Consider the following 131,833-nt stretch of genomic DNA (forward strand, 5'->3'; position numbering starts at 1 on the left):
AGTATGCTGTATTCTCTACCTGTAATGCTGATATTGGAATAAAGTCAAGAACTTTTTGAATTTAATTAAATTTTTTTCTTTACATCTCCACACACATATTATGATCAAGCATCTTTTATCTTTAAAGTTGAGACCCACAAGGACTTTATCCAACATTATCTTACATGGAATATACTGTATATGCCTTGTTTTTTGTCCAGGTGGGATTGGCAGTGACGGCTCTCATCCTCTGTACTGTTAAGCATCATTTAATTGTGTTACTGCATCATTTTCGTGAAGACTGCAATACTGCAATGAAACTCCAACATGTGCAAACACGGCTCTAATTTACTGCAGACTTTTGCACAATCAGTGCAGTTGCAGTACCTGCTTCTGGCCGGTCAGAGATGTTGAATCACTCAGGGGATTGGGGAATCCAAGCCTCCTGTGACATCACACCCTGCCCCGTCTGCATCATCAGCCTGTGCCTAGCAAACACACGCAATGTAAAACAGAGGCATGGAATCTTTGTCTCCTAAGGGGGGAGAGCAGCTGGAGCAGGAGACAATGTGAATTGGCACAGAGGCCATTTTCCTTCACTTCCTGGATTTCAATCAGCTACCAGTGTGGCAGAACCGCACAGATATGGTAATACATTTTATAGACACATCTATATAACTTTTAATAAAAAACAAGTTTTCCTTATGTGGAGTTCCTCTTTAAATCTGTATATATACCAGAAGGATCTATGCACCTTGGAAAATTACAGAAAACTGGATAGTGGTAGTGTTGTCAGCCTGAATAAGCATCTAACCACAGTACTAAAGATGAGCAAACCGGGTTCGTGTTAGAGTCCATCCGAACCCGAACGATCGACATTTGATTAGCGGTGGCTGCTGAACTTAGATAAAGCTCTAAGGTTGTCTGGAAAACATGGATACAGCCAATGATTATATCCATGTTTTCCACATAGCCTTAGGGCTTTATTCAAGTTCAGCAGCCACCGCTAATCAAATGCCGATCGTTCGGGTTGGGATTGACTCGAACCCGGTTCGCTCATCTCTACAAAGTACAGCCAAATGAAGATAACATTTCTCCAGGTTATTACTTATTAAACAATAATGACTTACATGGGAAGTAATATCCAGTGCCCACAAAAGAAACACGTCTTTTCAAGAAGGGAGGTGTTATCCATTCTCAAGCAGATCTATGTAATTATGATGTGAACTATAGAAATCCAGTAAGGATCCTTGCAACAGCCAACATCTTTTCTAACTGATGTGTGTAATGAGTTGGATAAAGCTCTAAGGTTGTCTGGAAAACATGGATACAGCCAATCACTATATCCATCTTTTCCACATAGCCATAGGGCTTTATCCAAGTTCAGCAGCCACCGCTAATCAAATGCCGAAAGTTCGGGTTCGGATCAACTCAAGCATGCTCGAGGTTCGCTCATCTCTGTTATCCACTCCTCAGAATCAGGAAAACTTGACTGTTTTTTCATCAGTCGGATCTGTCTGGTCTATGAAGAGGGTAGGGGGGAGGGGGAAGGAGCAAGATTAGCTGGCAGCTGAGAGCCAAGAACAAAGGATTACACAGCAGGGGAGCTATTCAGAGGTCAGAGAGGTCAGTGGTGACTGCAGAGGAGACAGCCTGCAATGTGAATGTAAATTAACTCTTTTTAGTCCTGTTTTGCTGCTTTTACTTTCTCTCTCCATAGGAAAACCATGAAGACAGGGTGAGAGCTTCAAACTGCTTTTTCATGATAAAAATTCATTTTTCAGCTAATAAACCCAATTACAAAGTTTCTTAAAATCGCCTGGAGTATTGATTTCTGCAATAAAAATATTTTAATGACAGTGACACTTTAACCCCTTCATGCTGCAGCTAGTTTGGGCCTTAATGACCAGGCTAATTTTTCAAAATCTGACCTGTCTCACTTTATGCTCTTATAGCTCAGAGATGCTTTAACATATGCTAGCGATTCTGAGATTGTTTTTTCGTCACATATGGCACTTTATGTTAGTGGCAAAATTTGGTCACTACTTTGTGTGTTTTTTGTGAAAAACATCAAAATATCATGAAAAATTAAAAAAATTTGCATTTTATGAACTTTGAAATTCTCTGCTTCTAAAAAAAGAACGTCGTAGCACATAAATTAGTTACTAAGTCACATTACCAATATGTCTTCTTTATTCTGGCATAATTTGGTAAACATATTTTACTTTTTTAGGGTGTTATGGGGCTTAGAAATTCATCAGCAAATTATCACATTTTCGTGAAAGTTTCCAAAACTGATTTTTTTAGGGACCAGTTCTTTTTTTAAATGGATTTACAAGTCTGGTATCCTGAAAACCCCCATAAGTGACCCCATTTTGGAAACTACACACCTTAAAGAATTAATCTAGGGGTATAATGAGCATTTTAACCATACAGGGGCTGGAGGAAAGTATTCACAATTAGGCAGTAAAAAAATGGAAAATTTTAATTTTCCAATAATATATACGTTTAGATTAAAGTTTCTCATTTTCAAAAGGAAAATGAGAGAAAAAGCACCCCAAAATTTGTAATGCAGGTTCTCTTGAGTACAACGGTACCCCATATGTGGGCGTAAACCACTGTATGGGCACACAGCAGGGCTCAGAAGGAAGGGAGCGCCAATTAGCTTTTCCAATGCAGATTTTGCTGAAGAAGTTTCTGAGCGCCAGGTGCGTTTGCAGTGCCCCTGTAGTGTCAGCAGAGAGAAAACCCCCCATAAGTCACCCCATTTTGGAAAGTGCACCCCTCAAAGAATTCATCTTGGTGTGAGGTGAGCATTTTGACCCCACAGGTATTACAGGAAAATATTTAAAAGAAGACAGTAAAAATGAAAAACTCGAATTCTTCCAATAATATGTTGGCTTAGTTTGAAATTTCTCAATTTGATGAGGAACAGGAGAGAAAACGTACCCCAAAATCTGTAACTCAGGTTCTCCTGAGTAAAACGGTACCCCATATGTGGGCATAAACCACTGTATGGGCACACAGCAGGGCTCAGAAGGGAAGGAGCGCCAATTTGCTGGAGCAAAACCGCAGCTAGTAAATGGTTATAAGAATAGCGCAGTTATTACAGGTAATGTGGGGTGGTTACGGGCAACCTGGGGTGGTTATGGGCAACCTGAGGTAGTTACAGGTAATCTGGGGTGGTTACGGACAACATGGGGTGGTCACGGGTAACCTGGGTTGGTTACAGGCAACGTGGGGTGGTTACGGGCAACGTGGGGTGGTTACGGATAAACTGAAGTGCTTATAGGTAATCTCGGGTGGGTTCCTGTAATCTGGCATGGTTACCGCAATCTGGAGAGGGTCATTGGCAATTTGGGGTGGTCAGAGGCAACATGCGGTGGTCGGAGGAAACCTGCAGTGGTCAGAGGCAACCTGCGGTGGTCAGAGGCGACGTGGCGTGGTCAGAGGTGACGTGAGGTGGTCAGAGGCAACGTGGGGTGGTTATGGGCAACCTGCTGTGCTTACAGACAATCTGGGGTGGTTACGGGCAACGTGGGGTGGTTACGGATAAACTGAAGTTCTTATAGGCAATCTGGGGTGGATACCTGTAATCTGGCATGGGCACCGCAATCTGGAGGGGGTCATTGGCAATTTGGGGTGGTCAGAGGCAACGTGCGGTGGTCAGAGGCAACGTGCGGTGGTTACGTGCAATCTGGGGGGTTACATGTAATCTGGCGTGATTACGGGAAACCTGGGGGGGTTATGTGCAACCTGGAAGGGTTACAGACAATCTGGGATTGTTACTGCTAAACTGAAGTGCTTATAGGTAATCTGGGGTGGGTACATGTAATTTGGGGTGGTTACGGGCAACATGCGGTGGTTACGGGCAATCTGGGGTAGGGGTAATTTGGGAGTAAACTGCAATTATTACTATAATAAAAAGTGTGTGTTTTATTTTTTTGTTATGTTTGTCACTTTTTGTACTTTACACATTCATTTTCACTGTATTACTATGATATTTTCTATCTCAGTAATCATAGTTCAGTGACAGACCAAATTGGTCTCTGTCACTTTAAATTTTCCAGAGTTGGCTGGTTGTGAAGCGCATGCGCACTTCATAACCAGCCAGGACGTCGAGGAGGACGGAGCTCCAGGATCAGGTGAGTATATGGGGAAGGAGGGGGGGGGGGGGGGGGGGGGGGTGACTGGGGGACAGGGGGGGTGGGGGGCAACATCACTTTTTATCCCGTCATTTATGGTGACAGGGGATAAAAAGTGCCGGCGGCACATGGTACAAGCGATCAGCGGTATATAGTATATACAGCTGATCGCTTGTACCGGGACCACACGGGGGGGGGGGGGGGGGGGTCCCTGATGACTGCCCCATGCTCTCCGCTACCTCCGGTGGCGGAGAGCATGGGGCTTTCATTCATTTAAACTTTTCCATCCCGCAGCCTTATTCTCTGCCATCGCCGTAAAAAGCTGATGGCAGCAGAATAAGGCCCATTAGTGACCGCCGTAAAAAGCCGTATCGGCGGTCACTAAGGGGTTAAAAGTCTATGAAAGAAACTGTTTTAGTTGGCTTAGTCTTATTCCTTAAACTTCTCTGGTAAAAAAAAAAAACTGTACTGTGATAATTTTTACGGGCAACAAAGACAGTTTTCCTTTTAGGCACTTTAACCTCTTAGGGACATATGCCGTACCCGTACAACATACGTCCCCAAGAGGAGTTCAGAGGGGGGCCGCGCCACGACCCCACTCTTAACTGCCGCAATCCCGACTGCTATCTGCAGCACGGGACCGTGGCTATTAGCGGAGAGCGGTCCAATCGCCCCTCCCGCTAATTAACACAGTTGGATGCAGCTGTCAAATATGACAGTGATATCATGACATGATATGACATGATAACATGATATCTAACAGTGTTAAATGCAGCTCATCCCTGGTGTTTAGTGGTGGATCCCCCCCCCCCCCCCCGCAATTCGATCGCGGAGGGGGGGATCCCTTCATCTTACCGGGCCGGGCCTTAGCGACGTAATGACGCTGATCCCGGCTCGGTATTCTATTGTATTGGCCTGCAGCAGGCCAAAGCAATAGAGCACCGATCTCATGGATCGGTGCTGTGTTATACAGCTACACTGATCTCTATGAGAGATCAGTGTAGCTGTATTAGAAGTCCCCCAGGGGGACTTCAAATTAAAGTGAAAGTAAAAGAAAAAAAAAAGTTTCCATTAATAAAAAGCCCCCTCCCCTAATAAAAGTTTTAATCACCTCCCTTTTCCCATTTTATTAATAAAAATAAAAAACAAAACAAACATGTTTGGCATCGTCACGTGCGTAATCATGCAAACTATTAATTTATCACATTCCTGATCTCGCACGGTATACGGCGTAAGCGCAAAGACACGCCAAAGTGCAAAAATTTTGCATTTTTGGTCACATCAAAACCAAAAACATTGTAATGAAAAGCGATCAAAAAGTCGCATATACACAATCAAGGTACCGATAGAAAAAACACATCATGGCGCAAAAAATCACACCTCAATCAGCCCCATGGACCAAAAGGATAAAAGAGTTATAAGCATGGGAATAGAGCAATTTTAGGGAACGTTTTGTTGCTGTAGAAGGTTTTATTTTTTTAAAAGTCATCAAATATTATAAAAGTTATGCAAGTTGTATATATCGTTTTAGTTTTAATGGTACCGACTTGAGGAACATGTATAACACGTCAGTTTTTCCATAGGACAAACAGCGTAAAAACTAAAATGACGCGGCCACGTCATCAGCTGCTCAGCCGCGATTGGCTGAGCACAGTTATGCTCAGCCAATCGCGGCTGAGCTTCGGATGACGCTGCAGAGGGCGGCCGGCACTCGGGAAGATCCGCTGGCCTCCCGAAGAAGACGTCACTGCTGAGGATCGGAGACCGTGGTCGGCACGTGACAGGTAATGTATAGCGCACCACACTTCCGGGTACACGGGTGGGGGTGGTGGGACACGGGGAAGGGGGCCATTCACAGACATAACATACATTACAAAGTTGTATAACTTTGTAATGTGTGTTATTCTGTGAATAATTTTTTATCGCCGGACAACCCCTTTAACTGTTTGTGGTGGTCCTGTCGGGGGAGATTGGCTCCCCACCGTAAGATCATGGGGAGCCGAGCTGTTCTCATTGCAATCCTGATGAGGCTAAGGAAGTGCAAAATTGCTTATTTTTGGTCACATCACATCCCAGAAAAAACTGAATAAAAAGTCACATATAAGCAAGTGTGACACGCAATGAAACTACAGATCATGGCACAAAAAGTTAGCCCTCCCACAGTCCTATAGACCAAAAAATAAAACCAATATAACAAATTTTAAACACTTTTTATTGTGTTGCAGCGCCTGTGAAGCCCAACCCAGGTGGCACAATGCACCAATGATAAACAGCATTTTTCACTGGACCAAGCACCAAAAAAATCGATTATAAAGTAAGGTATGAAAACTCCAGAATTTAGGCTTTACAGCTGTGTAGAGAAGTCCTCATACAGAAAGGGGGTGACAGCGTGACAAACATTTCCTCAGTCAATTCTAGGCAAGGGAAATGAATCGTCAGTTATAGAAATCAAACAAAGGGTTGACCAACAACCAACTTGTTAGATAGACAGACAAATGACTGTTTTTTTACAGAGCGTATGGAGAGAACATAACTATCAGACCAGAGTTGTCACCGCAGCCTTGGAAACAGTCGGATGAAGAGTATCATGCTGATAAATGTGCAGCAAACAAAGATAAGCATGATCCATAAAAGCCAATTGACAGATTTCTTTGCATGCTGCTCCAGACGGTCTGACTCAGTCTTCAGTTTCTCAAAGTTCTGGTCCGCCAATTTCAAAGATTGGGTAAGTGTCTAGTTGAATAAAGAGATTTGTTAAACCACCTCATTTTATCTATTTATCTATTTAGGCACATATTTGCAGCTTCCGCTGACAAATTGCTTACCTGGTTGTCCTGTTTAATGACATTCTGTGCCGCTAAGGTGTTATTCTTAAGATTCTGGGTAAGGCGCAACATCTCTTCTGCTAGCTTCTCTTGCATGTTGTGGTGATGCTGTAGCATTGCATCAAGCTCTGCTGAGGACTGTTTGTCATCTGAAGTGGAGCCCCTGCAAGGAATCAATTGTGTGTCAAGTCATAAAGGGGTTGTCTGGCCTAAGCAACTAATGTATGCTGCTGCCAGGGCAGCAGGGAGATAGCTGTGCCATATACTTACCTGTCCTGCTCCATCAGTTCCCAGGCCTCTAGCTGTCCGCCACGCTCATCTTCTTCACAAATTCTGCTGACATGCTAACAGTATAGCACTGTCTATGAAGAGCGGCCATTTCCTGTCAGAATGTTATGTCTGCGGAAGTTGCAAGGAAAATGAAAGCGGCGGACATCAGGAGGGCTGGGAATCAGCATTTGCAGCGGAGTGAGCCGAGTAAGTATATAGCCCAGCTTTGTCCCCTGCGGGTCTGGCGGAAGCATACATTAGTTGCTTAAGTTGGACAATCTCTTTAATTGTATTAACTTTATATTGACAGCATTGAATGGGGAACTCCGGGCAAAATGTATTTTGTTTTATATGTTATTACATAAGGAAAGTTAGACAAATCCCTAATATACGCTAATTATAGGAAATGCACATATAGTGCTATTTATTTCAATTTAGTAGATCAGACAGTCTTCAATGTCTCTAAAAAAAAAAACATGACGTCACGTCTCAAGTGTATCTACCGGCAGAGTCGGGCAGGGGGCGCAGTATAAGTATAGAATTAGAAAAGACATTTATGTAGAAGTCTGAAGTTTAATCAGTGCCTTCTCCCTCCCTGTGCTGCCCAGTGCTTGCAATGTCCCCTCTCCCTCCCGGCCGTGGTGCCCGGTCCTATTACACCCACTGTCCAGTCCTGAGCAGCAGGGTGAGCGCTCCTTATCTGCCGCTCACCCCGCTGCAAAGGCCCCTCCTGCACCCTCTCCCAAGCAGCTGTCCATGCCCTCACAGCCTCCAGTCCTTAGAGCCCCTCTGCACCTCAGCGCCACCCCGCCGTCTGTTCCCGTGCAGGAGCACTCACCCAGTTGTCCAGTCCCGCGCCTCAGGTGCTGAGGTGCGGGACTGGGCGGCAGGGTGAGCGCTGAGGAGCAGGGGGGCTCAGAGGACGGGCGGCTGTGAGGGCATGGGCAGCTGCTTAGGAGGTGGTGCAGGAGAAGCCTCTGCAGTGGGGTGAGCGGCAGATAACCGGGACCAGGTCCGGGTGGCGGGTGTAGTAGGACTGGGCAGCACGGCCAGCAGGAAGAGGGGACATTGCAAGCACTGGGCAGCACAGGGAGGGAGGGAGAGAGAAGGCACGGATTGAACTACACAGACTTCTACATATCTATAGATATCTATTTTAATTCTATACTTCCACATAGTGCGCCCCCTGCCGGTACATACACTTGAGACGTGATGTTTTTTTTTTTTCTTTTAGAGAAATTGAGCCTGCCTGATCTACTAAATTGAGGGAAATGGCACTATATCTGCTTTTCCCATAATTAGTGTTTATTAGGGATTTGTCTAACTTCCACAATTCTGATGTTTACAACTAAAGAGACAAAAAGAAAGTTTTACTTTATAGTTTTGCAATTCTCTAATGCAAATTCCACTACTTACTTCCTTCTTCTTGGATATACATCCCCTGAATCTAGAAGAACAAATTAAAGGTGCTTGAAGTTAATTGAAATAAATTGCACTATGCATTAGCTAATACACAATGGCAGTTTTAATAAAATAACACAAATACTACAGGTCATGGCTGAAAGTTTTGAGAATGATACAAATATAAATTTTTACTAAGTCTATTGCTTCAGTTTTTAAAATGGCAATTTGCATATACTCCAGAATGTTATAAAGAGTGATCAGCTTAACAGCAATTACTTGCAAAGTCAATATTTGCCTAGAAAATGAACGTTATCCCCAAAACACATTTCAACATCATTGCAGCCCTGCCCTAAAAGGACCAGCTAACATCGTTTCAGTGATTGCTCCCATTAACACAGGTGTAGGTGTTGATGAGGACAGGGCTGGAGATCAATCTGTCATGATTAAGTAAGAATGACACCACTGGACGCTTTAAAAGGAGGCTGGTGCTTGGCATCATTGTTTCTCTTCTGTTAACCATGGTTATCTCTAAAGAAAGACGTGCAGTCATCATTGCACTGCACAAAAATGGCCTAACAGGGAAGAGTATCGCAGCTAGAAAGATTGCAAGGAGAGAGGTTCCATTGTTGCCAAAAAGTCTACAGGGCACCCAAGAGAGACCAGCAAGCGCCAGGACTGTCTCTTAAAAGTGTTTCAGCTGCGGGATCGGGCTACCAGCAGTGCAGAGCTTGCTCAGGAATGGCAGCAGGCAGGTGTGAGTGCATCTGTACGCACTGTGAGGCGGAGACTCTTGGAGCAAGGCCTGGTCTCAAGGAGGGCAACAAAGAAGCCAATTCTCTCCAGAAAAAACATCAGGGACAGGCTGATATTCTGCAAAAGGTACAGGGAGTGGACTGCTGAGGACTGGGGTAAAGTCATTTTCTCTGATGAATCCCCTTTCCGATTGTTTGGGACACCTAGAAAACAGCTTATTCGGAGAAGACTAGGTGAGCGCTACCACCAGTCTTGTCTCATGCCAACTGTAAAGCATCTTGAAGCCAATTATGTGTGGGGTTGCTTCTCAGCCAAGGGAATCGGCTCTCTCACAGTCTTGCCTAAAAACACAGCCATGAATAAAGAATGGTACCAGAATGTCCTCCAAGAGCAACTTCTCCAAACCGTCCAAGAGCAGTTTGGCGATCAACAATGCCTTTTCCAGCATGATGGAGCACCTTGCCATAAAGCAAAGGGGATAACTAAATGGCTCAAAGAACAAAACAGAGGTTTTGGGTCCTTGACCTGGAAAATCCCCAGATCTTAATCCCATTGAGAACTTGTGGTCAATCATAAAGAGACGGGTGGACAAACAAAAACCAACAAATTCTGACAAAATGCAAGCATTGATTGTGCAAGAATGGACTGCTATCAGTCAGGATTTGGTCCAGAAGTTGATTGAGAGCATGCCAGGGAGAATTGCAGAGGTCCTAAAGAAGGGTCAACACTGCAAATATTGACTTGCTGCATTAACTCATTCTGTCAATATAAGCTTTTGTTACTCATAATATGATTGCAATTATATTTCTGTTTGTGATAAAAACATCTGACAAACACACATAAAAACCAGAGGGCAGCAGATCATGTGAAAATATAATATTTGTGTCATTCTCAAAACTTTTGGTCATGACTGTACAATCTAATTAATTAAACTAAATAACCAATCAAGCCTATGAGTGTTCTTTAGGGTCCTATTACATTGGGCCCTAAGGCAAATAACACTAGGTACTTGGGCAGAGATCAGCTGTTTAACAAGCTTGTTCATCGCTGTTTAACCCCTTAGCGACCCATGACGTACCTGGTACGTCATGGTGCTGCGGGGGGTGTTCAGAGCGGGGTCTCCCCGGGGGACTGTGCCTCTATTAGCCGGCGCGGGTCCCGTTGCCACGTCGGCTAATTAAGCACTTCAATGCAGCTGTCAAACCTGACAGCTGCATTGAAGTGCTTTGTATTGCACATCCCTGGTGTCTAGTGGCACGGATCTCCCCCACGCGATCGCATCCGTTCTTCTGCCCGTGCCGGGCCTCAGCGTCGCACTGACACTGATCCCGACTCGGCAATAGATTGCTATGGCCTGCAGCAGGCCATAGCAATCTATCACCGATATGATGGATCATTGCTGTGTATATACACAGCAATGATCTCTATGAGAGATCATTGCTGTGTATATACACAAGTCCCCCAGGGGGACTTCTAGTTTATGTAAAAATAAGAGTAAAAAAGTGTTTTTATTAATAAAAAATCCCCTCCCCTAATAAAAGTCCAAATCACCCCCCTTTTCCCATTTTATAAATATAAATTATTAAATAAACAAATAAATAAACATGTTTGCTATCGCTGCGCACGTAATCGCCTGAACTATTAATCACATTCCTGATCTCGCACGGTAAACGGCGTCAGCGCAAAAAAAATGCAAAAGTGCAAAATTGCGCAATTTAGGTCACATAAAATCCCCCAAAAAATTTAATAAAAAGTGATCAAAAAGTCGTATATGCGCAATCAAGTTACCGATAGAAAAAAACACATCATGGCGCAAAAAAATGACACCTCATACAGTCCCATAGACCAAACGATAAAAGCGCTATAAGCCTGGGAATGGAGCGATTTTAAGAACGTATGTTTGTTAACAATGGTTTGAATTTTTTAAAAGCCATCACATAATATAAAAGTTATACATGTTATATATCGTTGTAATCGTAACGACTTGAGGAACATGCATAACAAGTCAGTTTTACCATAGGGCGAACAGCGTAAATGCAAAACTCCCCGAAATCAAAACAAATTTGTTTTTTTTACAATTTGACAGCGCAAATCATTTTTTTCCGGTTTCGCTGCATATTTTATGGAAAAATAATGCCTGTCATTGCAAAGTACAATTGGTTTCGCAAAAAATAAGCACTCAAATAAGTCTCTAGGTGAAAAAATGCAAGCGCTATGGACTTTTAAACATAAAATGGAAAAAGCAAAAGTGCAAAAACGAAAATTGGCTTTGACCTTAAGGGGTTAAACAAACATCGCCCTGTGTAATAGGGTGTGTAGCTGGTGATGATAAAACAATTGCTGGATCATTCATGCAGCCCTTCTATGTGGCGTTGGCCGTCTGACACTGGACTGTAAAATATGCTCAGTAAACTAGCACTGATCTAGGAGACCAGCCTCATATTAGGCGGGTGTCGGGCTGTATAACACAACCCTTAAAGTGTACCTGTTATAACTTTAATAAGAAGAAGAAGGAAAAAAAAAACGAAGGGATCTTGTATCAGGCGCTACTCCAGAGAATAAAATAAAACCTTTATTGCACTAGATACGACAAAAAAAAACTATTCATCAGGTTCATGCAAAATAAACACACTCAGACAAAATATATTTAAATGCTGAGGACTCTGACATCATAGTAGGGAGGGGTCAGATCACGAGAATTAACCATTTTTTTTCTTCTTTGTCCTATTTATCATTACCAGTTGTTTCTTATCCTGTTGGGATCAGTGGCAGCAACTCCAGGAGATCATCCATTGGTTTTTCTACAAGTGATTCTAGGTGTTTTGCCCTCAGTACAACTTCACTAGGTGAGTGTGTTTTTGCCTTACCTAATATGCAAACATACTCCTGTTGTCTGCACATGAGCGCCTGTGTTTCTCTTTTTTTTTTCAGGTGTAACATTAATAAGCAGTAGATGTGATATAAAGAAAGTTTGCAATTTACATTCATTTTTTTTATCATGCTGTAAAATAAAGCTATTCTTACATGAAATCTAGGTCCCATTTCCTAAAGGCAGCTTTTTAGTCTTGTGCTGGTTGAAAAGAGAAGTCTTGGCCAGTAAAGAGTGTCACGGCTCAATGCGTCCATCAATCAAATGACTGAGCACACAGATGACTTTCTGAGCTTAGTCTCTTATTTTCCAACCAACTCAAGACTAAAAATCTGCCTTCAGGAGACTGGACCTGGATATAGGTAAGTATAGTTTTGTTTTAAAGCACTAAAATAAATTTAAAAAAGAAAAAAAAGGTAATAAAATTATTTAAATTGCAAACATGCTTTATTTCACATCCCCTGTTGGTTTGACAATTATAACAGTGACACTTTAAAGGGAACGAATCATGAAGATTTGGGGTTATGAGTTAGAATAATGATGTTATGAAAAAGGATTGTGCATCCACGGCTTCATAAAATCCAATAACTCTTATTTAAACCTCACAAAAAAAAAAAAAAAAACACAACAAAACTGATTAAAAAACACGCCGACGCGTTGCAGGGCGAGAACCCCTTAACCATGATTAAGGGGTTCTCACCCTGTAACGTATCGGCGTGTTTTTTAATCAGTTTTGTTATTTTATTTTTGTGACGTTTAAATAAAAGTTATTGGATTTTATGAAGCCGTGGATGCACAATCTTTTTTCAGTGGATGGATCGGGTTGCGATACTTATTCCACGAGCTCTGGAGTTACGAAGGTCCATGTAAATGGTGAAGCAAGGCTGAGTGGGTGAGCTGACTAAAAGACTTTTTCTGTTAATGATGTTATGAACCATGCTGCAGCATTTCCTGCTATGTGAACTGCTTGTTTGCTGGTGTTGCAATCTCCCCTAAAATGTAGTTTTATTCCTTCCTGCAATGTAGGCAAAAGTATGCAGTGCTAACTAGTCATGTGGGTGGTGTCTATCTCTCTCTCTCTCAACTAGTCACAGGTCCCAGACTGTAATCACACTTTTCTGGGCATGATTGACAGGCAACAAGCCTGCTACATCATTTAGAGGTGGGTTTACAGTGCGGAGGGGAGTGGTTACAACTCTGGAGCTGTGACTAGGGGAGAGGGAGAGAGGGAGAGACTGGTTAGTGCTGATTTGCATATACTGTAGGAAGGAATAAAACTACATTTTTGGGCAGAAACAAGCAGTTTACATGGTAGGAAACTCTGTAGCATGCTTTATAGCATCATTATTCTTATTTAGAACACACAAAAACACATAAAAATGCAACAGCTCACCGCAATGGCAAGATACAGACCCACTACAGACATGAAAATAGTTAAAAGCAGCCCCCCCAACTGCCCAAAAAAAACTTCCATAAAAATAATGAGGCTCTTTGTTACCACTTGAAAATGGTATAAACTGCCCCACCACGTTATGGTGGCCTCATGCTCGGGACAGTCCTACACTGTACTATGGCCTCTCCATGGCATGAAATACGCCTATGCTCTGGGCAAGCAAGATCCGTCTAATACCAGCAAGAGTAATTACACCACCTGGGTGGGATGGGTGGAGTGCACGACCAAATAGACGCAGCCACTCCCCCATCTGGAACACAGAAAAAAAAAAAAAAAAAAAGACAAATTTGGTCAGCGCTCCTAGAACACCATTCACACTAGGCAGGAGCACATTGCTATGGCTGAAGTTGCAAACACACAAACATAGGCGTATTTTATGCCATGGAGAGGCCATAGTACACTGTAGGACTGTCCCGAGCATGAGGCCACCGTAACGTGGTGGGGCAGTTTATACCATTTTCAAGTGGTAACCAAGAGCCTCATTATTTTTATGGAAGTTTTTTTGGCAGTTGAGGGGGGCTGCTTTTAACTATTTGCATGTCTGTAGTGGGTCTGCATCTTGCCATTGTGGTGAGCTGTTGCATTTTTCTGTGTTTGCAACTTCAGCCATAGTAACAAGCTCCTGCCTAGTGTGAATGGTGTTTTAGGAGAGCTGACCAAATTTGTCTTTTTTTTTTTCCTGTGTTCCAGATGGGGGAACCACCACCACCACCTAACAACTACCACTACCAACTACCACTACTAATTTTATTTGTATAGCGCCAACAGATTCCACATAGCTTTTGGTCATTCACTCCACCTGTCCCACCCAGATGGTGTAATTACTCTTGCTGGTATTAGACGATTCTTACTCAGAACCCTAAATCATCATGATTGGTTCCCTTTATGGTCCCTTATAAACCTTAGGCTACATTCACACATACAGTAGTTTTTCGGGACCGTATAGGATGATCTGCAATCTGCAAAAAAAAATTGTCCATAACGAGTCTGTATTTTGTATTTTTTGTGGATCATTAAAAGGGGAAGGAGATAATTAACCCCTTAAGGACAGAGCCTGAAATGGCCTTAAGGACAGAGACAAATTTTATGAATATGACCAGTGTCACTTTATTCATTAATAACTTCGGGATGCTTTTACCTATCCGGCTGATTCTGAGATTGTTTTCTCGTGACATATTGTACTTTACATTTCTGGTAAAATGGAGTCGATACTCATAACGAATCTTTATGAAAAACACCAAAATAATGTGAAAAATTGTGAAAAAATGCATTTTTCCAACTTTAAAACCTTTCTGCTTATACAGAAAATGGTTATGCCACATAAATTATAAATTAAATAGCATTAGCAACATGTCTACTTTATGTTGGCGGCATTTATTAAACTAAATTTCATATTTTTTTAGACAATAGGAAGCTTAACACATTAGTAGCAATTTTCCAAATTTTCTGTAAAATTTTAAAATCAGATATTTTTAGGGACCTGTTCAGGTTTAAAGTGTATTGAGGGGCCTGTATGTTAGAAAGCCCCACAAAGCACCCCATTTCAGAAACTGCACCCCCCAAACTCTGCAAAAGCACATCCAGAAAGTTTAACCCTTTAGGGAAGTCACAGAAATAAAAGCGAAGTGTGTAAGAAATTTGAAAATTTTTATTTTCTGTGCAGAGATTTTATTGTAATCCAATCTTTCATAATGATAAACCTATTACCAGAGAAATGCACCCCAATATTTATTGCCCCGTTTCTGCAGTTTATAGAAATACCCCATATGTGGCCCTATTGCGCTATTTGACGCAGCCACAAGCCTCAGATATAAGGGAGCGCCTAGTGAATTTCAACGCCTCCGTTATATTTGGTCATTTTTGACCGTACCACTTCAGGTTGGCAGAGGCTCTGGGGTGCCAAAACCTAAAAAACACCCCTAAAAAGGGACACCATTTAGAAAACTGCACCCCTCAAGGAATGTAACAAGGGGTGCAGTGAGCATATGGACCCCACTGGTGACTGGCACAAATGTGGAACAATGTGACATGAAAGGGAAAAATTTCATTTTTTCACTTTCACGGCACAAATGTGGCAGTCATCAAGGGGTCCATATCCTCACTGCACTCCTTGTTAGATTTCTTGAGGGGTGTAGTTTCCAGAATGGGGTCACTTGTGGGGGGTTTCCAGTGTTTTGGCAGCACGAGGGCTCTGTAAATGCGACATGGCGTTCATCATCCATTCTGGCCACATCCAGCCTGCAAAATCCAAATGGCGCTCTTTCCCTTCGGAGGCTTGCCCTGCGCCCACATGGCGCTTTATGTCCACATGTGGGGTATTTACGGACTCAGGGGGAATTGCTGTACACATTTTGTGTGTTTTTTTCTCTTTTAACCCCTTGTGAAAATGAAAAATTTAAGGCTAAACCAACATTATAGTGTAAAAAATTTTATATTTCATTTTCACGCCATATTGTTCCACATTTGTGCCCGTCACCAGTGGGGTCCATATGCTCACTACACCCCTTGTTACATTCCCTGAGGGGTGTAGTTTCCATAATGGGGTCACTTGTGGGGGGGGGGGGGGGGTTCAACTGTCTTGGCAACACAGGGGCCTTTTAAATGCAACATAGCCCCTCGAAATCCATTCCAGCCAAATCCAGCCTCAAAAAGCCAAATGGCGCTCCTTCCCTTCGGAGGCTTACCCTGCACCCGCATGGCGCTTTATGTCCACATGTGGGGTATTTCCGTACTCAGGCGAAATTGCTCTACACATTTAGTGTTTTTTTTAAATCTTTTAACCCCTTGTGAAAATGAAAAAAATCAAGACAAGATCAATTTAGTGTAAAAATTAAACATTTTTTACACTAAATGTTGGTCTAGCCTTGATTTTTTCCTTTTCCACAAGGGGTTAAAAAAGAAAGTGAACACAAAACGTGTAGGGTAATTTCCCCTGAGTACGAAAATACCCCACATGTGGATATAATGTGCCATATGCCCAGAGGGCAAGCCACCAAAGGGACAGAGCGCCATTTAGAGGCTGGAATGGAGGATGGAGGCCATGTCGCAATTACAAAGCTCCTGTGCTGCCAGGACAGTAGAAACCCCCCACAAGTGACTCCATTATGGAAACTACACCCCATAAGGAATCCAACAAGGGGTACAGTGAGCATATGGACCCCACTGGTGACGGGCACATAAGTGGAACATGTGCCATGAAAATAAAAAAAATAAAATTTTTTCATTTTCACGGCCCAAATGTGGCCGTCACCAGGAGGCCATATCCTCACTGCCCCCCTCGTTAGATTCCTTATGGGGTGTAGTCAGGGCCGCTTTAACCAGAGGGCACATGGTGCACGTGCACCGGGCCCACTGGTTAAAGGGGCCCCCCCGAGCAGGCCGGCCATTGCTATGTGCGACCAATGCGGTCGCACAGGGCTCCGGCCACCAGCCTGTCATGGGGGAGCGCCATGGATGGGTAATCTACTTACCCCTCCATGGCGCCCCCTGCAGGGCCCCCCCGGCGTTCGCCGCTGCCCCCGCCCGCTGCTGCTGCGGCGCTTCAGCGCTGCAGCAGCAGCGACACTGACAGAGAGAGAGCCATTGGCTCCCTCCCTGTCAGTCCCTCTTGTGGCCGCACTTCCTGCGGTCACAAGAGGCCGCACTCTCCCTCTAGCACCAGACGTCACTGGAGCGTCGGCGCGAGGGTGAGGGGAGTGCAGCCTCTTGTGACCGCAGGAAGTGCGGCCACAGGAGGGAAGAGAAGAGGAACGCGTGGACCTAGGTGAGTAAGTGTTTGTTTTTTTCAATGTTATATGGGAGGGGGAGCTATATACTATGGGGGGCACAGGGAGCTATATACTATGGGGGGGGCACAGGGAGCTATATACTATGGGGGGGCACAGGGTTCTATATACTATGGGGGGCACAGGGGCTATATACTATGGGGGAGGACAGGGGGCTATATACTATGGGGGAGGACAGGGGGCTATATACTATGGGGGGGCACAGGGGGCTATATACTACTGGGGAGCACAGGGGGCTATATACTACTGGGGAGCACAGGGGGCTAAACACTATGGGGGAGCACAGGGGGCTATATACTATGGGGGAGCACAGGGAGCTATATACTATGGGGGGCACAGGGGGCTATATACTATGGGGGAGCACAGGGGGCTATATACTATGGGGGAGCACAGGGGGCTATATACTATGGGGGAGCACAGGGGTCTATATACTATGGGGGAGCACAGAGGAGCTATATACTATGGGGGAGCACAGGGGAGCTATATACTATGGGGGAGCACAGGGGAGCTATATACTATGGGGGAGCACAGGGGTCTATATACTATGGGAAGCACAGGGAAGCTATATACTATGGGGAGCACAGGGGAGCTATATACTACTGGGGAGCACAGGGGAGCTATATACTACTGGGGAGCACAGGGGAGCTATATACTACTGGGGAGCACAGGGGAGCTATATACTACTGGGGAGCACAGGGGGCTATATACTACTGGGGAGCACAGGGGGCTATATACTATGGGGGAGCACAGGGGGCTATATACTATGGGGGAGCACAGGGGGCTATATACTATGGGGGAGCACAGGGGCTATATACTATGGGGGAGCACAGGGGAGCTATATACTATTGGGGAGCACAGGGGAGCTATATACTATTGGGGAGCACAGGGAGCTATATACTACTGGGGAGCACAGGGGGCTATATACTATGGGGGAGAGCACAGGGGGGCTATATATTATGGAGAGCACAGGGGGGCTATATACTATTGGGGAGAGCACAGGGGGCTATATACTATTTGGGGGGAGCACAGGGGGGCTATATACTATTGGGGGAGAGCACAGGGGGGGCTATATACTATTGTGGGAGAGCATAGGGGTGGCTATATACTATTGTGGGAGAGCACAGGGGTCTATATACTATGGGGGAGAGCACAGGGGGGCTATATATTATGGAGAGCACAGGGGGGCTATATACTATTGGGGAGGGCACAGGGGGCTATATACTATTGGGGAGAGCACAGGGGGGCTATATACTATTGGGGGAGAGCACAGGGGGGCTATATACTATTGTGGGAGAGCATAGGGGTCTATATACTATTGGAGAGCACAGGGGGGCTATATACTATTGTGGGAGAGCACAGGGGGGCTATATACTATTGTGGGAGAGCACAGGAGGGGCTATATACTACTGGGGAGAGTGCACAGGGGGGCTATATACTAATGGGGGAGAGCACAGGGGGGCTGTATATAACTGGAGGAGCACATGAGGGGCTATATACTACAGGGACACCTTAAAACTATGGAGGCACAGAGGGGTGTAACTATGTAGGAGTACAGAGGGGTGTAACTACTGTATAGGGGTACAAGGGACCTAACTACTGTATGTGTTGGAGCCTAAAATTTTTGTCTGGCAGATTCTGGAGAGAAGATTCACAGCCAGGAGAAGACTTCAAGGTGGCCCAGGCTGGATGGAGAGAAAAAGAAAAGGTGACAGACTCTGATCAGAGAAGACGCCCCCGGTGAGTCACTGGATGTAACTGCACTCTGTTATAGGGTTGTAGTGTTAGGGGTCATGATGTGGCGGTATTATGTAATGGTATCATTGGTGATATCTTTCTGTTTTGTTCAGTGCAGTTTTTATGTAATATGTAATCACTGTATGGTGGAAATAGTGTTATAAGGTAACTACTTCATGTATTGGGGCTCTTGATACAGTGTGGGGGCAAATTCAGTACATTATACAATGTGCCGAAAGGGTAGGGGGGGCCCACTCTTAAGGGCTGTGCACTGGGCCCACCAATGTATTAAAACGGCCCTGGGTGTAGTTTCCAGAATGGTGTCACTTGTGGGGGGTTTCTACTGTCCTGGCCGCACAGAGGCTTTGTAATTGCATCATGGCATCCTCTAATGGGAATGACGGCCATACCTATTTAACTGGGGAAAAGGGACCATTCTAAATTTATTTGGGGCTATTAGGCCAATTATTAGTTTATAAGGTTGAAAATGACAGGTGTCCATCAAATTCAACCTGTGTTGATCCAGAGGAAGGCAAAAAACCCTCGTGAGGCAGACGACAGTAGCCTCATCACAGGGGAAAAATTCCTTCCTGACTCCATAATGGCAATTAGAATAATCCCTGGATCAACGTGACCCCTGAAATAGGAATAAGGGACAGAATTTAGATAATGTAGAACCCCAATGACGTGTGGTACGCCATGAAGCGATCCAGTATGCAGAGGACGGGGTGATCAGGACAGGTGGCACACTGGAAAATGGTGTCCTTCCTGATCCCCCTGTTACACCACACTCTGCACTTCTTCTGGGGTCTCCCTTTCTCCAGTGTGGGGGACGTCACCTGGAAAATGTTGCCCTGGTGCGATACGGGGTCCTTCATATCCAGAAGCGCTGGGTCCGCTCTATGGCTGCTAAATATTAGGGCTTTATTACTGCTTCTGATATTTTCGGATCGTGCCGCAAGCTACAGTAGCTCAGGCAGCGAGGGACCGAAAGAGGGGGTGCTGGTATAAAAGTTATCCCCGTACAGGTGGTAACCTTTATCCAGCAGTTGGAAGATCAGTTCCCAAACGATCTCCCCACTAACTCGGAGGATGGGGGGGGGGCATCTGGGGGCTGGATTCGGGTGTCCCTTCCATCATACACTCTAAGGGTACGTGCACACTGCGGAATGGCGAAGGATAACCCTTTGTGCATTCCGCAGCTGGCACCCACCGGCGGACTGATGCAGGCGCGCATCTCTGCTCGTCTCACACTCCATTCTATGCATGGGCGGATTCCGCCCTCTGTCCAAAGGATGATTGTGTTCATTCTTTGGACGGACGACGGAATCTGCCAGTGCATAGAATGGAGTCTATGACACGGGTGGAGACGCGCGCCTCCATCAGTCCGCAGGCGGGTGCCAGCTGCGGAATGCACAAAGGGTTATCCTTCGCCATTCCGCAGTGTGCACGTACCCTAAATCTGTAAGTGTACCCTGAGGTACGCTCAAAGAGTTTGTAGAATTTCACGCCATACCGTGATCTCTTATTGGGACGGTACTGGCAGAAAAGACGTGTCTGGGGGGCAGCGTACGCTACGCTACCCCCCAGACACGTTACTGGATGATGAGGATGAATGGAGGAAAGAAGGATCCCCCCATTCATCCTCACTGGCTGTTTCGGTGTCGGAGGCAATAATAGCGTATGCGTCCGACACCGAAAACACCCTGGGGGCCATCTTTATACGGGGACTAGTATATGGGGTATGCAAATGTGTAATGTAGTGTAGTGTAAAACTTTATTCCATGTAGTGTGGTGTAGTGTAGTGTTTTTTACGTGTTTTTTGACAGTAAGAAAAAATATCCCTACGCCAAGAAAGAAGCTGCTGATAAATGCCGCACTTATGTGCGGCACTTAGCAGACAGTGGCGGTAGGATATAGGGGAGAAAAACGCCCCTACGCCAAAAAGGAGGAGTTGCTGATCAGCGGCGCACTTACGTGCGATGCTGATCAGCACTCAGCGGCGTTAGGGCGCAAAAAAAGAAAAAAAAAATTGGAAAAAAAAAAAAAAAAAATCTTTTTTAAACACGAAGAAACTGATCAGTGAATGATATTCACTGATCAGCCGCTAGGGGGCAGTAGAGCGACGCTGCCGAAGATTGCCGAGACCCGCCGAACCCGAGGACCCCAGCGTTTCCGACGCTGGACGACCGAACCCGGAAGTGAAGCGAAGCGAAGCGAAGAAGACGCGAGGACGGCGCAGACCTCAGATCTTCGCTCCGGACGCCCAGATCAGGTGAGTATGGTACACCTGCACCACACACACCTGTTCTGCACCCTTCAGCTACCTAGCTGAGGGGTGCAGAATCCGATAAAACTGTTTTTTTACAGTTTGATCGCCATGATGGGCCGGCCGGTACTGGCCGGCCTATCATGGCGATCGTGGGGGTGGCATTGGCGCCATCTTTCCCCAGTACACTAATGGCGATTAATGCTATCTTGGACAGCACCAATCGCCATTGCTTTCCGGGTCACCGATGACCCGGAAAGCTGTTTTTAGCGGCTATATGCTGATCTGTATTGATCAGCATATAGCAGCGATCGTCGGCACGGGAGGGGTTAAACACCCCCCCCGTGCCGACGAGCAGAGATGGCCTGCTATACATTATAGCAGGCCATCTTCCCCGACCACTGTGTGTGAACACACAGCGATCGGGGAAACATCGGGCGTAAGTATACGCCCGTTTGCGTTAAAGCCCACCCTGCGGGGGCGTATACTTACGCCCAATGTCGTTAAGGGGTTAAATAGGTGAGAATGATTTAAAATTATTACTCATGCGTTATGGATCCACAAAAATTATAGACCTCTATGGGACAATCTCTGAAGCAATTACGGTGCATACTAGAGCTTGTCAGTACTTTTTGTGGATTACAGATCTACTGCATAGTGGGTGAGTAGCATACAAAGCTGCACACAACGTGCCCATTGCTGGTCTGTAAGATCAGTTATTAAATACTGCATAGTACATGGAAAAGTTTAGAAAACAAAGAAGCACACCGTAAGCACAGCGTAAAGTTATGGTAAAGAAAAAGTGCCTCCTCTACCACTTATTAGATTGATGCCACTGTATTGCTATACTTCAAACAGCAATGATTTCTTCTAATAACAATTTGTAATAGTTTGTACGCTCTTGAAAGCTATTATTGGTTACTTTGTTACGCTGTAATGTATGCATCTGTCCCCCCAGAATTGTAAAGTGGGGGAGAACATGTTGGCACTACATAAAGATTCTTTCCTAAGAAATACTCACCATTAGGATGCAATGAAGACTGTAAGGGGACAAAAACAGAGACAAGTTAGAAAAAGGAACAGCTAGTGATGTCTTCTTGAAAAAGCCTATATTACTTGAAACCATGATGAAACCACATAACGGACACTACACTCTGTAAGTAAATGTATCTTAGTGTCTGCAGTATGTTTCTGAACTCTCCACTCCGTGGACAGCCTAATATGATAGTGAAAGGGGGATCTGGCTACATACACATAACTTTAAGAGGTTATGGGATTTTCAGTGCTTTGCCTAAATGTCATGCTGAAAGTATAACTTCCAAGGTGTTGAGTGGGCACTGTATGACGATTATCCCAGCCAGCAATACAGTACCTCTCCTCCTGCCTCACAAGATATACTTGCAGAATGATAGCAAATGCTAGCACTCCCGCAACGCCTCTAATAAATCCAAAAAACAAAAAGGGCTCAGGTATGGAAACTAAAAATGTGACAATGCCGACCATTACAACCAACCTAAAAATAGATTTCATTTTACTAAAGCAGGTTTTAAAATACCAGAAGTGATCTGATGGTAGAGTATGTACCACACACAAAGTTTTTCTATAACTACAAACTGCACGCATCTCAGACGCCGATCTTCCTCAAGGAAAATATGAAAAGACCTTGTCTTCTGTTCAAGGCTGTCTCACAGTTACATTAAGGACATTTTTTAGTCATGGGAAAAGATAGACTTTGGCTTAAATTTTGCTTATTAAGCAGTTTTGACCTTAACCCCTTAAGGACCGGGCCTAAAATGGCCTTAACCCCTTAAGGACGGAGCCCAAAATGACCTTAAGGACCGGAGCAAATTTCAAGAATTTGACCTGTGTCACTTTATCCATTAATAATTTTGTGATGCTTTTACCTATCTGGCTGAATCTGAGATTGTTTTCTCGTGACATGTTATACTTTATATTTATTGTAAAATTAAGTCGATACTTACAGCCTATCTTTATGAAAAACCGCAAAATAACGTGAAAAATTGAGAAAAATTGCATTTTTCTAACTTTTAAATTTTGTACTTGTAAGGAAAATGGTTATGCCACATAAATTATATATGAAATAGCATTAGCAATATGTCTACTTTATGTTGGCAGCATTTATTAAACTTTCATTCAATTGTTTAAGACAATAGAAAGTTTCAAAGTTTAGCAGCATTTTTTCAAATTTTCCCAAGAATTTCAAAATCTGATTTTTCAAGGGACCAGTTCACGTTTGAAGTGTATTTGAGGGGGCTGTATATTATGAAGCCCCACAAAGCACCCCATTTCAGAAACTGCACCCCTGAAAATGTTCAAAATCAATTCCAGAAAGTTTTTTAACCCTTTAGGCAAGTCACAGAAATAAAAGCTAAGAGTGTGAGAAAATAGAAAATTTCTATTTTCTTTATAGAAATTTTATTGTGATCCAATATCTCTCATAATAGAAAACCTATTTCCAGAGAAATGCAACCCAATTTTTATTGCCCTGTTTCTGCAGTTTATAGAAATGTATGATATGTGGCTCTATTGTGCTATTTGACGCAACCACAAGCCTCAGATGTAAAGGAGCGCCTAGTGAATTTTGAAGCCTCCTTACAATTGGCCAATTTTAAAAGTACCACTTCTGGTTGGCAGAGGCTCAGGGGTGCCAAAACCTAACAAACACCCCTAAAAGGACACCCTTTAGGAAACTACACCCCTTGAGGAATGTAACAAGGGGTATAGTGAGCACATGGACCCCACTGGTGACAGACACAATGTGCCGTGAAATTGAAAACATTTATTTTTTTACACAAAAACTTTGTCTAGCTTTAAATTTTTCAGGTTGACAAGGGGTTAAAAGGAAAAAAAAAAAAAACATATAAAACTTGTACAGAAATTTCCCCTGAGTACAAAAATACCCCACATGGGAACATAATGTATCATGCGGGCACAGGACACACCTCCAAAAAGGAAGGAGCACCATTTGGCTTTCGGAAGCTGAATTTGGCCAGAAAGGAGGACGGAGGCCATGTCGGGTTCGCAAAGCCTCCGTGCTGACAAAGCAGTCGAAACCCCCCACAAGTGACCCCATTATGGAAACTACACCTCTCAAGGGATTTAATAAGAAGTATATTGGGCATATGGACCCCACTGGTGACCGACACAAATGTGGAACAATGTGCTGTGAAAATGAAAAATTAAATTTTTTACACTAAAACGTTGGTGTAACTTTGAATTTTTCATGTTCACAAGGTGTTTAAAAGAAAAAATAAACCACTAATCATGTAGAGCAATTTCCCCCGATAACAGGAGTACCCCACATGTGGACGCAAAGTGCAAAGCCGACGCATGGCAAGCCTCCAAAGGGAAGGAGTGCAATTTGGATTTTGGAAGCTTGATTTGGCCAGAATGGAGGACGAAGGCCATGTCGGGTTCGCAGAGCCCTCGTGCTGCCAAAACATTGGAAATCCCCCACAAGTGACCCCATTATGGAAACTACACCCCTCAAGGAATGTAACAAGGGGTATTGTGGGCATATGGACCCCACTGGTGACAGGCACAATGTGCTGTGAAAATGACAAATTTAACTTTTTACACTAAAATGTTGGTGTAACTTTGAATTTTTCATGTTCACAAGGGGTTAAAAGAAAAAATGAACGCCTAATCATGTAGAGCAATTCCCCCCGATTACAGGGGTACCCCACATGTGGACACAAAGTGCAAAGCCAGCACACGGAAAGCCTCCAAAGGGAAGGAGTGCAATTTGGATTTTGGAAGCTGGATTTGGCCAGAATGGAGGACGAAGGGTTTGCAGAGCCCCCGTGCTGGCAAAACATTGGAACCCCCCCCCACAAGTGACCCCACCAAACTCAGGAATCTACAGCTCGTACGGGGTGGGGTCACTTGAGGGGGCTTGTGGGGCTTCCTGGGGCGGCGCATTGGGGGCTTATCATCACTAAATAGTGATGACTATGAGGAAGAAGAGGGAGATAGAGGGAACGAGTGATCTTCCTCTTCTCCCTCACTGGTTGTCTCAGTATCGGAGGCAATCCAGGCGAATGCCTCTTCAGCCGAGAACAACCTGTGGGCCATTTTATTGTTTTTTTTCCTTTAGGGTGTCTTCACACACACCAGATCCACACACTGCGGATCCAGCGTCAGTGCATCCCTATGATTGACATCCCACTGCGTATATGTAAAAGTTAATATGTAATGAGCGTCTGCTCATCCCGCGCAGCCAATCAGTGTGCTGCCCCGCCGCAGCCACTGATTGGCTGAGCAGGTCGTCCTGCCAAGAACCCCTGAAGCAAGCCAGAGTGGGGAGGAGGTGATGTATGCTTCCGGCCAGCGGGGGGGTTAACTTACATACACGCAGCAGGATGTAATTCCCACTGCATATATGTAATCTGATAGGGATGCACTGACACTGGATCCGCTGTGGATTTCACTGCAAATCCGCTGCGGATCGTGTGTGTGTGTGTGTGTAGGCACTATTAGAGGGGTGTGTAAATGTTATGCTTTTACACATGTTAGTGTTAGTGTTTTTTGTACTATTTTTACATTTTATTTGTGTGTTTTTGACTTTTTTTTTTTTTCAGTTGGGGGGAACGCCAAAAATAAAGGGGAGGGGAGACGGTGGCAGGAAAGAGGAGAGGGAGTCAGGACGGAGGGGAGAGGGTAAGAGGAGAGAGTCAGTGGATATAGGAGAGGGTTGCAGGACAGAGGGTGGCAAGGGAGGGGACAGGGTGGCAGGAAAGAAAAGAGTGGAGGAGGAGAGAGGGTAAGAGGACTAAGGGTGGCAGCAAGGAGAGGGTGGGTGGTTGTACAGGAGAGGGTGGGTGGGTGTCCAGGTGAGGGTGAGAGGGAGGGTGGTTGTCCAAGGGAGGGTGTCCCTGGGAGGGAGGGAGAGTGTCTGGGGGGGGGGGGGGGAGGGAGGGAGTGCAAGTGTCCGGGGGGGGGGGGGGAGGGAGGGAGTGCAAGTGTCCGGGAGGGGGAGGGAGGGCGAATGTCCAGGAGGGGGGGGGGGAGGGAGTTTGTCCAGGGGTGTGTGTGTCTGTCCAGGGGAGGGTGGTAGGAAGGAGAGGGTGGCAGAGGGGGGGGTGGTAGGCAGAGGGAGGGTGGTGGGAAGCAGAGGCTGGCAGAGGGGGGGTGGTAGGCAGAGGGAGGGTGGTAGGAAGGAGAGGGTGGCAGAGGGGGGTGGTAGGCAGAGGGAGGGTGGTGGGAAGCAGAGGGGGGGTGGTAGGCAGAGGGAGGGTGGTGGGAAGCAGAGGGTGGCAGAGGGGGGGTGGTAGGCAGAGGGAGGATGGCAGAGGGGGGGTAGGCAGAGGGAGGGTGGTGGGAAGCAGAGGGTGGCAGAGGGGGGGGGGGTGGGCAGAGGGAGGGTGGTAGGAAGCAGAGGGTGGCAGAGGGGGGGGGGGCGGGCAGAAGGCAGAGAGAGGGTGGCAGAGGGGGGTGGTAGGCAGAGGGAGGGTGGCAGAGGGAGGGTGGTGGGAAGCAGAGGGTGGCGGAGGGGGGGTGGTAGGCAGCAGAGGGTGGCAGAGGGAGGGTGGTGGGAAGCAGAGGGTGGCAGAGGGAGGGTGGTGGGAAGCAGAGTGTGGCAGGGAGAGGGGGAAGAAGAGAGTGGCAGCACTGGGGACACACAGACCGGGGGCTAAGCAGAAGGGTGCGGCGGAAGGGGGAGCAGGGGGCATCGGTGGCTAGCAGGGGGCAGCAGCGTGCAGGAGATAGCGGCAGCCGCATAGAAGGAGTCAGCGGCTGCCGCGTGACAATGAGGAGGCGGAGGGAGGCGGCGGCAGGAGGAGGCAGGACCGGCGGGAGTGGCGCGAGGACCGGAGGACGCAGTGGTGCCGGTAAGAAGGGGACACATGGGGGAGGCAGTGAGACACACTCCTTCTCTGCTCGCCGAGCAGAGAAGGAGAATCGTGCATGACCGGCCGGCTGGTGCCTACCGGCCAATCACGGGCGATTGGGGGCCGGGTGCTACGGCCACATGACGCCCGGGCATCCACGGTGATTGGTGCTGTCTCATACAGCACCAATCACCGCTCAATTCTGGTATACAGACGTGTATACCAGAATATTGCTGTGATTGGCTGCTCAGAATTGAACGGCCAATCACAGCGACTGCTGTCACGGGGGGGGGGGGCATGATGATGCCCCCTGCGTGACACAGGAAGATGCCTGCTGTAATAAACAGCAGCCAGCTTCCCGCGATCGCGAGCGGGCGGTCCGTGGCGGCCCCTTAAAGGATCGGCGTACGCGTGTGTCATGGGTCCTTAAGTGACAGTGATCCATGACGTACGCGTACGTCATGGGTCCTTAAGAGGTTAAAGAGAACCAATCATCAATGAAAATAAAAAAATGTTTTTTCCCTAATTAGATGTATTTACTTATTTTATTAATATTTGTAACTATAATTTATTACTTTTTTGGCAGTTTTTTTAAAATATTTACTTTTTACTTTCCTATCTCGCGCCGGCTCTTTTCAAAAGAGCCGGTGCGAGACAGGAAGCTCCCGTCATGCAAAGCGGCAAGGCCGGGCGCCGCCATCTTGATGACGTCACTTGCGTTCCACCGCTGGAACGCAAAAGACTAAATCAAGATGGCGGCGCCGGTCTTGCTGTAGCGGACCAGATGATCAGGTAAAGTATAAGATACAGACTGCAAAGGCAGTCTGTATCTTCATTTTGTCTATTTATTAAGATACAGACTGCCTTTGCAGTCTGTATCTTATACTTTACCTGATCCTCTTGTTCGGTGCAGGAAGGCCGCGCGCCGCCATCTTGAATACGTCACTTTGCGTTCCAGCAGTGGAACGCAAGTAGCAAAATCAAGATGGCGGCGCCGGCCTTGCTGTAGCGGACCAGAGGATCAGGTAAAATATAAGATACAGACTGTAAAGGCAGTCTGTATCTTTCTGAAGTCTATTTATGAAGATACAGACTACATTTGCAGTCTGTATCTTATACTTTACCTGCTCCTTTGTTCCGGTGCATTAATGCCGGCCGCCGCCATCTTGATGATGTCACGTGCGTTCCAGCGGTGCGTTCCAGCGTGACGTCATCAAGATGGCGGCGCCCAGCATTACTGCACAGAGGAAGAGGAATTAGGTAAAGAATAAGATACAGACTGCAAAGGCAGTCTGTATCTTCATAGATAGACTTAGGGAGAGAGAATCTTTGATAATAGGGATAGTAAATTTTAGGTGATTGGTTCTCTTTGAGGACCGGAGCGAATTTTATGAATATGACCTGTGTCACTTTATTCATTAATAACTTCGGGATGCTTTTACCTATCCGGCTGATTCTGAGATTGTTTTCTCGTGACATATTGTACTTCACATTTCTTGTAAATTGGAGTCGATACTTATAACGAATCTTTATGAAAAAAACCAAAATAACGTGAAAAATTGTAAAAAAAATGCATTTTTCCAACTTTAAACCTTTTCTGCTTATACAGAAAATGGTTATGCCACATAAATTATATATTAAATAGCATTAGCAACATGTCTACTTTATGTTGGCAGCATTTATTAAACTATATTTCATTTTTTTTAGACAATAAAAAGCGTAAAACATTAGCAGCAAATTTCCAAATTTTCAGTAAAATTTCAAAATCAGATATTTTTAGGGACCTGTTCACAAGCCTCAGATATAAGGGAGCGCCTAATGCATTTCAATGGCTCCGTTATATTTGGTCATTTCTGACTGTATCACTTCAGCTTGGCAGAGGCTCTGGGGTGCCAAAACCTAAAAAACACCACTAAAGGGACACCATTCAGAAAACTACACCCCTCAAGGAATGTAACAAGGGGTGCGGTGAGCATCTGGACCCCACAGGTGCTTCACAGATTTTCCCAACAATATGGCGTGAAAAAAGACAAAAGTATTTTTTACACTAAAACGTTGTTCTAGACTTCAAATTTTTCATTTTCACAAAAGGATAAAAGGAAAAAAAAAAAAAACACAAAACATGTAGCGCAGTTTCTCCTGAGTACGGAAATACCCCACATGTGGACATAAAGTGCCAAGCGGGCGCAGGACGAGCCTCCAAAGGGAAGGAGCGCCAATTGGCTTTTGGAAGCTGGATTTCACTGGAATGGATTTCAAGGGCCACGTCGCATTTACAGAGCCCTCGTGCGGCCAAAACACTGAAACCCCCCCACAAGTGACCCCATTCTGGAAACTACACCCCTCAAGGAATCTAACAAGGGGTGCAGTGAGCATATGGACCCCACTGGTGACGGGCACAAATGTGGAACAATGTGACGTGAAAGTGAAAAATTTCATTTTTTCACTTTCACGGCAAAAATGTGCCCGTCATCAAGGGGTCCATATCCTCACTACACCCCTTGTTAGATTCCTTGAGGGGTGTAGTTTCCAGAATGGGGTCACTTGTGGGGGGTTTCCACTGTCTTGGCAGCACAAGGGCTCTATAAATGCGACATGGCGTTCATCATCCATTCTAGCCAAATCCAACCTCCAAAATCCAAATGGCGCTCCTTCCCTTCGGAGGCTTGCCCTGCGCCCACATGGCGCTTTATGTCCACATGTGGGGTATTTACGGACTCGGGGGAAATTGCTCTAAACATTTTGTGTGTTTTTTTCTCTTTTAACCCCTTGTGAAAATAATACATTCAAGGCTAGACCAACATTATAGTGTAAAAAAATGTAATATTTCATTTTCACGCCACATGTCACCAGTGGGGTCCATATGCTCACTACACCCCTTGTTACATTCCCTGAGGGGTGTAGTTTCCAAAATGGGGTCACTTGTGGGGGGTTTCAACTGTCTTGGCAACACAGGGGCCTTTTAAATGCAACATGGCCCCTCGAAATTCATTCCAGCCAAATCCAGCCTCAAAAAACCAAATGGCGCTCCTTCCCTTTGGAGGCTTACCCTGCACCCGCATGGCGCTTTATGTCCACATGTGGGGTATTTCCGTACTCAGGGGAAATTGCTCTACAAATTTTGTGTTTTTTTTTTATTTTTTAGCCCCTTGTGAAAATGAAAAAATCAAGACAAGATTAATGATTTAGAGTAAAAATTTTAAACAAATTACACCAAATGTTGGTCTAGCCTTGATTTTTTTCCATTTCCACAAGGGGTTAAAAAAGAAAATAAACGCAAAGCGTGTAGGGTAATTTCCCCTGAGTACGAAAATACCCCACATGTGGACATAATGTGCCATATGGGCACAGGGCAAGCCACCAAAGGGACAGAGCACCATTTAGAGGCTGGAATGGAGGATGGAGGCCATGTCGCAATTACAAAGCTCCTGTGCTGCCAGGACAGTAGAAACCCCCCACAAGTGACCCCATTCTGGAAACTACACCCCATAAGGAATCTAACAAGGGGTGCAGTGAGCATATGGACCCCACTGGTAACAGGCACATATGTAGAACATGTGCCGTGAAAATAAAAAATACAATTTTTTTCATTTTCACGTCCCAAATGTGGCCGTCACCAGGGGGCCATATCCCCGCTACCCCCCTTGTTAGATTCCTTATGGGGTGTAGTTTCCAGAATGGGGTCACTTGTGGGGGGTTTCTACTGCCCGGGCCGCACAGAGGCTCTGTAATTGCATCATGGCATCCTCTAATGGGAATGGCGGCCATACCTATTTAGCTGGGGGAAAAGGGACAATTCTAATTTATTTGGGGGTATTAGGCCAATTAGTTTATAAGGTTGAAAATGACAGGTTTCCATCAAACTCAACCTGTGTTGATCCAGAGGAAGGCAAAAAACCCTCGTAAGGCAGACGACAGTAGCCTCATCACAGGGAAAAAATTCCTTCCCGACTCCATAATGGCGATCAGAATAATCCCTGGATCAACGTGACCCCTGAAATAGGAATAAGGGAAAGAATTTAGATAATGTAGAACCCCAGTGACGTGTGGTGCGCCTTGGAGCGATCCAGTATGCAGAGGCCAGGGGGATCAGGACAGGTGTCACACTGGAAAATGGTGTCCTTCCTGATTCCCCTGTTACGCCACACTCTGCACTTCTTCTGGGGTCTCCCTTTCTCCAGTGTGGGGGACGTCACCTGGAAAATGTTGCCCTGGTGCGATACGGGGTCCTTCATATCCAGAAGCGCTGGGTCCGCTCCATGGCTGCTAAATATTAGGGCGCTATTACTACTTCTGATATGTTCGGATCGTGCCGCAAGCTACAGGGCAGCGAGGGACCGGAAGAGGGGGTGCTGGTATAAAAGTTATCCCCGTACAGGTGGTAACCTTTATCCAGCAGTGGGAAGATCAGTTCCCGGACAATCTCCCCACTAACTCAGAGGATGGGGGGGGGGGGGCATCTGGGGGCAGGATTTGGGTGTCCCTTCCTTCATACACTCTAAGTGCACGTGCACACTGCGGAATGGCGAAGGATAACCCTTTGTGCATTCCGCAGCTGGCACCCACCGGCAGACTGATGCGGGCGCTCGTCTCCGTCCGTGTCATAGACTCCATTCTATGCACGGGCGGATTCCGCTCTCCGTCAAACGTATTCATTATTTGGATGGACGATGGAATCCGCCCAAGCATAACATGGAGTCTATGACACGGGTGGAGAGGCGCGCCTGCATCAGTCCGCCGGCGGGTGCCAGCTGCGGAATGCACAAAGGGTTATCCTACGCCATTCCGCAGTGTGCACGTACCCTAAATCTGTAAGTGTACCCTGAGGTACTCTCACAGAGTTTGTAGAATTTCACGCCATACCGTGATCTCTTATTGGGACGGTACTGGCGGAAAAGACGTGTCTGGGGGGCAGCGTACGCTACGCTACCCCCAGATACGTCATTGGATGATGAGGATGAAGATGAATGGAGGAACAAAGGACCCCCCCATTCATCCTCACTGGCTGTTTCAGTGTCGGAGGCAATAATAGCGTATGCGTCCGACACCGAAAACACCCTGGGGGTCATCTTTATACGGGGATTGGTATATGGGGTATGTAGTGGTGTAGTGTAAAACTTTATTCCGTGTAGTGTAATGGTGTTTTTTACATGTTTTTTTAACATTAAGTATAAAAAAAAAAACTGCGCCAAGAAAGGAGTTGCTGATAAATGCCGCACTTATGTGCGGCACTTATAAGCAGACCGTGGCTGTAGGATATAGGAAAAAAACACTCTACGCCAAAAAGGAGGAGTTGCTGATCAGCGGCGCACTTACGTGCGATGCTGATGAGCACTCAGCGGCGATAGGGTGCGGAAAATAGAAAAAAAAAAAAAAAAAATCTTTCTTCAACCCTATAGCTACTGATATGTGTATTATATACACTTATCAGCCGCTAGGGGGCAGTAGAACGCCAACTCCGGAAAAAGCCGAAGTTTGACGACGCTGGAGCCGATGATTACCGATGGGGACCGCCGGAAAAAGACGAAGACGCCGACGAAGACGATGACGTGTTCGGAACCCGGAAGTCGCGTTCGGAACCCGGAAGACGCGATCGGGACGCTGGATCCGGTGAGTATGGGTCAATACCTGCTCTGGACACCTCAGCTTCCTAGCTGAGGTGTCCACAGCAGGTATTTAACCCTTTCATGGGGTACTTATATCGCCGTGATCGGCCGGCCGCTCCTGGCCGGCCGGTCCCGGCGATCGGGACGTGACACCGTGGCCACCGTTACTGTTAACAGTAATGGGTGTCGGTGTAGTCCTCGGACAGCACCGACCGCCATTGCTTTCCGGGCCATCGGGTCACCGGTGACCCGGAAAGTTGCAGATCGCCGCCATATGCTGATCTGAATTGATCAGCCAATAGCGGCAATCGTCAGCACGGGAGGGGTTAATCACCCCCCGTGCCGACAAGCAGGGATGGCCTGCTACACATTATAGCAGGCCATCTTCCCCGATCGCTGCGTGTGTACACGCAGCGATCGGGGAAACCCCGGGCGTAAATGTACGCCCGTTTGCGTTAAGGCACGGGTTTTGGGGGCGTACACTTACGCCCGCGGTCGTTAAGGGGTTAAAGGGGTACTCCAGAGAAAATGTTTCTCTTTCAAATCAACTGGTGTTGGAAAGTGCCAGAGATTTGTATTTACTTCTCTTAAAAAAAAAATCTCAAGTCTTCCAGTACTTACCAGCTGCTGTATGCACTACATAAAATAGTGTATTCTTTCCATAATGGAGAGCAGTAGAGGTTTTCTATGGGGATTTGCTACTGCTCTGGACAGTTCCTGACATGGACAGAGGAGGCAGCAGAGTGCACTGTGACAGACTGGAAAAAAATACACCTCTTCTGCAGGACATACAGCAGCTAATATGTACAGGAAGACTGGAGATTTTTTTAATATTCGTAAAATACAAATATCCTTTCTGACAAGAGTTGATTTAAGTAATTTTTCACAATATGATTATTTTGCTTGCTGTTTTAAAGAGTAAATTAATTATATTATATATACTGCAACCAAAACCTGGAGTGGATTGAAAACACAGAAAGGCTATGTTCCCACAATGTTGACGTTTAGTGGATGGCTGCCATTTCACCCCTTAAGGACCAGGCCTGAAATGGCCTTAAGCAGCGGGCTAATTGTCATTTTGCGTTTTCGTTTTTTCCTTCTCACCATAACGCTTTAATTTTTCCACTATGTGAGGGCTTGTTTTTTTCAGGAGAAGGTGTACTTTGTAATGACTTCTTTCAGTTTGCCATAAAATGAATGACGGAACTCCCAAATTATCATTTATGGGGTGAACTTAGGTCAATGATTGACCTTAGTCAAATTTTGGGGTGTTCCATATTTACGTAGTGCATTTTACGGTAAAACTGGCATTTATCCTTTATTCTATAGGTCAGTCTGAACACAGTGATATGCATGGTTACTAGGTTTTCTATAGTTTTACTATTTTTATTAGCAGTAAAACTTTTTTTTTTTGCTAATAGGCATATTTAAAATGGCGGTATTGTGACTCTATAACGCTTTTATTTTTTTACCTAGAGGGTCGTATGGGGTGTCATTTTTTGCGTCAAGATCTCTTTATTAGTAAGATTTTTTTCTAGATCAGATGTATTGATCGCTTTTTATTAATTTATACATAAAATGTCATTAAAAAAAGCAAATCTCTGCGTTTTTTTACCGCTTTTTGTTCACGCCGTTCACCCTGCAGGAATAGTATTGTTTTATTTAAATAGATCGGACGATTACACACGCTACGGTATATTATATGTTAATTAACTTTATTATTTTTATGTATAAAATGGGAAGGGTGATTTAGACTTTTATTGGGGGAGGGGCTTTGGGGCATTTTTAAAAACCTATTTTTTTTACTACACATTTTTAGTCCCCTTAGGGGACTTTCACATTCATGCATTACATTGCATGCACTGATCCCTGCTATACCATAGCATAGCAGGAATCAGGGTTATCTGTGATCTTCTGATTACAGCGTTTAAAGGGTTAATGGCGGGCGGTCGCAGCTCATGAGCTCGCTCCATAACCCGGTACCCTGGCGGGGCATACATTTTTGCCCGTTTGCGCCAAGGCTTAGGCTGCGGGGGCATAAATGTACGCCCCGTGTCATTAAGAGTGAAAATTTTATTAAAGTATTGTATTGTCTTGCAAAAGTTTAACAAATCCCCAATATACACTTATTACGGGAAATGCACATAAAGTGTTTTTTTCCCTGCACTTACTACTGCATCAAGACTTCACTTCCTGGATAAAATGGTGGTGTTCCGATCCGACTCCCAGAGCTGTGCGGGCTGTGGCTGCTGGAGAGGATGATGGCAGAGGGATGCTCTGTGTCCCTCCAGTGCCCTGTGTCCCTCAGTGTCCCCCTGTCATCATTCTCTCCAGCAGCCACAGCCCGCACAGCTCTGGGAGTCGGGTCGTGACATCACCATTCTATCCAGGAAGTGAAGCCTTGATGCAGTAGTAAGTGCAGGGAAAAAAAAGCACCTTAAGCATTTCCTGCAATAAGTGTATATTGGTGATTTGTATAACTTTTGGGGGGCAATAAAATACTTTAATAAAAATTGTCGCTGGACTTCTCCTTTAATTAAAGTAATTAACTTTTATGTGTTTGAAGTATGTTTCATGGAGCTAAAATGTTCAGCTATTATACAAACATTATTTTGTGTCATATTTCCTGCTAAATAAAATATATTGATACATTCTTTGTTGTGTAGTGATTCTATAATTTTTGCCAAGTGTTTTATAAAACTTCTATAAATGTATTGAAAATTACCCTGCTTTGCCTCTGGTTTCTCTGCAGACTACAAAAAGCCAATGTTGTTAAATGTGCCTATAGGTAAACAGGCTGATCTAATGAGCTTGTATTCACAATATCATGTTGATGAGGTAAAAAGGCATCACACCAAGAAATTAGATTAGATCTAGATTATCCAGATGGATGGTGCAGGCACACACAGCTAATTAAGTATTGAGGCCTAAATACAAAGTATTGCTGCTGCGTGTTTATGAGATGCTTCCTGTGATCAGGCATTGCCGCTAGCATCCCAGTGCCTACCTTTTCCAACAGCTCGTTCCTCATCTCCCCAGTGTAACGTGCTTGCGTCTGAAGATGGACGGTCTTGGTCACTGGTGTTCTTTCCTTGCTTATTGTAGGTGTGCGGCCTGGAGCAAGAAACTGATTAGCCAAGGCTTTTTCAGTAGGTGAAGGCTGTAGACAAAGAACACCAGCTGGTTACTGAAGCAGCCCTACATTTAATAAATATTGCACAATGTATTCTCCTTGATTAGTCAAACTTAATAGTAGAGAATATGGGTAATGTAGACACTGGTAATTTTGCGGACATTCTAGATGCTACATTTTACTAAATAAATATATAGTATAGGCCTCAGTTTATACAAATTGTAAAAAGACAAGAAAAAACTTCCCCCAAAATAACCTCCAGAATCTTATTATTGTGGCTGAAAAATTAAGTGTGGTTTCAGCAATTCTTAATGCTGGCTCACGCCAGTTCATCCTTGAGCTCAGGGCTGATTCTAGCTTTTCTGCTGCCTGAGGCGAGAACGGAAATAGGCTTGAGTGATAAAAGGAAAGACATTTAAACTACATAGGCCAAACAACCTTTTCCGAAACAGATTTATTGGCTGAAGTGTAGAATATGACTTTATTCTATACAATGACCAGGTAGGGGGCAAACGCAATTGTAGACCCTTTTTAGGAAAATGCACTGCAGCTGGCAACTTAGCTTTATGGTACTCCCCACTTTCTCAATGTCAGAAATTCTATCAGTGATCAGGTTATTTCATTGACTCCCACGGGGATCACAGCAGTGCTGTGACTTTTCCACACAGTGGGCTGGAAAAGTAGGCCATGCGTGAACCAACCACTGAGAGCCTGAAGTTCTGGACAGAACAAATTAAACTTAAGTCCTCAGTGAGGGTGCGTGCACACTACAGAATTCCTGCGTTTGACCTGCGGCAGATTCCATCGCTCGTACCCGCACACCGGCGCGCATCTCCGCCCGTGCCATAGACCCTATTCTATGCACGGGCGGATTCCTCCGAAAGAAGTGACGAGTCTTTCTTTCGGCGGAATGCGATATCCGCCCGTGCATAGAATAGTGTCTATGGCACAGGCGGAGATGTGCGCCACCACGTGCGGGTACGAGCAACGGAATCTGCCGCAGTATTCCACAGTGTCCACGAACCCTGAGGCTGGGTTCACACTACGTATACTTCAGTCAGTATTCTGGTCCTCATATTGCAACCAAAACCAGGAGTGGATTAAAAACACAGAAAGGCTCTGTTCACACAATGTTGAAATTGAGTGGATGGCCGCCATATTAACAGTAAATAACTGCCTTTATTTCAATACAACAGCCGTTGTTTTAAAAATAAACGCAAATATTTGCCATTAAATGGCGGCCATCCACTCAATTTCAACATCGTGTGAACAGAGCCTTTCTGTGTTTTTAATCCACTCCTGGTTTTGGTTGCAATATGAGGACCACAATACTGACTGAAATATACGTAGTGTGAACCCAGCCTTAAAGGGAACCTATCATCACTTTAATGGTGCCTGAATCACAACACATCAGGGTGGTCCCCTGACCGATAGATCTGTTGATGTTTTCAAACAGGGAAAGTCAAAGCTGGTGGGGCAGACAGAAGCAAACAAGGACCACCATAATGACATGAAAGTGATGACCAGTCTTTTAGTTAAGTATTTTCAGTTTAATTTGTTCCATTCAGAACTTTGGTTACTTAGTGGTTGGTTCAAGCGTGTCCTACTCCTCCAGACCAATTTTGTGAGGGGAAAATAGTTACAGCACTGCTGTGATCAATATGTAGGTTAATAAGAGGAAGTAGCTCAGTGCCACATTAAGGTTACAAACCCACTTGCCGGATCTGCAGCGAGTCTCCTTGCTGCGTTTTTGCAGGGAGACTCGCTGCAGATCCCGGCCCTATACTTTCAATAGCAGAGAAACTCGCAGCAGGGATGTACATCCCTGCTGCGATTTTGTCTGCAGCCCGCCCCATTAACCCCCCGGCCGCTGGACATTATACATTACCCGGTCCCTGTTCCTGCTTGCTTCGGGGCTCCCGGTGTCTTCACGGCCCGCCCGGCCAATCAGTGCGCTGCGGCGGGGCAGCGCACAGATTGGCCGGGCGGAACGTGCCGGGAGCCGCTGAAGCAAGCAGGAGCCGGGATCAGGTAATGTATATCCTGCCCGCCCCCTGCAGCCCCGATCGCCCCCAGCCGCACAATCGCCCCCAGCCCCGCAGCCCCCGGCCGCACAATCGCCCCCAGCCCAGCAGCCCCCAGCTGCACGATCGCCCGCTGGGGGCGATCGTGCGGTCGGGGGCTGCAGGCGATCGTGTGGCCGGGGGCTGCGGGGCGATCGTGCGGCCGGGGGCTGCGGGGCTGGGGGCGATCGTGCGGCCGGGGGCTCTGGGCGATCGTGCGGCCGGGGGCTGGGGGCGATATACATTACCTGATCCCGGCTCCTGCTTGCTTCAGCGGCTCCCGGCACGTTCCGCCCAGCCAATCAGTGCGCTGCCCCGCCGCAGCGCACTGATTGGCCGGGCGGGCCGTGAAGACACCGGGAGCCCCGAAGCAAGCAGGAACGGGGACCGGGTAATGTATAATGTCCCGCGGACGGGGGGTTAATGGGGCGGGCTGCAGACAAAAATCGCAGCAGGGATGTACATCCCTGCTGCGAGTTTCTCTGCTATTGAAAGTATAGGGCCGGGATCTGCAGCGAGTCTCCCTGCAAAAACGCAGCAAGGAGACTCGCTGCAGATCCGGCAAGTGGGTTTGTAACCTAAATCACAATTTCTTACACGTTTAGTTTAATTTTATACATCTTTTACATGTTTGAGATCAGAACGCCACTTTCCCCCAAATATTGGTTAATTACTTACAGAACACTTTTTCAATACACCCACATTGAGAGTAAATTCACAGAGTCTGGTTTTTATTGCAATTATGGAAGCCAAAGCCAGAAACAGAGAACAGGTCATAAAGACAGATTTCTCCTTTTATTAAATCAATTCTTGGCTTTGTTTTTATTAATTGCAATTAAAAATCTGAATGTGAACATACCATAAGGGTACGTTCACACATAGTGAGTTTGCAGCGGATTTCACACTGCAATACTAACATTACAGTCTATGGCCCTGCATTGTCACAGTGGATTTTCATTCTGCTGTAAAAATGTAGTGACAACCATATTTAACTAATTAGTTGTCGGTACAAATAACAAATAGCAAATGTTTAGGCTGGGTTCACACTGCATGTCTGCTCTCCATTTAACAGATCTGTTTAATTGGAAAAACAGATGAAAAATAGATGCATTTGTGTGCATCCATTTTTCTGTCGACTTCCATAAAAAAAACAAAAAAAAAACAAAAGCTAATCAAATGCATCAGTTTTTTAAACTTACACAAAAAAAAGGTCAAACACGTTTTTGTGTATGCTAAAAAAAAAAAAGCCTGATGCATTTTGATCCGTTTTTGGACTACCATTAATAGAAATCAATGAAGTAGGCACACAGACGTCAAACTTGCCATGTGTGAATGCACCCTAAGGGCGCCTTCACACCTACCGTCTCACAGCGTTAATAACGCTGCGAGTCAGCTAGGTCTTGGCAGATCACGGTCAGTACATACACGCAGCAGTCTGAACGACCGCTGCGTGTATGTAAATCTGCCGGCCGCTTAACCCCTTCTGATGCCGGCCGCCTCCCGCTCCGCTCTGTATACATTATCTGTCCTCGCTCCACGGGGTCCCGGCGTCCTGCTCTCGCGCCCGGCCAATCAGTGTTTTGCCCTGCCGCAGCCACTGATTGGCCGGGCAAGAGAGCAGGACGCCGGGACCCCGTGGATCAAGGACAGGTAATGTATACAGAGTGGAGCGGAAGGCAGCCGGTCGGCATCAGAAGGGGTTAAGCGGCCGGCAGATTTACATACACGCAGCGGTCGTTCAGACCTCTGCGTGTATGTACTGACAGTGATCTGCCAGGACCTAGCCGACTCGCAGCGTTATTAACGCTGCAAATCGGTAGCTGTGAAGGCGCCCTTAAGGGGATTTCCTTATTAAAAAAAAAAAAAAAAAAGGAAAAAAAAAAAAAAAAGACACAGCTACCCTCTTGCAAAAATAGCACCACACCTGTCCTCAGATTGTGTGTGGTATTGCAATTAAGCTTCATTTACTTCAACGGAGCAGAGCTTCAACATCACACCCAAGAGACAAGAGTTCCATTTCTGGAAGATAGACATTTTTCTAAGCCTTGATAACCTTTTTGTTGGACCTTGCACACACACAACAAACAAATGTTTCATTCCGCTAACATGTCTAGTATTTTTCCATAAAGATACATGTTCTGTTAATAATTGTTGTTGCTAACTACTTCTCATCTTCAAATGTTTGTAGCAGACATTCTTCATGCATGACTTCATACGTTTCAACTTTATCTTGACACATATCTGATTCATTAACTTATTCTGATTATTTTTACCTTAACGTCTTTAATGTCACATATACAAAGCGTAATGTATATGGTCTAAATGGAACATTATAAGGTCTATGAGTATTGTCTCAAAATAAAGCAATTTTATTTCTTAGAATAATGTATGGGAACACTTTGGGGGTCATTTATTAAGACCAGCGTACTCGAACGCCAGTCTTAAATCAAGCCCCCACCCCCATCCACCCCGCCGTACTTACTAAGAGATGCCTCTTAGTAAATCTGGCAGGACCTTTGCCTGCCGCACAGTGGAACAGATGTAGATTTCTGCCACTGTTTACGCCTGTTTCCCTTCCGTCCCCTCATCAGGCAAGCAGGGAGTATGCCATGGAAAAAGCATAAAAGCTGCATAGCAATTAGGTTTAGAAATTGTAAATAGGTTTACAGTAGAGGAGTAGATATACAAAGTCGGGCCATGACCGCTCTTCTGGAATTGGCATTGGCTTCATTTCTTTTTGAGGTACATAGCAGGGAGGGGATGGACAAGGGTGTAGGACGTGTCTCCTGAGGCTACAGTTATTTCAGGTGATCTGCCCTTCTTCTGGCCAGGAGTCTGCATCCAGTTAGAAGAGTTGTCTAAAATACACACAGGTAGGTGCACATGACTGTACATTTGCATAAAGTGACACAAAGAACAGCATTACAAAAATGCACTCAAGTCGTTCCGCTCATTTGAAGGGAATCTGTCAGCTCCTGGGCCCTACCTGAGGTGTTGGAGCTGTGGCCTAGGGGGAAATTACTTGTCTAGAGACCAGAACCAGTTTCCTTTGGTTTGAATCCCTTGTTGGAAATGAAATATAGTTATTCTTTTTTTCATCATTGTATCATTTTTAAAAGTGAATGAGAAAAAAAAATAGAAAAAATAAAAATAGTTGTATTAAAGAACTGAACTGATTTGTCTCTGATTTTAAATTCTTTGCACTTTTAAAAATGGTACAATAATGAGAAAAAAATAACTAAGGGCCCTATTCCACCGGACGATTATCGTTCAGATTATCGTTAAATCGTTTGAATCTAAACGATAATCGTTTGGTTGAAATGCAGTTAACCATTAACGACCGAACGAGAAATCGTTGATCACTTTATAAGACCTGGACCTATTTTTATCGTTGCTCATTCGCAAAACGTTCGCAGATCGTTCGCATTGAATAAGACATCGTTCGGTCGTTCGCAATAGATACGAACGCAATAGCGAATAAATAGCGAAGAAAAAACCATCACAATTACGATCATAAGTAACGATTATCGGTCCATGGAAATGAGTGAACGTTTTCAGGTCTTTCGCAATAGCGGTCGTTTGAGATCGTTAATAGTTAACGATTATGCAAACGATAATAGTCTGGTGGAATAGGGCCCTAACCATACATTTCATTTTCATTAGGGGAATTGAACCAAAACAAACTGGTGCCTACACAAACGAAGATATTCAACTATATTTGATTGCAGATTAGCCCTCTATTAGCAGATACTGACTAACAGCTGAGAGAGCAGAAGGCCAGGCAGCATTGATTATTCATGAAGAGGGACAACTCCTTATTGACTCTTCAATACAATAGGAGCCGCAAGATTGTGCATAGTCCATTCAACAATAAATGACCAAAAGGCAACATGCTTACTTGGGGACTGCCAACTACAGCACCTCAGGTAGGGTACAGGTGCTGACAGATTTCCTTTAATTTAAGCGGGCCGGTTTAGAGTTGATTTCCATAAGGACTCAACAAGAGCTAATCCTGGTCAGATACGTCAGCGGGTGAATTAACCCTTCCTAGTCCACAGAATCGCACAGTCCCAGTATTCCCTTGACGAACATCCCTTGATCCCTTGATGTGGTTGAACAGGTGGGAAACCCCTTTACTTGACCTAACTGAGTACATATGCTCTTTAAAACTAGCCCATAACGGTCACTTTGTTTTGCCAATATAGTACAAATTTACAAGGGCAAGAATGTTGTTTTGCAAACTGTAAAATCGGAGATGAAACGCTCTTTCACCTAGATGGATGTATGCTGGATTTAACAATTGCTTGCAGTACTTGAACTGCCCACATTTTTTATTTCCCTCTGGTAATATATTATGAAGCCATAGGCTATGTTTACACTACATAAGTACCGTAGTTATCACGGCCGTTGTAACAGCCGTGATTTCTACGGTACTTACGTAGTGCTGCATCTGAGGGAATCCCAGTTGGTGTGTATACACTCTGGCCGGGATCCCTAGTTGAGCCGCAAGAAACTGACATGTCAGTTTTCTGCAGACACTATTCATTGAATAGAGACAGCAGAAAACCCTGTCAGTTCACACAATGGAGTGTGCGGCTCCGGCCGCACACTCTACTGTGAGCAGTGGGGAATTCTTATGCTTATGCTGCTCCAGCATCCAAATTCAGTGGCTGTAAAGATCATCCGTCTGGTCACAGATCGGCCGGTCTCTTACAGAGCTGGAACATGGCCATAGTCTGTAAGCTCTTCCAAGATGGGCCTTCACTCCTCATGTATGGGTTTGATAATTACCTGTTTTTCTCATATTTTTGTCTATGTACGCACCCCCAGAATTGTAAAGTGCTGCGGAATCTGTTTGCGCTATAAAAATAAAAAATTAAGTTTTTCTTTTTTTATGAAAATTTGTAATACTCAATGCAACACCTAGAGTTTTGTTTTTAGGTGATGCATGGTTTTTGTGAGGCTCGCTCTATCTTCTAACAGGAACTAATGCCTATGTATGGCTATGATGATGGTCTCATTCAGGGGAGAATTTTGAATGCTAAACGTCAACCTCCTATTTTTTTTTTTATTCTACTCCCATTAGATTTAGGTAGGGTAAACCTGTCTACATTGCTGGCACGGTAAGCAGGTCTCTCTTACAGCTTGCCCGCTTATGCCATAAAATTACAAAACAGTACAGGTGACACAAGCAGATGACAAGCTTTTTTAGCACAAGCTGGCGATCTGCAAGAGAGACTTGCACACAGGGGCTAGACATCGGAGATGGTTAAGAATGCCCTGGAATGTGCCAGCAATGTAGACATGTCTAAGAGGTTTACTTTTATTTTCCAAAAGTCTCCCATGAATGAGACCATCACCAGAGCCATATGTAGCCATTGGTTCCTGTTAGAAGAGGACTCAGATCTGAAAGAGCCTCACGAAAACCATGCATTACCTGAAGAAAAAAACAAAACTATAGGTGATGCATTGAGTGTTTCAGTTTGTTATAAAAATAAAACTTCATTCTATGCCCTAGTATATTGTTCTATATTGGCAAAATTAAACGGCAATTATAGACTAGATTAAAAGAGCATATGTATTCAGTTAGTACAGGTATAGGGGTTTCCCGCCTGATCATCATGAGGGAATACTGAGACTATGCAGTTCTGTGGACTAGAAAGGATGATTTCACCTGCTGATTGATCGGTCTGGCATCAGCTCTTGTTGAAGAAAGAGTCCTTATAGATATCAGCTCTGATTGTCACCAGCCCGCTTGGCTTAAATGAGCGAAATGAGTTGAGTATTTTTGGAATGCTATTCTTTGTTCTTAATGTAACTTTATGCAAATGTACAGTCACATGCCTTACCTGTGTGTATTTTAGACACCTCCCTTCAGCGAATGCAGACTTGTGGCCGGAAACAGCTGCAGCCTCAGGAGAAGTGTCCTGCACTCTTGTCCAGGCGTTCTTTCATGAACTTGGTGGTTAGCTACTGTTGGGACCGTGCCCCCCTGACAGAAAACCTATATTTATGCCTAAGCACCTAATGTCCATGGAACATGTGCATGTAGGTGTAGGAAAGTGTGCACTATTTTGGGGAGGTTTTATTTTTCTTCTTCTTCTTTATCATTCATATTTATTTATTAAATGCAGAAGCAAGCCAAACAGTTCCCATTATTTAGAGATACCTACTCAACAGTAGATATGAGAGAACTTACAGTAAGTTTGACTGAACCTGGTTGATTGGCCATTGAATCTTGCTGCCTGGAACATATGAATATAGCCATATATCCATCACTGAAATTGATGGAGGACACTGCTTAAAGCGGATAGCTGCTTTTAATCCAAGATCTGTCCTGGGGTCCGTATCTGTGCCCTAACTTTGCACGACCCCTCCGTCCCTTCTCCCCACCCTCTTCATCATTAGGAATGCTCCAGGCAGACTGCCTCCTATTCGTCAGCTGTGTGAATACTGAACATGGGCTGGATCGTTTAGCAGCTGTGCAGTGTTCAGCATGGAGAAAATGTTCCAGTGGCATTCCTAATGATGAAGAGGGTGGGGAGGTGGGACGGAGGGGTTGTGCAAAGTTAGGGCACAGATGCTCCTGTTTGGCACGGGCTGCAAGCTTAAAAGATGTTTTTTAGGACAATAACTGCATTACCTGCCGAACGGACCCCAGGACAGATCTTGGATTAAAAGCGGCTATCCAAAGGTACAAGTGGTTGGGGGGGGGGGGGGGGGGGACACGTCAAATCGTGGGTACAGAGTCGCTTTAATGCACAAGGTAATACCTATAGGATTACTCTCATTTCACCCAACTTTTGACATGCCAAGTGCTTTGATCACTTAGGGTCTTGGGTGTGCCGACCCAAGCCAATCAGGAACAGGGTGGGATAAGCGCTTAGCACAGGAGACGGGGTTTATAGATTTACTATGGAATCCGTTTCCTATGGTAAGAACAATGAGCTGGAAAAGAGGCTTTATGCCAAGTGCTTCTCTAGGCTCGGTTTAATGGTCAGTGGGGGTCTAAACACCTCATCTGATCATAACTTCCAAGATTGCCCTATGACATATCAGAAGCGTTGTTTTGATGACATTATTGTTTTAATGGCACAATTTATTAATGCCTGTAATTAACAGTCACCTGTAGATTGTTAATTTCATATAGAGTCCTTCTCTTGGTGTTCAAAACTACCCAAGCATTAGTGACGACTGTGATTCTTATGTGCTAAAAAATTCTGCTTTTATGGATGCATGCAGTCCTGGATGTAGTCTCTGATCTTTTAATACCAATAGGATTTCCTCAAAATCAAGAATGCACTATTAAAGAGAGGGTCACACCTATCTAGGGGACAGGAAACCTTGAAAAGTAAAGGAAGTAACTTCCTTACAAACAGTCGGGGAAAAAAAAAATATCAAGGTTTCATTTAAAGCAGGACATGGAATAAGGCAAAGTTCACACGTTGTGGAATGGGTGTGTACAATGTGGAAATATTCCAAGCTAAAAATCTTTGTTTCAGAATTTTTAAAATTAACAGATCAGACATAGTTATACCTGAATATTTTAAAGCAATAACACAGCAGCTCTATAGATTTTACCGATTTGCTGGACATTTAAAAAAAAAAAAAAATGCTTCTGAATATATAAGAAGAACTGAATGCCAATATAATTGCATAGCAACAGGAGTCACATTGGTTGCAGTTGAGACTGGTCTCCTAAACCATGAGAGCCTGTGGGCACCCCCCAACCCTAGGGCTAAAGTTACTGCTCTCTTACCAAACACTAGGGCAGCATGTGTATTCTAAAGATCCTCCACAGAGTGAAGGAAACAGGTAAAGGTATACATGATACACAAGCAGCTGCAGGGGGTATTGTTATTTTTAGGGGCAGAAAGGATACTTTTTTTTTACTGTGTAGAAACACAAAGGGAGGCATCATTCACTTTAGGAACACAAAGATAAAGTTTTATTACTGTTTGGGACACAAAAGTGGGCCGTAGTATTGTGTGGGGTAAAACGTGGCAGCTATTACAGAGGACCAGCAGAATGAGGATTTATGAGCAGAGCTGGGTGATGTATACATGGCAATATGCTCTGTAAACCTGTTGCCTACTAAATGACCTGTAGTCTTTGAATGTAACTACTTTGTAGAACTGGTAAAGGATAATTTTAAAGTGGACCTGTCAGACTGGTCGGGTTCAGTAACATTCTCCGAACCTTAGGGTCCATTTACACTGAAAGATTATCTGACAGATTATCTGCCAAAGATTTGAATCCAAAGCCAGAAACAGACTATAAACAGAGAACATGTCATAAAGGAAAGCCTGAGATTTCTCCTCTTTATAAATCCATTCCTGGCTTTGGCTTCAACTCTTTGGCAGATAATCTTTCTGTGTAAATGGACCCTTAGACGTTTGATTCCTCGTGGCTGGAGATGCTGGATACTGCTATAGGCTATATCCATGTTTTCCTGGCTGCCCTAGGGCTTCATACAACTCTGCATACAGAGGAGATCAAACACCTAGCGTTCAGAAACCGTTCAACTCAAACAGTTTGACGGGTCTGCTCAACACTAGTAAAGGATCACTTTATAGTAACTGCATTAATCAAAGTAAATCTGTCATCACTTTCATGCTGCCTGAACTATGAGACATGTCTCTAGGAAAATCTATCAACCAAGGTGGGGGAGGGGGAGACTGCTTGATAACTTGAGTTTTAGAGTGCATGAAAATGATGGATGACAGGTCCCCTTTAAAAGAATTTGTCAGCTACAATTTACATTCCAAAACACCAACACTGTTAAATAGCTGTAATAAATAGCTGTAAGGGCACACTAAGGAATAGGTGAGGAATTAAAGAGGAATGTTTTCTGCTTGAAATTCCTTGCCTATTTTGCTCTGGCAAAGTAGGCGCAGAATTTGAGCAAAATTGGAGCAGAATTCAATCAGAATTCAAGCTCCATTGACTTCTATAGGCATCTACTAGAGGAATCCACCCAAACAATTGACAAAGCTCTAGAAGTGCCAAGGACTTTAACCCCTCCTTGCTTCACTTTTCATCCCTATTCCTGCTTGATTAACTCAGCTGGAAGATAAGCGCTGCCTAATAAGAATGAAAATAGGATTTTAGAAAATTTAGTAAAAAGGAAAAGCTAAAATTTCACTTAAACATAAGTTTTAAGACTTGAAGTCATTTGATTGGACATGTGATCCGTTGTATAAAAAAAAAAAAAAAAATCTTAAAAAAAAAAAAAGGACAAGAAACAAGATTCTCTGGTCCAAGGAAATAAAGAAATTTTTGGCCTCATGTCCTAGAAAAACCAGGCCCTGCTCATGACCTGCCCAATACCATTGCTGTATTAACCCTTTAAGGACAGAGCAAATTTCGATTTTTGCGTTTTCGGTTTTTCCTCCTTGTGCATAAAAGGCCATAGCACTTGCATTTTTCCAGCTAGAGACCCACATGAGCCCTTATTTTTTGCGTCACTAATTGTACTTTGCAATGACAGGCTGAATTTTTCCATAAAGTACACTGCGAAACCAGAAAAAAATTTAAAGTGTGGTGAAATTGAAAAAAAAAACGCATTTTGTTTATTTGGGGGAAATGTGTTTTTACGCCATTCGCCCTGGGGTAAAACTGACTTGTTATATATGTTCCTCAAGTCGTTACGATTAAAACGATATGTAACATGTATAACTTATATTGTATCTGATGGCCTGTAAAAAATTTAAACCATTGTCAACAAATATACAACACTTAAAATCGCTCCATTCCCAGGCTTATAGCGCTTTTATCCTTTGGTCTATGGGGCTGTGCGAGGTGTCATTTTTTGCGCCATGATGTGTTCTTTCTATCGGTACCTTGATTGCGCATATACGACTTTTGATCGCTTTTTATTACAATTTTTCTGGATTTGATGCGACCAAAAATGCGCAATTTTGCACTTTGGGATTTTTTTGCGCTGACGCCATTTACCGTGCGAGATCAGGAATGTGATTAATTAATAGTTTGGGCGATTACGCACGCGGCGATAGCAAACATGTTTGTTTATGTATTTATTTATTTACTTTTATTTATAACCTGGGAAAAGGGGGGTGATTCAGACTTTTATTAGGGGAGGGGGATTTTTACTATTAACAACACTTTTTTTTTTACTTTTACACTTATACTAGAAGCCCCCCTGGGGGACTTCTAGTATAAGTGCTTTGATCTCTCATTGAGATCTCTGCAGCATAGATATGCTGCAGAGATCCATGAGATAGGCACTCGTTTACTTCCGGCTGCTGCAGCCGGAAGTAAACGAGTGCCGAGCCGGGGACGGCGCCATCTTGGAGCGGTCCCCGGCCGGCTTCATTTGCGGAGATCGCTCCTCCGGGATAACATCCCGGAGGAGCGATCTCCCCACTAGACACCAGGGATGACGCTGCGTCCGGTAATCGGATGCAGCTGTCAACTTTGACAGCTGCATCCGATTACTGTATTAGCGGGCACGGCGATCGGACCGTGCCCGCTAATACCTACGGTCCCGGGCTACACGCGGCACCCGGGACCGGCGCGGTTCAGAGCGGGGCCGCCGCGCGGCCCCGCTCTGAACTCCCTTACCGGCATCAGGGCGTAAATTTACGCCCGATGTCGTTAAGGGGTTAAAGCATGAAACCCCTTAAGGACTGAGCCACTTTTCGTTTTTGCGTTTTCGTTTTTCCCTCCTTGTGCTTAAAAGGCCATAGCACTTGCATTTTTCCACCTAGAAACCCACATGAGCCCTTATTTTTTGCGTCACTTATTGTACTTTGCAATGAAAGGCTGAATTTTTGCATAAAGTACACTGGGAAACCAGGAAAAAATTCAAAGTGTGGTAAAATTGAACAAAAAAACGCATTTAGCCCTGGGCTAAAACTGACTTGTTATGCATGTTCCTCAAGTTGTTACGATTACAACGATATATAACATGTATAACTTTTATTGTATCTGATGGCTTGTAAAAAATTCAAACCATTGTTAACAAATACACTCACCGGCCACTTTATTAGGTACACCATGCTAGTAACGGGTGGTCTTCTGCTGCTGTAGCCCATCTGCCTCAAAGTTCGACGTACTGTGCGTTCAGAGATGCTCTTCTGCCTACCTTGGTTGTAATAGTTGGCTATTTGAGTCACTGTTGCCTTTCTATCAGCTCGAACCAGTCTGCCCATTCTCCTCTGACCTCTGGCATCAACAAGGCATTTCCGCCCACAGAACTGCCGCTCACTGGATGTTTTTTCTTTTTCGGACCATTCTCTGTAAACCCTAGAGATGGTTGTGCGTGAAAATCCCAGTAGGTCAGCAGTTTCTGAAATACTCAGACCAGCCCTTCTGGCACCAACAACCATGCCACATTCAAAGGCACTCAAATCACCTTTCTTCCCCATACAGATGCTCGGTTTGAATTGCAGGAGATTGTCTTGACCATGTCTACATACCTAAATGCACTGAGTTGCCGCCATGTGATTGGCTGATTAGAAATTAAGTGGTAACGTGCAGTTGGACAGGTGTACCTAATAAAGTGGCCGGTGAGTGTATATGTTCCTTAGAATCGCTCCATTCCCAGGCTTATAACGCTTTTATCCTTTGGTCTATGGGGCTGTGTGAGGTGTCATTTGTTGCGCAATGATGTTTACTTTCTATCGGTACCTTGATTGCGCATATACGACTTTTTGATCGCTTTTTATTAAATTTTTTTCTGGATTTGATGCGACCAAAAATGCGCAATTTTGCACTTTGGGACTTTTATGCGCTTACGCAGTTTACCGTACAAGATCAGTAATGTGATTAATTAATAGTTCGGGCGATACCAAACATGTTTATTTATTTACTTTTATTTAAAACATGGGAAAAGGGGGGTGATTCAAACTTTTATTAGTGGAGGGGGCTTTTTACTAATAACACTTTTTTTTTTTTTTTTTTAACACTTAGACTAGAAGCCCCCCTGGGGGACTTCTAGTATAAGTGCATTGATCTCTTATTGAGATCTTTGCTGTATAGTTATACAGCAAAGATCAATGAGATCGGCACTCATCAGAGTGCCGAGCCTGGATCAGCGCCATTTTGGAGCTGACACCCGGCGTGTACAGAAGTGTGGATCGCTCCTCCGGGACAACGTCCCAGAGGAGCGATCCACCCCACTAGACACCAGGGAAGTGCTGGATCCGGTAATCGGATGCAGCTGTCATCTTTGACAGCTGCATCTGATTACTGTATTAGAGGGCACCGCGATCGGACCATGCCCGCTAATACCCGCGGCCGCGCTCTGAACACCTCTTGGGGACCTATGACGTACGGGTACGTCATATGTCCCTAAGAGGTTAAACATCTGTAGAAAAGTAAAGTAGAAAATCCCTAAATCCAGGTTGTGTAAACCTCGTGGCAACGTATCCAAGAAAACTGGGGTTGTAGTGACTGCCAAAGGGGCTTCGACTAAAGGCTCTAAATTAGCAAAGATTTTTACCATTTTTAAACTGGGCCATTGTTTTTACTTAGGGGTATTGAGTGCAAAATAATGGGGGTAAACTTTTTTTTTTGCAAAAAAAAATTGAAAGGGTCCGTAGATTTTTCTAAATGCATTACTAAAAGAAGGCACATTACGATTATAGGTCATAGAAACATAGAAGATTGTCGGCAGAAAAAGACCACTGGGTCCATCTAGTCTGCCCTTTTAGCATTTTCTTTCTTATTATCTTAGGATAGATATAGGTTTATCCCAGGCATGTTTACATTCTGTTATTGTAGATTTACCAACCACCTTTGCTGGAAGTTTGTTCCAGGTATCTACTACTCTTTCAGCAAAATAATATTTTCTCACATTGCTTCTGATCTTTCCCCCAACTAACCTCTCACTGTGTCCTCTTGTTCTTGAGCTCAGTTTTTTACTAAAAACACTCCCCTCTTGAACCTTATTTAGTCCTTTAACATACTTAAAAGGTTTCAGTCATGTTCCCCCCTTTCCCTTCTTTCCTCCAGACTATACAGATTCAAATCCTTAAGTCTTTCCTGATATGGTTTATGCCTCACACCCTCCACCATTTTATCAATGTCCTTTTTTAGATGAGGTCTCCAGAACTGGACACCGTATTCATGATGTGGCCTCACCAGAGCTCTATACAGCGGGATCACAATCTCCTTCCTACAGGTTATACCTCTAGCTATACACCCCAGCATACAATTTGCTTTCCCCACCGCCTAGTTGCACTGGTGACTCATTTCAAGTCAGAAATGACTACCCCTAAATCCTTCTCTTCTGAAGTCTTTTCCAACACAGTACTGCCGACGTGATACTTCTTCCCAAGTGCATTATTTTACATTTGGAAACGTTGAACTTCAATTTCCACAGTTTGGACCACTTATCTAGCAAAGCTAAATCATTTTCCATATTACTGGCACTTCCAGGAATATCAATCCTATTGCAAACTTTTGTGTCGTCAGCAAACAGACAAACTTTACATACCAAACCACCTCCTATGGTCACTTACAAACATATTAAAAAGAATAGTGACCCAGAACAGACCCTTGTGGCACACCACTCGTAACCAGTCTCTGCTCGGAATATACACCATTAACAACAACCCTCTGACATCTATCCTTCAACCAACCACAAATCCACTGAACTATCCAGGGGTTAAGTCCAATTTTCTCCAACTTCTCTATCAGCTCTTTATGGTCCATACTCCTAGAGGCTAAAACTGCATCTTTTGAGCCATATGGCTATTAGAAGTAATGCAACATTATATACTATATAGCAGCCTTTCAGTGTCCAGTGTATTCATTAGAGAAGTGCGCTCCTTACCCAACACCACCTTTTCCGGGGCTATACACAGAAGCCTGTTAACTATGTGTATTAAAATCGCCTTTCTGCTGAAAGTAGGAGAGGAGACTGAGAATGCTTCCCTTATAACTATAATCTTCTGTATTTTTTGATTGCTCTACACTTTTAGTGCCAATTTGAATATGAGTACAAACCTGTGGCTACAATATGCTGCCACTGGTGGCGGCACATGCCCTATTAAACAGGGAGATACATGGACGGAAAATTATTGGTTTTAAACCTTGTTTTAAAACTTTGTGATTAGTTGATAAATGTTTGTTAATTTCTTTCAGTTGTGGTTTTCTCAGTACATCAGCAATGGACTCTGAGCACTTGATCCAAGAACTTCTGTTGAAGAATGGGAAAAAACCCACACCTAATGCATGCTGGATATAAAAAAAAAAAAAAGAGAAACTACCCTTAACACACTAAACTTTAAACAGCTTAGCTTAATGTGTATAAGCTGAAAGGATATCTAAGAAAAAGTGCAGAGTGAACAGTAATCATGTTTCGATGTGACTCTGTACCCACAATCTGACCCCTCCAAATCGCTTATACCTTCAGATAGTTGCTTTTAATCCAAGATCTGTCCTGGGGTCCATTCGGCAGGTGATGCAGTTATTATTTAAAAAACAACTTTTAAACTTGCAACACTGTGTCAAATTACTGTGGCTTAAAGTGTCTGTGTCATAGAATTGCGACACCTCTCCATCCCACCTCCCCGCCCTCTTCTCCATTAGGAATGCCCCAGGCAGGAATTTTCCTATTCATTACCTGTCTGAACACTGCACAGGTGCCTTAACGATCCAACACATGTGCAGTTTTTAGACAGGTGATGATTAGGAGAATTCCTGCCTGGGGCATTCCTAATGGTAAAGAGGGCGGGGAGGTGGCATGGAGAGGTGTTGCAAGCCTAGGGCATAGACACTCTAGGCCACGCTAATTTGACACAGGGCTGCAAGTTTAAAAGTTGTTTTTCAGGACAATAACTGCATCACCTGCCGAGCGGACCCCAGGACAGATCTTGGATTAAATGCAGCTATCCTAAGGTACAAGCGGTTTGGGGGGGGGGGGGGGGGGGGTCAAATTGTGGGTACAGAGTCACTTTAATAATAAATGCAAAAAAAGGTAATGGCCCTGATTTCATTTTTAAAAAAATTTAAGAGTATCTCAAGTCTTTTCATCAAAAATTGGGCTGAGCTGTTCTGGTTCTCCTATTTACCAGAATTGGGTGATATACTTTTATTCTTTGTTTTTGCCCCATCCTTTTATGCTGCACTTTGGTACTATTTTGCTCTTTATTTTCAGCATATTCTGACTTTGCACTTATACTTAGCACTTGAACTTTACTTTAGTTTTGCACATGACAGTAGGTGGGGGCATTTATTTGTTTAAAATTTGTACTGCTTAGGAGTAGGTCTGACATACTCAGTGTTGGACTGGGCCACCGGAGGATCCTCCGGTGGGCCCCTCCGCCCACACACTGACTGTCTGGCACCTGGGCCCCAGACAGTAATACAGTGCTGCTGTCATCACCTGACTAGGCCCCAGCCTCAGAAGCACTGTATTACTCTCTGGGGGCCCTGCCCAACATTCTGTTTTCGGGGGACCGCGGCCGCCGGGTTCACTTGCGGCCGCTCTGCCCCTTTAAATCACCCTCCAATAGCAGCAGAGGTGCCGCGCGCAGGCACGTCTGCTAGAGCGTCCTCCTCCCGGTGACGTCACTTCCTGGACGCACACCAGCGCCGAGGCCTGGAGGCCTGAAGAGGAAAGAAGCCCAGGACACTGCATGGGACCGGAGCTCCAGGAGAAAGACTGCTGGGGATCGCTGTGAGAGGTGAGTAGGATTTTATTATTGTTTTTAATTCTACATGGGGGATGCTGCACAGAGGGGCGCTATGTATTGGGGGGAATGCTGCACAGAGGGGGGCTATGTATTGGGGGATGCTGCACAGAGGGGGGCTATGTATTGTGGGGGGGTGCTGCACAGAGGGGGGCTATGTATTGTGGGGGGGATGCTGCACACAGAGGGCTATGTATTGTGGGATGCTGCACAGAGAGGGCTATGTATTGTGGGGAATGCTGCACAGAGGGGGCTATGTATTGGGGGATACTGCACAGAGTGGGCTATGTATTGGGGGATGCTGCACAGAGGGGGGCTGCTGCACAGAGGGGCTATGTATTGGGGGATGCTGCACAGAGGGGCTATGTATTGGGGGGATGCTGCACAGAGAGGGCTATGTATTGTGGGGGGGATGCTGCACAGAGGGGGCTATGTATTGTGGGGGAATGCTGCACAGAGGGGGCTACGCATTCTGATCTTCCATACAGCATCCAGTGTACAATACACCTAGGATCCGCCAACTATAACACCTGCAGACACTACAACTCCCAGCATTTACTGACAGTCTACAGCTCTTAGAATATGTTGGGATTTGTAGTACAGTGAATAGACAATCCTCTGATAACTGGCGCTGTAGAGATTTATTGCTGGACCTTCAGAATCCTCTACATAGCAATAATTTTTAAAGGGTCATCCTCTCAGAAACTACAACTCTCATTATACCCTGAGAGATTTAGTGTAGGGTATTCTGAGAGTTTTAGTTCGACTGAAAACATGTTATTCATTAGGAAGTTGTCACAGATACTGATGAACCAAGGAAAGGATCGGGTCAGCATTTCCTGTCTCACTGGTTCTTTATTGGTGGGCCCCAAAGATCATTTCCTCTGGTGGGCCCCAGGTACCCCAGTCCGACACTGGACATACTATGTGTCCATTTGTCTCTAGATTTCTTCTAGGACCCTTTGAGAGTTGTATTATTAACCAGCTATTGTTTTGTGTATTGGTTACACATATTTACCCAATAAAGTATCTGTATTTTCTGAGTACTTTGTTGTGCTGGTTTTCTCAATTTGACATTTTTCTTCCTTTTTGCATGGTGTATAGTCTTTTCATGTGTCATATACTGCGCACCCTTGTTCTATTGAGTAGTGCAATGTCCATTTTTATGTTTGGCATTTAGTCATTTCTGTAATGTACATCTATTTTCTTGCCGCTCTCCACAGCATACATTGAAACCTTAGGAGACAGAACATCCCATTCTGTCTCCATAGCTCCTGTCTCCAGCGAGAGACCCATTGCTATGGCGCTGGGTCTTTCAGTGACGACAGGAGCTACGAAGGCTGTTGGACTAGGGATCAGGACTGCTGAGAGCTGCTGCAAAGGGTGGGAGTGGAAAGTGTGGTAGCACACTTCAAATACTATCCTACAGTCCATACATTTGATCATTTTTTAAAACATTAACAAATTTCACATTTCATACCACTTCCAATATTACATCTTACCAATTTTTCAGCTTCTAACAGGCCCTTCAGAAAGTCCACCTTTCTACAGTATTCAATCAGTAGTTCTGGAGAAGGTTTGCTGTTGGGAGAAAAAACATTACATATTTTACCATTGTGAATTATATGAAGCATTCAAGAATCCTCATCACCCTCCCAGCCTAAACACATAAAATAACCTTCTTCTCTTCTCAAAACCTACTGAACCAATAAGCACAATTGTGCTGATTAGGTTCCCAGCAGCGCTCAATAGATTTGTTAAGGAGCCTCCCTGCCATGTCCTGGGTTGCTCCTTCAGTACCTTCTTACATCGGCAAAACGTCTTTTACTGCCATGTGCGAGGCAGGGAGAAAGCCGGAAACTAGTCATCTGTGCTGCAACTAGTCACGGCTCTCCGTCCTCTCAACGCTCTCCGTGAGGATATTGACAGGCAAGGAGGCCCGTTAGTGGGCCTCCTTGCCCCAAGGCTTAAAGGAGACCTATCAGCATATTAGACCAATTTAACATGCTGATAGCTCCCCATTGCACACAGGAAGCAGAGGACAAAAGGTTTGGCTCTTACCTTCATCCGCCCTTAAAGCATTGATCCGCTGGCTGACCTGCCCCTTCTAATGATTATCAGTCAAGAGGGCTGTCCAGGGGCTGTCCAGATCGGTATTTTGGGGGAGAGGCAGTGCTCCTAACAGCCTTACAGGACAGAGCACTATGTTAAAACTGCATGGGCGCAGAGAATGAAAGTAAGAGACATACCTTCATCCTCAGCGTCCTGTGTGCAATAGGGAGCTATTGCAACTGATTGTATATACATTGATTAGCTTCAATGCAGAAACACTGCACATTTTATGCAATTGAGTGTGTAAACATACCCTTAAAGGGAAACTATGTTTACACACTGTGGATTTGCTGCTGATCAATTGCATAAAATGTGCAGTGTTTCTGCACTGAAGCTAATCAATGTATATACAATCAGTTGCAGATATGCAGCATGTTAACATACCTTAAAGGGCACCAGCCATCAGTTTAATGAAACACTGGACAACATGCACTGAAAGGCTCCATCTGTACAATGATATAGAACTCATTATAGTGCTTGAAAAGCACTATATTGTAATCCGTATTCTTCTTCTTCTTCCTCCGTTTCTTCTTCTTCCAGCTATTTTTCTGCGCGTAATACAGCCCGAACCGCTTTGCGCACAGACTCTGTTCAAACTGCGCTTCGAAGCCCTTGGCGGTGTGTGGTGTGCTATTTTTCGTTTCGATCGGATTTGTCATTTTTAAGAAATTTACGTTTAAAGACCCCGAATTTGCCATAGAAAATAAAGACCCCGAATTTCCCATAGAAAATAAGCCAATCACAGCACATATGCAAATAGCTGAAATATAGCAGCCAAGAGGAATTCTAAGGTCTTGTCAGGCATGTATCACAACATCCACAGTCACATGTCCACTATTGGCCAATAGAAGATGTAATATATGGAAGGTCCTTAACGATTTTGTCTCACTGACATGAGTAAGATTGTCATGGTAACCGAGAAATTATTTTTAACATTATAAGTACCCAGATCGCTCTTAAAGGGACCGGACCCAAGCCGCTCTTAAAGGGTCCCATGTAGCTCTTAAAGGGATCCAAGTCGCTCTTAAATGGACCTGGGTCCCTTTAAGAGCGACCTGGGTCCCTTTAACCCCTTAAGGACGGGGCCCATTTTCGTTTTTGGTTTTTCCTCCTTGTGTTTAAAAGGCCATAGCACTTGCATTTTTCCACCTAGAAACCCATATGAGCCCTTATTTTTTGCGACACTAATTGTACTTTGCAATGACAGGCTGAATTTTTGCATTTGGTACACTACGAAACCAGAAAAAAATTCTAAGTGTGGTGAAATTGAAAAAAAAAACGCATTTCTTTTATTTGGGGGAACTGTGTTTTTACGCCATTCGCCCTGGGGTAAAACTGATTTGTTATGCATGTTCCAAAAGTCGTTACGATTAAAACGATATATAACATGTATAACTTATATTGTATCTGATGGCCTATAAAAAATTCAAACCATTGTAACAAATATATGTTCCTTAAAATCGCTCCATTCCCAGGCTTATAGCGCTTTTATCCTTGGGTCTATGGGGCTGTCAGGTGTCATTTTTTGCGCCATGATGTGTTCTTTCTATCGGTACCTTGATTGCGCATATACGACTTTTTGATCGCTTTTTATTACATTTTTTCTGGATTTGATGCGGGCAAAAATGCGCAATTTTACACTTTGGGATTTTTTTGCGCTGACGCCGTTTACCGTGCGAGATCAGGAATGTGATTAATTAATAGTTCGGTCAATTACGCACGCGGCGATACCAAACATGTTTATTTATTTATGTGTTTACTTTTATTTAAAACCTGGGTAAAGGGGGGTGATTCAGACTTTTATTAGGGGAGGGGGCTTTTTACTATAAACAACCCTTTTTTTTTTTTTACACATATACTAGAAGCCCCCCTAGGGGACTTCTAGTATATATACTTTGATCTCTCATTGAGATCTCTGCAGCATAGATATGCTGCAGAGATCAATGAGATAGGCACTCATTTACTTCCGGCTGCTGCAGCCGGGAGTAAACGAGTGCCGAGCCGGGGACGGCGCCATCTTGGACGAGTCCCCGGCCGGCATCAGTAACGGAGATCTCTCCTCCGGGACAGCGTCCCGGAGGAGCGATCTCCCCCACTAGACACCAGGGAACGGTTGCCTCCGGTAATCGGAAGCAGCTGTCAACTTTGACAGCTGCCTCCGATTAGCTAATTAGCGGGCACGGCGATCAGACCATGCCCGCTAATAGCGGCGGTCCCGGGCTACACGCGGCACCCGGGACCGTGGCGCTTCAAAGCGGGGTCGCCGCGCGGCCCCGCTTTGAAGTGCTAATGAGGACATATGACGTACGGACCTGGGTCCCTTTAAGAGCGACCTGGGTCCCTTTAAGAGCGAAGGGACCCAGGTCACTCTTAAAGCGAGCCAGGTCGCTCCTAAAGGGACCCATGTCGCTCTTAAAGGGATGCGACCCAAGTCGCTCTTAAAGAGACGGCACCCAGGATTAAAGTTTCTCTTAAAAGGAAGTCACTGGTAAAGGGGCGCTCTTTTCAAGCACTATGTATTTCCCTGGAAATGCAAATCTAGTTAAGAAACGTTGTAGTGTTTCAGAGTCACTAGACTCCTGCAGCTTCCCCCTATCCGAATGGCTTTGACTGACAGATCTCTCCCTATTTTGGTGTGGGGATATCAATCAAGGTCAGCAAGGCTGGGAGAAGCATCCAGTGGGTAAGCCCAGTTATTTAGAATCCCATTTTTATCTGTTATTAAAACTCTGTTTCCTCTGAAACCCTACAACATTTCATAGAGAATCATGCATCATTGTACAGCGGGAGTCTGTCAATGTTTCATGCTGCCCATGGTTCAGGCAGCATTAAACTGGTGGAAGGCTCCTTTTAACCTTTAGTAGGCTAATCGACAGACTATAAAAGGGAACTGTAGCCTACTGACAATATTAAATAGGACAGTAGTGCACTACAGATCCCACACAACTACAGTATGTTTATGCATTATTGGAGATTAAGGGGTTGTCCAGCTTTTTCTTTCAAATCAACTGGTGTTAGAAAGTTATATAGATTTGTAATTTACTTCTGTTAAAAAATCTCAAGTCTTCCCATACGTATTAGCTCCTATATGTCATGCAGTTAATGTTTTCAGTCTTAGGGTAAATTCAGATGGGCGTATCTGCCGCGAGTATCACGCTCAAAATCCGCAGCTAATCCGCAATAAACGTAAGTGCGTGTTTGCGGGTAAATCTACATGTAAATCTAAATCTACCTACATGCGATTTACCCCCAAACACGCACTACGTGTATTGCGGATTAGCTGCGGATTTTGAGTGTGATACTCGTGCGAGACTCACAGCAGATCCGCCCGTGTGAATTTACCCTCAGGGCGGGTTCAGACTACGGAATTCTCGCGGATAAATTCCGCGGAATTCAGTCTTCTGTTCACGCTCAGGGCTGCACGCCTTTCCTCCGACTCCATAGACGCCATTCTACGGGCCGGCTGATTCCGCCGAAAGAATTGATGTGACAGTTCTTTCGGCGGAATGCGGAATCAGACACATCTCTGGCCAAGACAGGAACTGTCCAGAGCAGGAGAGGTTTTCAATGGGGATTCATAGAAAACAAAGACAAAGTTCCTCTCTCGGTCAGAGATGTCAGCAGAGAGCACTGTGTCAGACTGAAAATAAAACAACATTTCCTGCAGGACATACAGCAGCTAATAAGTATGGGAAGACTTGAGTTTTTTTTTATAGAAATAAATTACAAATCTATATAAAACTCACATTATACCAGAAGTTGCATGAATTGCTGCTTTACTTTCCAATAGAAATGATACAAATATTCCTTTCATATATTCACCACAGGAGCACTGTTCAGACAATACGTTATAGAATGGCAATTTTGACAACTATTACAGGGAAATGTCCCATTCTTGTTCTCAAAAAAGTTTGTCTCGATTTATGTTTTTTTTCTCATATCTGTATTTACCAAATGATTGGCTAATGTCTTTCCACGTCTAAAGCAGCAATTCATGCAACCTCTGGTATTATGTGATTTATTGGATTGTATTTGGGATTAACAAGCTCCCCTTATAGGATCTGCACGGGGCAGTTGTTCTTGTGTGTTGTAGCAGACTTAAGTGCTTGTTACACTCCCGGTGTGGTAAAACCACTGATCGATTGAAATCCTGATCGTGGAGAAAAACGCTGTGTGTGAACGGACATTTATTATGGTGCGTTTACACGAAACGATAATTGGCCCGATCGTACGATTAACGATGTCGGAGTAACGATTTTTTTTTCATATCGATCAGCATTTAGACGGTACAATATATCGTACGGAAAAATTGTTTTGCGATCGCGCCCGCAGCCCGGCCCCCCGAGGACAAACGGAGCATCGGCGGCAGGGGGTGGCGATCGGAGCGGCGGGCGATCGGAGCGGCGGTGGGCGATCGAGCCGGCGCAGGGGGCTGCGGATGAACGGGGGGCCGGGCTATCGTTATCACACAAATTTGCACGATAATAGTTACGTGTAAACGCAGCATTAGAAGATGTCATTTAGTGAGATTGAAAAATCAACAGACAAAATTGCAGATACATGGGCTATCACCGAAGGCGAACGTAATACTATTCTTGTTGAAGCTGAAGGTGCAGGTTTTTCACTTGAGAGCATAAGATCTACAAGTAAAATAGACTATGCAAAAAAATTATACAAGTTGAAAAAGAGAAACTAACCTTGTGCTTATGCTTTAACATTAACGGAGTACGTTAAATCGCAGAGAATCCCCAGAGGTTTAAGGAGTACTATTTCTCCAGTGTTGTTACCTGATGATGTAGAGTACAAGAAGTAATGGTTTGCATTGTGTAAGACATTCATTGGACCTCATGCGGTTGACCATTAAACATGTACAAAGTGCTGTGAAGGAAGTGCAACTTGATATTTTAAAGGTGTACGAAGAGTTCAGTATAACCGTTACAGAAAATGATCTACAACTAATGAGTAATTAAAAATTAATGAGGATATTCTAAAAACACAAATTCTTCAAGTGAAACTAAGTAAGTTTGAACGTGATACTAAAGACTACCAATTAGACCGTGTGTACACCTGGGCCGAAGAGAGAAGGGAGGGGCGGCGTAGGAACAGTCCAAAGAGCCAGGTAGTTGCCGATATTACGTCTGGAGAGTGAGAGCTTGAAAAGCAAAAAGTTTATGGTAAAACATCACAAACTTTTTTTTTTTTTTTTTTTTTAGAGAAACCTCTAGAGATAACAACTGAGGACACAGATTCCTCTACAGGCACACAGTCCCGAGTGCTGAGACCGAAGGAAAAAAACAAAAAACAAAAAGAAAACAAAAGTGGGCTGGTGATTAATATTTCATCTAAGGAATTAACTAGCGTTCAGAGAGACTTGATTAATAAAGGTTTGGGCTTTGTGCCCTCTATGGACATGGATAGTTTTGATTTTTTTGTGGACTTTATAAGTTTTGCAGAAATGTTTGCCTCAAAATGCATTTTTATGATGTGGATTGGAGAAGAAAAGAAAAATTGTAATGAGTTGCCAGCGTCACTATGTGCCAAAAGTAAGTTTGATCCTGAGGTACAGTATAAGTTATTTGACAGTTTTCAACAGGTGGTGGTTGCAGAAGTACTAGAAAAATAGGATAAAGGAGGAGACAGAAAGAGATTTAACCTAACTAAACAAGAGAGTGTGGCATTAAAATAATTGAAGAATGATGAAGCGATGATTATAAGAAAAGCTGAAAGGGGGGGGGGGGGATTATAATTATGGACTGTGAAAAGTATGTAAATGAAGCGATGAGACAATTGGGAGATCAGATGGTGTACAGAGAACAAAGGGGTAATCCTACGGGAGAATTTAAAGGTGAACGAGATTTGTTGATATAGGAAGCTTACGAAGAAGGGATCCTAGAAAGAGAAGTAAAGAGTGCACTGATTAATACACACCCTAGGGTCCCGATATTGTATTTGCACCTTAAGAAAGATCTGGAAGCATCCCGGATAGTGTCCGGGATAAATTCCATCTTCCATCCCGTGACTACGTACATAGATAGCTTCATACAGAAACAGGTAGGGGGTCTACCCAATTGCTTAACCTTCGTCAGGCTGCATGATTTTACAATGTTAAAAGGCTGCAGAGGTACAATTGTACCTTCATATAAATCCACTATGGGAAGACTTTCTCCTTTACTTGGTTTCAGAAACTAAAGTTTATTCAGCTACAAATGTGCTGTTCTTCCAAGATATAATCATTATTTGGTTCATGTGCATATTTTACATATATGTTATGTACTTAATGTTTTGTTATGCTATGCTGATATCTATTGGCCAGTGTTGTTACTGCTCACTTATGTTGCCGTCAATAAAGTTGATTCAAACTGGGATCGGCTTCTACTTCTCTTCTTGCGTCCCTCCTCTCAGTAGCCATTTTGCTGTTTATCTCATTGCTGTGAGCACACACATTTCTAGGCTTGTGAAGTCTTCAATTTTTTGGATACGAAGGTAGGAAAGTCTCACAGCATATATACCTTCAAAACCAGCTAAATATATCAAAGATTTTCTGGGCTTGTGACTCGTCAAACGCCTACCCATTACAAGGTCAGCTCTACACTGGGAAACCAACTGATGGTCCTCGACAAGTAAACAATGGTGAACGAACAGTATTGGACCTAGTGAGCTCGTATAAAGGCTCTGGAAGCAATGTCACCACCGATAACTTCTTTACAACCATGGAACTAGCTAAGGTATTGAACTCCTGGAACATGACACTAGCTGGTACAGTGAGAAAAAAAAAACAAAAAACAAAAAGGTTCCTACCTAGCAACACGCAGCCTGCCAAAGAAAGGCCTGTAAACTCGACAAATTTTGCCTACAATCATGATGCAACAGTCTGTTCATATGTACCAAAGAAGAACAAATCAGTCATGCTTCTATCATCTATGCACATGACGGGAGAAGTTGAAGAGACACTAGCAGCCAAGCCAGAGATTATAAAATACTACAACAAAACAAAAAGCGGAGTGGATATGGATAAAATGTTGGGAGAGTACACTGTGAAACGACGAACATTATGTTGGCCTCTGGCATTTTTCTACAATATGATTGATGTCACTGGGTTAGCATCCTACATTGTCTACAGAGAACACAAACCAAGCTTCAGGACAAAGGATCACGAAGAAAGTTCCTGAAAGATCTCGCAAATCAGCTGTGTATGCCTGCAATTGATGATCGTAGTACAAAACGAATGATGATGAGAAACCATTTTCTTCGAGGTGCAGTAGAAATGGTGCTTGGAGGATGCATTGTGGTAGCATCGCAAGCAGCAGCTGGCCCTCACATACCTCATGGTAGTCGTGGACCCTCCCCTGTTGTTGGTAGTTGCTATGTCTGCCGAGACCTGGGGTGAAAACAAGGTAAGACTAGAAAGTCTTGTATGGTTTGTGTGAAACCCATTTGCGATGAACACTCGGTAGCAAAGACAACATACATTACTTGCAAAGAAAATCAATGAAAAAAGTTTCTTACATTTTCTTTTATAATGTAAATGAACAGTTTTTTTATTTGCTTATAATAATAAAATAGCATTATCATTAAAAAAATATATATTCTTTTTTCGTTGCATTATCTTCATTCAAAATATATGAGGGTACATTAGTACCTATGCAGCTTGTTATGGATGCAAAAATATCTCGACCCCTTATCTCGGAAGGGGAAGGGGGGGGGATATTTTATTGAAATTTGGCCAGTTTATTCTGGACCAAAACTGCAGAGATGTCACGAAATTTCAGCCCTCTACAGCTTTTCGAAAAAAAGTTATTGCAATTTTTAGCCGGATGAAGGTTAAGAGACACTGAAGAATTCTTGGACATTGTGCACACCATGGATTGCATGATGGACATAAGTCTGTACACAAATATCCCCTGTGATAAAGCAATCGAGGTGGTAAGAGAACATCTATCTCATGATGCTACCCTCAGAAACGCCAAAATTGCGTTTTTACTGTCTTTGACCGATATGGTTCTTAAGAACAACTATTTCAGATTTAGGGATGCCTATTCTTGCAGCTACAGGGGACCTTGATGGGGTCCCCTGTGGCTCCAAGTGTAGCTAACCTGTTCATGGCCAATTTTGAGATGACACATGTATGGACAAGTGAGTACATTAAAAATTTGTCCAGATACGTGGATGATGTGTGGCTGGCGTGGACTGGAAATAAAGCTCAGTTGGTGAAAGTTGTCACACGCCCCAAACCTTCAAAGAGCTAGGAGGATTTGTAATACCAATGAGGAATATGAAATTAGTTAGGAAGTTTGAGGCAAGAGGGTATGAAGGGAAAGTATTGGAAGAGGTAGGTGACAGAGTAGGGAGATTAACACATGATGATTTGACACAGAAAGTAGATAAAAATGAGGAGGGTCCCCTATTTATCTCCACGTACGATCGAAATGCCGATTCAATACAAAGAACCGTTAAAAAACATTGGAGAATGCTAAAACATGAACCCAAGTTTCGTACATTGTTCCATAGGATGCCTAGATTTGTCTATAGATGTGGGAAGACATTAGCCAATCAACTGGTACGTACAGATGAGAAAAAAAAAAAAACTAAATAGAGAAACTTTGAGAGCAAGTAAGAATGGGACATTTAGGGGGTACCATCGTGTGTGGTTTTCTTGCAACTTCAAAGGTGTAGTGTATTGCATGAAATGCCCTTGCGGGTTATGCTATGTAGGGCACACATCGAGAAGAGTAAAAGTTCGTTTAGGGGGACATAAATGTGCCATCAGAAAGGCTCTACAAAAACGACAGGTAAAAGATAGTGGAGAGATTGTGGGGGGAAGACCTAATGTGAGTGAACTGAGATGGTTAATTTTGGAAGAGGTGGAAGGGGTTAACGAGTCGGACATGCAAATGAGTCTTCTGAGAAAGGAAGTATACTGGATTCAACGGCTGGACACAAATAAACCTCATGGGTTAAATGAACTCTGTAATTTTAATGTGTTTTTGTGATAAACTTGTAATACAACTAAATATATTTGATGGATCATATAAATGATGTTGAAACAATACTTTGTTGTTAATGTAATATTTACATTTATATATTGTAATATTGGAAGCATCGCGAGACTTCCTAAATATATGTATTGGTGATTGGATACACGTAGTCATGGTTGACAAAGAGATTGGGTTCTCGAAATGTCACGGACCAGCAGTGTCGACTGACTCTGATCACCTTCGGCTGGATGTCCCATGAGAAGCTCGGCTGAGCGATAAAGAGACTGTGCCGCCTTATGAACGTATTGTCTGAATAGTGCACCTGTGGTGAATATATGAAAAGAATTTTTGTATTGTTTCTATTGGAAAGTAAAGCAGCAATTCATGCAACTTCTGGTATTATGTGATTTATTGGACTGTATTTGGGATTAACAAGCTCCCCTTATACTAGAGTGAGGATCAGCACGAGGCAGTTTTTCTTGTGTGTTGTATCAGAAATCTATATACCTTTCGGACATCAGTGGATTTGAAAGGAAAAGATTTTCACTGGACAACCCCTTTAATATAGTAGTACAGGTTAGTAAAGATTAGCCTACAATTTTACAACTCTGATAACGTGTGCATATGCGCCTGCAAGGAATAACCATTCAGAGCAGAGAATAGAAAGAAATGGGTAAATGGCAGATGCACATATTTTCTTACTTCTTGCGACCTAGCTGCAGACAGCATCCTAGTAACTGTGACACACTTGTATCATGAGAACAGACGAAAGGAAATCCTGTTCAGAGACAATTTGTAAGGACATAAGTTATTTAAAACACCATTTCTGAGAAGACTGCTGTAGTCACATTTACTAGAATCATCTTGGGCACATTTACTTTCCACTTGCGATAACCTCTTAGGCATCACTTTTGCTCATAAAGTTTTCTTACATAGGATCTACTTACGGCTTTACGGACCTCGATAAATGGTTATATCAATTAGTGTGTGTGTGTAACTAATGAATACATTTAGGGTCAATGGTTATGACCAAATGCAAAACTAATCAGCGGCCTTGATTGTCTTACTCCACCCTAGGAATTACCTGCGTTAACAGCAGGAAGCAGAAACCGCTTTTACACGCATCAAAATACGTCAATATCAGCGCTGTATATTTCCCCCTGTTGCTTAGGAAACAATTATTTGTTCTATTTTTACTATTCTTCCTGTAGCCCTTATAAAAACCAGGCCCATAGCTCTTGGAAACATGTATTATTACACCAAAACAAGGATTTTATTTCCACATAAATGGAGCTAGACAATAGTGGCTCTATGTGTGCTGTAACTAGGAAGGCTTTACAAGGACACTTTCATGCATAAACAATACACTATGAAGAGATAAGTTAACTAAACCTTTGTACTTAATTAAAACAAAACAAAAACACAGGGTTATAGCTGTAAAACAGCCATTTAAAAATCAAGGCTGTTAAAGCTTACACGTTAGAGATAAGGTGTCCAAACCTACAAATTTTGGTGAAACCAGTAAACCGTTTAAGGTAAGTAATTTTTTTTTTCTTTCAAATCAACTGGTGCCAGAGATTTGTAATTTACTACTTCTATTTTAAAAAATTTCATCATCCAGTACTTATCAGCTGCTGTATGTACTGCAGGAACTGGCGTATTCTCTCAAGTTTGACAAAGTGCTCTCTGCTGCCATCTCTGTCCATGTCAGGAACTGTCCAGAGCAGCAGCAAATCCCCATAGAAAACCTTTCCTGCTCTCCAGACTGGAAAGAATACACCACACCACTTCCTGCAGGACATGTACAAGAACTAGAAGACTGGAGATTTTTAAATAGAAGTAAATTACAAATCTATATAACTTTCTGGCAGCAGTTGATTTAAAAAAAAAAAAAAAAAAAAAAAAATTTGTGAACTAAACCTTTTAATATGTATCAGGGCCTTTCAACTTTCTCAACAGAACAGAATGGCTGTTTAAGCAATTAACCAATAAAGAAATTAACCCCTTAACGATGTCATTCCGCCGTTAAGGAGATGCAGAGAGTGCTCCCAGGGCCGTTCCTCTCTGCAGCGCGCGGCACCCGCCTGTTTTGTACAGCCAGGGACCACACGCATTAGCCGCCACGGCCGGCTAATTAGCTAGTTAGATGCAGCTGTCAAAGCTGAGCGCTCCATCTAACTAACATTACAGCCTCATCCCTGGTGTCTAGTGGGGGAGATTAAACCCCCCCGCGCTGCGATCGCGGAGGGTGATCCCTTCTTCCTACCCAAGCCAGGCCTCAGCGTCTGTATGACACTGATCCTGGCTTGGCAATAGATTGCTTAGGGCTGCTGCAGCCAGAAGCGATCTAACACTGATCTCTGATCAGTGTATTGTAAATACACTGCAGTGATCTCTATGAGAGACCACTGCAGTAATAATAAAAGTCCCCCAGGGGGACTAAAAGTTTGTTAAAAAAAAGTAAAAGGTTTTTCATTAATAAGAAATCCTCTCACCTAATTAAAGTCTAAATCACCCCCCTTTCCATATTTTATAAATAAAAACATATATATTTGGTAGCGTGCATAATTGCCTGAACTATTAAATTATCACATTCCTGATCTCGCATGGTAAACGGCCCAAGCATAAAAACCCGCCAAAAAGCAAAATTGATCATTTTTGGTCGCATCAAATCCAGAAAAATTGTAATATAAAGAGATCAAAAAGTCGCATATGCACAATCAAGGTACCGGTAGAAAGAACACATCATGGCGCAAAAAAAATAACACCCCAGACATCCCCATAGACCAAAGGATAAAAGCGCTGTAAGCATGGGAATAGAGCAATTTTGAAGGAACATAAATTAAAAATGGTTTGAATTTTTTACAAGCCATACAATAAAATAAAAGTTATACATGTTACATATCGTTGTATTTGTAACGACTTGAGGAACATATATAACAAGTCAGTTTTACCCCAGGGCAAACGGCGTAAAAACAAATACCCCCCAAATAAAAAAAGTGTTTTTTTTTTTCAATTTCACCACACATTTATTTTTTTTTCCAGTTTTGCAGTGTACTTTATGAAAGAATACAGCCTGTCATTGCAAAGTACAATTAGTCACAAATTCATAAAGAAGAAACAGGAGGTATGTCATAACTCACCAGACACACATAATTTCAAAAATATCAAAACAATCTTTATTCATATAGTTGTACATACAAAAAACAACCCTAGACCGACCCAAAATTAAAAAAAACAAACAAAAACAACCCCCCCCCCCACAAATATCAATGAGGAACCCCTAAACAATACATTGGATGCCTACCTTCCCACACTAAGCTCTCTATGCCTGACCAAACACTCTATCCAATAAATATATGTGATATACAAGCCCAGAAATACAAATGGCATTATATCAGTGTCAGTGCATAAACCAACAATGTGCAAATACAATGAAAAAAATAAATAACCGTATGTCAAAGTAAAAAAAACTAGGCCAGGATATACAAAAAGATATCACCAAATACAGTGCGGTCAGCTGAGTGGGGTCCAAAGCACCCTACGTGTTACGCCCCGAACCCGGAGCTTCGTCAGTTCCGGGTTCGGGACGTAACTAGAGATGAGCGAACCTCGAGCATGCTCTAGTCCATCCGAACCTGAGCATTCAGCATTTGTTTAGCGGTTGCTGCCGAAGTTGGATAAAGCCCTAAGGCTATGTGGAAAAAATGGATATAGTCATTGGCTGTATCCATGTTTTCGAGACAACCTTAGAGCTTTATCCAAGTTCAGCAGCCCCAGCTAATCAAATGCCGATCGTTCAGGTTCGGATGGACTCGAACCCGGTTCGCTCAGCTCTAGCTATAAGCATGGTAATAGAGCAATTTTAAGGAATATTTAGTTTTTCGGAAAGGATTTAATTTTTTAAAAGTCATCAAATATAAAAGTTATACAAGTTACATATTGTTGTAATCATAACAACTTGAGGAACATAAACATGTCAGTTTTACCATAGGGTGCATGGCGTAAATACAACCCCCCCAACAAATAAATATTGCCTTTTATTTTCAGTTTCACCGCGCATATAAATTCGTAACGCGTAGGGTGCTTTGGACCCCACTCCGCTGACCGCACTCTATTTGGTGATATCTTTTTGTATATCCTGGTCTAATTTTTTTCACTTTGACATACGGTTATTTATTTTTATTCATTTATTTATTTTCATTGTGTTTGCACATTGTTGGTTTATGCACTGACACTTTGATATAATGCCATTTGTATTTCTGGGCTTGTATATCAAATATAATAATTGGATAGAGTGTTTGGTCAGGCATAGAGAGCTGAGTGTGGGGAGGTAGGGATCCCATGTATTGTTTAGGGGTCCATCCTGGATCTTTGTGGGGTTTTTAAGTGTTTTTAAAATTTTGGGTATGTGTAGTGTTGTTTTTTTTGTATGTACAACTATATGAATAAAGATTATGTTTTCATATTTTTGAAATTGTGTGTTTGTGAGTTATGACATACCTCAGTTTCTTTAATATGGATTTGTGGCGTGTGTAGTATGTCACACCGTGAGCACCAGTGATTTAGCTGTGCATTTTCCCTCTTTTGTAGCAAAGTACAATAAGTGGCGCAAAAAATAAGGGCTCATGTGGGTTTTTAGGTGAAAAAAAAAATGAAACTGCTATGGCCTTTTAAGCACAAGGAGTAAAAAAATCAACGCAAAAATCAAAATTGGTCCGTTCTTTAAAGGGTTAAACAGAATCTGTCTATAATAATAATCTATAATAGTTTTTAGGTAAAGGAGAAACGTTACCTTTGATATATCCATCTGTGCTCCCAGAATGTAGAAACTTGCTTTTATTCTATAGAATAAAGAGTTAAAGAGGCTTTTCCAAGCTCCTGAGTTCTTCCCCTCTTAGAGGTGGTCTGGGGTGGGGGCTTACACAGACATTTATGTGACAGATTTTTGAAGCCAAAGCCAGGAACAGACTATAAACAGAGAACAGGTCATAAAGGAAAGACTGAGATTTCTACTCTTCTTAAATCCATTCCTGGCTATGGCTTCAAAAATCCTTCAGATAAATCTCTGTGTAAACACACCATTACAGCTTACTGTACTCCAAGAGCTCATGAAAGCATTGACTATTCATCCTATAGAATAAAAGCAGGTTTCTACATTCTGGAGGAACAGACAGATACAGGAAAAGTTCCATGTGTCTCCTTGAACTAACAGCAATTTAACAGTGTCAGCAGTTTGGAACATGAATTATTATTTAATTCACCAAAGACTGTGTGACTATTACAAAAATAGAGGATACTGACCCCCCCCCCCCCCCCCGACACCCCCCAATTTCAGCAGGATTGTGTTTTTAATAATGAAATATACAGCCAAATACCTTTATTTGGGTCCTAGGTGTCTTTCTTTTGCTAAAGTTAGCACAGTAAAAGTATAGTGTAGTATTTTGTATTATTTTTCCAGTTTTAAGCAAGGGAAACAACTGCAGTTTGAAATGTAAATGTGTTGATTATTACTGTCAAAGAGGAAGTTCACAAAAGAAAAGAAAAAAAAATCTGGACATTTTAGAAAACCTCCAAGATGATATGCAAGAACAAAAGATTATAAAAGCTTTTCACCAAGCCGTTCATCCTAAAAGTACGGCTGACATTGGGCTGGATTAGCTGCAGAACAACTATTAACCCCTTAGCGTCCCATGACGTATCTGATAGGTCATGGTTACGCACGCGCGGGTGGGGGGGGGGGCGTGGATTTCAGAGAGGGGTCCTGCCGGGACCCCGCTCTGAACAGCACCGCTCTTGGCTGTTATGTACAGCCAGGGAGTGCCTCTATTAGCCAGCACAGGTCCCGTTGCCGTGCCGGCTAATTAAGCATCTAAATGCAGCTATCAAACCTGACAGCTGCATTTAGATGCTTTGCTCCTCACTTCCCTGGTGTCTAGTGGGACGGATCTTCTGGCCGGGCTGGGACTCAGCGTCGCAATGACGCTGATCCCGGCTCGGCAAAACATTGCACTGGCCTGCAGCAGGCCAGAGCAATGTATGACCGACCTTATTGATCATTGCTGTGTGTATATACACAGCATTGATCTCTATGAGAGATCAGTGCTGTGTATATACAAGTCCCCCAGGGGGACTTCCAGATAATGTAAAAATAATGTAAAAAAAAAAAAGTAAAAATGTTTTTTTTATTAATAAAAAGCCCCCTCCCCAATTAAAAGTCCAAATCACCCCCCTTTTCCCATTTAGTAAATATAAATAAACATGTTTGCTATCGCCGCACGCATAATCGCCTGAACTATTAAATCACATTCGTGATCTCGCACGGTAAACGGAGTCAGTGCAAAAAAATTCCAAAGTGCAGAATTGCGCATTTTTGGTCACATCAAATCCAGAAAAAATTTAATAAAAAAACTGATCAAAAAGTGACATATGAGCAATCAAGGCACCTATAGAAAGAAATCATCATGGCGCAAAAAAAAAAAAAAAAAGACACCTCAAACAGCCCCATAGACCAAAGGATAACAGCGCTATAAGCATGGGACTGGAGCGATTTTAAGGAACATATTTTTGTTAACAATGGTTTGAATTTTTTAAAAGCCATCACATAAAATAAAAGTTATACATGTTACATATGGTTGTTATATATGTTCCTCAAGTCGTTATGATTACAAGACAAATTTACCCCCGGGTTGAACGGCGTAAACACAAAACTCCCTGAAATGAAAACAAATTCCTTTTTTTTTTCAATATGACAGCGCAAATTATTTTTTTCTGGTTTCGCAGCATATTTTAAGGGAAAATAAAGTGTCATTGCAAAGTACAATTGGTGTCGCAAACAATAAGGGCTTGGCCTTTTAAACATAAAGTGGAAAAAGAAAAAGCGCAAAAACTAAAATTGGCTTTGACCTTAAAGGGTTAAAGGGCTTTTGTGGGGAAATCTAAAATTGTCTCATGGTCTCTCTGTGCCTCTGTGCATTAAAACAATAACAGGGGCCATACTTACCCACCTGGTTTCCGATGATGTTGCGCTGTAATAGGCTGAGTGGGGAGCGGGAAGTCATAGGAAACCGGCAGAATGGGAACACAGCTGGGACCGGAAGATCTGACTGTCTACAGAGCAAGGAGGGGTGGGAGCAAGTATGGTCTTGGTTATTGTTTTAATGTACGAGGAAGCAGTACAGACAGTTTTACATTTCCCAGCAAACCCCCTTTAAATAGCCATTTGTTTTTTTATGGTCAGTAAGGTAAAACTCAGCAAGTCACAGAATTAAAACAGGACTGTACATGTCATGGTGAATAAAACCACTGCTGTATACAGTATATTCAGATTTTTTTTTTTTACATTACTGTAAAAAAGGAAATTCAAATATAAATCTTTAGAAAGATCTGCAAGACAAATACACCAAATCACAGATTTTGAGGCGGATTTCTCAGCAAATACAGTGGTGCCTTGGATTACGGCATAATTCGTTCCAGGACCACGCTTGTAATCCACTCTTAAACCAAAGCAAATTTTCCCCATAAGAAATCATAGAAATGCAGACAATTGGTTGCACACCCCAAAAATAATGATTTATTATTCTGAATGATGTGTTAAACAGATGAAACAAACATTCAGAAACAGCAGAATATGTGATATTATAAATTACTGTACAGTAATGGAGAGGATGGGAGACAAGAGATTACAGACTGCAGGGAACATGAAGGAATGAGCAGGGCAGATGTGGGCACATACATGCAGCACTCTCTGTCCACGGAGAGTGGTGTTACAGCTATAAGAGATGACCTCTCCAGTCCTGTCCCCTGATGCAAGCCCCAGCCTGAAGTGGATCTGCTATGATTTGGAAGGCGAGGGAGACTTCCTGGGTCAGAGTACAGTGCTGTAGACCCCGCTATGCAGACCATGCCCTTCCTCCACTCGCGCTCCCACCCACTACAGGGAGCTCTTAAGCCAAACCAATGAAAAACTGAGCTCTTAAACCAAAATGCTCTTAAACCAAGTTACTCTTAAACCAAGTTGCCACTGTACCCTATTCTCTGTTCTTCTGGCTTCAGCAATAACGTGTAAATTTGTAAAATGTTTCCCATATGCATGGATGCATAGTACTTTTATACATTTATTTAATGTGTATAGGGCGCTTTAAAGGGGTTGTCCAGTGTGGGGGCACTTTTTTGGGGGGACGGGGGAGGAGGTGGCTGAAATAAAAGACGTCCACTCACCTCCCCGGTTCCAGCGGAGTGTCACTCATTGCGGCGCTCCGGTGCCCGGCTGCTTCCGGGTGTCTGACGACGCCCGAGACGCTACGTCTCAGGGCCGCTCAACCACTCAGTGAAGGAGGCGGGATCAGAGCGGACTTCACACGGATCCCGCCTCCTTCACTGAGTGGCTGAGCGGCCCTGAGACGTAGCGTCTCGGGCGGCGTCAGACACCCGGAAGCGTCCGGGAACCGGGGACCGGAGCTCTGCGATGAGTGAGCCGCCGCTGGAACCGGGGAGGTGAGTGGACGTCTTTTATTTCTGTGAAATCACGGAACGTCTGACTACCCCAATAGAGCAATGGGCTGCAAAATTGTCCGTGCGCACGGACAACTTCCCGGAACGTGTGAATGCAGCCTAAGAGAAACAGATCACTGATCTCAGGGAGATAACACTGCCGGCTGCTGGTTAAAGCGCTCAATGCAGCAAAATCCTTGTTGCATTGCTCCCTTGTAGCTCTTCAATAAATGCAAAGACCTACATAATTTTGTTTTTCCCTTGGCTAGGCAACTTTGTTTGCAGTCCAAATAGGGCTTTGTTTTTATTTTGTACGTAAAAATAGTCAAACATGTAAATGAATTTCTCCCAAAGTTAGAATAAAGTCCCTGCTTACTTCTTGTTTTCCCCAATTGGTTAAAGGATACCTATCGCTTTAAAATACTGTCACTATTACATGTCAGATGTTCTGAACAGTGGGGATATCTAGGTACCAAAGCTCCAACTAATTGCTTCACGAAGAGACAGATATGCTATCTCTCTTCATTTTTTCTGCTCAGTACTGCTTGTAGAATTGTATATGGATTTAATGAAAGTCTTTGGGACTTTTTCTGCAAATCCATTTATCCAACTCCACCAAAACTTCTGACAGGTCAAATGTGTGTTTTTTTGTTTTGTTTTTTAAGTGACAGGTACCCTTTAAGGACCGGGGCAATTTAGATTTTTGCGATTTTGTTTTTTCCTCCTTGTGCATAAAAGGCCATAGCAGTTGCATTTTTTCACTTAGAAACCCACATAAGCCCTTATTTTTTGCGCCACTAATTGTACTTTGCAATGACAGGCTGAATTTTTGCATAAAGTACACTGCAAAAGCAGGAAAAAATCCAATGTGTGGTGAAATTGAAAAAAACCCCCACATTTTGTGTTGTTAGTGGATATGTGTTTTTACACCGTTCGTCCTGGGGTAAAACTGACTTGTTATATATGTTCCACAAGTCGTTACGATTAAAACGATATGTAACATGTATAACTTTTCTTGTATCTGATGGCCTGTAAAAAATTAAAACCATTGTTTACAAATATACGTTCCTTAAAATCGCTCCATTCCCAGGCTTATAGCGCTTTTATCCTTTGGTCTATGGGGCTGTGTCAGGTGTCATTTTTTGCGCCATGACATGTTCTTTCTATCGGTACCTTGATTGCCCATATACCACTTTTTGATCGCTTTTTATTAACATTTTTCTGGATTTGATGCGACCAAAAATGCACAATTTTGCACTTTGGGATTTTTTAGCGCTTACGCAGTTTACCGTACGAGATCAGGAATGTGATTAATTAATAGAGCGGGCGATTACGCACGCGGCGATAGCACACATGTTTATTTATTTACTTTTATTAATAACCTGGGAAAAGGGGGGTGATTCAGACTTTTATTAGGGGAGGGGGCTTTTTATTAATAATGACACTTTTTTTTACTTTTACACTTATACTAGAAGCCCCCCTAGGGGACTTCTAGTATAAGTGTATTGATCTCTCATAGAGATCTCTTCAGCATAGATATGAGCATAGCATGAGATAGGCAAGCGTTTATTTCCGGCTGCTGCAGCTGGAAGTAAACGAGTGCCGAGCCGGGGACGGCGCCATCTTGGAGCGGTCCCCGGCCGGCTTCAGAAACGGAGATCGCTCCTCCGGGACAACGTCCCGGAGGAGCGATCTCCCCACTAGACACCAGGGATGGAGCTGCAAACAGCAATCGGATGCAGCTGTCAACTTTGACAGCTGCATCCGATTACTGTATTAGCGGGCACGGCGATCGGACCGTGCCCGCTAATACCTGCGGTCCCGGGCTACAAGCGGCACCCAGGACCGCCGCGGTTCAGAGCGCGGCCGGCGCGCGGCCCCGCTCTGAACGTCCTTACCGACCGCAGGCCGTAAATATACGCCCACGGTCGTTAAGGGGTTAATGGAAATCTGTCAGCACCCAGGCCCTGCCCAAGGTGCTGAGAGTGTGCTCTACCTGGCAGTCCCCTTGTAAGCATGTTACCTTTTGGTTGTCGGTCCGTGGAATAGATTATGTACAATCTTGGGTCTCCTACTGTAATGAAAAGTCAGAGTTGTGGCTCAATGCTTGTGCCACACTCTGACATGCCTCACTACTCCTCCCTCTCTTTCATGAATAATCTCTGTTGCATGACCTCCTGCTAACTTGCGCTGTCAGCCAGTGTCTTTGAGTGTTGATTTCACTCATAATCTGCCCACAGAGGACTGATCTGCAATCAGATATAGTTGAATCTCCAAGCCTAATTATGTTGGAGCTGTAGTCTAGGGGTAGATCACCTGTCTAGAGACCAGCAACAAGTTTTTTTTTTCCTGGGTTCAATTCCCCTGATGGAAATAAAAATAGAATTAGTTCTTACCAGTAATTTGGTTTCTAGGAATCCTCCATGACAGCACCACAGGAGGTTGACACCATGCTCTACAGAGACAGGAAAAGTAAACAAAAGGGGTTAAAAAGCCCCCTACCCCCATGTCAGGCAGCATAGTATTATAAATAACCATAACACAGAGCAGGAGAAAAGGGAGGGTATAGCCATGCTGTCATGGAGGATTCCTAGAAACTGAATTACTGGAAAGAACTCATTCTATTTTCCCTAGTCACCTTCCATAACAGCACCACAGGAGAAGTACCAAATTACCACTTCTAGGGTGGGACCACAGCATGTAGAACTTTCCTCATAAAGGAGAGATCCTTCACCAACAGGCATCTAAATCAGTGCTTCTCAATTCCAGTCCTCAGGCCTCACCAACAGGTCATGTTTTGTGGATTTTCTTAGTATTTAACAGGTGATATAATTATACTCAGTGCATCAGATATTATCACAGGTGATCTTTGTATGGGATATCCTCAAAACATGACCTGTTGCTGAGGCCTGAGGACTGGAATTGAGAAGCACTGATCTAAATGATAGGGCTTTGTGAAGGACCAGGTAGCAGCTTTGCATATCTGCTCGATGGTAGCGTTGGCCCTTTCAACACAGGAGGATTGCCCTTGGCTTTCTTAATCCAGTTAGCAACAGTGTTTTTTTGAGAACTTTCTCCCTTTATTCTTTCCTTGAAACCACACCAAAAGGTTCTGATCTTTCTCAAACTCTAAGAAACTTCTAAGCATTTAAAAACACATCTTGCATTTAAAGAATTAAATTCTTCCTCTTTAGCATTTGCTGCTTGGCAAAAGGAAGGGAAAATAATGTCCTGGGTTATCCCATCTACTGGAAGCTGGAATATCTACTCACTCAGCGACCTGTCTCCTGGTGACAGATACGAGGGACAGAGGGACAATAAGTGAGCTACTGCTCAGAGGCAAATTTTCTGTGTCATCTGCTGAAGGGCTCCTAACTTTACAGAGCCCTGATGTCGAATCAATGTCCCTATCATAGTATAACTGGCTTGCATCAGATGTTGAGATATTTTCAGGGTTTCCCAGACCGCACGGAGCTCCCCATAGTTTGAGGAACGATGCTCTAGGCCCAGAGGCCCTAGAATACCTGCTGGACAACACAGGATCCCCAGCCTCTTTTGCTTACATCAATCTTCACTGGGAATACTGGAAACTGGTGCCACAATATGCACCTCTTCAGTTTCTCTTCCAACCACAAAGCAAGAGAGCTTTTTACCTTCAAGGGAAGGCTTATTCTCTGTCCAATGTCAGAGTACAAGGGCACCTCTCTCCCTCCTTGCTCGGCGCCATCCCATCTCCCTCTCTCCCAGTGTGAGCCTGGTCATCAGCAGCACGGGGAGAGAGAGAGATGCAAGTGGGAGGAATTTGTCTAGCTTTCTTATAGCATTAAAAACTAAGTTTTGGCCGGAGTTGTCCTCTAAACAAAGAAATTTCTGTTATTGCCTTGTTCTGAGGAGGGGAAGACATTTGCTGGGACGAGTCCAGAAGAATTCCCAAGGAAACCTGAGTGGATGGTTGAAAGACTTCTCTGTGTTGACAATCCACCCCAGGCTGTGGAGGAGCTGGCAGACCGAAGTGACGTCCAATCTTAGCAGAAAATCTAACAAGAAAATCGTCCAGATAAGGAATTACATTTGTGTCTCCTACCTGAAGATGGGCCACCACTTCTGCCTTAAGCTTCGTGAAAAACCCTTGCCAATGAGAGGGATGGTAGACTTCACTGACTATCTTGGCTCTAGGTTGATCATTTTCTTGCTGGTTTAATGAACTGGAAGCACCTTCCTCTTCTTTGTTTCCAGTCCTGCGAACATCTTGTCCCGTATGGATTTGGTCCAACATCTTGGATATCCATGGTGGTTCTGATGGCTTGTAACAACTCATCCATAACAGAAGAAAAAAAAAAAATAATACTTCTTATCTTCCTCTTTGACTGAAGCAGATGGAAGTTCCCCTTCTTCCATTTCCTCCATAATGCAACCTCCCTTGGAGTCTTCATCCTTAATAATAGGTCTTAAGCGCTTGGAGTGGCTGTAGTGGGAGACGGTTAAGGCTCTTACTAGATTATGATTGAATCTCCTGGCAAATCATCATTCTTATGTCTTCCATAAGGGATAGTTGCTTCCTCTAACAGTTTGGCCAGGCATAGTTGACAGACCAGTTTCTTATGGTCAGAAGAGATCCTGAAGTTAAAGAGCAGGCATCTCAGATGATTATTTCTCCTTAGGTCTAGCTGACCAGGTCTCTTTCTCTCAGGTCTAGCTGACCAGGTCTCTTTCTCTCCTTAGACTAAATAGGAAAAAAATGAAGAAATACACTCAAAGGAGTAAACAATAGGAATACCACTGGAACGGTAAACTTACTGGGCCAGGATAAGCAGGTGGCAGATTCATTTCCTGGCATATTCACAATTCTGCAGTGCAACAGCTTAAACACACCTCACAGGACCTCAGACGAGGGTCTTTAAATATTATAGCACCAGATCCAACCTGCCCCTATCCAGCACAAAGGGAGGAGCAACCATCCTGCACAAACCCTTGCACCTAACATCATTTGTGGTGCAGTGGTCCACCAGGAACTCTTGATGTTTATTGGTGGAAGCAGACTCTGATCTTTTAATTTGTGGTAAAATTCCACTGGCGTTCACTGGGTCTCCATACATAAGCAAACAACTTCAAGCGTCCGAGTCCTGCTGAAAGTAGGCCCCTCATCGTATGTGGTGCATCATCGTGCACTGTTGGCAGCGGGACGCAGATCCACAGTACAGTTGCTGGCCCCGGATCCAGCCACACAGGAGCTGAAGCCAGCAAACAACTGAAGGGGTGTCACTGAACGGCCGCTGTCAGTGAAGTTCACACCAGCCGATACAGCAGTACTGGACGGATAAACTTCACTTCTTTTAGAATGTGCCTGCATTGCAAATCACCACTGCAGACAATGTAAAGGGCGGCCAGAGCCGCACTTTACATTTGTCTGCACTGTCAGTTTTGTACGCCCGCTTTTCAAAGATTAGCGTCCGCACAAAACTGACATGATCGTTTCCTATGTGGCCGCATGGAATCCTGGCCACAGAGTGTATATACCCAGGCCAGGATCCCAGAGGACACAATGTTATTTTAATTTTCAATAAATAGTGTCCGGTGTTGCAACTTGCAATTTACGCTATGAACAGCCAAATACTGTGCTGGATCCTACAAGCCTAAATTCAGAAAGAGAAATAGCAACCCACAGGTGCAAGATCTTATTGTATACACTCCCCCCAGGAGTATATATACACACACATACACAATAAAAACCTGCTCTGTCGATATTGAAAAATTAGAAAAAACTATTTGATCAAACAGAGTGTACACGTTAAGGTGTCCTCAGAGATATGGTCCCTACTCTAGCATTTTTACACTAGCAATGGCCTCTCTTGGGCTTAAAAAGCCTACAACTGGGCAGATAGGAGCCAAATGATCTCATTCTATAGCTCCCTTGGGTCATGGGTGGAGTGCAAGCCAAGCCACTGCATGTGGCTAAAGTACAGACAAAAATACAAAAAGTATAACAGCAACCCTCAGGTGCAAGATCTTACCATATATTCTACCCCCCCCCCCCCCCCCCCCCGGTGTACACACAATACAAACCTGCTTTGTAGATATTGAAAAATGAGGATCTTAGCAAACTATTTGATCAAACAGAGTGTACCATGTCACTACGTTAAGTTGTCCCCAGAGACACGGTCACTACTCAAGCATGTTCAGCACAAGAGAGGCCATTGCTAGGATGAAAATGCCTGGGGAATAGAGATGAGAGAACTGCGTTCGGGTCGATCTGAACCCGAACGTTCAGTATTTGATTAGCTGGGGCTGCTGAACTTGGATAAAGCTCTAAGTTGTCTGGAAAACATGGATACAGCCAATGACTATATCCATGTTTTCCACATAGCCTTAGGGCTTTAGCCAAGTTCAGCAGTCACCGCTAATCAAATGCTGAAAGTTCGGGTTCGAGCATGCTCGAGGTTCGCTCATCTCTACTGGCGGACCATGTCTCTGAGGACACCTTAATTTGGTGACACGGTACACTCTGATCAAATAGTTTGCTAAGATCCTAATTTTTCGATATCTACAAAGCAGGTTTTTATTGTGTGTACACCGGGGGAATATATGCCAGGGCAGTGGAGTCGGATCTAGTTTTGGCAGAAGTCGGAATTGGTATCGGAAAAAACGTACCGACTCCAGCTTTTAAAAAAAGACAAAAAAAAAAAACTAACAATTGAATTTTTATATAAATTATATAGGTTTTGCTCATCAATATTATTTATGGGCAACATTCTAATAGGACACTGGCCCTATTAGATAAGGGTGGGCGGGGAGAGTTTGGTGGTCACTATTTGGCAGTTTGTTTCTGAGCTGGAACAGTTCATTGTGTGTGTGTGTGTGGGGGGGGGGTTATATACGGTAAGATTTTGCACCTGTGGGTTGCTGTTGCACTTTCTGTAGTTTTGTCTGTACTTTAGCCACATGCAGTGTGTCACCTGCAGTGTGAACAGAGGCATAGAGGTGCTGCCATTTTTTCTTTTTTTTCTGTTGAATGTGGGGGGTGTGGCTACCTCCTGTTGGCTTGCACTCCACCCATGTCCCAAGGGAGCTATAAAAAGAGATCATTTGGTTCCTATCTGCCCAGTTGTAGGCTTGTCCAGCCCAAGAGATGCTATTGCTAGTGTGAACATGCTGGAGTAGGGACCATGTCTCTGAGGAGAACTGAACATGGTACACTCCATTTAATCAAATAGTTTGCTAAGATCCTAATTTTTTTTTTTTTTTTTAATACCCACAAAGCAGGTTTTTAATCGGGTGTACTCTGGGGGGAGTATATACGGTAAGATCTTGCATCTGTGGGTTGCTTTTGCACTTTCTGTATTTTTGGCTGCACTTTAGCAGCATGCAACCTGCAGTGTGAACAGAGGCATTGAGGTGCTGCCATTTTTTCCTATTGGATCCTGCAAGCCTCCCCCCCCCCTCCCTTTTCCCAGCATGAAACCAGGAGCAAGGTAAAGGGACCAGGTTGGGCAAAATCCCCTCCAGCTTTGCTGGACCACAGGAAGAGGGAAGCGACCGGGCCTGATAGGGGAGGGGAGGAGAGGAGGAGGCAAGAGAACCTTTATCAATCCCAGCCCAGGCAACATTCTTCAGGCTGCACAGAGACCTAGGCCTTCCTACAGGGACAGGAAAAACACTGCTGCCTGACATGGGGAGGGGCTTTTCAACCTGTTTCTATTTTCTGTCCTTGTAGGGCGTGGCATCAGCCTCCTGTGGTGCTGACATGGAGGATGACTAGGGAAATAGTTTTTTTCCTTTTTTTTCTAATCTTTGTATTAAAACACTTGCCCACTGCTGTCATTACTAATGCACAGTAAACGCAGGACTGTATTTTTCACTGATTTTGCATCACATCACCCCAGTACATATTCCATATTAGCTGATAATGTAGCAGGGCTGATCCGCAGGTTGGTGAGTAGGCTGTGCATGAGTGGGATGGAGTCGGAGCAGTAATCTTTTTTGGAGGGTTGTTTAGTTAGTGGACAGGAGGAAGTTGGCATCTGATTACTGTCATGAAGGGGAGGGGGGGCCCTAGCAGGAGGAAACAGGAGCCCAGAGATAATTCAGATGACGTCTCCTGGGGGCCAAGTTACCAAGTCAATAGACAGCTAACCTGGGAAAGGGGATTGTTTAGAATATTGCTTTTGTTACCTGGATAACCTCTTTAACGAACGATACAAAGATTATTCATTCAGCCTGGACAGCCATGTAAAAGGGCCTTAGTTGTTGTTACAAAGTAATATTAAAGGGTTGCTTTTCCTGAGGGACGTGTAAAATGGAAAAAGACCTGGGTAGGCTGGAGTTAAAGGACAACTCCGATCAAAAGTATTTTTTAATATGTTATTGAAAAGTTAGACAAATTCCTAATGTACATTATGGGAAATGCACACATAAAGGCTATTTCCCTTAATTTTGTAGATCATGGAGTATTGAAATTCTCTCAAAATTTGTGACGTCACAAATCAGTTGTAATTCCTATGGAGTGTCCAGCAGGGGGCGCACTATATATAGAATTCAATGAGTACCATTGACTTCTATATATAGTGCGCCCCTGCTGGACACTCTAGGGAATCAATGGCTGTCTATGTAAAACATCTGTCTGCACACATATACACTGTACTACTCCCCCATCATCTTCTCATAGTATGAGCAGATGATGGGAAGTAGTACTAGGGCCATCCCTATCATCAATCCGGCCCGCCCCCGCTGCCGCCACATATGCTGTGTACTACTCCCCCATCATCTGCTTATAATATGAGCAGATGGGGAAGTAGTACCAGGGCTATCCCCATCACCGCCGCCTCACCTGCCACTGCAGTTCAACTGATCCTGGAGCAGCATTCCGGAGCTCCGGATCACTATTCCCGCCGCGGCCTACTTCTTCCCTTAGACCTGGGCCTCAATTACAGCAGCGGACCCGCCTGGACCCCCTGCGCCGCCGCTAATGCCTTCTCCTGCTTTCACTCAATGGATACCTCCACAGGCAACAGCCCCTGCATTTCCGCGCCAGAGCTACAGCCTGCGGAGGTATGCATTGAGTGACAGCAGGGGCAGGCATCAGCGGCGGCGCAGGGGGTCTGGGCGGGTCCGCTGCTGTAATTGAGGTACCGGTCTAAAAGAAGAAGTAGGCCGCGGCGGGAATAGTCATCCGGAGCGCTGCCCCAGGATCAGGTGAACTGCAGTGGCAGGCTCGGCGGCATCGGCGGTGATGGGGATAGCCCTGGCATTACTTCCCCATCATCTGCTCATACTATGAGCAGATGATGGGGGAGTAGTACAGAGCATATGTGGCGGCAGTGGGGGGGGGGGGGGCCAGATTGGTGATGGCCCTGGTACTACTCCCCCATCATCTGCTCATACACACAGTGTATGTGTGTGCAGACAGACGTTTTACATATAGACAGCCATTGATTCCATAGAGTGTCCAGCAGGGGCGCACTATATATGGAAGTCAATGGTACTCATTGCATTCTATACATAGTGCGCCCCCAGCTGGACACTCCATAGGAATTACAACTGATTCGTGACGACACAAATTTTGAGAGAATTTCAACACTCCATAATCTACTAAATTAAGGGAAATAGCAGTATATGTGCATTTCCCATAATTGATGTACATTAGGAATTTGTCTAACTTTCCATAAGTAATAACATATTAAAAAATACTTTTGGCCAAACTTCTCTTTTAAGGAAGCTTAATGCAAATAATGTTTAACTGCTGTATGAATTTAAAAAAAAAAAAAAAAAAAAAAAAAAAGTCACTATTTTCTTATGAAATTAAGACTCTAGCAAAAAAACAAAACACAACAGTCTCCACTAACGGATACCATGTTAGCCTGAGGGTGACAGATACGGAATGGCATCTTTCAGGCATCCATTTCCCAGATATGTCATGAGCTTTTTAATAGTTTTATATGTTATGTTTCCATAGGATTCTATAGAAGATAGATTCTATGCTGACTGGCCATTCTATGCTGACTGGCCATTTCCAGAGGCAGCAGCACGTCATCAGATGTTTTTAGAAACACAGACAGAAAGCGGCGCAGAACGGGCAGTCTTGGAACGGCAGAGCAGGACAGTTAAGTATAAATTACTGACATGTCCTCTGCAGCATCAGCAGCAAGGCTATGTATGATTTTTTTTCCTAGACAACCCCTTTAAAAGTTAATAATTTGCTTATAATCAATTAAAATAAAGTCATGTGTAACAATATCCTGAAATGAAACTTCAAAAAGTGTGTTGGCACATACAACAATCTGCTACTTACTAATGAAGAAACATTCCAGAGAACTACAAAATTTAGCTTTATTCACTTTTACTTCCACTGGAAAAACCACCTGTGCCATTTAAAGGTCTTGTCCTTTCTGGACAAAGCCATTTGCTTAAATGTCCCTATATTGAAGTAATCTCCAGGCAATGCAGTAGAATATGCCATGCAACATATGATCACACTATTTTAGATCAAAAAGTCCATCAATGTGCCCCAAAATAGGCTATATGGCCAGGGACTGTCCAATCAGGGACCACATATTGACACAACACTTGTCATATAATCACAAATAAATGATGGTATGTATATTATATCTGAATCATACCTGGAATCCTTTTTTATTGAAGTAAGCATTTCTTCCAGAGCCCCAACAAACTGCAAAAAACAAGAATAAGTGGGACAAGTTAACTAGCTTACATTATTTAGCAGATCTCATCTCTATGATTCTCTGTTGAACAATCCTTCTATACATGCCAGGTTCACACTTGGGTTGGCAATTTTTTTTCTACAGTAGAACTGTAGAATGCCAGGTTCACACTTGGGTTGGCAAGGAGAAGGAAGTTGTGTGTATGGGAGACTCTGAATATGTAGCTGAAGAGGGATGTTCAGATGGAAGAAGAGTTTGAAGAAATTACTTCCAGGATTCAAGAAAAAAAAATGCACTTCAAAATTAATTTTGAAAAAGATTGGACCATGAGGTTGAAACGTGGCACAACGGGTAAATAAAGCACAAATTTATTTCGGAGTGTTGTCTTCATTGTTTTTTTGGCCTTATTTGTAAAAGGCCTGTAGTGGAATTCACCCCTGCACCATCTACAATATGATGCTGGGAACAGGGAAAACGTATGAATATGATGACAGAGTCTTCATTACAGCACCGCAGCATACAGAATATTCAGTTTCCCCGCTCCCAGCATCATATTGGAGATGTTACTCTGTGTGTGTGTGTGTGTGTGTGTGTGTGTGTGTGTGTGTGTGTGTGTGTGTGTATGTATGTATGTATGTATGTATATGTGGGGATTCACGGAACATGGAAAAAAGGCCTTTCTTGGATTCTGGAGAAGACTTGAGGCTGGGTACCTGGAGGCTGTGCCCCTAATAAAGATACAAGGCACAGTGCTGTTCAGCATTAGATTTTGTGATTAGTTCCAGGATAAATGCTGTGGTACGGAGGGGGTAAAGTGCGCAGGTGGTGAGGTGCAACGTGAGAGATGTGGGGGTGGCAACAGGGAATGGAGAAGGGAGTTTAAGATGTGAAACAGTTGCCTAAGGTTGTGAGACAGAGAAGATAGAGGAGGTGTAGTGGGGCGTTTGTAACGTGTTATTTAGTAAATAAAAGTCAAAGTTATACAACTTTGTAATGTGTGTTATTTAAGTGAATGGCCCCCCTTCCCTGTGTTCCCCCCACCCCCTCCGCCACGTCATCAGCTGCTCAGCCACGATTGGCTGAGCATAACAGAAATAACACACATTACAAAGTTGTATAACTTTGTAATGTGTGTTATTTAGTGAATAAAAGTTAAACGCCGCACTACCCCTTTAAGTAATTCTGTTTTGCAGAGGTAAGTGCAGGCCTGAAATTACGGAGTGCTTGCTTCTATGTCTGGAAGTCTTCCTTGGAGTGGATTTTCTTCCATTGCTGCACTGCAGCCCTGGAAGCTTTTGATTTGTACAGTTCGGCTGCATTCACACGTTCCGTACAGAACACGGACGTGGAATGCCTGTAACTCTCCCCCCCCCCCCCCTCTCCCTGGGCAGCAGCTGTGATAAGATGCTGAGAGCAGGGGAACTGTGCAGATATGAGCCACGATGTAATGACAGAGCCGTGTGGCTGACTTATTACAGCACGGCGCATACCTGTACAAGGATAAGAAAGACTCTGGACTGAGAAGGCAGTTGAAGAGTACAGATCATCAGGAGGTTATGGTCAGAGCTGTGATCAACTGGTGTCCGAAAGTTAAATATTTTTAATTTACTTCTATTAAAAAATCTCAAGTCTTCCTCTACTTATTAACCCCTTAGGGACCAAGCCTATTTGAGCCTTAAAGGGAACCATTCACCCCGTGGCCCCCGGCAGAAACTGACATACAGTGACAAAGGTCAATATACTTACCACATCGCTCCCGATCCCGTCCCAGATCCCGTTGTTGACACGGAGAAATCGCCGATTCTTCTTCTCCCGCCAATTATGGTAATGAGCTGAGAAGAGTCCAACATCCATAGGAAACGACGGAAGAGTCCAACTTATTCATGAGGTCCTCTTCTCGTCGCTGCCCATCCACGCCTCCTGGAACTTGATTGACGTCTTCAGTCTTCAGACGAATTCCCGCGCAGGCGCCGTTGCGATGGTCTCGTCACCTCTTCTGCGCCTGCGCGGTAAACAGGATACGTGTTCGAGCCAATCGGCGCACGCGCAGTAAACAGTGAAGCTGCGGAGCGGCTTCAATTGTGAACTGCGCATGCGGCGAAAACGACTGTCAAGGTGCCTGCGCGGGATCCGGCGAGAAGAAAGAAGACGAGGAGGAAGAGGACCCGGCGACAATCAAGTGTCGGAGGCGGCGAGAACGCTGGACTTCGGACCCGGCGGCGCTCATTACCATAATGGGCGGGAGAAGAAGAATCGTCGATTTCTCCGTGTCAACAACGGGATCCGGGACGGGACCGGGAGAGATGTGGTAAGTATATTGACCTTTATGTCACTGTATGTCAGTTTCTGCCAGGGGCCACGGGGTGAATGGTTCCCCAGGCTCATTTTTCAAAATCTGACCTGTCTCACTTTATGCGCTTACAGCTCAGTGATGCTTTAATCATATGCTAGCAATTCTGAGATTGTTTTTTTTGTAACATATGGTACTTTATATTAGTGGCAAAATTTGGCCACTATCTTTTGTGTTTTTTGTGAAAAACAAAAATATATCATGAAAAATTTGAAAAATTTGCACTTTACAAACTTTGAAATTCTCTGCTTCTAAAAAGGAGTTGTATCACATAAATTAGTTACTAAGTCACATTACCAACATGTCCTCTTTATTCTGGCCTAATTTCGTAAACATATTTTACTTTTCTTGGGTGTTACGGGGCTTAGAAATGTATCAGCAAATTATCAATTTTTCATGAAATTTCCAAAACTTATTTTTTTTTTAGGGGCCAGTTCTTTTTTTTATAAGTGTGTTTAGGAGGCTTGTATACTTGAAACCCCCATAAATGAGCCCATTTTGGAAACTACACACCCTAAGGAATTAATCTAGGGGTATAATGAGCATTTTATCCAGGGGCTGGAGGAAAGTATTCACAATTAGGCCGGACAAAAATGGAAAATAGAAATTTTCAAATATTATGTTCGTTCAGATTAAAGTATCTCATTTTCACAAGCAACAGGAGAGAAAAAGCACCCCAAAATTTGTAACGCAGGTCCTCCTGAGTACAATGGTACCCCATATGGGGGCGTAAACCACTGTTTAGGCACACAGCAGGGCTCAGAAGGGAAGGAGCGCCAATTAGCATTTTCAGTGCAGATTTTGCTGTACAAGTTTTCAGGCGCCAGGTGCGTTTGCAGTGCCCCTGTAGTGCCAGCAGAGTGAACCCCCCCATAAGTCACCCCATTTTGGAAAGTTAACCCCTCAAAGAATACGTCTTGGGGTGCAGTGAGCATTTTGACCCCACAGGTATTAGAGAAAAGTATTCAAAATTAGACAGTAAAAATGAAAAACTAGAATTTTTCCAATAATATGTATGTTTAGTTTGAAATTTCTCAATTTCACAAGTAACAGGAGAGAAAAGGCACCCCAAAATCTGTAAAGCAGGTTCTTCCGAGTAGAAAGGTACCCCATATGTGGGCATAAACCACTGTATGGGCACACAGCAGGGCTCAGAAGGGAAGGAGCGCCAATTAGCATTTTCAGTGCAGATTTTGCTGAACAAGTTTCCGAGCGCCAAGTGCGTTTGCAAAGCCCCTGTAGTGTCCGCAGAAGAGAAACCCCCCAAAAGTCAACCCATTTTGGAAAGTGCACCCCTCAATGAAGTCATCTTGGGGTGCAGTGAGCATTTTGACCCCACAGGTATTAGAGGAAAGGATTCAAAATTAAAAAGTAAAAATGAATTTTTTCAATAACATGTTTGTTTAGTTTGAAATTTCTCAATTTCACGAGAAACAGGAGAGAAAATGCACCGCAAAATTTGTAAAGCAGGTTCTTCTGAGTACAACAGTACCTCATGTGTGGGCATAAACCACTGTATGGGCACGCAGCAGGGCTCAGAAGGGAAGGAGAGTCATTTTGCTGGTGCAAAACCGCAGCTAGTATCGGTTATTAGAATAGCGCAGTTGCTAAAAAATTTCTTTTTAAATGAGATTACAGGTAATCTGGGGTAGTGACGGGCAACCTGGGAGTGTTTACTTGCTATCTGGGGTAATACGAGCAGTCTGTGGCAATCTGGGGTGTTTACCGGCTATCTGGGGGGTGTTTACCGGCTATCTCGGGTGGTTACGGGTAATCTGAGAGGTTACAGGTAAACTGGAGTGGTTATGAATAATCTGGGGTGGTTACAGGTAATCCGGGGCACTTGACTTTTTATCCCGTCACCAATGATTTTTGGTGACAGGGGACAAAAAGGGCCAGCAGCATTTGGAACAAGTGATCAATGGTATATAGTATATACCGCTGATCACTTGTACCAGGACCACATCGGCTAGTCCCTGATCATTGCCCCATGCTTTCCGCCACCTCTGGTAGTGGAGAGAATAAGAGTTTGATCTTTTTTTAAGGGTACAAACACACTTGCTGTATCCGCAGCGAGTTTCTGGCTGCGTATTCGCAGCGAGACTCGCTGAGCATCCCGGCCATGTGTACTCAATGGCAGACAAACTCGCAGCAGGGATGTACATCCCTGCTGCGATTTTGTCCGCAGCTCGCCCCGTTAACTCCCCGGCCGTCGGAGACTATACGTCACCTGATCCCAGCTACGGGGCTCCCGACGTCTTCACGGCCCGTTCAGCCAATCAGTGCTGCGGTGGGGCAGCGCACTGATTGGCAGAGCGGGATGTGCCGGGAATCAGCGAAGGACCAGGTGATGTATAGTTGGGACCAGTTGATGTATAGTCTCCGGCAGCCGGGGGGTTAACGGGTCGGCCTTTGGACAAACTCGCGAGTTTGTCTGCCATTGACTACACAGGGCCGGGATCCTCAGCGAGTTTACATGTACAGTATCTGCAGATTTCACCCTATGATCCTCTGCCTTGTCATTTCCTATGGCTTTACATACTGGCAGCAGATTTTTTAGGGAGCTGGAAGCTGGAGAAGCAAGCAGGAACCCGGGCAGGTAATGTATTAGCCCAGCAGCAGTGGGTTAAATAGGAGGGGGTTACATTCCGGCAGCGGGATAAAAAAAAATCCACTGCCAGTATGTAAAGCCATAGAAAATAACGGCACAGGATCGCAAGGTGAAATATCCTGCAGATTATCTATATGTGAAACTGGCCTTAACCCCTTCCTGCATGAGGGCGTAACTGTATGTCCTCATGCAGGTGGGGGAGTTCAGAGCGGGGTTAAGCTACCACCCCGCTCTGAACCGCCGCGATCCTGGGTGCCGCTTGTAGCCCGGGACAGCGGCTATTAGCGGGCACGGTCAGATCGCAGTGCCCGCTAGTTAAGTATTCAGATGCAGCTGTCAAAGTTGACAGCTGCATCTGAATACTGTATTTAAGCCACCCCTGGTGTCTAGTGGTGTGGGTCGCCCCCCCCCACACACACGACATAGTCACGGAGGAGAGATCCTTGCATCCAGCACCAGCTGAGGTCTGCGCCATTATGGCGCTAATCCCGGCTCGCCATTCTAATGCTATCGGCTGCAGCAGCCAAAAAAAAGTTGTATTAATAAATAATCCCCTCCCCTAATAAAAGTCATAATCACCCTCCTTTTCCCATTTTATAAATAAAAACAAACAAACATGTTTGGTATCGCTGCGTGCGTAATCGCCCAAACTATACATTTATTTAACTCCTGATCCCTCATGGTAAACGGCATTAAGCGCCAAAAGATTCCAAAGTGCAAAACTGCATTTTTGTTCGCATCAAATCCAGAAAAATTGTAATAAAAAGTGATCAAAAAGTCACATATGTGCAATCAAGGTACCGATAGAAAAAACACATTATGGCACAAAAAAATGACACCTCACACAGCCCTATAGACCAAAGGACAAAAGGGCTATAAGGCTGGGAATAGAGCGATTTTAAGCAACGTTTATTTTCTGTAAAAGGTTTTACTTTTTTTATGAGGCCATCAATTAAATATAAACGTTATGCAAGTTGCATATCATTTTAATCGTACCAACTTGAGGAACATATATAACATGTCAGTTTGTCCATAGGACACATGGCGTAAAAAAAAAATCACCCCCAAAGAAAAAAAAATTATCTTCTTCAATTTCACCGCGCATATAATTTTTTTCTGGTTTTGCAGCATATTTTATACAAAAATCAAGTCTGCTATTTCAAAGTACAATTAGTGACGCAAAAAATAAGGGCTCATTTGGGTCTCTAGGTGTAAAAATGCATCTGCTACGGCCTTTTAAGCACAAGAAAAAACGAAAGCGCAAAAACAAAAATTAGCCTGGTCCAGAAGGGGTTAAAGGAGAAGTATGGTGAAAATTTTTACCAAAGTATTGCCCCTTAAAAGTTATACAAATCCCCATTATACACTTATTACGGGAAGTGCTTTTTTCCCTGCAATGCTACTCTATCAGGCTTCACTTCCTGGATAAAATGATGTCACGACCCGACTCCCAGAGCTGTGCGGGCTGTGGCTGCTGGAGAGGATGATGGCAGGGGGACACTGAGGGACACAAGGCACTGGAGGGACACAGAATCCCTCTGCCATCATCCTCTCCAGCAGCCACAGCCCGCACAGCTTTGGGAGTCGGGTCGTGACATCACCATTTTATCCAGGAAGTGAAGCCTTGATGGAGTAGTAAAGCAAGTAGTAGTGCAAGCAATTAAGCATTTCCCGTAATAAGTGTATATTCATGAATTGTATAATTTTTAGGGGGCAATACAATACTTTAAGACTTCTCCTTTAAAGGGGTTATCCAGCACTACGAAAACATGACCACTTTCCCCCTACTGTTGTCTCCAGATTTGGGTGTGGTTTTGAAACTCAGTTCCATTGAAGTAAATGGAGCTTAATTGCAAACTGCACCTGAACTGGAGACAACAGTAGGGGGAAAAGTGGCCATGTTTTTGTAGCGCTGGGTAACCCCTTTAAAGTGACTGTACCACCAGGCCCAGGCAGAAGCACTGGAGGCAGGCCAACCCACCCTTAGTGGGAAGAACTCCAGCCCCTCCATGACAAATGGAACCCTATCATAAAGGGGCTAGGGTTTCCTCCCACTAAGGATGGGTCACCCTGCCTCCAGTGCTTCTGCCTGGGCCTGGTGGTACAGTCACTTTAAGGTTACAGTGCATTGAGCAGGAGAGAAGCCTATCCCCAAACTCCTTATAGAGGTCAGCAATGGTCTCAATATCTAGACCCCGACTAATCACAATTCTGGATAGGTCTCTAGGACGTGTAAAAACAATTTAGCAGCAGTTTTGAGACAAATAGAAATCTATTTACTACCAGGGCTAAAAAGTTGTCCTGATCACGTCCGACTAACAAGAGCTCCAAGGCTCCATGAGTATACCGGACAGCAATCAGGGAGCCACAAACATGGGCTACTTACAAAGTTGCAGAACTTTTTTATTTATAAGCTTTACTGGTATAGGGGAGGATAAGAGGACTTCCACTCCAGCAGCGCAGGATGGACCTGTCACTGGGATGCCTGTGACGTACAGCTCTCACTACGCACAGCAGCACTCTGTACACACTAGAGAGACAGGAAGGGGCGGGCGCTACGCGGCACTCTATCCCAGCACAGCCCTCTCACCTTCTCCAGCCTCCACTCTCCCTCATCCCTCCGCTCAGACGCCATGGCTTCGCACCGAGACAGAAGCCGCACAAAGTTCAGCTCCAGCCTGGACTTCGCCATAGCAAAGCTGGGAGCTAGGCCGGAAGTAGAGACGCAGCTGAACCACCTCACATCCTGACGTGACCGCCATCTTACAGGAGGCGGGGCGCAGGTCGGAGGGCTCTGAAAGGACACGTCATTTATACGCTGCTGATGTATGCGATGTCTGCTAGGAAGACGTCACTGGGTTCTCCTGAGCGCAGTGGTTGTTTTGCTTACACTAATAGGAGGTGGGCTTTGTACCGTGAGGGCGCTACAGGTCTTGTAATATCCCGCCTTTGTGACCATGAGTAACGTGCGTCATGTCTAACACTTTATTATTCTAATTCATTCCCCGTCACTCATGTTATCCAGGAATAGACAAACATGGCAGCTTTTATCTTCAGTTCCAGCGTGGTATTGCGGCTCAGTTCTATCGATGTAAATGGGGTTGCAGTGTAAAATACCACACACAGCCTGGACATTTAGGGAGTCTATAGTTGGACATTTTATTTTCTAAACCGCTGGGGAGGAGGTGCTAGAATGTATCCTCTCCTTTGAGGTGTGATGTCACCAGGAGGGGCGGGGCCTCGACCGGAAGTAGGAAGTAGTGAGCTGCTGCACCATTCACTGTGCAGAAACAGAGTGAAGGAAGCTGCAATATCCATAGTAGCATGAAGGGGTATACAGGGGGAGAGGACGGGTGTGTGTGGAGTCTGTATACAGGGGGAGAGGACGGGTGTGTGTGGAGTCTGTATACAGGGGGAGAGGACTGGTGTGTGGAGTCTGTATACAGGGGGAGGACTGGTGTGTGTGGAGTCTGTATACAGGGGGAGAGGACTGGTGTGTGTGTGGTGTCTGTATACAGGGGGAGAGGACTGGTGTGTGTGGGGTCTGTATACAGGGGAGAGGACTGGTGTGTGGGGTCTGTATACAGGGGGAGAGGACTGGTGTGTGGAGTCTGTATACAGGGGGAGAGGACTGGTGTGTGTGGAGTCTGTATACAGGGGGAGAGGACTGGTGTGTGGTGTCTGTATACAGGGGGAGAGGACTGGTGTGTGGGGGTCTGTATACAGGGGGAGAGGACTGGTGTGTGTGGGGTCTGTATACAGGGGGAGAGGACTGGTGTGTGTGGGGTCTGTATACAGGGGGAGAGGACTGGTGTGTGTGGGGTCTGTATACAGGGAGAGGACTGGTGTGTGGGGTCTGTATACAGGGGAGAGGACTGGTGTGTGTGTGGGGTCTGTATACAGGGGAGAGGACTGGTGTGTGGGGTCTGTATACAGGGGGAGAGGACTGGTGTGGGGGGGTCTGTATATAGGGGGAGAGGACTGGTGTGTGTGGGGTCTGTATACAGGGGAGAGGACTGGTGTGTGTGGGGTCTGTATACAGGGGAGAGGACTGGTGTGTGGGGTCTGTATACAGGGGAGAGGACTGGTGTGTGTGTGGGGTCTGTATACAGGGGAGAGGACTGGTGTGTGGGGTCTGTATACAGGGGGAGAGGACTGGTGTGGGGGGGTCTGTATATAGGGGGAGAGGACTGGTGTGTGTGGGGTCTGTATACAGGGGAGAGGACTGGTGTGTGGGGTCTGTATACAGGGGAGAGGACTGGTGTGTGGGGTCTGTATACAGGGGAGAGGACTGGTGTGTGTGTGGGGTCTGTATACAGGGGAGAGGACTGGTGTGTGGGGTCTGTATACAGGGGAGAGGACTGGTGTGTGGGGTCTGTATACAGGGGGAGAGGACTGGTGTGGGGGGGTCTGTATATAGGGGGAGAGGACTGGTGTGGGGGGGTCTGTATACAGGGGGAGAGGACTGGTGTGTGGGGGTCTGTATACAGGGGAGAGGACTGGTGTGTGGGGTTTGTATACAGGGGAGAGGACTGGTATGTGGGGTCTGTATACAGGGGGAGAGAACCCCTGTACACAGACACCCCACACTGGTCCCCTCTCCCCCTGTATACAGACCCCACACACTAGTCCTCTCCCCCTGTATACAGACCCCCCACACACACACACACACACCAGTCCTCTCCCCCTGTATACAGACTGACACCAGTCCTCTCCCCCGTATACAGACCCCCCCACACACACACCAGTCCTCTTTCCTGTATACAGACCCCCCCACACACCAGTCCTCTCCCCTGTATACAGACCCCACACACCAGTCCTCTCCCCCTGTATACAGACCCCCCCCACACCAGTCCTCTCACCCTGTATACACCCCCCCACACCAGTCCTCTCCCCTGTATACAGACCCCCCCACACCAGTCCTCACCCCTGTATAAAGACCCCACACACACCAGTCCTCTCCCCCTCTATACAGACCCCCCCCACACACACCAGTCCTCTCCCCCTGTATACACCCCCCCACACACACCAGTCCTCTCCCCCTGTGTACAGACCCCACACACCAGTCCTCTCCCCTGTATACAGTCCACACACACCAGTCCTCTCCCCCTGTATAGACCCCTCACTCCAGTCCTCTCCCCTGTATACAGCCCGCCCCCCACTCCAGTCCTCTCCCCCTGTATACAGACCCCACACACCAGTCCTCTCCCCTGTATACAGACCCCACACACACCAGTCCTCTCCCCTGTATACAGACCCCACACACACCAGTCCTCTCCCCTGTATACAGACCACACACACACCAGTCCTCTCCCCTGTATAAAGACCCCACACACCAGTCCTCTCCCCTGTATAAAGACCCCACACACCAGTCCTCTCCCCCTGTATACAGACCCCACACACCAGTCCTCTCCCCCTGTATACACCCCCCCCACACACACCAGTCCTCTCCCCCTGTATACAGACCCACACACCAGTCCTCTCCCCTGTATACAGACCACACACACCAGTCCTCTCTCCCTGCATACAGACCCCACACACACCAGTCCTCTCCCCCTGTATACAGACCACACACACCAGTCCTCTCCCCCTGTATAAAGACCCCACACACCAGTCCTCTCCCCCTGTATACAGACCACACACACCAGTCCTCTCCCCCTGTATACACCCCCCCACACACACACCAGTCCTCTCCCCCTGTATACAGACCCCACACACCGGTCCTCTCCCCCTGTATACAGACCCCACACACCAGTCCTCTCCCCCTGTATACAGACCACACACACCAGTCTTCTCCCCCTGTAGACAGACCACACACACCAGTCCTCTCCCCCTGTATACAGACCCCACACACACCAGTCCTCTCCCCCTGTATACAGACCCCACACACACCAGTCCTCTCCCCTGTATACAGACCCCACACACCAGTCCTGTTCCTTGTACAGACAATGGTGTATTACACCAAAGGTTTCCTGGCCGTTACGTCTGATAATCATTTGGTGTAATAATCCATGTTATCAGCTGATTGTGGTCTTCAAACTGGTCGAGTAATCCAGATCACGATAGTGCTGCTGTCTACAATGGGCAGCTAGAACAATCTAAGGATTTTTTGGGCTGCCCCTCCCGCAGCTGCCCGCAGTTCCCCCTGTCACTGTCTGTGTGTGTAATAACACAGAAAATGTGCAGGGAACAAAGGGGAAGCGAGCACTGACCTAACACATCGCCGCTCGCTTTCACCTCTTAATCATGCTGTGTAATATGACCCGCTCAGAAGAGAGGATATACACTCAGAAGAGAGGATACATACTAGACTGTATACCCTGCAGTTAGAAAAGAGAACATTCTAGACCAGAGATGTCACTCAGGCCCTCCAGCAGTTGCAGAACTACAATTCCCACCATGTCTGGACAAGTAAGGCATGAAGGAAAATGTAGTTTGTAACAGCCGAGGGATGAAGTCTGACACCTGTGGTCTAGACCTTTCAAAACTGCACTTGCTAGAATGTATGCCCTCTCAGAGGAGAGGATACACCTAGTGGAGATGCCCTCTCAGAGGAGAGGGTACACCTGGTGGAGATGCCCTCTCAGAGGAGAGGATACACTCCAGACATTTCAGTACTAAACATTCTAGAATGTATGCCCTCTCAGAGGAGAGGATACTCGATGGACTTTACATTACTAGGCTATGTTCACACATAAAACACAGCACTCGGTTTTGGTTGAAGAAAGAATGACCGAAATACTATGTGTGAACATAGCCCTAAACATGCTAGGATGTATACCCTGCAGTGAGAAACTCAGAGTAGAGGATACATTCTAGACACTTCAGTACTGAACATGCTAGAATGTATCCTCTCCTCTGAGTGTATCCTCTTTTCTGAGTTTCTCACTGCAGGGGATACATTTAGCATGTTCAGTACTGAAATGCCTAGAATGTATCCTCTCCTCTGAGTATATCCTCTCTTTTGAGTTTCTCACTGCAGGGGATACATTCTAGCATGTTCAGTACTGAAATGGCTAGAATGTATCTCCTCTTCTGAGTCTCTCACTGTAGGGGATACATTTAGCATGCTCAGTAGTGAAATGGCTAAAATGTATCCTCTCCTTTGAGTCTCTCACTGTAGGGGATACATTTAGCATGCTCAGTAGTGAAATGGTTAAAATGTATCCTCTCCTATGAGTCTCTCACTGCAGGGGATACATTCTAGCATGTTCACTACTGAAATGGCTAGAATGTATCCTCTCCTCTGAGTATATCCTCTCCTTTGAGTTTCTAACTGCAGAGGATATATTTAGCATGTTCAGTACTGAAATGCCTAAAATGTATCCTCTCCTCTGAGTATATCCTCTCCTTTGAGTTTCTCACTGCAGGGGATACATTCTAGCATGTTCAGTACTGAAATGGCTAGAATGTATCCTCTCCTCTGAGTATATGCTCTCCTTTGAGTTTCTCACTGCAGGGGATACATTCTAGCATGTTCAGTACTGAAATGGCTAGAATGTATCCTCTCCTCTGAGTATATCCTCTCCTCTGAGTATATGCTCTCCTTTGAGTTTCTCACTGCAGGGGATACATTCTAGCATGTTCAGTACTGAAATGGCTAGAATGTATCCTCTCCTCTGAGTATATCCTCTCCTCTGAGTATATCCTCTCCTTTGAGTTTCTCACTGCAGGGGATACATTCTAGCATGTTCAGTACTGAAATGGCTAGAATGTATCCTCTCCTCTGAGTCACTATAGGGGATTTTTTCTAGCATGTTGAGTACTAAGAGGGTATGTTGTTATATTCAGCCACCTCCTCCCGGACTCCGACCGCCGACTTCTCCTTTAACCCTTAGAGGACAGAGCCAATTTCTATTTTTGCATTTTCATTTTTTCCTCCTTGTGCTTAAAAGGCCATAGCAGTTGCAATTTTTCACCTAGAAACCCACTTGAGCCCTTATTTTTTATTTGGGGGATATTTGTTTTTACGCCATTCGCCCTGGGCTAAAACGGATTTGTTATATATGTCCGTCAAGTCGTTACGATTACAACGATATGTAACATTTTCTTTTATCTGATGGCTTGTAAAAAATTCAAACCATTGTTAACAAAAATATGTTCCTTAAAATCGCTCTATTCCCAGGCTTATAGCGCTTTTATCCTTTGGTCTATGGGGCTATGTGATGTAATTTTTTGCGCCATGATGCGTTCTTTCTATCGGTACCTTAAATGCGCATATGCGACTTTTTGATTGCTTTTTATTACAATTTTTCTGGATTTGATGCGACCGAGGTAAAAACTGACTTGTTATATATGTTCCTCAAGTCGTTACGATTACAATGATATGTAACATGTATAACTTTTATTTTATCTGATGGCTTTTAAAAAAATTCAAACCATTGTTAACAAATACAGTGGTGCCTTGGATTACGACTATAATTCGTTCCAGGACAATGCTTGTAATCCAAATCCACTCTTCAACCAAAGCAAATATTCCCATGAGAAATCAAAGAAATGCAGACAATGTAAAACTTATGAAACAAACATTCAGAAACAGTAGTATATGTCATAATATAAGTTACTGTACAGTAATGGAGAGGATGGGAAACACAAGGGATGACAGAGACTGCAGGTATGTAGGAATAAGCAGGGCAGATGTGGGCACATGCATGCAGCGCTCTCTGTCTGAGGAGAGAGGGGTTACAGCTATTCAGAGATTACCTCCACAGTCCTGTCCCCTGATGTAAGCCCCAGCCTGAAGTGGATCTGCTATGATTTGGAAGGTGAGTGAGACTTCCTGGGTCAGAGTACAGTGCTGTGGACCCCGCTATGCAGACTATGCCCCTCTTCCACTCGCGCTCCCACCCAGTTCAGGGAGCTCTTAAACAAAGTCACAATTATGAAAAACTGAGCTCTTAAACCAAGTTACTCTTAAACCAAGCTACCACTGTATATGTTCCTTAAAATCGCTCTATTACCATGCTTATAGTGCTTTTATCCTTTGGTCTATGGGGCTGTGTGAGGTGTAGTTTTTTGCACCATGATGTGTACTTTCTTTTGGTAGCTTGATTGCGCATATGCGACTTTTTAATCGCTTTTTATTACAATTTTTCTGGATTTGATGCGACCAAAAATGTGCAGTTTAGCACTTTGGGATTTTTTGGCGCTTACATCGTTTACCGTACGAGATCAGGAATGTGATAAATTAATATTTTGGGCGATCACACACGTGGCGATACAAAGCATGTTTATTTAATTTTATTTATAACATTTTTTTTTTTTTTTTTACACACTTATAATAGAAGCCCCCCTTTTGGGACTTCTAGTATAAGTACACTGATTTCTCATTGATCTCACTGATCTCTCATCAATGAGATAAGCACTCGATTGCTTTCGGCTGCTGCAGCTGAAAGCACTCAAGTGCCGAGCCGGGATCAGCTCCATTACGGTGCAGACCTGGCCGGTGCCAGACACAGGGACAACGTCGTTGATCCCCCCACTATACCACCAATGAACGGCTGCAATAATTATTCAGATGCATTTGTCAACTTTGACAGCTGCATCTGAATGCTTATATAGTGGGAATGGCGATTGGACCGTGCCTGCTAATAGCCGCGGTCCCGGGCTACAAGCGGCACCCGGGACCACAGTGGTTCAGAGCGGGGCCGCCAAGCTGCTTTATATTTTTTCTTATTCCCTCAGAAGTCGCCCCTGGATCATGTAGGACATTACACAGAAGCTGCTGAGCCAGATCTAATTTACACTAGTTGAACAAATATATCCCCTGATGTGTGCCTGGCCATTTATATAAAGGAGCTGGATTTAGAGTTGGGAGTCGGAGTCTGTCCTGATAAAATTCAGGAGTCGGAGTTGGAGTCTGAGCTGTGGCTGACCAACTTCATAGCCCTGGTCATAAGTAGGGATGAGCGAACCAGCCGAGGTTCAGGTTCGTATGAACCTGAACTATCGGCTTCTTATTCCCGATGTCTGCCTGCTCTGTGTCCCAGTTTTGTAGGCGGTCCTCAGGCTGTATCCACCCTCTCCACGGACAGCGGGAATCAGAAGCCGGTAATTTAGGTTTATACGAACCTAAACCTCGTCCGGTTCGCTCATCCCTAGTCATAAGGATGGTACAAGAGCAATTTTAAACACATTTAGTTTTTAAAAAGGTTTTTAATTTTTACAAGCAGTCAGATGAAAAAGATATATCATTGTAATCGTACTGACTTGAAAAACATAGATTATGTATTAGTTTTACGATAGGACGAATGGCGTAAACACGAAACCCCCCAAAATTAAAACAAATTGCCTTTTTTTCAATTTCTTCACGCAAATATTTTTTTTTCGATTTCACAATATATTTTATAGAAAAATTAAGTCTGTCATTGCAAAGTACAATTGGTGTCGCAAAAAATAAGAACATGTGTGGGTCCGTAGGTGCAAAAATGCAAGTGATATGGTCTTTTAAACCTGAGAAGGGAAAAACTAAAGTGCAAAAATGAAAATTAGCTCGTGAGAGAAGGGGTCAATTAACAAGCAGTGTATTGACTCGCTCACCAGGATAAGGCTGACTTTACACTTCCAGTGGGTCTTTAATTGGATTGTGCGTCAGAAAGTCTATAAAAAAAAATTTTTCTTACATAATCTGACAAGAAATCGGCAATTCCAATGTTATTTTCCCCTTTTTGTTTGCACTTTTGGGCTGGGTTCACACTACATATATTTCAGTCAGTATTGTGGTCCTCATATTGCAACCAAAACCAGGAGTGGATTAAAAACACAGAAAGGATCTGTTCACACAATGTTGAAATTAAGTGGATGGCCGCAATTTAATGGCAAATATTTGCTGTTATTTTAAAACAATGGCTGTTATATTGAAATAATGGCAGTTATTTACTGTTATATGGCGGCCATCCACTCAATTTCAACATTGTGTGAACAGAGCCTTTTTGTGTTTTTAATCCACTACTGGTTTTGGTTGCAATATGAGGAACGCAATACTGACTGAAATATACGTAGTGTGAACCCAGCCTAAACCATGTAGGAATACAATTGTTAAACAGTTTTCAAAAGAATAAAGGGAACACTTAAACAACACAATATAACTCCAAGTCAATCAAACTTCTTTGAAATCAAACTGTTCACTAGGGTGCATTTAGACAGAGACAGATATCTGACAAATTTATGAAACCAAAGCGAAGAACAGACTATAAACAGAGAACAGCTCATAAAGGAAAGACTGAGATTTCTCATCTGTTCAAATCAATTTCTAGCTTTGGCTTAAAAAATGTATCAGATAAATCTCTCTGTGTAAACGCACCATTAGGAAGCAACACTGATTGACATACCATTTTACATGCTGTTGTGCAAATGGAATAGACAACTAGTGAAAATTATTGGCAAATAGGAAGACACTCTCAATAAAGCAGTGGTTCTGCAGTTGTGGACCACAGACCACTCCTCAGTACCTATGCCTTCTGGCTGATCACTTGGTCACTTGAATGGTGGTGGTACTTTCACACTCGTGGTAGCATGAGATGGACTCTAGAACCCACACAAGTGGCTCAGGTAGTGCAGCTCATCCAGGAAGGCACATCAAGGTGAGCTGGGGTAAGAAGGTTTGCCATGTCTGTCAGCGTAGTGTCCAGAGGCTGGAAGCACTACCAGGAGACAGGCCAGTACACCAGGAGACGTGGAGAAGGTCATAGGAGGGTAACAACCCAGCAGCAGGAGCACTACCTCTACTTTGTGCAAGTAGGAAAAGGAGTACTGCCAAAGCCCTGCAAATTGACCTTCAGAAGGCCACAAATGTGCATGTGTCTGCACAGACGGTTAGAAACTGACTTCGTGAAAATGGTATGAGGGCCTGACGTCCACAGATGGGGGTTGTGCTTACAGCCCGACACCGTGCAGGACGCTTGGCATTTGCCATAGAACATCAAGATTGGCAAATTCACCACTGGCGCCACTGTGCTCTTGAAATCAGATTCACACTGAGCACATGCGACAGACGTGACAGAGTCTGGAGATGTCGTGGAGATCCTCAGACCCCTTGTGAGACCATATTCTGGTGCGGTTGGCCCAGGGTTCCTTCTTATGCAGGACACTGTTAGACCAGGGCTGTGGAGTCTGAGTCAGAGCTAGTTTTGGCTGGAGTTGGAGTCGGAAAGAAATGTACCGACTCCGACTCCAGCTTTAAAAAAATCTTTAAAAAATGTAGAATTGAATTTTGATATGAATTTTACAAGTTTTGCTCATGAATATATATTATGAGCAACATTCTAATAGGACACTGGCCCTATTACATAAGGGTGGTCGGGGAATATATCAGTAATAGGACACTGGCCCTATTACATAAGGGTGGTCATGGAAAAGTTGTCGGTCGCTATTTGGCAGTTTGTTTCTGAGCTGGAAGAGTCCATTGTGTGGGGGGAGATCTGTGTTGTTCTCTTCCTGGATGCTGGATGATTGTATATGAAATATATAAAGAATTTTTATTGTATATAATAGGTACCAATACACAAACAATTGTAACCGATATAAAATGAAGTTATTTTAAAAATTTTTGACCCCAATAAAAATACATATAAGAATGGTGTCAGCAATGCGGTATTATACCCATAACAATTTTCTAAAATGGGAATATAGCTATAAAGTGCATAAAATCATATACTGTTCTAGTACTGACCCAATATCATTCCACATATAAACAAAGACAGCCAAGTGGCCACTATAGCATTTAGAAAATATTGCACATACCCATATTGTCTGACACCGCACAAGCCGTTCCTACGTACGTTTCGCTGTTGCACGCTTCCTCGGGGAACTGCCTACTTCTGATCTTACCCCCCTTAAATATGCTTCAATACTAATTGATAGCCATGCTCCTTCCGGGACTGCGGCGCGCTGGACCGGAAGCGGAGGCCGCGTCACATCCGGTCCGGCAGCTCACCCCAAGTGCGCATGTCCGCAACAGGAGACGTCACGGACATGCGCACATCAGGTACTGAGGCCGGCAGGATGCGACGACGGCGTCAGCAACCGCTCCAGTGCGCACGCCCGGGAATGTTAGGTCACATGGCTCTGTTTAACCAATCATGGATTCGCTTTTCATGATGCTGAGGAACATTATCAAAGGACACTCTCTAAATACGAAGCCCTCGCTCTCACAATAACATTGTGTATACATGATTATAACAATTACCAGGGTAATCATTGCCTTTAGAGAGAATATAATATATATATAAATATACAAAAGCGTGAAAATCGTGAGACATAATTATGAATATATATAATAATAAAGACAATATGTTTTATAATACAATAATAAGAAAAATGTGAATATAGATCATATGAAGTGATATAATGGACAATAGTGAAACATGATTATATCAAAAATCATGATTATAAGTGATTAATTATAATAAAGTACATTTAAAGTGCAGCACAAAAAAACGCAAAAAACACTAAAAACAAAAATACCTAATGTGAATAGTGATAAGGGTTATATCCCAAAAATTGTAAAAACAAACACATATTGTGTAATAGCTATATTATCTACATATATATACATACACATATACCTAAATATACACATATATAAGATAAAATACATATATATATACACCCATAAATCCAAAAGAATTTTTTTAAGGCAATAATTTATTCGTTGTATACAAAGGAGAGAATAGCATTTCCCATGTAGAGAGATATCTCTCAAAGCATCATAAACCTCATTCCTCCAACACGAAGGAAGTTCCACAGATGTCCACCAGATGAAATCTTCTCCAAAGTCTCAGTAATATACAGTAAGAAAAAATAAAAAAACCTAAAATAGTAGGAAAACCTGCAGGAATATAATTCCGCAGAAAAAGAAGCACAGAAAGAAAAAGAAGACAGAAGAAAGGATAAAAAACAAGATATTAATACATGGATTTACAAAAATGAAACAAAACTACAATTCTCATTCATGCCCATAGGGGCCAAGGTACCTAAAATAGTGATCCAACGACATTCCTTTTGAGCTAAAATCTTCCGCACATTGCCCCCTCTGATTCCAACCTTGACTTTCTCGATCCCTCTCACCAGAAAACTTTTTGGGTCACTGTCATGATAAAGTTTAAAATGTTTGGGTATTGTTTTTAAGGTTTCTATTTCATCGATATTTTTTGCCGCCACAATTCCCCTTACGTGTTCCCTCACTCTAATCTTTAATTCTCGAGAGGTGAGTCCCACATATATCTTGCCACACCCACACGTGGCATAATACACCACGTGTGTGCTGCTGCAAGACACATAGTCCCTAATTTTGAATTCCCGTTCTCCATCAGCCGAGGAGAAAGAGTTTGTTCTCAATATATTGGGGCAGGCTACACAGTTACCACAGGGGTAACATCCGGTTCTCACATGTGTCCGTCCAAACGGATTATCTGGTTTTGCCACATAGTGGCTTACCTTCTCACCTAGTAACCATTTTGATTATTTCACAGCATTAAAGGACCTACAGTTATTTTCCAGAAAACTAATGCTAATGAAGTTGCATGCTAAGAGAGAGGGAGACGTGAACAACCTTAGCACTGAGGAAATGGAGGCAATACATACTCTGGAGGAACTCTTGCAAGAGCAATCAGTACAGGGATCAGGTATGTTTCCTCCAGACATAATACCTCGCTCCAGAACGTTCCCCCCTTTGTCGCTTTGCCCACAGGTGGAAATATTTACTAAGTTAGTTGAAAAAGAATTTAAAGATGTCTCCTCATCTATAATGGGGGATAATCTTAATAAAATTCAACGTGATGCATTAAAAGACCTGGGGACATTGGATGATGTAGTGTTTAAAGCGGCAGATAAGGGGGGGAACGTTGTGGTGTGGCCCACAATTAAATACGAGCGAGAAGCTTTTAAGCAGCTAAGAGACAAAAATACTTATAATAAACTACCATATAATCCTGTGGGTCCCTTCTCTGTAGAATTACAAAAAATATTAGACCGTGCAGTAGAAGAAGGGATTATTCCTAAAAAGATCTATGATGGATTAATGCAAGTACACCCACAGATACCGACCTTTTATCTTCTCCCAAAGGTCCACAAAGATCCTGTTAACCCGCCGGGCCGTCCGATAGTGTCCGGCATAGATGGACTATGTGATCCAGTTTGTAGATTTATAGATTTTTATCTAAAACCATTAGTAAGTACTTTACCTTCTTATATCAAGGACACCTCGGACGCCCTGGCGAGGATTGACGGGATCTTTGTGGACCCCGATATGCTTCTAGTTGCTGCAGATGTTGAGTCTTTATATACGTGTATCCGGCATGATGATGGTTTACGGGCTGTGAAATTCTTCCTGGATATGAGCCATTGGGACTCCGATACCTGCCATTTAATTTTGGAATTATTACGATTTGTGTTAACACACAATTTTTTTGTGTTTAAAGACAATTTTTATTTACAAATGCGCGGCACGGCCATGGGGGCGGCCTGTGCGCCTTCATACGCCAACCTCTTCCTGGGATTCTGGGAGAGGGGGGTTTTTCAGTGTGGGGGCGCCCAGGCTGCACCCCATGTCCAGTGTTGGTTACGTTATATAGATGACGTTCTTTTTGTTTGGCAGGGGTCGGAGTCCGAGTTAAAGGGCTTTATGGAAGAATTGAATACAAATGATGTCAACATAAAACTTACATATAAGAGTGATCTGAAAAAAATAGAATTTTTGGACATCCAAATTGAGTGTGGTGAGGATGGCATGCTGCAGACCGATGTCTTCCGTAAATCTACGGCGACAAACTCTCTGTTGCATGCGACATCTGCACACACTCCAGCCACCATCAGAGCTGTACCTACTGGTCAGTTTTTGCGTATGAGACGGATATGCTCCTCTGAAAACAAGTTTAAAGCCCAGGCAGAGGATCTTAAGGATCGGTTTAGAGAAAGGGGCTACAGTAACCGAACGATAGAGAGGGGCTTTAGACGAGCTAAAAACACTAAGCGAGAAGACATACTACAGACGGGTAGAAAGATAAAAAATAAAAATGATGGCACAATTAGATTTGTCTCTACATTTAATTGTAAATGGGAAACAATGAGGGGAATTTTTAAAAAGCACTGGCCGGTCTTATGTACAGACCCAGTGCTAGCAGCAAAGTTGCCAAAGGTTCCAGCTATGACGGCGAGAAGGGGGAAGAATTTAAAAGACATTCTCGTAAAAAGCCACTATGTGGCAAAACCAGATAATCCGTTTGGACGGACACATGTGAGAACCGGATGTTACCCCTGTGGTAACTGTGTAGCCTGCCCCAATATATTGAGAACAAACTCTTTCTCCTCGGCTGATGGAGAACGGGAATTCAAAATTAGGGACTATGTGTCTTGCAGCAGCACACACGTGGTGTATTATGCCACGTGTGGGTGTGGCAAGATATATGTGGGACTCACCTCTCGAGAATTAAAGATTAGAGTGAGGGAACACGTAAGGGGAATTGTGGCGGCAAAAAATATCGATGAAATAGAAACCTTAAAAACAATACCCAAACATTTTAAACTTTATCATGACAGTGACCCAAAAAGTTTTCTGGTGAGAGGGATCGAGAAAGTCAAGGTTGGAATCAGAGGGGGCAATGTGCGGAAGATTTTAGCTCAAAAGGAATGTCGTTGGATCACTATTTTAGGTACCTTGGCCCCTATGGGCATGAATGAGAATTGTAGTTTTGTTTCATTTTTGTAAATCCATGTATTAATATCTTGTTTTTTATCCTTTCTTCTGTCTTCTTTTTCTTTCTGTGCTTCTTTTTCTGCGGAATTATATTCCTGCAGGTTTTCCTACTATTTTAGGTTTTTTTATTTTTTCTTACTGTATATTACTGAGACTTTGGAGAAGATTTCATCTGGTGGACATCTGTGGAACTTCCTTCGTGTTGGAGGAATGAGGTTTATGATGCTTTGAGAGATATCTCTCTACATGGGAAATGCTATTCTCTCCTTTGTATACAACGAATAAATTATTGCCTTAAAAAAATTCTTTTGGATTTATGGGTGTATATATATATGTATTTTATCTTATATATGTGTATATTTAGGTATATGTGTATGTATATATATGTAGATAATATAGCTATTACACAATATGTGTTTGTTTTTACAATTTTTGGGATATAACCCTTATCACTATTCACATTAGGTATTTTTGTTTTTAGTGTTTTTTGCGTTTTTTTGTGCTGCACTTTAAATGTACTTTATTATAATTAATCACTTATAATCATGATTTTTGATATAATCATGTTTCACTATTGTCCATTATATCACTTCATATGATCTATATTCACATTTTTCTTATTATTGTATTATAAAACATATTGTCTTTATTATTATATATATTCATAATTATGTCTCACGATTTTCACGCTTTTGTATATTTATATATATATTATATTCTCTCTAAAGGCAATGATTACCCTGGTAATTGTTATAATCATGTATACACAATGTTATTGTGAGAGCGAGGGCTTCGTATTTAGAGAGTGTCCTTTGATAATGTTCCTCAGCATCATGAAAAGCGAATCCATGATTGGTTAAACAGAGCCATGTGACCTAACATTCCCGGGCGTGCGCACTGGAGCGGTTGCTGACGCCGTCGTCGCATCCTGCCGGCCTCAGTACCTGATGTGCGCATGTCCGTGACGTCTCCTGTTGCGGACATGCGCACTTGGGGTGAGCTGCCGGACCGGATGTGACGCGGCCTCCGCTTCCGGTCCAGCGCGCCGCAGTCCCGGAAGGAGCATGGCTATCAATTAGTATTGAAGCATATTTAAGGGGGGTAAGATCAGAAGTAGGCAGTTCCCCGAGGAAGCGTGCAACAGCGAAACGTACGTAGGAACGGCTTGTGCGGTGTCAGACAATATGGGTATGTGCAATATTTTCTAAATGCTATAGTGGCCACTTGGCTGTCTTTGTTTATATGTGGAATGATATTGGGTCAGTACTAGAACAGTATATGATTTTATGCACTTTATAGCTATATTCCCATTTTAGAAAATTGTTATGGGTATAATACCGCATTGCTGACACCATTCTTATATGTATTTTTATTGGGGTCAAAAATTTTTAAAATAACTTCATTTTATATCGGTTACAATTGTTTGTGTATTGGTACCTATTATATACAATAAAAATTCTTTATATATTTTTATGAATTAAGCCCATTGTGTTTTTCTATTCGTATACAATTTTATTTGTGGGTAAGTTCTAATTGATAGAGTGACATCTAGTGGTGTAGGCAGGTACTACATCCTCTATTTTTTAAGATCATCTCTCATCTCTATCACAAACCAGTGTGTGTAAATGATTGTATATGAGCAGCAGTGTAATACGAAGATATCCTGTCTAATATAGAGGAGGAGGAGAAGACATAAGTAGTGTAGCAGTAACATCTGTCCTCAGTGTGGTGTTTTCTCTCTGGGAGAAGATTGTGTTTTTCTTCAGTGTTCTATGGCTGCAGCTGTGTGCTCGTGCTATGGCTGCAGTAGGTTGTGTGTGTGCTATGGCTGCAGCAGGCTGTAAGTGTATGCTATGGCTGCAGCAGGCTGTGTGTGCATGTGCTATGGCTGCAGCAGGCTGTGTATGTGTGCTATGGCTGCAGCAAGCTGTGTGTATGTGTGCTTTGGCTGCAGCAGGCTGTGTGTATGTGTGCTATGGCCGCAGCAAGCCGAGTGTGTGTGTGTCTACGCTATGGCTGCAGCAAGCTGTGTGTGTGTGCGTGCATGCTATGGCTGCAGCAGGCTGTGTGTGTGCATACTATTGCATGCCCCCACAGTGACCTTCTATATCACTGTGTGACCTCTATATCACTATGTGTGAACCCTCTCTATATCACTATGTGTGACCCCCTGTATATTACTATGGCTAACCTCTATATTACAGGTATCTTTCATTGTTAGCAGTGTTTTTTTAATATTTAGTTAGAAACATAGAAGACTGCCAGCAGGAAAAGACCACCTGTTCATCTAGTCTAGTTGTGAGTAGTTCAGGACATGGAGGCTGGAGACTGGCTGCATCCACTGCACACACAGGAGAATCTGCTTTATATACAGTATTCCTTTATTCTCTCAGAAGTCGCCCCAGGATCATGTAGGACAGTAGGGAGAAGCTGCTGAGCCAGTGTGATAAATAACTCCCCTGGTATATGACGGGCCATTTATGAAGAAGCATGAGTCGGAGTCGGTCCTGATAAAATTCAGGAGTCGGAGTCGGTCCTGATAAAATTCAGGAGTTGGAGTTGGAGCTGCTGCTTACCGACTCCACAGCCCTGTGCTAGACTTCATGTTGGTGGAGTGTGTCAGCAGTTCCTGCAAGATGAAGGCATTGAAGCTATGGACTGGTACGACCGTTCTATTATGTGTTGCTCCATCCATTGTCACGTTGCACCACAGACAGTCCAGGAGTTGGCGGATGCTTTGGTCCATATCTGGGAGAAGATCTCTCAGGAGACCACCTGCAACTTCATCAGGAGCATGCCCAGGTGTTGTAGGGTGGTCATACAGGCACGTGGAGGCCACACACAATACTGAGCCTCATTTTGACTTGTTTTAAGGAAATTATATCAAAGTTGGCTCAGCCTGTAGTGTGTTTTTCCATTTTAATTTTGTGTGTGACTCCAAATCCAGGCCTCCATTGGTTAATAAATTTGATTTCCATTGATGTTTTTTGTGGGATTTTGTTGTCAGCTCATTCAACTTTGTACAGAACAAAGTATTCAATGAGGATATTTCATTCATTCATTCAGATCTAGAATGTGTTATTTTGAGTGTTTCCTTTATTTTTTGAGCAGTGTAAACAGTTTGGACAAATACGCATGCTATGATACCAAATGTGTTTATTTATTTTAAGATTTTTGTTTAGAAAAGCAGGGGTGTTATTTCATATTTTATGAGAGGACCTTTGTAATATTTTTAAAAACTTTCTTTTACTTTTACTCTACAGTATAAATTAGCCATTAGATTCCTTGTACTTATATTATTGCATATCATTGATCAGTGGTATTATTGGCGCTTTGCTACTAGAGTCTGCCTGAGACAGATTCTAGATGCAGATCACCGATTGGACACTTCAGTATGAGACCTCCGGCTGTCAGGAAAACTAGTTGTGACCTCTGAAGACACACAACAAGCACCCTTGCCTCTGAAAGATCACTTTTCTGGGCAAAATTGGGTGGTTGGCTTATAATGGTTTCACTGTATGTAAAAAAATATAATAAAAACATCTATACAACTGCTCTATACTGCACAGTGTTAAAAAGTGTGTTTAATTATTTACATAATTAATCTTAAATTAAGATAAGGTTTAGAATTTAACAAAAAAATGATCAATGAAAAACCTTGGATAACCCTGTCAGAATCTTCAAAGCAAAAAAAAAAGAAAAAGTTATCTTCCATGCAGACCATTTAACCCCTTAACAACCGCGGGCGTAAGTGTACGCCCCCAAAACCCGTGCCTTAACGCAAACGGGCGTACATTTACGCCCGCGGTTTCCCCGATCGCTGCGTGTACACACCGAGGACGGCACCGACCGCCATTACTGTTAAAAGTAACTGTGGCCACGGTGCCACGTCCCGATCGCGGCGATGTAAGTACCCCATGAAAGGGTTAAATACCTGCTGTGGACACCTCAGCTAGGTAGCTGAGGTGTCCAGAGCAGGTATTGACCCATACTCACCGGATCCAGCGTCCCGATCGCGTCTTCCGGGTTCTGATCGCGTCCTCTTCTTCGTCGGTGTCTTCGTCTTTTTCCGGCGGTCCCCATGGCAATCATCGGCTCCAGCGTCGTCAAACTTCGGCTTTTTCCGGAATTTGCGTACTACTGCCCCCTAGCGGCTGATAAGTGTATATAATACACATATCAGTAGCTATAGGGTTGAAGAATGGTTTTTTGTTTTTTTCCCATTTTTTTTTTTTTTATTTTCCGCACCCTATCGCCGCTGAGTGCTGATCAGCATCGCACGTAAGTGAGCTGCTGATCAGCAACTCCTCCTTTTTGGCGTAGGGTGTTTTTTTCCTATATCCTACAGCCACGGTCTGCTTATAAGTGCGGCATTTATCGGCAACTCCTTTCTTGGCGTAGGTTTTTTTTTTTATACTTAATGTTAAAAAAACATGTAAAAAACACCATTACACTACACGGAATAAAGTTTTACACTACACCACTACACATTTACATACCCCATGTACTAGTCCCCGTATAAAGATGGCCCCCAGGGTGTTTTCGGTGTCGGACGCATACGCTATTATTGCCTCCGACACCGAAACAGCCAGTGAGGATGAATGGGAGGGATCCTTCTTTTCTCCATTCATCCTCATCATCCAGTGACGTGTCTGGGGGTAGCGTAGCGTACACTGCCCCCCAGACACGTCTTTTCCGCCAGTACCGTCCCAATAAGAGATCACGGTATGGTGTGAAATTCTACTAACTCTGTGAGAGTACCTCTGGGTACACGTACAGATTTAGGGTACGTGCACACTGCGGAATGGCGAAGGATAACCCTTTGTGCATTCCGCAGCTGGCCCCCACCGGCGGACTGATGCGGGCGCGCGTCTCCACCCGTGTCATAGACTCTATCCTATGCATGGGCGGATTCCACCGTCCGTCCAAAGAATGAACACGTTTGACGGAGAGCGGAATCCGCTCGTGCATAGAATGGAGTCTATGACACGGACAGAGACGCGCGCCTCCATCAGTCCGCCGGTGGGTGCCAGCTGCGGAATGCACAAAGGGTTATCCTTCGCCATTCCGCAGTGTGCACGTACCCTTAGAGTGTATGAAGGAAGGGACACCCGAATCCAGCCCCCAGATGCCCCCCCCCCCCCCATCCTCGGAGTTAGTGGGGAGATCGTTGGGGAACTGATCTTCCCACTGCTGGATAAAGGTTACCACCACCTGTACGGGGATAACTTTTATACCAGCACCCCCTCTTCTGGTCCCTCGCTGCCCGAGCTACTGTAGCTTGCGGCACTATCTGAACATATCAGAAGCCGTAATAAAGCCCTAATATTTAGCAGCTATGGAGCGGACCCAGCGCTTCTGGATATGAAGGACCCCGTATTGCACCAGGACAACATTTTCCAGGTGACGTCCCCCACACTGGAAAGCAGGAGACCCCAGAAGAAGTGCAGAGTGTGGCGTAACAGGGGGATCAGGAAGGACACCATTTTCCAGTGTGACACCTGTCCTAATCACCCCGGCCTCTGCATACTGGATCGCTCCAAGGCGCACCACACGTCATTGGGGTTCTACATTATCTAAATTCTGTCCCTTATTCCTATTTCAGGGGTCACGTTGATCCAGGGATTATTCTGATCGCCATTATGGAGTCAGGAAGGAATTTTTTCCCAGTGATGAGGCTACTGTCGTCTGCCTTACGAGGGTTTTTTGCCTTCCTCTGGATCAACACAGGTTGAATTTGATGGACACCTGTCATTTTCAACCTTATAAACTAATAATTGGCCTAATACCCCCACATAAATTAATAATGGTCCCTTTTCCCCAGCTAAATAGGTATGGCCGCCATTCCCATTAGAGGATGCCATGATGCAATTACAAAGCCTCTGTGCGGCCAGGACAGTAGAAACCCCCCACAAGTGGCCCCATTCTGGAAACTACACCCCATAAGGAATCTAACAAGGGGGGCAGCGGGGATATGGCCCCCTGGTGACGGCCACATTTTGGACGTGAAAATTAAAAAAATGGTATTTTTTATTTTCACGGCACATGTTCTACATATGTGCCTGTTACCAGTGGGGTCCATATGCTGACTGCACCCCTTGTTAGATTCCTTATGGGGTGTCGTTTCCAGAATGGGGTCACTTGTGGGGGTTTTTTACTGTCTTGGCAGAACAGGAGCTTTGTAATTGTGACATGGTCTCCATCCTGCATTCCAGCCTCTAAATGGCGCTCTGTCCCTTTGGTGGCTTGCCCTGTGCCCATATGGCACATTATGTCCACATCTAGGGTATTTTCGTACTCAGGGGAAATTACCCTACACGCTTTGCGTTTATTTTCTTTTTTAACCCCTTGTGGAAATGGAAAAAAATCAAGGCTAGACCAACATTTAGTGTAATTTGTTTTAAATTTTTACTCTAAATCATTGATCTTGTCTTGATTTTTTCATTTTCACAAGGGGCTAAAAAATAAAAAAAAAACAACACAAAATGTGTAGAGCAATTTCCCCTGAGTACGGAAATACCCCACATGTGGACATAAAGCGCCATGCGGGTGCAGGGTAAGCCTCCAAAGGGAAGGAGCGCCATTTGGTTATTTGAGGCTGGATTTGGCTGGAATGGATTTCGAGGGGCCATGTTGCATTTAAAAGGCCCCTGTGTTGCCAAGACAGTTGAACCCCCCCCACAAGTGACCCCATTATGGAAACTACACCCCTCAGGGAATGTAACAAGGGGTGTAGTGAGCATATGGACCCCACTGGTGACGGGCACAATGTGGAACAATGTGGCGTGAAAATGAAATATTACATTTTTTACACTATAATGTTGGTCTAGCCTTGAATTTATCATTTTCACAAGGGGTTAAAAGAGAAAAAAAAGCCACAAAATGTGTAGAGCAATTTCCCCCATGTCCGTAAATACCCCACATGTGGACATAAACCGCGATGTGGGTGGAGGGCAAGCCTCCGAAGGGAAGGAGCGCCATTTGGATTTTGGAGGTTGGATTTGGCTAGAATGGATGATGAGCGCCATGTCGCATTTACAGAGCCCTCGTGCTGCCAAGACAGTGGAAACCCACCACAAGTGACCCCATTCTGGAAACTACACCCCTTAAGGAATCTAACAACGGGTGCAATGAGGATATGGACCCCTTGATGACGGGCACATTTGTGCCGTAAAAGTGCAAAAAATGAAAATTTTCACTTTCACGTCACATTGTTCCACATTTGTGCCCGTCACCAGTGGGGTCCATATGCTCACTGCACCCCTTGTTAGATTCCTTGAGGGGTGTAGTTTCCAGAATGGGGTCCCTTGTGGGGGGTTTCCAGTGTTTTGGCAGCACGAGGGCTCTGTAAATGCGACGTGGCCCTTGAAATCCATTCCAGTGAAATCCAGCTTCCAAAAGCCAATTGGCGCTCCTTCCCTTTGGAGGCTCGTCCTGTGCCCGCTTGGCACTTTATGTCCACATGTGGGGTATTTCCGTACTCGAGAGAAACTGCGCTACATGTTTTGTGTTTTTTTTTTCCTTTTATCCCTTTGTGAAAATGAAAAATTGAAGTCTAGAACAATGTTTTAGTGTAAAAAATACTTTTGTCTTTTTTCACGCCATATTGTTGGGAAAATCTGTGAAGCACATTCCTTGAGGGGTGTAGTTTTCTGAATGGTGTCCCTTTAGTGGTGTTTTTTAGGTTTTGGCACCCCAGAGCCTCTGCCAAGCTGAAGTGGTAAAGTCAGAAATGACCAAATATAACGGAGCCATTGAAATGCACTAGGCGCTCCTTTATATCTGAGGCTTGTGATTGCGTCAAATAGCGCAATAGGGCCACATATGGGGTATTTATATAAACTGCAGAAACGGGGCAATAAATATTGGGGTGAATTTCTCTGGTAATAAGTTTATAATTATGAAAAATATTGGATTACAATAAAATCTCTGCACAGAAAATTAAAATTTTCAAATTTCTTACACACTTAGCTTTTATTTCTGTGACTCCCCTAAAGGGTTAAAAAACTTTCTGGATGTGCTTTTGCAGAGTTTTGGGGGTGCAGTTTCTGAAATGGGGTGCTTTGTGGGGCTTTCTAACATACAGGCCCCTCAAATACACTTTAAACCTGAACAGGTCCCTAAAAATATCTGAAGTAGACATGTTGCTAATGCTATTTAATATATAATTTATGTGGCATAACCATTTTCTGTATAAGCAGAAAAGTTTTAAAGATGGAAAAATGCATTTTTTTTTTCAATTTTTCACGTTATTTTGGGTTTTTTCATAAAGATTCGTTATAAGTATCGACTCCAATTTACAAGAAATGTGAAGTACAATATGTCACGAGAAAACAATCTCAGAATCAGCAGGATAGGTAAAAGCATCCCGAAGTTATTAATGAATAAAGTGACACTGGTCATATTCATAAAATTTGCTCCGGTCCTTAAGGGGTTAAATTTAAGAAATTTATTATTATTATTATTATTATTATTATTATTTAATTGATTTTGCTGAATCAATTTCTTAAGTATACATGGTCTGAGCTGAAGATAACTTTTTTTTCTGCTTTGGAGATTCTAATGTCTGTCTGTACCTGTGAGTGTTATGGAGGCTTACTTTCTCCTGTGACTATCCTGTGTGATATACACTATCAATATCTTCATAGTTGGTAGTGACTTGGCACAACCAAACCCGGTGAGAGGGTATATAGAGGATTGTTGGGCCCACCGTATATCGAAATTGTATCACCCTATGAGGTGCTCTACCCCCTTTTTCTTGCTTGTCTAATTTTTTTGGCTAACCCTATGACTATATAGTTGTGTACTGCCATCTACTGACCATGGAATATTATGTCTGTGCAACAGTTCCGTAGACTTTGCTGTGTAAACTACACAGTTTCAAGTGATACTGTCACCCGTTTTCCTATGTGCTGTTTTTGGCACCTTCAGTTAGAGCCTCTAAAGTACGTTGCAAAAATACATATCTCTTAGTAATTATACTTCTCTTACAATTAAACTGTATCAAAAGCAATGGTTAAAAAGTATGGGATAATATAATTGTGGTAAAACCAGATGCTCCATATGTTCAATATAAGGATAAACAGTTAGTATGATGTTTAAAGCCGCATAAATTGTGAGTAGGATCACTTGAACAGCATGTGATTTACATTATGTAGGTAGTACTGCTCATACACTATTTTAGAGTGTCTCGGAATGCGTGATTCTAAACATTTTCAAGATAAAAATACAACAGGAGCACCGTGACATTTTTTAAATGTCATTCTGGCAATTTAAAAGAGAAGTCCCATGATATTAAAAAATCACTGGTTGGCAGGTCGTTTGGAAACATAGTAAGAAATGTATACTTACATGTCCCCTTGCCCCCACAGTGCTGTCTTACCGATCTCTGACAGCCGCCGGCCTCCTGCAGCTCCTGCTACATCACCTATCCAAATGATGGATTGCCCGCTCAGCTAATAAGTGACTTGAGCGAGACACCAAAGCAGTCACTGAGCAAGCTGGGAGGTAACTGAATTTTGTGCAGGAAGGGCCCTGTTTTGTTTCTTTTATATGTAATTTCTACATAAACTGCGCCCCCCTGCTGGACCCTTTAGGTATAGACTGTCCCTTTTTTCTTTTGACAGAAATTGAAGCCTAAATTAAGGGAAATAGCACTATACACTGTATATGCATTTCCCATAATTAGTGTACATTAGGAATTTGTCTAACTTTGCTTATGAAATAACATTAAAAAATAGATTTTGGCCGGAGTTGTCCTTTAAATCCTGCCTTAAAGGGGTACTCCAGTGGGGGGGCACTTTTGTGCGGCGGGTCCCGCATTGCGGCGCTCCGGTTCCCGACCACTTCCGGGTGTCTGACGTGGACCCGAGACGTGATGTCTCAGGTCCGGTCAGCCACTCAGTGAAGGAGGCGGGATCTGAGCGGACTTGAAACGGATCCCGGATCCTTCACTGAGTGGCTGAGCGGTCCTGAGATGTCACATCTCAGGCCAGCGTCAGACACCCAAAAGCAGCCGGGCACCGGAGCGCCGCGATGCGCGACCCACCGCTGGAATCGGGGAGGTGAGTGGACTAGAGTTGAGTGAACCGGGTTCGAGTCGATACGACTTCGAGCGTTCGGCATTTGATTAGCGGGGGCTGCTGAACTTGGATAAAGCTCTAAGGTTGTCTGGAAAACATGGATACAGCCAATGACTATATCCATGATTTCCACATAGCCTTAGGGCTTTATCCAACTTCAGCAGCCACCACTAATCAAATGCCGAAAGTTCGGGTTCGGATCGACTCGAGCATGCTCCAGGTTCACTCCTCTCTAGAGTGGACGTCTTTTCCCTTGGCCACCTCCTCCCCGGTCCCAGCACTAAAGTGCCCCCCCCCCCCCCGATGGAGTACCCCTTTAAGCCCATTTTGTAGGAGGATATATGTGATGATAATGTGGCATCTCTTTGGGTGAAAATAACGGGAAATACGTAGTAGAAAACCAATGTGGTTAACTACAGCTGTTAAGGGTGCGATAAATGATAAGAAAAAAGGAAACATTCAGACTACTAAAACAAGAGGGTAGTGGGGAGACTAAATACAGAGGGGAAACCTATAACAATGACATGACTAGGGATCAAAGTGTGAGGCAGGGCCTTAAAAAACATTAAAATCCATAAATTCTTGGGCCCAAAAGGCATCCATCCCAAAGTTTTGCCTGAATTAAATACTGTGCTAGACAGACCCTTATTCCTAATATTTAACTCCTTCCCCAAAAGTGACGTCCAGGGATGTCATAAAAAGCAATGCCATTCTGCATTATGACGTCCCTGGACATCATGCTTTCCCTGCCTCCCCCCTCTGTTTCCTTGCTGCACATTGCCTCCTCCCGCCGCCACTGCCTGAAGAGGAGCCGTGCTCCCCCTGGGCAGTTAACTTCATGGACGCCGAGGTTGTTGTGACAACAGCGTCTATGGGGAGATCTGCTGCCGGTCGGCGCAGTGGGAGGCGGCTGCGGCCTATTGCCTCCTGCCGTCGCCACTGCTGTTATCCTCCCCCAGGCCCCTCTTCCCCTTCCGGCTCCCTTAGCCCCGTCCTCCCTGTGCTCCCCCCCTCCGCAGCTGTGTGAGCTGCGTCTGGGTTACTATAGTTAGTAACGTTCAGGCCCCTGCACTGAGGCAGAAACCTGATCGTTTGAATTATTATTGTTAATTTATTTATTTATAAAGCGCCCTTAATTCCAGAGAGCATGAGCTGTCAGTGTGTAACACCGACAGCTCATTTACTATATAATGCATTGCAGCCAGGGATGGTCCGAACCTGCCGAGGTTCGGGTTCGTACAAACCCGGACTCTCAGCAATCATTCCCGCTGTCTTAAACCTCCATGCAGAGGGTGGATACAGCTGTATCCCAGTTTTCCAGGCGGTCTTCCCGCTGTATCCACCCTCTGCACGGAGGTTTAAGACAGCGGGAATAATTGCCGAGAGTCCGGGTTCGTACGAACCCGAACCTCGGCAGGTTCGGACCATCAATAATTACAGCATATAAATTAAAAGAATAAATACCATAAATAATTAAAGCGGCCACATATGGGGGATTTCTAGAAACATTGGAATAAGTGGAATAAATATTGAGTTCCATTTCTTAGTTAGTATTTGCTGTGTTAGAGGAAAAAAAATGATTAAAATGGAATATGTGCCAAAAAAAATATGAAAATTTTTAATTTTCCCTCCAACTTGCTTAAATTTCAGCGAAACACCTAAAGGGTTAATAAACTTATGAAATGTTACTTTGAATATCTTTAGGGGTGCAGTTTTTACAGTGGAGGGATTTATAGTAGTAACTAACATACAGGCCCCACAAATCCACTTCAGAACTGAACCGTTCCCTAAAAAAAAATCAGAATTTGAAATTTTCATGAAAATTTGAAAAATCGCTAAATTTCAAAGCCTTTTAACATCCTAAAAAGTAAAAGAACGTTCACCAAATGACTTCACCATAAAGTAGACATGTTGTATATATTCCAGTAATAATTAGTTTATGTGACTTTTTCTCAGAAAAAAAGAACTTTGAATATAAAGAAACATAAATTTTTCTAATTTTTGCGCAAACATAAAACATAAAGAGAAATATGTCACGAAAAAACAATCTCAGAATAACCACGATAGTTAAAAGCATCGCAGAGTTATCACTACATAAAGAGACAGGTCAGATTTGAAAAATAGGCCCTGGCCATTAAGGCCAAAACAGGCTGCGGAGGCAAGGGGTTAAAGATTCTATAACAATAGGGATTGTTCCACAAGACTGGTTCATAGCTAATGTGGCACCAATATTCAAGAATGGGTCAAAAAGTGATCCTGGAAACTATAGGCCTATAAGTCTAACATCTATAGTGGGTAAAATATTTGAGGGTTTTGTAAGAGATGCTATACTGGAGTATCTTAATGATAATAATCTTTTCCCTTACGTCCCATTGGCATCACAACATATGGGGTAAATTCGCCCCTGCGAGCCCCTGGGACGAAGGAATATTTAATGAAAAAATAACAATTAAATTTTAATCCCCTCCTCCATGAGGTATAAATAGGCTCCACCTCCCCCTAGACCTCAGTCTTTTTTTACTTCGTTGCTGTTAGCCCTAGGGGACTTTGTCCCTCCTCCGTTTTTATGCTTTGTTAACCTGTTGCATTCAGGTTTTCTCTCCAGGTAATGATTGCTGGGATGCCGCTGGAGCCGGTCTCCAGGTAGTATCCTGATATTTGCTTCTGCAGGTCTTAGCTTTTAAGTTTTTCTTACCTAGTGCGTCTTGGAACGCACTCTGCGTGTCACCCGAGCCGCTGGCTTTTCTTCCAGTCGCGTTCGACTGTGGAACGCATCAGCGCTGCATGCGTCTCAGCACTGCGGCGTCGGCGTCATGTCACTTCCGGGGGCCGGCAGCGGCGAGCGCTCTCTGCACGCCGGATTAGCTGTGTGTTCAAGGCAGAAGGTAAGCTGTTGCTACCTCTAGATCTAGCTGTCTTCCTCTGGAAGGATTTTCTGTGGCTCATTTGGATCTAATAGAAAACATCTGAGTGCAAAGTGCTGTGATCTCTCTTCTATATACTTAAAAGTAAGTGTTGCTGCCACCTAGTGTCTCTTTCCGATATCACTCTAGCCAGGCTAGTGGTTTATAGGTATTGTAATACATTGATTATTTGCAGATGTCTGAAATGGAGACCAGTCCTGCTGCTGGCAAAAGACCTTCTAAGGAAGCACTTCATGTGCCGTGTGAGACTCCACTACCTGATGGCTATGGATACCGTAGGAGGATCATTTTTTCCAGATAAGATTCATCCTTTCTTTCATAAAAATATTTATGAATGCCTAAAAATATTAATAATGCCTAAGTACGCTGTCCTTCATGCAGACCTAAACCTATGAGGAGCCTGATGTTCAGGATGTAGTTGTATGGGTCAAGGACTATGTGCAAAAGACTTTAGCGGCTAATGAGAATCGCCGCCCGTGTCCTAAGTTAAAGACCAAATGGAGTATTTCTCTCTCTACTCCCACCCTTTGAGTATATTACTTTATGGCTGCAGGATTATGGTCATTTTCAGTTTTACTGTGATTGATGAAGTTAACTCATCATCTTCTTCTGAAACCTCTTCTACTTCTGAAGATGAGAAAGAATTATTCAGGGGGTATTTCACAGCTGATAGAATTCACAAGCTCTGCTAAGCTGTGCAAGCTGAAATACACCCTGAGGAAATAGAAGAGGATAGGATTGGTCCTCCTCAAAAAAGCCTAGGGCTTTTTCTGTGGGTAAGACTTCAGTGTCTATGTTACAGGCGAAATGGAAGGAACCGGAAAAGGCTCCGGGTTTGAGCAAGAGGTTTAAGACCTTATAGGTTCTCAAGGAAGAACAATGTAAGGACTGGATTGAGCCTCCAAAGGTGGACCCGGCCATAGCCAAACTGTTGAAATGTACTGTGCTGCCTGCAGAGGACGGATCCAATCTGAAGGATCCGATGGATAGAAGGGTGGGGGTAGCCCTCAAGAGATCATATACGGCAGCGGCAGCCCAAGGGGCAGTCTCCATTTCTTCTTTGAGGTTTCTAGAAGCCTAAGAAGATGGCTGGCCAAGGTCCAGGAAAATTTGGAAGGTAGAGCTAGCAGGGACAAGGTCCTTCGCTCCTTAAAAAAGGTCATTATGGCCATTGACTTCCTCTGCGATGATGCATCTCAGGGAACCAGGTTAGCGTAAAAAAACTAGTACGCTCTCGACCGCTGCCGAAAGGCGCTATGGTTAAAACCCTGGGTTGGAGATGCTAACTCCAAAATTCAGCTCTGTAATATGGAGTTCCAGCCAGGTAGGCTGTTTGGCTCTGAGCTGGATAAATTAATGGAGGAATTGTCTGACAAGGAGGGGAAGTCCCTACCATTGTCCTATAAGAGCGGTGATTCCTTTCGCAGAGAAAAATCTCCTAAGCGAGGCAAAGGGAGATACCAGTACAGAGGTCGAGGAAGAAACTATTCCAGAAGAGGTTCCGGGAAGCAGCAGAATAAGGACACCAACAAGAAACCAGACTTCTGACGCAGAAGCTGTCCAGTGGGAACACGTCTGAGTTTGTTTCTCCCTGCCTGGGAAGAATTAAGAAAAGATCACTGGGTGTTAAATATTATTCAAAATGGTTATGTCCTTCATTTATCATCTCTTCCTCCTCCAAGATTTCTTCTGTCAAGAAATCTTAAGCCAGAAAGACACTTAGTCCTAGAGACAGAAATTCTTTACCTCCTTTCCATTGAGGCTCTAGAGGATGTTCCTCTATCCGAGATCGGTCAGGGAGTTTACTCCCCAGTGTTTCTAGTGCTGAAGCCATCCGGAAATTGGAGGCTTATTATAGATTTGCGATATCTCAACAGGTGCATCGTAAAGAAGACGTTCCACATGGAGAACATAAGATCGGTAAAATCTATCCTCCAGGAGGGAGATTTTATGGTCACCATAGATCTACCGGATGCATATCTTCATGTACCGATTCTGAAGGCTCACAGGAGAGGTAAGACACTTACAATTCAAAGTCCTTCCATCCGGAATACCTCCGCACCCTTTGTTTTCACAAAGGTAGTGTCACCATGATGGTTCGCTTCCGTTTACAGGGGATAAAGTTATCCCTTACCTGGACGATTGGTTGATTATGACTCAGACTCAGGATCTTCTGAGAGTTCAGTTGAACTATGTCCAGGACATACTTCAACAATTAGGTTGGCTTATCAACATAGAGAAATCAGACTTAATTCCTAATTCCTCCTTGTCAGGTATCCATAAAAACATAAATGCGCTTTCTAGGGCTCCTTGCCTCAGCTGCGGACGCGGTGCCATGGGCGTTATGGCACATGAGATTTCTTCAGAGAGAAGCACTAACAGTATGGAACCGAGGACTGAAGGACTTGGATGCGATGCATGTTCTATCGACTCAAACAAGACATTCTCTAATGTGGTGGAGACAAGTCAAACATGGAGTTTTATTTTCAGAACTACACTGGATAACCATCACGACAGATGCTTCAGGAACAGGTTGGGGAGCTCATCTGACAGTCATCACAACTGCAGGATCTTGGAGTCAACAGGAATCCGCTTTGCCCTCCAACGTGAGGGAGCTCAGAGCGATTTACCTAGCTCTTCTTCATTTTTCTCCTCCTATTTTACAGAGAGCAGTCAGAATCCGGATGAACGACATGACCTGTGTGGCGTACCTAAACAGGGAGGTACCAGATCCCTTCTCTCCTCAGGGAAGTAGAGAAGATTTTTCTGTTGGGCAGAAACCAGAATAACCAGACTCTCTGCGATTCATATCAGGGGTGTCGACAATATATTGGCGGATTGACTGAGTTGAGGCCTGACATTACCGGGGGAATGGTCTCTCTCAAGGAGAGTGTTCATTCAGTTAACCCAGAGGTGGGGGCTTCCTCAGAGAGACCTCATGGCATCAGCAAGCAATGCCAAACTGAGGAATTTCTGTTCCCTTTACAGGGCAGACAATCCCACGGTAGTGGACTCAATGACAATACCATGGACATACCAGCTGGCGTATATCTTTCCTCCCATAGCCATGATTCCCAGAGTTTGACGAAGATCAGTCGTCAGTAATAATAATAACTCCCTTCTGGCCGAAGGGGTCATGGTTCACCCTGCCCATGAATATGAGCAGAGGGGAATTTTGGAGATTACCTCTGCATCCGGATCTAATATTCCAGGGTCAACATCTGTGCAGGAATCTTTCAAGCCTCAGCTTGACAGCTTGGAGACTGAGAGGACTGTATTAGACTCTAGTTTTTCTGAGAAGGTATAGTATACTCTTTCTCACGCTCGTAGTAGCACTACAAATAAATCTTATGCACGTATTTGGAAGATTTTCAAGATTGGTGTGCAAGCAGGAGTATTGATGGACTTAAACCTTCTACTCCAGTCATTGGAGTTTTTACATGAAGGCTTCTATAAAGGATTAAAACCTAGTTCCATCAAGGTGCAGATAGCAACCCTCTCTGCACACCTAAACTCACGTTTCTTTCAGATCTTGGAGGTAAAGAAATTTGTTAAGGCTAGATTAGGCCTAACCTGGTAAAGCAGGTAGACCCATGGGACTTATCCTTTGTGTTGAGACGCCTGTGTCTTCCTCCCTTTAAGCCTTGGGAGGAAGTAGACTTCAAGTTAACATTGAAAGTTTCTCTTTTACTAGCCATTACCTCTGCTAAGAGAGTTGGAGAACTTCAAGCCCTTGACTCCGCACCTCCATACGTGATTTTTTTCCCAAGACAAGGTTATCCTTGGGTTCCTTCCAGGATTCCTGCCTATGGTGGCTTCATTTGCCAACATCAACCAGCCAATAGTATTGCCTGTATTTTCTCCTACTAGATCATCTAAAGAAGACTTGGATCTTTCTTTATTGGACGTATCCAGAGCTATCAAGATCTATCTACATAGAGTAGGTGATTTTCGTAAAGACGAGAATTTCTTTATCCCTTTCGCAGGAAAGAACAAGGGGAGAAAGGCTTCAAAACCTTCAATATTCAGATGGATCTGTGACTCCATTGCCTTATGTTACTCCTCTGCTGATCTGGATCCAGCAGAATTTACCAGGGCTCACTCTACTAGAGCTGTGGCCTCCACTTGGGCAGAGCATGCCGCTGTGCCACTTGAGGACATATGCCAGGCAGCTACCTGGTCGTCTTTGACAACCTTTGTGAGATATTTCAGGCTGGATACTTCTTTCTTGTCAAGAACAACCTTTGCAAGATGTGTTCTTAATGCGGACGTAATAAATAACCCGCCCATTGGGGATAATGCTTGCTAATTCCCCATATGTTGTGATGCCAATGGGACGTAAGGGAAGCTAAAATTATTATGTTAATTTGTTTTCCCTAAGACCCATTGGCATCACAAGACTCCCTCCCTGTGTTTTATGTTTCTTTATAATTAGACTGAGGTCTAGGGGGAGGTGGAGCCTATTTATACCTCATGGAGGAGGGGATTAAAATTTAATTGTTATTTTTTCATTAAATATTCCTTCGTCCCAGGGGCTCGCAGGGGCGAATTTACCCCATATGTTGTGATGCCAATGGGTCTTAGGGAAAACAAATTAACATAATAATTTTAGCTTAACACAGCATCAGCATGGGTTTATGATCGGTCCTGCCAGACTAATCTGATCTGCTTCTGTGGGGAGGTTTGGACTTGGGTAAGGCTGTGGACATTGTGTGTCTGGACTTTTCAAAGGCATTTGATACTGAGCCACATGTAAGGTTGGTCCATAAAATGACCTGGACTAGGGGAAAATATATGTAAATGGGCAAGTAACTGGCTGAGTGATAGAAAACAGAGGATGGTAATTAATGGGACATACTAAGATTGGGTATCAGTTACTAGTGGGTCCACTTCTTTTTAATATATTTATTAACCCCTTAAGGTCAAAGCCAATTTTCGTTTTTGCGCTTTTGCTTTTTCCATTTTATGTTTAAAAGTCCATAGTGCTTGCATTTTTTCACCTAGAGACTTATATGAGCGCTTATTTTTTGCGAAACCAATTGTACTTTGTAATGACAGCATTATTTTTCCATAAAATATGCTGCGAAACCGGAAAAAAATCATTTGCGCTGTCAAATTGAAAAAAAAAACATTTGTTTTGATTTCGGGGAGTTTTGCATTTACGCCGTTCGCCCTATGGTAAAACTGACTTGTTATGTATGTTCCTCAAGTTGTTACGATTACAATGATATGTAACGTGTATAACTTTTCTTTTATCTGATGGCCTGTAAAAAATTCAAACCATTGTTAACAAATATATGTTCCTTAAAATCGCTCCATTCCCAGGCTTATAGCGCTTTTATCCTTTGGTCTATGGGGCTGTGTGAGGTGTCATTTTTTGCGCCATGATGCGTTCTTTCTATTGGTACCTTGATTGCGCAAATATGACTTTTTGATTGCTTTTTATTACATTTTTTCTGGATTTGATGCGACCAAAAATGCACAATTTTGCACTTTGGAATTTTTTGGCGCTGACGCCGTTTACCGTGCAAGATCAGGAATGTGATTAATTAATAGTTCGGGCAATTACGTGCGCGGCGATACCAAATATGTTTATTTATTTGTTTATTTATTCATTTATATTTATAAAATGGGAAAAGGGGGGTGATTTGGACTTTTATTAGGGGAGGGGATTTTTTATTAATTAAAACACATTTTTACTTTTTTTTTTACATAAACTAGAAGCCCCCCTGGGGGACTTGTATATACACAGCAAAGATCATTGTAATCGGTGATAGATTGCTATGGCCTGCTGCAGGCCATAGCAATCTATTGCCGATCCGGGATCAGCGTCATTCCGACGCTGAGACCCGGGCCGGCCAGAAGAACGGATCTCCCCCCCCGCGATCGCATTGCGGGGGGGGAGATACGTGCTACTAGACACCAGGGTTGTGCAGTACAAAGCACTTCAATGCAGCTGTCAGGTTTGACAACTGCATTGAAGTGCTTAATTAGCCGGCGCGGCAATGGGACCCGCACCGGCTAATAGAGGCACTGCCGGCTGCTGCTGTTTGGTTTTTAACCTGGCTGGAAAAGGGGGGATCATATGCGTTTTGTTTTTTTTTAAATAAATAATAAAAAAAAAAAACGCATAGGATCCCCCCCCTTTCCATAACCAGCCAGGTTAAAAACCAAACAGCAGCAGCCTAGGAACACCAGGGTGGGAAGGGCCATTTATTTTGGTGGCCCTCCCCAGCCTAATATTACCAGCCTGCTGCTACCCAATCCAGGAGCGCCAATTTTGACGCTGCGGGACCACTGGCACCCGGTTCTTCCCAGTACCCCTGGTGGCATTGGGTACTGGGGTAATAATGGGGGGGGGGGGGGGGGTTAGTGTTAGCCATTTTATGCCGACTAAGCCCCGACTTAGTAATGTATTCCGTCTATCAGACAGCTTCCACTACTAAGTCTGTAAAGTAATGAAAGAAAACACAACAAACCTAGAATTTTTTTTAATTTAAATAAAAACACCCCCACACCCCTCGTTAACCATTTTATTGCACACTAAAGTCCGCTGGTCACCGACGTAGTCCAAACTTAATCCTCTGCATGACGGTATCTGAAAAACAAACAGCAAGTAAGGGGTTAAGTTCCTGGGTGCCAGACTGTAACTCCCATGCCTATGCTGAAGGTCACCTAGCTTTCCCAGCATCCTATAAGGTTAACCCTTACAGGATCCTGGGAAAGCTGGGTGACCTTCAGCATGGGAGTTACAGTCTGGCTCCCAGGGACTTAACCCCCTGGGGACCAGACTGTCCTGGCACTGCACCTGCACCAGCAAGGAAAGGGGTTAAGTGCCCCCTTCCTTGCTGGGGCAGATGCAATGCGATCTCCATGGGGAAGGGGGGGGGGGGGGTTGATGCTAGGGGCTGGGGGTTACCTGCTGAGTTCCGCAGTTGCCAGCAGTCCCGGAATGTAAGCAGAAGTTTTCTGCTTCTGGGTGGAAAACCCCGTAGGCAGGGAATCTCGGCTTAATTAGGGGATTCCTTGCTACTGTACTGTAAGGAGGGGTGCGCTAAGCACCCCTCCTTACTGTACAGCCCCAGGGGGTTAGTAGTGATGCTGCTGCATCACTACTTAACTCCTTACACTCCATGGACCGGGTGCACAGCACCCGACCCACGGAGCATTCCGGCTCCACACTAGAGGTGATGTATTTCACCACCTATAATGTGGAGTGAGTTTACTACCCATGTGCGACTATTTTAGATAGTCGCACATGATAAATCATGCCTACTTTCAGCCTAAGCTGAAGTAGGCATGATCAGCCTAAGTCAGTGACATGTCGCAAAATTTTGCTCAGCTATGCGGGTGCGCAAAATTTTGTGACATTTTCACGCCAAAAAAGTGGCGTATAATGTTGATAAATCTCCCCCAATAAGTACAATTATATGCTAAATAATAAAACACTAAGTAAAACTACTTCCGAAAAAGACCTGGGGGTAATGGTGGACAGTAAACTGAACTTAAGAGATCAGTGTTAGGCAGCAGCTGCCAAGGCTAATAAAATAATGGGATGCATCAAAAGAGGTATAGATGCTAAAGATGAGAACATAGTTTTGTGGTCTAACTGGTCAGACCACATATTGAATACTGTGTACAGTTTTGGGTACCAGTATGTAAAAGGACATAGCTGAACTGGAGCGGGTGCAAAGCAGGGCTACCATGGTCATTAAGGGAATGGGTGAGTTACAGTACCAAGACAGGTTGTCAAGATTGGGTGTTTTTAGTTAAAAAAAAAAAAAAAAAAAAGACGTCTTAGGGGCGATTTGATTACAATGTACAAATATATGAACGGACAGTACAGAGATCGTTGTAGTGATTCTTTTTACCGCTAAGCTTGTAAGCATGACAAAGAGGCATCCTCTATGTCTAGAGGAAAGAAGGTTTCACCATCAGCACTGATGGGGATTTTCTACTGTAAGAGTAGAGAGACTATGGAACTCTCTGCCACATGATGTTGTCATGGCTAATTCATTAAATATTTTCAAGGGAGGCCTAGATGCCCTTCTTGAAAAATATAATATTATTACAAGTTATGGACATTAGATTTCATGTAATAGGACACTGATCGAGGGATTTATTCTCATTGCCATTGGAGTCAGGAAGGAATTTTCTTCCTGTGATGGGGCAACTGTCATGTGCCTTATATTGGTTTTTGCCTTCCTCTGGACCAGCACAGTAGGGTTTCAGGTTGAACCTGATAGACTTGTCTTTTTTCAACCTTAATAACTATTCTTGGACCCCTTTAGGTGAAGTGCTGTAAAGGAGGATAGGTGTGGCTCAGCAAGTCTGAAAATGTAGTATGTCTGGATCTTGTGTCCTGATGATTTGTGTATGCCACTGCTGAAGAGTTGTTTGACCGGATTCTTACTTTCCTATTTTGTATGAGCGGCAGCACCCCAGGAGAGAAATATTGCCTTTAATTCCCTGACGTTTTGAGACTTTACTGCTGCCTCTGGACTCCACACCCTCTGCCATTGGCATAGGCTGTATCCCAGTTTTCTAGGCGTTCCTCAGGCTGTATCCACCCTCTGCACGGAGTCGGCAGACAGAGGGAGTCAGATGCCAATAGTTCAGGTTCATACGAACCCGAACTTCGGGAAATCCGCGCATCTCTACTAGAGGACCCCTGCCTCCAAATTCTTTCTTTGGGTCACCACATTTGTGGAGAGAGAAAACATAACTAATCCAAAGAGTCAGAGGATCTATCCCATAAAGCAAGAATTTAAGATTGTAACATTCTTGAATGGTACTGAGCCCAGGGCACTGCGGTGATACAGGAAGTCATAAGACCCAGGATAGACATAGCCTCTCTAAGGCCCCATTCACACGTCCGTGTCAGTTTTTACTGTCAGGAAATCGTAATCAGGGGACCTCAAATGTCATCAGGAAAGTATAATTTCCTGACAGTAGTCCTTTTTTACCATCGGGGGGTTGTGTTGGGATTGGGCGGCGGACAGCTGATGTCCGGTCGGGGGGGGGGGGCACGGCGGGATGATCGGGCGTCTGTACGCACTGTCCCGATGTCTGTGCAGGGGGGAGGGGGTTGTGGCTGGGGTCGGGCGGCGGCTGACGTTCGGTCGGGGGCAACGCGGCAGGGTGATCGAGCAGCCCTGTGCCGATGCCCGTGCGCGGTGGTGGTGGGGTGCCGGCGAGCTCTCAGTCATCCGGAATTACGGGCACTTTCCTGATGTACATCAGGAAAGTACCCGTGTTTCCGGCGCTCCCATAGACTTCTAAGGGGTGTCCGGGCCGGAATACCAGAAAAAAATTGGACACGCTCTATTTTTTCCGGATCTATTTTCCGAACGGACACCCTTCCGGAAAAATCCGGAAGGGTGTCCGTGACCAATTAAAGTCTATGGGTCCGGAAATCCATCCGGATTTTCTGATAGGAAATCCGGATAGTTTTTGCGGACGTGTGAGGCCCCATTCAGAGTGGTGACTTGCAGGGCCCTGATGTTCTCAACCCTAGAGAGAGAATCTGGCTATCCTTATTGGGGGGGGGGGGGAGGAAACATCTCTGCCTCTGGGAGTTGAGGAGCATCCTTAAAAACTTACAGGACTGGGAAGGATGCTGAACAGATTGTCCACAGGGTCTTTAAGGTAGCCAGAATCCTTAAGTAAACCGTTTCTTCCTGCCTATAGGGGTACCTGCGTTTTATATCCATGGGGACAAAAAACTTTCTGTCAGGATAATAAGACCACTCCTTAATGAGATCCCTAAGAATTTAATGGATAGGAAAAACTTTTTCTTAGTTGTGAGACCCTGAAACATCCTATCCTGGGTAGATTCAGCAATAGGACTATCATCCTTCTTAGTTAGCCTGACTGCTTTAACTAAGGAGTCTATGTCATCATCAGAGAAAGTAGGAGCATCAGATCGATAGTGAAAGGAAACAGAATCAGAGTCCAGGACCATCCCTGATTCTTCTAACCTTAAAAGTTATTTTTATCATCGGTTATAGTAGTGGGACCTTTTCAAGGCTCTCTAGAGGGTTCCCCTGAAAGGATAGGGGCCCCGGGAAGGAAGGCTTGATTTCCACTCAATTAAGGTTTCATATGTCTTTCATAAATCACGGAGTCTCATCCTCCAGAAATCTAATTCTGCAGGCGCTGCATAGGGGCTTATTGTGACTGCTTAGCTTTTTATTGTATACTGGGCATTCCCTGGTCCTAGGCCGGGAGCTCCTGGATGATTCCTAAGCCTGGTAACATATCACAAAACAAACAAACCAACCAAAAAAAAAAAAAAATATATATATATATATATATATATATATATATATATATATCCCCCATCGGTACGTAAACTTAAAGTGTCACTGTCATTCACTGCTCATTATCAGGAAATCTCGACTCTTTTTCAACAGTCGAGCCCTGTGTAACCTATGGAGAGGGGAAGGGGGAGGATGAAGATTAGTCGCCAGCAGAGAACAAAGGATTACACAGTGGGAGCTGTGTGAAAGCCCGTATTCAGAGGTCAGTGCTGACTTTAGAGGAGATAGCCCGGTGATGTAGCTTTAAATTAACTCTTTGTTGTCCCGTTTTGGTGCCTCATCTCCCTGCATCCCCCCCCCTCTCTATATAGAAAACCATAAAGACAGGGGGGGGGAGCTTCAAACAGCTTTGTCATGATAAAAATGCATTTTATTGGCTAATAAACCTGTACTATTGATTTCTGTAAAAAAAAATTTAAAGGACCGTGACACTTTAATAAAAAAAGAGGATTAGGGTAAACCCTGCTTACTCCATCATACTGGTGCAGGATCAGAAGGTGGTCAGAGTTATCTGCTCACTGATTCTCCAAAATGCTGAGCTTAAAGTATAACTGTCATATAAACTTTAAGTACAGAAATCAATAGTACAAGCGATTTAAAGAAACTGTGTAATAGGTTTTATTAGACAAAAAAGCCTCTTTCTGTACTCAAAAAGCTGTTTCCCAGCCCCACCACCTTACTTCTTATCTGTGCATTATCAGGCAAAGCCGTCTTCATTATGAGAGCACAGTGAAGACTGATTTGCTTTATAATCTATGGAGGGGCCGAGGGGGATGAGTGAGCAGGAAGACAAGCAGCTGTACAGTTTGCAGACAGGGCACATAAAACACTGGATTAGGAAGTCAGAAAGGTCACTGCTTTTCTGGGAGCTTGGTGAGATAAGATTGCAGGATGTAATTTTGTACAGCCCTGCTTTTCTCCTCTCCATCAGGGCTGTGGAGTCGGAGTCGGAGCTAGTTTTGGCTGGAGTCGGAGTTGGAGTCAGAGCTAGCTTTGGCTGGAGTCGGAAAAAAAGTGTACCGACTCAGACTCCAGCTTTAAAAAAAAAATCTTTAAAAAATGTAGAATTAAATTTTGCTATGAATTTGTAGAAAATGGCGTTAGCACCTGTAGTTTGTGGCTCGCCGCAGTAGGATGACAGAGAGGTTTCTTTATAAAATGGAGATTTATTGCTTCTTTAACCCCTTAGCGACCCATGACGTATCTGATACGTCATGGCGCCGCGGGGGACCCCGCTCTGAACGGCACTGATCCCGGCTGACACATGCAGCCGGGCAGTGCCTCTGTTAGCCGGCGCGGGTCCCGTTGCCGCGCCGGCTAATTAAGCACTTCAATGCAGCTGTCAAACCTGACAGCTGCATTGAAGTGCTTTATGCACACTATCCCTGGTGTCTAGTGGGCCGGATCTCCCCCCCGCGATGCGATCGCGGGGGGGAGATCCGTTCTTCTGCCCGTGCCGGGCCTCAGCGTCAGAATGACGCTGATCCCGGCTCAGCAATAGATTGCTATGGCCTGCAGCAGGCCATAGCAATCTATGACCGATCTGATGGATCTTTGCTGTGTATATACACAGCATTGATCTCTATGAGAGATCAGTGCTATGTATATACAAGCCCCCCAGGGGGGCTTCTAGTCCATGTAAAAAAAAAAAGTAAAAAAGTGTTTTTATTAATAAAAAATCCCCTCCCCTAATAAAAGTCCAAATCACCCCCCTTTTCCCATTTTATAAATATAAATTAATAAATAAATAAATATATTTAGTATCGCCGCGCGCGTAATCGCCCGAACTATTAATTAATCACATTCCTGATCTCGCACGGTAAACGGCGTCAGCGCAAAAAAACTCCAAAGTGCAAAATTGCGCATTTTTGGTCGCATCAAATCCAGAAAAAATGTAATAAAAAACGATCAAAAAGTCGTATATGCGCAATCAAGGTACCGATAGAAAGAACACATCATGGCGCAAAAACTTACACCTCACACAGCCCCATAGACCAAAAGATAAAAGCGCTATAAGCCTGGGAATGGAGCGATTTTAAGGAACGTATATTTGTTAACAATGGTTTGAATTTTTTACAGGCCATCAGATACAATATAAGTTATACATGTTATATATCATAGTAATCGTAACGACTTGAGGAACATGCATAACAAGTCAGTTTTACCATAGGACGGACGGCGTAAATGCAAAACTCCCCGAAATCAAAACAAATTCTTTTTTTTTTCAATTTGACAGCGCAAATGATTTTTTTCCGGTTTCGCAGCATATGTTATGGAAAAATAATGCCGGTCATTGCAAAGTACAATTGGTTTCGCAAAAAATAAGCGCTCATATACGTCTCTAGGTGAAAAAATGCAAGCGCTATGGACTTTTAAACTTAAAATGGAATAAGCAAAAGCGCAAAAACGAAAATAGGCTTTGACCTTAAGGGGTTAAAAGTAGTGAAAGTTACAGAATTGAATAAAAATGAATATCAGAGAAATGTCTTACAGTCCTTAGTGTCTAGTGTCCATAGTTCATATGAGAGTCCTTTGAAGTGAAGGGTTTGCCTTACAAATCGTCACAAGCTTCAGGCAGCTGTTGCTTCACTCAAGCATCCTGGATGACATTCCTTCCTTCATGCTTCCATCATGGATTCCTCATGCAACATAACCTTCTCCTTGAAGGCCCTGGATCCTTCTTGTGACATAGGGCTCACAGCCCTGATCCAACCCCCTTCCATCTTGGTGACTACCATTTATATAGGTTCATGACTCACTGTTAATGTCATGTGTGGGTGTGTTTATTATAATTGAGTGTGTGTGTCTGCACAT

General features: G+C 44.0%; 1 protein-coding gene across 4 annotated transcripts; it reads right to left on the reverse strand.

Annotated features, from left to right (window-relative positions):
- Positions 1 to 6,315: 6,315 nt before the first annotated feature.
- Positions 6,316 to 91,824, reverse strand: USE1 (unconventional SNARE in the ER 1). 4 transcript variants are annotated; one of them, XM_069964433.1, is made up of 10 exons: positions 91,589 to 91,824; positions 83,996 to 84,045; positions 75,779 to 75,837; positions 65,592 to 65,667; positions 55,305 to 55,383; positions 35,952 to 36,104; positions 22,508 to 22,526; positions 8,636 to 8,666; positions 6,950 to 7,112; positions 6,316 to 6,857 (listed from the first exon to the last, which is right to left on the reverse strand). In XM_069964433.1, exons 1-10 carry the CDS (start codon positions 91,688 to 91,690, stop codon positions 6,675 to 6,677), a joined length of 915 nt encoding a protein of 304 aa, XP_069820534.1. In that variant the 5' UTR covers positions 91,691 to 91,824; the 3' UTR covers positions 6,316 to 6,674. The 4 variants fall into 4 exon arrangements, with proteins under 4 accessions (XP_069820534.1, XP_069820535.1, XP_069820536.1 ...); XM_069964434.1 differs by lacking the exon at positions 91,589 to 91,824 and adding an exon at positions 91,385 to 91,471; XM_069964435.1 differs by lacking the exons at positions 65,592 to 65,667; positions 75,779 to 75,837 and having other exon boundaries at positions 91,589 to 91,807.
- Positions 91,825 to 131,833: the final 40,009 nt, after the last annotated feature.

This window comes from Dendropsophus ebraccatus, chromosome 3 (genome assembly GCF_027789765.1).
Source record: "Dendropsophus ebraccatus isolate aDenEbr1 chromosome 3, aDenEbr1.pat, whole genome shotgun sequence".
In the NCBI taxonomy this organism is placed as follows: domain Eukaryota; kingdom Metazoa; phylum Chordata; class Amphibia; order Anura; family Hylidae; genus Dendropsophus; species Dendropsophus ebraccatus.

Coding starts and splice junctions, on each gene's coding strand:
- USE1 (XM_069964433.1), bottom strand. CDS start 91,690: ATGGCGAAGTCCAGGCTGGAGCTGAACTTTGTGCGGCTTCTGTCTCGG. Junction 84,046..91,588: donor GAGAGTGGAGGCTGGAGAAG/GTGAGAGGGCTG, acceptor TGTTTTTTGCAG/TTTGTTGGGGCTCTGGAAGA. Junction 65,668..75,778: donor TCCTAGAAACCAAATTACTG/GTAAGAACTAAT, acceptor GTCTCTGAACAG/GATTTCCTTTCGTCTGTTCT.